This window comes from Oncorhynchus clarkii, chromosome 29 (genome assembly GCF_045791955.1).
Source record: "Oncorhynchus clarkii lewisi isolate Uvic-CL-2024 chromosome 29, UVic_Ocla_1.0, whole genome shotgun sequence".
NCBI lineage: Eukaryota > Metazoa > Chordata > Actinopteri > Salmoniformes > Salmonidae > Oncorhynchus > Oncorhynchus clarkii.
In genome coordinates this window covers 47,788,387-47,927,672 of record NC_092175.1, presented here as the reverse complement: position 1 = coordinate 47,927,672, position 139,286 = coordinate 47,788,387, and the positions used below count along the sequence as shown (strand labels likewise).

The 139,286-nt window shown below is 44.6% G+C and overlaps 6 protein-coding genes across 13 annotated transcripts in view; 3 read left to right on the top strand and 3 right to left on the bottom strand.

Moving 5' to 3' along the window:
* Positions 1–4,003, top strand: part of LOC139388354 (mitochondrial import receptor subunit TOM40B) — a 57,831-nt gene extending 53,828 nt beyond the window's left edge. The window contains exons 9-11 of the mRNA XM_071134969.1: positions 495–597; positions 936–1,048; positions 1,123–4,003. Coding sequence (XP_070991070.1) covers positions 495–597; positions 936–1,048; positions 1,123–1,149 — 243 coding nt within the window. The 3' untranslated portion in view covers positions 1,150–4,003. The remainder of the gene's footprint in view (positions 1–494; positions 598–935; positions 1,049–1,122) is intronic.
* A 13,881-nt stretch (positions 4,004–17,884) lies between these two features.
* On the top strand, positions 17,885–50,060 carry LOC139388652 (cytokine receptor family member B12). Of its 2 annotated transcripts, none has more exons than XM_071135463.1 (8): positions 17,885–18,396; positions 32,479–32,594; positions 32,785–32,908; positions 35,937–36,109; positions 37,165–37,301; positions 37,419–37,528; positions 47,040–47,158; positions 48,300–50,060. In XM_071135463.1, the coding sequence occupies exons 2-8, from the start codon at positions 32,537–32,539 to the stop codon at positions 48,416–48,418; spliced, it is 840 nt and encodes a 279-aa protein (XP_070991564.1). In that variant the 5' UTR covers positions 17,885–18,396; positions 32,479–32,536; the 3' UTR covers positions 48,419–50,060. The 2 variants fall into 2 exon arrangements, with proteins under 2 accessions (XP_070991564.1, XP_070991563.1); XM_071135462.1 differs by having other exon boundaries at positions 37,369–37,528.
* Positions 50,061–52,208: 2,148 nt separating this feature from the next.
* On the bottom strand, positions 52,209–75,050 carry LOC139388325 (BICD family like cargo adaptor 2). Of its 5 annotated transcripts, none has more exons than XM_071134931.1 (10): positions 74,844–75,050; positions 71,493–72,008; positions 70,037–70,252; positions 69,206–69,322; positions 68,895–69,041; positions 67,628–67,780; positions 63,648–63,722; positions 61,270–61,352; positions 53,426–53,540; positions 52,209–53,090 (listed from the first exon to the last, which is right to left on the bottom strand). In XM_071134931.1, the coding sequence occupies exons 2-10, from the start codon at positions 71,772–71,774 to the stop codon at positions 52,911–52,913; spliced, it is 1,368 nt and encodes a 455-aa protein (XP_070991032.1). In that variant the 5' UTR covers positions 71,775–72,008; positions 74,844–75,050; the 3' UTR covers positions 52,209–52,910. The 5 variants fall into 5 exon arrangements, with proteins under 5 accessions (XP_070991032.1, XP_070991031.1, XP_070991033.1 ...); XM_071134930.1 differs by having other exon boundaries at positions 74,866–75,050; XM_071134932.1 differs by having other exon boundaries at positions 71,493–71,667; positions 74,866–75,050.
* Positions 75,051–81,394: 6,344 nt separating this feature from the next.
* LOC139388352 (heat shock protein, alpha-crystallin-related, b2) lies at positions 81,395–87,014 on the bottom strand. Its single transcript, XM_071134967.1, has 3 exons — positions 86,875–87,014; positions 85,219–85,409; positions 81,395–82,497 (listed from the first exon to the last, which is right to left on the bottom strand). The coding sequence occupies exons 1-3, from the start codon at positions 86,969–86,971 to the stop codon at positions 82,282–82,284; spliced, it is 504 nt and encodes a 167-aa protein (XP_070991068.1). The 5' UTR covers positions 86,972–87,014; the 3' UTR covers positions 81,395–82,281.
* Positions 87,015–102,434: 15,420 nt separating this feature from the next.
* Positions 102,435–117,167, top strand: LOC139388667 (ferredoxin-fold anticodon binding domain containing 1). Of its 3 annotated transcripts, XM_071135485.1 has the most exons (7): positions 102,435–102,625; positions 102,872–103,042; positions 106,095–106,918; positions 107,322–107,478; positions 107,549–107,752; positions 111,379–111,540; positions 115,173–117,167. In XM_071135485.1, the coding sequence occupies exons 3-7, from the start codon at positions 106,099–106,101 to the stop codon at positions 116,539–116,541; spliced, it is 2,712 nt and encodes a 903-aa protein (XP_070991586.1). In that variant the 5' UTR covers positions 102,435–102,625; positions 102,872–103,042; positions 106,095–106,098; the 3' UTR covers positions 116,542–117,167. The 3 variants fall into 3 exon arrangements, with proteins under 3 accessions (XP_070991586.1, XP_070991587.1, XP_070991585.1); XM_071135486.1 differs by lacking the exon at positions 102,435–102,625 and having other exon boundaries at positions 102,783–103,042; positions 106,095–106,372; XM_071135484.1 differs by lacking the exon at positions 102,435–102,625 and having other exon boundaries at positions 102,783–103,042.
* An 11,305-nt stretch (positions 117,168–128,472) lies between these two features.
* Positions 128,473–139,286, bottom strand: part of LOC139388248 (layilin a) — a 12,618-nt gene continuing 1,804 nt past the window's right edge. Inside the window, exons 3-7 of the mRNA XM_071134797.1 lie at positions 138,503–138,541; positions 134,899–134,967; positions 134,714–134,810; positions 134,201–134,358; positions 128,473–129,044 (exon numbers count right to left, since the gene is read on the bottom strand). Coding sequence (XP_070990898.1) covers positions 128,473–129,044; positions 134,201–134,358; positions 134,714–134,810; positions 134,899–134,967; positions 138,503–138,541 — 935 coding nt within the window. The remainder of the gene's footprint in view (positions 129,045–134,200; positions 134,359–134,713; positions 134,811–134,898; positions 134,968–138,502; positions 138,542–139,286) is intronic.

The window sequence follows — 139,286 nt, the reverse complement described above, 5'->3', positions numbered from 1 at the left end:
ACTCCATTATACCAGACCAGACCAGACCCCACTACACCAGACTACACTACACCAGACTAGACCCCACTACACCAGACCAGACCCCACTACACCAGACCAGACCCCACTACACCAGACCAGACCAGTTCAGACCAGACTAGACCCCACTACACCAGACCAGACCCCACTACACCAGACCAGACCCCACTACACCAGACCAGACCCCACTATACCAGACCAGACCCCACTACACCAGACTAGACCCCACTACACCAGACCAGACCCCACTACACCAGACCAGACCCCACTACACCAGACCAGACCCCACTACACCAGACCAGACCCCACTATACCAGACTAGACCCCACTACACCAGACCAGACCAGTTCAGACCAGACCATTACTACCAGACTACCACTAGGTGGGGCTGTTGTCAATACCGTCCAACAACTTGTGTGTGTGTGTGTGTGTGTGTGTGTGTGTATGTATGTATGTATAAATGTGTGTGTATATAGATCCAGGTGGGGGTAGAGTTTGAGGCCAGTACCAGGACCCAGGAGACGACGGCCTCCTTCGGGTACCAGATGGAACTACCTGAGGCTAACATGGTGTTCAGAGGTACGGTGCGGTGTGGAGGGGTGGTGGGGTTAATATGTAAATATCACAGGAGGTTGGTGGTACCTTAATTGGGGAGGACGGTCTCGTTGTAATGAGCAGAATGAGTGGAAAGGTATCAAATACTTGATGCCATGCCATTCGCTTTGTTCCAGACAGTATTATAAGCTGTCCTCCCCTCAGCAGCCTCCACTGGCAAACATGTATTCCTGATGACAAATGTTGACTGCAGCGTGTGTGTGTGTGTGTGTGTGTGTGTGTGTGTGTGTGTGTGTGTGTGTGTGTGTGTGTGTGTGTGTGTGTGTGTGTGTGTGTGTGTGTGTGTGTGTGTGTGTGTGTAGGCATGGTTAACAGTAGGTGTATAATTGGAGGAGTACTGGAGAAGAGTCTGTCTCCTCTCCCTGCTACACTGCTGATGGGAGCCTTCGTTAATCACCGTGGTGACAAACTGCAGGTGGGGGATGGTGTTGTTGTTTTGGTTATGGCGGTGGTGGTAGTGTGTACTTACCGTAGCGTATCTGTGTGCAGGTGGGGCTGGGAATCAATGTGGGCTAGACTACAACACCCACAACCCTCTACAGAAGGGACTCCCTCACATGCCCCTCCCCCAGCCTTGTGGCCTCGTGGGAAACGGCGTTCCTGTTTTTGGAGGAAGAAAATGGTGCAGCAAGAATTCCCCCCCTAGCGACCACATGGCTACTGTTACATCACTTCCTGTTGAAAAACCTGAACTGGACAGACTCACGAGATGTCAGCTCCACACATAGAGAGCGATAGAGGACTAAATTTAGTATCTGTGACATTATATCATCTGACACAGCATGGGCATTTTGAAGTAGTACATTCTCTTCTTAAACGATTGGCTGATCAATCTTGATGACCCAGTTAAACATGGCTCCAATAGGTTCATCAGGAAGGATCAGCCAATAAAGTTGGAAGTCCCACCCAGTTGACTACATTAAAATGGTGGAATCCATCAATGGCACTGTCCATGCTAATATAGCCTTTTGGCCACTAGAGGTCTCTATCATTCTCTATGACTCCCCCACACCTCATAATGCATAATGGACAGCTCATAGTAATAGCTGGAATCAAACCATGTGTTTGATACCATTCCAATGATTCCGCTCCAGCCATTACCACGAACCCATCCTCCCCAAGTAAGGTACCACCTGTGCTCACCTCACATCCCCCATAATGCACCTCACCTCCCATCCCCCATAAGGCACCTCACCTCCCATCCCCCATAATGCACCTCACCTCCCATCCCCCATAATGCATCTCACCTCCCCCATAATGCACCTCACCTCCCCCATAATGCACCTCACCTCCCCCATAATGCACCTCACATCCCACATAATGCACTTCACCACCCATCCCCCATAATGCACTTCACCCTCCATCACCCACAATGCACCCCACCTCCCACCCCCCATAAGGCACCTGACCCTTCATCACCCATAATGCACCTCACCTCCCATCCCCCATAATGTATCTCACACTCCATCACCCATAATGCACCTCCCTTCCCACATAACGTACTCTATGTATACTATATATTGTAATATCATAATATATTTGTACTCTATGTGGGACCCTCTAGAGATTAAACTGATGTTGAGACTGGGACCATCTAGAGATTAAACTGATGTTGAGACTGGGCCCCTCTAGAGATTATACAGATGTTGAGACTGGGCCCCTCTAGAGATTAAACTGATGTTGTGACTGGGACCCTCTAGAGATTATACTGATGTTGAGACTGGGACCATCTAGAGATTAAACAGATGTTGAGACTGGGACCCTCTAGAGATTAAATTGATGTTGAGACTGGGACCCTCTAGAGATTAAACTGATGTTGAGACTGTGGGGTCCTCTAGAGTTAACGGCCAGACAGAATTATCTTTAGAGATAGCACCCAGACAGAATGATCTCTAGAAATAACGGCCAGACAGAATGATCTCGAGATAACGGCCAGACAGAATGATCTCTAGAGATAACGGCCAGACAGTATGATCTCTAGAGATAACGGCCAGACAGAATGGTCTCTAGAGATAACGGCCCGCCAGAATGGTCTCTAGAGATAACGGCCCGCCAGAATGGTCTCTAGAGATAACGGCCAGACAGTATGATCTCTAAAGATAACGGCCAGACAGAATGATCTCTAGAGATAACGGCCAGACAGAATGATCTCTAGAGATAACGGCCAGACAGAATGATCTCTAGAGATAACGGCCAGACAGAATGATCTCTAGAGATATCGGCCAGACAGAATGATCTCTAGAGATAACGGCCAGACAGAATTATCTCTAGAGATAACGGCCAGACAGTATGATCTCTAGAGATAACGGCCAGACAGAATGATCTCATCCTCCACAAGCCCAGGAGCAGGAGATATTACTATATTATACACTGAATGTACCAAATATTAAGAACACCTTCCTAATATTGAGTTGCACCTCCTATCTCCCCCTTTTGACCTCATAAGAGCCTCAATTCGTTGGGGCATGGACTTAAGGTGTCAAAAGCATTCCAATGGATGCTGGCCAATGTTGATTCAAATAATTCCCAGTTATGTCAAGTTGGCTGGATATCCTTTGTGTAGTGGAACATTATTGATACACACTGGAAACTGTTGAGCTTTAAAAACCCAGCATCTTTGCAATTCTTGAAACAAGTCGGTGCGCCTGACACCTACTACCAAACTCTGTTCAAAGGCACTTAAATATTTTGTCTTGCCCATTCACCCTCTGAATGTCTCAGTTGACTCGAGGCTTAAAAATCCTCCTTTAACCTGTCTCCTCCCCTTCATTTACACTGATTGAAGTGGATTTAACAAGTGACATCAATAATGGATCATAGCGTTCACCTGGATTCACCTGGTCAGTCTATGTCATGGAAAAGAGCAGGTGTTCTTAATGTTTTGTTAATGTTTTGTCCACGATGTTTTGTCTACAAATACATCACATATATACAGCTAAAATCTGCAATGCCATGTAAAAACCTCAAAAACATTGAAGTTACACTGCAAAAAGTGATTTCTAAGCAAGCCTAAATATCTTGCATCAAGGTTTTTTCCTTATATTGAGGGATAAATCACTTCAAATGTGTTTTGTTTTCTTACCAAGATAAATTGGCTAACCTCATTGGCAGAACGTTTTGTCTTATTTTAACCCCCCAAAATGAATAATACAAGTGATTTATCTTATTTCAAGATATTGTTGGGGGTAAAATATAAAATATCTTGATGCATAATGCACCTCCCATCCCCATAATGCACCTCCCCCATAATGCAGCTCACCTCCCCCACAATGCACCTCCCAGCTCCCAAAATGAACCTCCCCCATAATGCAGCTCACCTCCCCCATAATGCAGCTCACCTCCCCCATAATGCACCTCCCAGCTCCCAAAATTAACCTCCCCCATAATGCAGCTCACCTCCCCCATAATGCACCTCCCATCCCCATAATGCATCTCCCATCCCCATAATGCACCTCACCTCCCATCCCCCATAATGCACCTCCCATCCCCATAATGCACCTCCCATCCCCATAATGCACCTCCCATGCCCTAAAATGCACCTCCCATCCCTTAAAATGCACCTCCCATCCCCATAATGCATCTCCCATCTCCCAAAATCCATCTCCCAGCCCCCAAAATGCACCTCCCATCCCCATAATGCACCTCCCATCCCCTAAAATGCACCTCCCATCCCCATAATGCATCTCCCATCCCCATAATACATCTTCCATCCCCCATAATGCACCTCCCATCCCCATAATGCATCTCCCATCCCCATAATGCACCTCCCATCCCCCATAATGCATCTCCCATCCCCCATAATGCATCTCACCTCCCCCATAATGCATCTCACCTCCCCATAATGCACCTCCCATCCCCATAATGCATCTCCCATCCCCCATAATGCACCTCCCATCCCCATAATGCACCTCCCATCCCCTAAAATGCACCTCCCATCCCCATAATGCACCTCCCATCCCCATAATGCAGCTCACCTCCCCCATAATGCACCTCCCATCCCCATAATGCACCTCCCATCCCCATAATGCAGCTCACCTCCCCCATAATGCACCTCCCATCCCCATAATGCATCTCCCATCCCCTAAAATGCACCTCCCATCCCCTAAAATTCACCTCCCATCCCCATAATGCACCTCCCATCCCCATAATGCACCTCCCATCCCCCACAATTAATCTCCCATCCCCTAAAATGCACCTCCCAACCCCTAAAATGCACCTCCCATCCCCTAAAATGCCTCTCCCATCCCCTAAAATGCACCTCCCATCCCCTAAAATGCACCTCCCATCCCCTAAAATGCACCTCCCATTCCACCCCCTGTAATGCACCACACCTTCCATTCCCCATAATTGACTGTATTTATACTATATACTGTAATACCATAATGTATTTATACTTAATGTTCGAAATAATACATGTTGGGGCTCCGTTTAAGATACAGTGCCTTGCGAAAGTATTCGGCCCCCTTGAACTTTGCTACCTTTTGCCTCATTTCAGGCTTCAAACATAAAGATATAAAACTGTATTTTTTTGTGAAGAATCAACAACAAGTGGGACACAATCATGAAGTGGAACAACATTTATTGGATATGTCAAACTTTTTTAACAAATCAAAAACTGAAAAATTGGGCGTGCAAAATTATTCAGCCCCTTTACTTTCAGTGCAACAAACTCTCTCCAGAAGTTCAGTGAGGATCTCTGAATGATCCAATGTTGACCTAAATGACTAATGATGATAAATACAATCCACCTGTGTGTAATCAAGTATAAATGCACCTGCACTGTGATAGTCTCAGAGGTCCGTTAAAAGTGCAGAGAGCATCATGAAGAACAAGGAACACACCAGGCAGGTCCGAGATACTGTTGTGAAGAAGTTTAAAGCCGGATTTGGATACAAAAAGATTTCCCAAGCTTTAAACATCCCAAGGAGCACTGTGCAAGTGATAATATTGAAATGGAAGGAGTATCAGACCACTGCAAATCTACCAAGACCTGGCCGTCCCTCTAAACTTTCAGCTCATACAAGGGGAAGACTGATCAGAGATGCAGCCAAGAGGCCCATGATCACTTTGGATGAACTGCAGAGATCTACAGCTGAGGTGGGAGACTCTGTCCATAGGACAACAATCAGTCGTATATTGCACAAATCTGGCCTTTATGGAAGAGTGGCAAGAAGAAAGCCATTTCTTAAAGATATCCATAAAAAGTGTTGTTTAAAGTTTGCCACAAGCCACCTGGGAGACACACCAAACATGGAAGAAGGTGCTCTGGTCAGATGAAACCAAAATGGAACTTTTTGGCAACAATGCAAAACGTTATGTTTGGCGTAAAAGCAACACAGCTGAACACACCATCCCCACTGTCAAACATGGTGGTGGCAGCATCATGGTTTGGGCCTGCTTTTCTTCAGCAGGGACAGGGAAGATGGTTAAAATTGATGGGAAGATGGATGGAGCCAAATACAATACCATTCTGGAAGAAAACCTGATGGAGTCTGCAAAAGACCTGAGACTGGGACGGAGATTTGTCTTCCAACAAGACAATGATCCAAAACATAAAGCAAAATCTACAATGGAATGGTTCAAAAATAAACATATCCAGGTGTTAGAATGGCCAAGTCAAAGTCCAGACCTGAATCCAATCGAGAATCTGTGGAAAGAACTGAAAACTGCTGTTCACAAATGCTCTCCATCCAACCTCACTGAGCTCGAACTGTTTTGCAAGGAGGAATGGGAAAAAATTTCAGTCTCTCGATGTGCAAAACTGATAGAGACATACCCCAAGCGACTTACAGCTGTAATCGCAGCAAAAAGTGGCGCTATAAAGTATTAACTTAAGGGGGCTGAATAATTTTGCACGCCCAATTTTTCAGTTTTTGATTTGTTAAAAAAGTTTGAAATATCCAATAAATGTCGTTCCACTTCATGATTGTGTCCCACTTGTTGTTGATTCTTCACAAAAAAATACAGTTTTATATCTTTATGTTTGAAGCCTGAAATGTGGCAAAAGGTCGCAAAGTTCAAGGGGGCCGAATACTTTCGCAAGGCACTGTATATGCATCAAAGCTGAGACTCCCATGACCATGTACAGTTGACGGCTGAAGTTTAGATACACCTTAGCCAAATACATTTAAACTCAGTTTTTCAAAATTCCTGACATTTAATCTTGGTAAAAATTCCCTGTCTTAGGTCAGTTAGGTTCACCACTTTATTTTAATAATGTGAAATGTCAGAATAATAGTAGAGAGAATTATTTATTTCAGCTTTTATTTCTTTCATCACATTCACAGTGGGTCAGAAGTTTACATACAGTCAATTAGTGTTTCGTAACATTGCCTTTAAATTGTTTAACTTGGGTCAAATGTTTCGGGTAGCCTTCCCTCCTTTCCACAATAAGTTGGGTGAATTTTGGCCCATTCCTCCTGACAGAGCTGGTGTAACTGAGTCAGGTTTGTAGGCCTCCTTGCTTGCACACGCTTTTTCAGTTCTGCCCACATTTTCTATGGGATTGAGGTCAGGGCTTTGTGATGGCCACTCCAATACCTTGACTTGGTTGTCCTTAAGCCATTTTGCCACAACTTTGGAAGTATGCTTGGAGTCATTGTCCATTTGGAAGACCAAGCTTTAACTTCCTGACTGATGTCTTGAGATGTTTCTTCAATATATCCACATCATTTTCCATCCTCATGGTACCATCTATTTTGCGAAGTGCACCAGTCCCTCCTGCAGCAAAGCACCCCCACAACATGATGCTGCCACCCCCGTGCTTCACGGTTGGGATGGTGTTCTTCGGCTTGCAAGCGTCCCCCTTTATCCTCCAAACACAACGATGGTCATTATTGCCAAACAGTTCTATTTTTGTTTCATCAGACCAGAGGACATTTCTCCAAAAAGTACGATATTTGTCCCCATGTGCAGTTGCAAACCGTAGTCTGGCTTTTTTATGGCAGTTTTGGAGCAGTGGCTTCTTCCTTGCTGAGTGGCCTTTCAGGTTATGTTGATATAGGACTCGTTTTAGTGTGGATATAGATACTTTTGTACCCGTTTCCTCTAGCATCTTCACAAGGTCCTTTGCTGTTGTTCTGGGATTGATTTTCACTTTTCACACCAAAGTACGTTCATCTCTAGGAGACAGAACGCGCCTCCTTCCTGAGCGGTATGACGGCTGCGTGGTCCCATGGTGTTTATACTTGCATACTATTGTTTGTACAGATGAATGTGGTACCTTCAGGCGTTTGGAAATTGCTCCCGAGGATGAACCAGACTTGTGGAGGTCTACAATTTGTTTTCTGAGGTCTTGGCTGATTTATTTTGATTTTCCCATTATGTCAAGCAAAGAGGCACTGAGTTTGAAAGTAGGCTTTGAAATACATCCACAGGTTCACCTCCAATTGACTCAAATGATGTCAATTAGCCTGTAAGAAGCTTCTAAAGCCATGACATCATTTTCTGGAATTTTCCAAACTGTTTAAAGGCACAGTCAACTTAGTGTATGTGAACTTCTGACCCACTGGAATTGTGATACAGTGAATTATAAGTGAAATAATCTGTCTGTAAACAATTGTTGGTAAAATTACTTGTGTCATGCACAAAGTAGATGTCCTACCCGACTTGCCAAAGCTGTAGTTTGTTATCAAGACATTTGTGGAGTGGTTGAAAAACGTGTTTTAATGACTCCAACCTAAGTGTATGTTAACTTCCGACTTCAACTGTACATGCAATCTGTTTTGCTCTATGACGCTCACAAGCCAGGCAAGAGAAGATGGAAGGCACATAGACCCCAGGAAATCCCAGGACATAGTGTCTATAATACTGTAAGGGGTTCTACATAGACCACAGGAAATCCCAGGACATAGTGTCTATAATACTGTAAGGGGTTCTACATAGACCCCAGGAAATCCCAGGTCATAGTGTCTATAATACTGTAAGGGGTTCTACATAGACCACAGAAAATCCCAGGTCACAGTGTCTATAATACTGTAAGGGGTTCTACATAGACCACAGGAAATCCCAGGACATAGTGTCTATAATACTGTAAGGTGTTCTACATAGACCCCAGGAAATCCCAGGTCATAGTGTCTATAATACTGTAAGGGGTTCTACATAGACCCCAGGAAATCCCAGGACATAGTGTCTATAATACTGTAAGGGGTTCTACATAGACCCCAGGAAATCCCAGGACATAGTGTCTATAATACTGTAAGGGGTTCTACATAGACCACAGGAAATCCCAGGACATAGTGTCTATAATACTGTAAGGGGTTCTACATAGACCACAGGAAATCCCAGGACATAGTGTAATAAGCTCACATAGTTACTGTCAGAAACTCCCCACAGTTGTCACTGGGTAGTTGGATATTTATTTCCCACTGAGCAAACTATTTCTGTACTTACAGGATTCTTATACATTCATTTTTTATCCGATTTTTGCTTGGCGGGCCTTATTTGTCAATAAAACTCATGAATGCAACTGTTTATGTCAATTATTTATGTTTTGTGTTCGACTTGTAGCCCTGATTTTCCTGATAAGAAAATTGTAAAACACTTAATTGTGAAGCTAAATATAAGGGCTGGACATGGAGATAAATAAAAGTAGTGAAAAAGAAAACAATTTTGCAGAGGTCCTCGGGCCTCTGAATCAATATTATACATATGAACCGCACAGTTTCCGGTTATGTTGACAACAGTGTGTTTTCAGTTATGTTGACAACAGTGTGTTTTCAGTTATGTTGACAACAGTGTGTTTTCAGTTATGTTGACAACAGTGTGTTTTCAGTTATGTTGACAACAGTGTGTCTTCAGTTATGTTGACAACAGTGTGTTTTCAGTTATGTTGACAACAGTGTGTTTTCAGTTATGTTGACAACAGTGTGTCTTCAGTTATGTTGACAAAGGGGGGTTTTCAGTTATGTTAACAACAGTGTGTCTTCAGTTATGTTGACAACAGTGTGTTTTCAGTTATGTTGACAACAGTGTGTCTTCAGTTATGTTGACAACAGTGTGTTTTCAGTTATGTTGACAACAGTGTGTTTTCAGTTATGTTGACAACAGTGTGTTTTCAGTTATGTTGACAACAGTGTGTCTTCAGTTATGTTGAAAACAGAGTGTATTTTCAGTTATGTTGACAACAGTGTGTCTTCAGTTATGTTGACAACAGTGTGTTTTCAGTTATGTTGACAACAGTGTGTCTTCAGTTATGTTGACAACAGTGTGTCTTCAGTTATGTTGACAACAGTGTGTTTTCAGTTATGTTGACAACAGTGTGTCTTCAGTTATGTTGACAACAGTGTGTTTTCAGTTATGTTGACAACAGTGTGTCTTCAGTTATGTTGACAACAGTGTGTTTTCAGTTATGTTGACAACAGTGTGTTTTCAGTTATGTTGACAACAGTGTGTCTTCAGTTATGTTGACAAAGGGGGGTTTTCAGTTATGTTGACAACAGTGTGTCTTCAGTTATGTTGACAACAGTGTGTTTTCAGTTATGTTGACAACAGTGTGTTTTCAGTTATGTTGACAACAGTGTGTCTTCAGTTATGTTGACAACAGTGTGTTTTCAGTTATGTTGACAACAGTGTGTCTTCAGTTATGTTGACAACAGTGTGTTTTCAGTTATGTTGACAACAGTGTGTTTTCAGTTATGTTGACAACAGTGTGTCTTCAGTTATGTTGACAACAGTGTGTTTTCAGTTATGTTGACAACAGTGTTTTTTCAGTTTTGACAACAGTGTGTTTTCAGTTATGTTGACAACAGTGTGTTTTCAGTTATGTTGACAACAGTGTGTTTTCAGTTATGTTGACAACAGTGTGTTTTCAGTTATGTTGACAACAGTGTGTCTTCAGTTATGTTGACAACAGTGTGTCTTCAGTTATGTTGACAACAGTGTGTTTTCAGTTATGTTGACAACAGTGTGTCTTCAGTTATGTTGACAACAGTGTGTTTTCAGTTATGTTGACAACAGTGTGTTTTCAGTTATGTTGACAACAGTGTGTCTTCAGTTATGTTGACAACAGTGTGTTTTCAGTTATGTTGACAACAGTGTGTCTTCAGTTAATAGTTGATTCTAAGATTTGTATTTGATCATGTATATGTTTTTGCTGGTTGTTCATTGTTATAGAGCCAATAAGATTGGAGAAGTGGTTTACCCATACATCTCCATTTTGGATAGATAATTATTTGTGTTGTTGTTTGTTTAGTGTTTTCCAATTTTCCCAGAAGTGGTTAGAGTCTATGGATTCTTCAATTACATTGAGCTGATTTCTGACGTGCTGTTCCTTCTTTTTCCGTAGTGTATTTCTGTATTGTTTTAGTGATTCACCATAGTGAAGGCGTAGACTCAGGTTTTCCGGGTCTCTATGTTTTTGGTTGGACAGGTTTATCAATTTCTTTCTTAGGTTTTTGCATTCTTCATCAAACCATTTGTCATTGTTGTTTATTTTCTTCAGTTTTCTATTTGAGATTTTTAGATTTGATAGGGAAGCTGCGAGGTCAAATACACTGTGTAGGTTTTCTACTGCCAAGTTTACACCTTCACTATTACAGTGGAACGTTTTGTCCAGGAAATTGTCTAGAAGGGATTGAATTTGTTGTTGCCCAATAGCTTTTTGGTAGATTTCCAAACTGCATTCCTTCCATCTATAGCATTTCTTATTGTTACTCAGTTCCTTTGGCTTTGATGCCTCATGATTGAGTATTGCTCTGTTCAAGTAGACTGTGATTTTGATGTGGTCTGATAGGGGTGTCAGTGGGCTGACTGTGAACGCTCTGAGAGACTCTGGGTTGAGGTCAGTGATAAAGTAGTCTACAGTACTACTGCCAAGACATGAGCTATAGGTGTACCTACCATAGGAGTTCCCTCGAAGCCTATCTTTGACTATGTACATACCCAGCGTGAGACAGAGCTGCAGGAGTTGTAACCTGTTTTTGTTGGTTGTTTTGTCATAGTTGAGCCTAGGGGGGCATATGGGGGAGGGAATGCTGTCACCTCCAGGCAGGTGTTTGTCCGCCTGTGTGCTGAGGGTGTCAGGTTCTTGTCCAGTTCTGGCATTTAGGTCGCCACAGACTAGTACATGTCCCTGGGCCTGGAAATGATTGATTTCCTCCTCCAGGATGGAGACGCTGTCTTCATTAAAGTTTGGGGATTATAGTGGGGGGATATAGGTAGCACACAGGAGGAAATTTTTTCTCTGTTAAGATGAGTTAGGTCTGCTCTATACCAAATTAGCATTAGTCCCTTCCCTGTTTCACACCTGGTAGTGTGGTGGATGGGACTACCAGCTCTCTGTAACCTAGAGGGTAACCAGTGGGTCCATCTCCTCTATACCACCCACCTGGTAGTGTGGTGGATGGGACTACCAGCTCTCTGTAACCTAGGGGGAAACCAGTGGGTTCGTCTCCTCTATACCACCCACCTGGTAGTGTGGTGGATGGGACTACCAGCTCTCTGTAACCTAGGGGGGAACCAGTGGGTTCGTCTCCTCTATACCATGTTTCTTGTAGGATGACAATGTCTGTATTTCTTTGAAGTCCAGGTTCCTGCTCTTTAGGCCAAAGGCAGATGACCTCAGGCCTGGGATATTCCAGGATGAGATAGTGAAGGCTTTGTGTTCCATAAAGTGTCCAATGTTGTTGGTTGTGTGGTTTGGCCTCAGACCAGCAGAGCCTGCTGAGCATCTGGTACATTCCATGTGTGGGTGTGGGTTGGGCCTGTTTGCTTGCTTACGGCCTGGGCGTATGTGTGACTTCCATGTTGAGGCCCTTTTTGCTGGGGAGGGGTGCATGGGGTGGTCAGGAGGGGCATAGGTCTGATCTGAGGGGGCATAAATGGGGTGTGGGCATGGTTGACTTGGCGGATTGTTGATTGTTTGGAGTGGGGATGTGTATGTGACTGGTGGTGTTGTGGTCTGGATGTGAGTCCTCTCGGCGTGGGTCCTCTATGTGTAGGTCCAGGGGGAGGTCCCGCAGGTCTGGGAGAGTGTCTCGCTGGTCTGGGCGGGGTGTTTATTGATCTGTTTCTCCTGTGTGAAGTGTAGGGGCTACATTTGAGAGCGATGTCCTTTAGAGTCCGGGCGAAGGTGGGCACTGCTGCCTTGTAGAGGTGGACCTGGTCATAGAGGCTGGTCAAGTTCAGGGTGGAGTGGTGGGCCAGGGTGGAGTGGTGGGCCAGGGTGGAGTGGTGGGCCAGGGTGGAGTGGTGGGCCAGGTAAACATTTGGTTTTCACGGGAAATTCTTGCATTTACCTGTTGTATGGTAGCAGGGTGGAAGTCTTTTCGTGGTAGCAGGGTGGAGATAGCCACTTGTGCATTGGGGAAAGTAGAAGAAGCTTTTTCAGTCACTCCCTTCAGTGCTGTGGCCACCCTTTCCTGCTGTGTTCTCGGGTGGTTTGTGCCTGTGTGTATTATTATGTGGCTGGGTGAACCTAGTTGGTCCTCAGACAGAAGGTCTAGGGCACGCTGGGTGAAGCTAGTTGGTCCTCAGACAAAATGTATTGGGCGCGCTGGGTGAACCTTGTTCGTCCTCAGACAGAATGTATAGGGCACGCTGGGTGAACCTAGTTGGTTCTCAGACAGAAGGTCTAGGGCACGCTGGGTGTATTATTATGTGGCTGGGGGAACCTAGCTGGTTCTCAGACAGAAGGTCTAGGGCGCGCGCTGGGTGAAGCTAGTTGGTCCTCAGACAGAAGGTCTAGGGCGCGCTGGGTGAAGCTAGTTGGTCCTCAGACAGAAGGTCTAGGGCGTGCTGGGTGAAGCTAGTTGGTTCTCAGACAAAAGGTCTAGGGTGCGCTGGGTGAAGCTAGTTGGTCCTCAGACAGAAGGAGGGCTATCATGGTGGGCTTGGGGTTCTTCATTTGTCTGTTCTGCTGTGATGTCAACGCTGTGGTCAGGATCTGGTAGTCTGCAGCAGTCTGATCCTCTCCTCTAGTGCTCTGTTCTTCTCCTGATCCTGCTCTTTCTCCTGTTGAAGTTGTCTCACCACTGTCCAGAGTGCAGATATGTCTCTCTCCATCTCCAGCATTCCGGGTCTGGTTAAGGGGGTGTTGTTGTGCTGGACTGTTGTCTGGGTCTGTGCTGACTGAAGTGTAATCACCTGCTGTTCCAGCTCCACCTGCCTTACCTCCAGCTGGGTGAATTTATCCTTCATTTCAATGAGGGAGTAGTAATCTGTGCTGGGAGGTTGACTCTCCGCTGGGGGTTGCTCGTCTGTGGGGTTACATAATGAAGAAGTCTGGTCTGACCCGCTCGGGGTGGGGGTATCTTTATCAAGGGAGAGCTTCTCCTGCTGGGCTGATTCTTTAATTTGGTGAAAGTCCAGCTGAAACTGTTTGGGGTTACCCTGTACAAGTACTGTTTCGGACTTATAGAGGTTTATATTAGCTGACTCAGAGTCCTCGTTGTCAAGTATTCTGAGTTTCCACCCCTCGTTAACCCCCCTTCTCTTAACAAAGGGGTAGTGTGCTAATATAGCACTGTGCCATGCCAGGGGATGGTTTGTGTGGAAGATGAGGTTGCTGATGTTCCCATTTTTGTAATAGTCAGCAAAAAGTGCTTCTTGATTTTCCATAAGAAGCTTCATTATGTCATCTTTTCTTGCCTTATCATTCTTTACATGCACAGGGTACTGTATTTTAATTACCTCTGAACAGCGGGAGGGAGCTTCTAAGGCCTCTCCATTTGGTTGGGGTAGACTGTGTGACTCTCCTGCCATTGTTGGGCTAATGGGCTTTGACACCTCTCACTTGACACGTCAGTGCTAGTTGAAGCTGTATCAAGCTTGGTAGAATTATGTTAGAATTCAGTCCTTATAAAGTAATGTTGTGTATTTTTCTTCTTGGCTTTTGGAAATAAAATATAGTTTCAGACTAAACATTACTCACTCAGTTCCAGGTTGGATGGTGTTTTCAGGTTTCTGTTGTTTTCCAGAGAGTTTGCTGTATAAAGTAATACATCTTGGTAGTTGTGAACCTTCCAGGTGATTCCGTAATTCCGTCCAAAATCAGGTTGTAGGTTTTAAGTTTTGATTTGAAGTAGGGGTTATGTTGTAGAGGGTAGAATTCAGTATGTGTTCCTGACAAAAAATCCAAGTTTATCTAACTCCTAATCTATCTTTTTTTAAGAAAATGCTGAAAAATGCAGGAGCTCATCATGTCTGTTTATCTCCCTCTCTCCCCCCTATATGTCTCTCTCTCTCTCTGTCTCTGTCAGTCAGTCAGTCAATCAGTCAGTCAGTCTCTCTCTCTCTCTCTCTCTTTCTCTGTCTCTCTGTCATTCAGTCTCTCTCTCTCTCTCTTTCAGTCAGTCAGTCAGTCTCTCTCTCTCTGTGTATCTGTCTCTCTCTCTCTCTCTCTCTCTCTCTCTCTCTCTCTCTCTGTCTGTCTGTCTGTCAGTCAGTCAGTCAGTCAGTCAGTCTCTCTCTCTCTCTCTCTTTCTCTGTCTCTCTGTCATTCAGTCTCTCTCTCTCTTTCAGTCAGTCAGTCAGTCTCTCTCTCTCTGTGTCTCTGTCTCTCTCTGTCTCTCTCTCTCTCTCTCTCTCTCTCTCTCTCTCTCTCTCTGTCCGTCTGTCTCTCTCTCTCTCAATTCAATTCAATCCAAGGGGCTTTATTGGCATGGGAAACATGTGTTATTGCCAAAGCAAGTGAGGTAGATAATATACAAAAGTGAAGTAAACAATAAAAATTTACAGTAAACATTACACATACAGAAATTTCAAAACAATAAAAACATTACAAATTTCATATTATACATATATATATATATATATATATACAGTGTTGCAACGATGTACAAATGGTTAAAGAACACAAGGGAAAATAAATAAATAATAATAATAATAAATATTGTTCTTCACTGGTTGCCCTTTTCTTGTGGCAACAGGTCACAAATCTTGCTGCTGTGATGGCATACTGTGGAATTTCCCCCAGTAGATATGGGAGTTTATCAAAATTGGATTTGTTTTCAAATTTTTTGTGGATCTGTGTAATCTGAGGGAAATATGTATCTCTAATATGGTCATACGTTGGACAGGAGGTTAGGAAGTGCAGCTCAGTTTCCACCTCATTTTGTGGGCAGTGTGCACATAGCCTGTCTTCTCTTGAGAGCCAGGTCTGTCTACGGCGGACTTTCTCAATAGCAAGGCTATGCTCACTAAGTCTGTACATAGTCAAATCTTTCCTTAAGTTTGGGTCAGTCACAGTGGACAGGTATTCTGCCACTGTGTACTCTCTGTTTAGGGCCAAATAGCATTCTAGTTTGCTCTGTTTTTTTGTTAATTCTTTCCAATGTGTCAAGTAATTATCTTTTTGTTTTCTCATGATTTGGTTGGGTCTAATTGTGCTGTTGTCCTGGGGCTCTGTGGGGTGTGTTTGTGTTTGTGAACAGAGCCCCAGGACCAGCTTGCTTAGGGGACTCTTCTCCAGGTTCATCTCTCTGTAGGTGATGGCTTTGTTATGGAAGGTTTTGGAATCGCTTCCTTTTAGCTGGTTGTAGAATTTAACAGCTCTTTTCTGGATTTTGATAATTAGTGGGTATCGGCCTAATTCTGCTCTGCATGCATTATTTGGTGTTTTACGTTGTACACAGAGGATATTTTTGCAGAATTCTGTATGCAGAGTCTCAATTTGGTGTTTGTCCCATTTTGTGAAGTCTTGGTTGGTGAGCGGACCCCAGACCTCACAACCGTAAAGGGCAATGGGCTCTATGACTGATTCAAGTATTTTTAGCTAGATCCTAATTGGTATGTTGAAATTTATGTTCCTTTTGATGGCATAGAATGCCCTTCTTGCCTTGTCTCTCAGATCGTTCACAGCTTTGTGGAAGTTACCTGTGGCGCTGATGTTTAGGCCAAGGCATGTATAGTTTTTTGTGTGCTCTAGGGCAACAGTGTCTAGATGGAATTTGTATTTGTGGTCCTGGCGACTGGACCTTTTTTGGAACACCATTATTTTGGTCTTACTGAGATTTACTGTCAGGGCCCAGGTCTGACAGAATCTGTACATAAGATCTAGGTGCTGCTGTAGGCCCTCCTTGGTTGGTGACAGAAGCACCAGATCATCAGCAAACAGCAGACATTTGACTTCGGATTCTAGTAGGGTGAGGCCGGGTGCTGCAGACTTTTCTAGTGCCCGCGCCAATTCGTTAATATATATGTTGAAGAGGGTGGGGCTTAAGCTGCATCCCTGTCTCACCCCACGACCCTGTGTGAAGAAATGTGTGTGTTTTTTGCCAATTTTAACTGCACACTTGTTGTTTGTATACATGGATTTTATAATGTCGTATGTTTTACCCCCAACACCACTTTCCATCAGTTTGTATAGCAGACCCTCATGCCAAATTGAGTCGAAGGCTTTTTTGAAATCAACAAAGCATGAGAAGACTTTGCCTTTGTTTTGGTTTGTTTGGTTGTCAATTAGGGTGTGCAGGGTGAATACATGGTCTGTTGTACGGTAATTTGGTAAAAAGCCAATTTGACATTTGCTCAGTACATTGTTTTCATTGAGGAAATGAACGAGTCTGCTTAATGATAATGCAGAGGATTTTCCCAAGGTTACTGTTCTCTCTCTCTCTTTGTCAGTCTGTCTCTCTCTCTCTCTCTCTCTCTCTCTCTCTCTCTGTCAGTGTCTCTCTCTCTCTCTCTCTCTCTCTCTCTCTCTCTCTGTCACTCTGTCTCTCTCTCTCTCTCTCTCTCTCTCTCTCTCTCTCTCTCTCTGTCACTCTGTCTCTCTCTCTCTCTCTCTCTCTCTCTCTCTCTCTCTCTCTGTATCCTCTCTCTCTCTCTCTCTGTCACTCTGTCTCTCTCTCTCTATAGTATTTCCATTCTTAACTTTTTGACTGCCTTTTATTTTATTTGTAATAACAATAATAGTGATGTATATACAGTTATATAATGTTTATGAATGTAATGTAACTACTGAATCATGCTTTTTATTACACCTTTTAGTTGTGATACAGGAACTCTACCTGATGGAGAGAGAGTGTTATTTATACTTATTTTCCACCATAATTTGCGAATAAATTCATTAAAAGTCCTACAATGTGGTTTTCTGGATTTGTTTTCTTCTCATTTGGTCTGTCATAGTTGAAGTGTACCTATGATTAAAATTACAGGCCCCTCTCATTTTTTTAAGTGGGAGAACTTGCACAATTGGTGGCTGACTAAATACTTTTTTGCCCCACTGTGTGTGTGTGTGTGTGTGTGTGTGTGTGTGTGTGTGTGTGTGTGTGTGTGTGTGTGTGTGTGTGGGTGTGTGTGTGGGTGTGGGTGGGTGGGTGGGTGGGTGGGTCCTATAGAATTGGTTTCTGGTTTGTCTGTGGAATGCAGAGTGGTAGGTCAGACCCAGTGCTTGTGGTGTGTGTGTTAGCGTGTGTTAGTGTGTGATGTTAGTGTGTGCTTGAACAGGTAGAACAGGATGTCTGAAGGAACATGGCCCGACAGGTTTGTTATGAAGATAGGAAGTATATAACGCAGAGAAACAGACCTGGACTGCGAGATACAGACACTAGCAACTAGAGAAACAGACACACCTGGACTGGGAGATCCAGACACTAGCAACTAGAGAAACATACACACCTGGACTGGGAGATCCAGACACTAGCAACTAGAGAAACATACACACCTGGACTGGGACGCTTCTGACCTGGGAAAATTAGAAATCAATCAACTTCATGGACATTGTGTACTTCCGGGGACCTGTATGACATCACCATGACAACCCTGTTATGACCGTAACAGGGTCAGAAATGGCCAATGAGATGCTGCCCTGCTCCGAGACAGGTGAGGTACAACCACACCTCACAAGAGATCAACAAGGCTTCAGTTTGACAGAGTAACAAACCACATGGACTGTGCTAGCTAACGTTTGCAAACTATTTCACTTGAAGAACGCACCTCAGGCATCCCCTCTCTCTCTCTCTCTCTCTCTCTCTCTCTCTCTCTCTCTCTCTCTCTCTCTACCTTTGTCTCTGTCTTTATCTCTCTCTCTCTCTCTCTCTCTCTCTCTCTCTCTCTCTACCTTTGTCTCTGTCTTTATCTCTCTTCCTCTCTCTTCCTCTCTCGCTCAATTTCAATTCAAAGGGCTTTATTGGCATGGGAAACATGTTTATGTTGCCAAAGCAAGTCAAGTAGATTCTAAACAAAAGTAACAAAGTAAAAAAACGTTTTACAGTGAACATTACACTCACATAAGTTCCAAAAGAATAAAGACATTACAAATGTCATATTATGTCTATATACAGTGTTGTAACGATGTGCAAATAGTAAAAAATATATACATAATAATATATACAGTGTTGTAATGACGTACACATAGTTAAAGTACAAAAGGGAAAATAAATAAACATAAATGTGGGTTGTATTTAAAATGATGTTTGTTGACCTTTTCTTGTGGCAACAGGTCACAAATCTTGCTGCTGTGATGTCACACTGTATTTGTATTGGTATTTGTTTTGGATCCCCATTAGTTCCTGTCAAGGCAGCAGCTACTCTTCCTGGGGTTTATTATGGATCCCCATTAGTTCCTGCCAAGGCAGCAGCTACTCTTCCTGGGGTTTATTATGGATCCCCATTAGTTCCTGCCAAGGCAGCAGCTACTCTTCCTGGGGTTTATTATGGATCCCCATTAGTTCCTGCCGAGGCAGCAGCTACTCTTCCTGGGGTTTATTATGGATCCCCATTAGTTCCTGCCAAGGCAGCAGCTACTCTTCCTGGGGTTTATTATGGATCCCCATTAGTTCCTGCCAAGGCAGCAACTACTCTTCCTGGGGTTTATTGTGGATCCCCATTAGTTCCTGCCAAGGCAGCAGCTACTCTTCCTGGGGTTTATTATGGACCCCCATTAGTTCCTGCCAAGGCAGCAGCTACTCTTCCTGGGGTTTATTATGGATCCCCATTAGTTCCTGCCAAGGCAGCAATTACTCTTCCTGGGGTTTATTATGGATCCCCATTAGTTCCTGCCAAGGCAGCAGCTACTCTTCCTGGGGTTTATTATGGATCCCCATTAGTTCCTGCCAAGGCAGCAGCTACTCTTCCTGTGGTTTATTATGGATCCCCATTAGTTCCTGCCAAGGCAGCAGCTACTCTTCCTGGGGTTTATTATGGACCCCCATTAGTTCCTGCCAAGGCAGCAGCTACTCTTCCTGGGGTTTATTATGGATCCCCATTAGTTCCTGCCAAGGCAGCAGCTACTCTTCCTGGGGTTTATTATGGATCCCCATTAGTTCCTGCCAAGGCAGCAGTTACTCTTCCTGGGGTTTATTATGGATCCCCATTAGTTCCTGCCAAGGCAGCAGCTACTCTTCCTGGGGTTTATTATGGATCCCCATTAGTTCCTGCCAAGGCAGCAGCTACTCTTCCTGGGGTTTATTATGGATCCCCACTAGTTCCTGCCAAGGCAGCAACTACTCTTCCTGGGGTTTATTATGGATCCCCATTAGTTCCTGCCAAGGCAGCAGCTACTCTTCCTGGGGTTTAGTATGGATCCCCATTAGTTCCTGCCAAGGCAGTAGCTACTCTTCCTGGGGTTTATTATGACTGTGAAGACACATGACCTGGTAGTAGACCAGTCTCAACCTGACTGAGAAGACACATGACCTGGTAGTAGACCAGTCTCAACCTGACTGAGAAGACACATGACCTGGTAGTAGACCAGTCTCAACCTGACTGAGAAGACACATGACATGGTATGAAAGACAAAACAAAACTAAATGGGAAATATTATTGACATTACATTGTACTTTTCACTGGCTGTCCCTCAGGTTACGGCAGGAGGACACATATTTGGCTTTTCTCCCAATAAATATCAGATTTTTGTTCATCTTTTATAGTTTGAAATTCGTTGTATTGAATGATTCTCTTATGTCTCAGTATTTGTCACAGTGTAATAGGAAATGCAGCTCTGTCTCTACCTCTCCCCTGGAGCAGAGTGAGCACAGCCTGTCCTCTCTGGGCAGCCAGGTTTGTCTGTGACGACCGGTCTCTATAGCCAGACTGTCCTCTCTGGGCAGCCAGGTTTGTCTGTGACGACCGGTCTCTATAGCCAGACTGTCCTCTCTGGGCAGCCATGTTTGACAGCACCACCAGGTAATCTGTCTACAGCAGACCCTCCTTAGTGGGAGACAGTAGCACCAGGTCATCTGTCTACAGCAGACCCTCCTTAGTGGGAGACAGCAGCACCAGGTCATCTGTCTACAGCAGACCCTCCTTAGTGGGAGACAGTAGACCCTCCTTAGTGGGAGACAGCAGCACCAGGTCATCTGTCTACAGCAGACCCTCCTTAATGGGAGACAGCAGACCCTCCTTAGTGGGAGACAGCAGCACCAGGTCATCTGTCTACAGCAGACCCTCCTTAGTGGGAGACAGCAGCACCAGGTCATCTGTCTACAGCATACCCTCCTTATTGGGAGACAGCAGCACCAGGTCATCTGTCTACAGCAGACCCTCCTTAGTGGGAGACAGTAGCACCAGGTCATCTGCATACAGTAGACAGTGTTGTGTAGGGTGAGACCAGGTGCTGCCGATTCCTCTGATGTGTTTGCCCATTCATTAATGTAGATGTTAAATAGTGTTTAAGTTATTGGACAGCCCTGTTTCACTCCCCGTCCCTGAGAGAAGAAGTCTGTTGGCTTGATACCAATGTTAACCACACATTTGTTTTTAGTGTACATTGATTTAAAAACGTAATTTGTTTTCCCTCCAATAACACTTTCTAATAGTTATGGACTGGAGGGGGTAGAGGGGGGGCTGGTGGATGTTGTGTTGCAAGGCTGCTGTCCTGCTCTGTCCTCACCTTGGTTAGGAGCTCCTCTAAGGATGTCTGGTTGCTGTTTACACCTTGGTTAGGAGCTCCTCTCAGGTGTGGATGTCTGGTTCCTGTTTACACCTTGGTTAGGAGCTCCTCTAAGGTGTGAATGTCTGGTTCCTGTTTAAACCTTGGTTAGGAGCTCCTCTAAGGATGTCTGGTTGCTGTTTACACCTTGGTTAGGAACTCCTCTAAGGTGTGGATGTCTGGTTGCTGTTTACACCTTGGTTAGGAGCTCCTCTAAGGTGTGAATGTCTGGTTGCTGTTTACATCTGGTTTAGGAGCTCCTCTAAGGTGTGAATGTCTGGTTGCTGTTTACACATTGGTTAGGAGCTCCTCTAAGGATGTCTGGTTGCTGTTTACACCTTGGTTAGGAGCTCCTCTAAGGATGTCTGGTTGCTGTTTACACCTTGGTTAGGAGCTCCTATAAGGATGTCTGGTTGCTGTTTACACCTTGATTAGGAGCTCCTCTAAGGATTTCTGGTGGCTGTTTACACCTTGGTTAGGAGCTTCTCTAAGGATGTCTGGTTGATGTTTACACCTTGGTTAGGAGCTCCTCTAAGGATGTCTGGTGGCTGTTTACACCTTGGTTAGGAGCTCCTCTAATGTCTGGTGGCTGTTTACACCTTGGTTAGGAGCTCCTCTAAGGATGTCTGGTTGCTGTTTACACCTTGGTTAGGAGCTCCTCTAAGGATGTCTGGTTGCTGTTTACACCTTGGTTAGGAGCTCCTATAAGGATGTCTGGTTGCTGTTTACACCTTGATTAGGAGCTCCTCTAAGGATTTCTGGTGGCTGTTTACACCTTGGTTAGGAGCTTCTCTAAGGATGTCTGGTTGATGTTTACACCTTGGTTAGGAGCTCCTCTAAGGATGTCTGGTGGCTGTTTACACCTTGGTTAGGAGCTCCTCTAATGTCTGGTGGCTGTTTACACCTTGGTTAGGAGCTCCTCTAAGGATGTCTGGTTGCTGTTTACACCTTGGTTAGGAGCTCCTCTAAGGATGTCTGGTTGCAGTTTACACCTTGGTGAGGAACTCCTCTAAGGTGTGGTTGTCTGGTTGCTGTTTGCAACTTGGTTAGGAGCTCCTCTAAGGTGTGGATGTCTGGTTGCTGTTTGCACCTTGGTTAGGAGCTCCTCTAAGGTGTGGATGTCTGGTTGCTGTTTACACCTTGGTTAGGAGCTCCTCTAAGGTGTGGTTGTCTGGTTGCTGTTTACACCTTGGTTAGGAGCTCCTCTAAGGTGTGGATGTCTGGTTGCTGTTTACACCTTGGTTAGGAGCTCCTCTAAGGTGTGGATGTCTGGTTGCTGTTTACACCTTGGTTAGGAGCTCCTCTAAGGTGTGGTTGTCTGGTTGCTGTTTACACCTTGGTTAGGAGCTCCTCTAAGGTGTGGATGTCTGGTTGCTGTTTACACCTTGGTTAGGAGCTCCTCTAAGGTGTGGATGTCTGGTTGCTGTTTACACCTTGGTTAGGAGCTCCTCTAAGGTGTGGATGTCTGGTTGCTGTTTACACCTTGGTTAGGAGCTCCTCTAAGGTGTGGATGTCTGGTTGCTGTTTACACCTTGGTTAGGAGCTCCTCTAAGGTGTGGTTATCTAGTTGCAGTTTGCTCACGCATTACCTCAGCAGATGCACCTCCCCCTCCAGTCTGGTGAACTCATCCCTCATGGCAGCCATGGTGGTGAGGAGGGCCTGAGCCTGCTTTGCACTGAGGGGGTTGCTCTCCTCCTGGGGTGTGTCCTCCACTATGGTGGGAAGAGAGGTGCTGGATGTGCCTTTTTGGGTGGGAGGAGTAGGGGTGAGGGTGGTGCAGGATGTGCCTTTTTGGGTGGGGAGAGTAGGGGTGAGGGTGGTGCTGGTGGAGTTTGTCTTGTGGGAGGGAATGTCACTGGTGGTGTCCTTCTATCTCTGCTCTCTCCTTAATGGTCTGAAAGTCTGTTTCAAACAGCCTAATGTTACCTTGCACCATGACAGTCCCAGTCTGTTACCTTACACCATGACAGTCCCAGTCTGTTATAAACAGTCTGTTACCTGACACCATGACAGTCCCAGTCTGTTACCTTACACCATGACAGTCCCAGTCTGTTACCTTACACCATGACAGTCCCAGTCTGTTATAAACAGTCTGTTACCTGACACCATGACAGTCCCAGTCTGTTATAAACAGTCTGTTACCTGACACCATGACAGTCCCAGTCTGTTATAAACAGTCTGTTACCTGACACCCTGACAGTCCCAGTCTGTTACCTTACACCATGACAGTCCCAGTCTGTTATAAACAGTCTGTTACCTGACACCATGACAGTCCCAGTCTGTTATAAACAGTCTGTTACCTGACACCATGACAGTCCCAGTCTGTTATAAACAGTCTGTTACCTGACACCCTGACAGTCCCAGTCTGTTACCTTACACCATGACAGTCCCAGTCTGTTATAAACAGTCTGTTACCTGACACCATGACAGTCCCAGTCTGTTACCTTACACCCTGACAGTCCCAGTCTGTTATAAACAGTCTGTTACCTTACACCATGACAGTCCCAGTCTGTTACCTTACACCATGACAGTCCCAGTCTGTTATAAACAGTCTGTTACCTGACACCCTGACAGTCCCAGTCTGTTACCTTACACCATGACAGTCCCAGTCTGTTATAAACAGTCTGTTACCTGACACCATGACAGTCCCAGTCTGTTACCTTACACCCTGACAGTCCCAGTCTGTTATAAACAGTCTGTTACCTTACACCATGACAGTCCCAGTCTGTTACCTTACACCATGACAGTCCCAGTCTGTTATAAACAGTCTGTTACCTTACACCATGACAGTCCCAGTCTGTTACCTGACACCATGACAGTCCCAGTCTGTTATAAACAGTCTGTTACCTGACACAATGACAGTCCCAGTCTGTTACCTTACACCCTGACAGTCCCAGTCTGTTATAAACAGTCTGTTACCTGACACCATGACAGTCCCAGTCTGTTACCTTACACCCTGACAGTCCCAGTCTGTTATAAACAGTCTGTTACCTTACACCATGACAGTCCCAGTCTGTTACCTGACACCATGACAGTCCCAGTCTGTTATAAACAGTCTGTTACCTGACACAATGACAGTCCCAGTCTGTTACCTTACACCCTGACAGTCCCAGTCTGTTATAAACAGTCTGTTACCTGACACCATGACAGTCCCAGTCTGTTACCTAACACCATGACAGTCCCAGTCTGTTACCTGACACCATGACAGTCCCAGTCTGTTATAAACAGTCTGTTACCTGACACCATGACAGTCCCAGTCTGTTACCTTACACCCTGACAGTCCCAGTCTGTTATAAACAGTCTGTTACCTTACACCATGACAATCCCAGTCTGTTACCTTACACCATGACAGTCCCAGTCTGTTATAAACAGTCTGTTACCTTACACCATGACAGTCCCAGTCTGTTACCTGACACCATGACAGTCCCAGTCTGTTATAAACAGTCTGTTACCTGACACAATGACAGTCCCAGTCTGTTACCTTACACCCTGACAGTCCCAGTCTGTTATAAACAGTCTGTTACCTGACACCATGACAGTCCCAGTCTGTTACCTTACACCCTGACAGTCCCAGTCTGTTATAAACAGTCTGTTACCTTACACCATGACAGTCCCAGTCTGTTACCTGACACCATGACAGTCCCAGTCTGTTATAAACAGTCTGTTACCTGACACAATGACAGTCCCAGTCTGTTACCTTACACCCTGACAGTCCCAGTCTGTTATAAACAGTCTGTTACCTGACACCATGACAGTCCCAGTCTGTTACCTAACACCATGACAGTCCCAGTCTGTTACCTGACACCATGACAGTCCCAGTCTGTTATCAACAGTCTGTTACCTGACACCATGACAGTCCCAGTCTGTTATAAACAGTCTGTTACCTTACACCATGACAGTCCCAGTCTGTTACCTTACACCCTGACAGTCCCAGTCTGTTATAAACAGTCTGTTACCTTACACCATGACAGTCCCAGTCTGTTATAAACAGTCTGTTACCTTACACCATGACAGTCCCAGTCTGTTATAAACAGTCTGTTACCTTACACCATGACAGTCCCAGTCTGTTACCTGACACCATGACAGTCCCAGTCTGTTACCTAACACCATGACAGTCCCCGTCTGTTACCTGACACCATGACAGTCCCAGTCTGTTATAAACAGTCTGTTACCTAACACCATGACAGTCCCCGTCTGTTACCTGACACCATGACAGTCCCAGTCTGTTACCTTACACCCTGACAGTCCCAGTCTTGTAGAGGTTGATTGTTATCATGGTGCTGTAATCTGTCTCTTTGACTTTCAGCTTCCACCCATTACAGATTCCCTATTTCTTTATGGATGGGTAGTGAGAGCAGACTGCTGAGCGCCAGGCATTTGGCTGGTCAGTGAGGAAGATGAGATTACTCACGTCACCGTATTTGTAGAGGTCTGCAAAAAGGGGTTCTGGCCTCCCCTTTAGTAGTTTCTGTTTAAAAGCTTTCCTCTTTGTGTTATTTTGGGCCTCTGGAGGGTAGAGATTGGAGTCAGCGCCAAGGGGGAGTGGGGACATGGTGCTGCTGCACCGTTATCATAGCAACTGTTTATGTTTGTCTGCTGCTAATGCTAGCTAGCTCTAATTTAGCACAAAAAAAACAGCAAAAAGAGTGAAAAATCTTCACACAAAAAACTGAAGATATGTTCAACATTAGAGTCTCTGCTCCTTTCTGGTTTACTCACTCAGTTTGGTCGTTTGATGTCGTTTTATTAACTCCCCTTGCTAGTAGGTTTGTTCTAGCTCAATTTTTCTGGCTAGCTTGTTAGCCCGCTGGCTAGGTTTTCCTTGTGTAGCTAGCTAGCGAGAGTCAAAACTTAATCTAAACTTTGTCCCCTCTTAATTTGAGGTGAAAAGTTACTTTTTCATCTATTCTTTTTAGATTCTTGTGTTTATCTCATTCGGGGCGGCAGGGTAGCCTAGTGGTTAGAGCGTTGGACTAGTAACCAAAAGGTTCCAAGTTCATATCCCCGAGCTGACAAGGTACAAATCTGTCGTTCTGCCCCTGAACAGGCAGTTAACCCACTGTTCTTAGGCCGTCATTGAAAATAAGAATTTGTTCTTAACTGACTTGCCTAGTTAAATAAAGGTTTTAAAAAAATGAAATTCTAAAAACAAAGAAACTGAGAAATACATCTCTCTTCCTCTCTCTCTCCATCTATCTCTCTCTCTCTTCCTCTCTCTCTCTCTGAGTTGGTGATAACTGACAAAAATGTGTGGTTTTCCACTTTAATTTTGAGTGTGACTCCATGGGTTGATACATTTGATTTCCATTGATAATTTTTGTGTGATTTTGTTGTCAGCACATTCAATTATGTAAAGAAAAAAGTATTTAATAAGAATATTTCATTCATTCAGATCTAGGATGTGTTATTTTAGTGTTCCCCTCAGAGGGGACATACCATAGTTCCAGACACATTCCCATAAGAAGACAAGCCTCCATTCTGTCCTCCTCCCCTTCTGATATTCTTCATAGCATCACATGGTTTAACAGATACATTGACATATGAAGACAAGCCTAACCTCTCAGCTCTCTGGGCCCCTAGTGACTAAGCCCGAGCTGAGAAGGAATAACTGCAACTGCCAACAGTATAGTCCAAAAGAAGACATTCTAATGACAAGAAAAATATGAAACATCTTATTTATCTATGTTACCTCACTAATTCTGAATCAGCCACGACAGTACTCCTGGCCAACAAAATCGCAAAAGCTCTTCAGTCTTTCTACTCTGACGGTGAAAATATGAAAATATCTTGGTGAGCAGGTACTCAACATCAAGGGGAATCATATCCAAAGCTGTTCTGGCCGTGTTATGAATGGTGTGGGCAGGACAACCTCAGCCAATCACCTCCCACTACAGAGCATTTTTAACTTTGGTATGGACATTGACCCTCCCCAGCCTATTCAGTCCTCCAAGGTTGGTATGGACATTGACTCTCCCCAGCCTATTCAGTCCTCCAAGGTTGGTATGGACATTGACCCTCCCCAGCCTATTCAGTCCTCCAAGGTTGGTATGGACATTGACTCTCCCCAGCCTATTCAGTCCTCCAAGGTTGGTATGGACATTGACTCTCCCCAGCCTATTCAGTCCTCCAAGGTTGGTATGGACATTGACTCTCCCCAGCCTATTCAGTCCTCCAAGGTTGGTATGGACATTGACCCTCCCCAGCCTATTCAGTCCTCCAAGGTTGGTATGGACATTGACCCTCCCCAGCCTATTCAGTCCTCCAAGGTTGGTATGGACATTGACCCTCCCCAGCCTATTCAGTCCAAAGTTGGTATTTGTGTTGTCGGCAGAGAATGACACGACTTTGTTTTCCAGGTTACATTTTGGGATGACCACCAGGACCTCAGCTGCAATCTCCTCTGCTGTTTCTCCTTTCAATTCAACACAATCAAGCAGTTTTTGTTTCCACAGATGTGTTGCCATCATATATCTGACAATATCTGACTACTACTGGCAGCAGCTTTACATGTCCATGATTGGACACATCAATGGGCAGGGACACATATTCAACCTGGTCTAGGTCCTGTGTTACCAAAGTAGTTGCCCGTGGTGCTAACACGCTACTGACTATGGCTTCACATTGTGTCCTAGCACATGGTGCTAACACGTTACTCACTATGGCTTCACATTGTGTCCTAGCACATGGTGCTAACACGCTACTGACTATGGCTTCACATTGTGTCCTAGCACATGGTGCGAACACGTTACTGACTATGGCTTCACATTGTGTCCTAGCACATGGTGCGAACACGTTACTGACTATGGCTTCACATTGTGTCCTAGCACATGGTGCTAACACGCTACTGACTATGGCTTCACATTGTGTCCTAGCACATGGTGCTAACACGTTACTCACTAGGGCTTCACATTGTGTCCTAGCACATGGTGCTAACACGTTACTCACTATGGCTTCACATTGTGTCCTAGCACATGGTGCTAACACGTTACTCACTATGGCTTCACATTGTGTCCTAGCACATGGTGCTAACATGTTACTCACTAGGGCTTCACATTGTGTCCTAGCACATGGTGCTAACACGTTACTGACTATGGCTTCACATTGTGTCCTAGCACATGGTGCTAACACGTTACTCACTATGGCTTCACATTGTGTCCTAGCACATGGTGCTAACAAGTTACTCACTATGGCGTCATATTGTGTCCTAGCACATGGTGCTAACACGTTACTGACTATGGCTTCACATTGTGTCCTAGCACATGATGCTAACACGTTACTCACTATGGCTTCACATTGTGTCCTAGCACATGGTGCTAACACGTTACTGACTATGGCTTCACATTGTGTCCTAGCACATGATGCTAACACGTTACTCACTAGGGCTTCACATTGTGTCCTAGCACATAATGCTAACACGTTACTGACTATGGCTTCACATTGTGTCCTAGCACATGGTGCTAACACGTTACTCACTATGGCTTCACATTTTGTCCTAGCACATGTAAACTTTGGCTCATAAAGCTTCCGTGTGAGTTGTGCTGTGCAGTTCATAGATCTGTAACTATGATTGTGTCACATAGTGTGGTATGCAAAGACACCCTCCTGCACAGCTAAATCATATTGTTCTTGGGAAGGCTCTACCTTCTTGAAGAATGTGGTGACAGAGGGCAAACCAACACAGCCAATCAAAGAGGCTTTATGCGTTTTTGTCTGCTGATGTTCTACCACTGCCGTTCTTCCCCCTCTGCCATTTGAAAGAGAGGAATGACAAAGGGTGCAGTGAACCATTCTATCGTCTTGACCTGAGCGTATACATGGAAATTTTCTCATCATGTTGTCATTAAAATGGCATTTCCGTTTCTGGGAAAGAGCCATTGTGCCTCCTCTGTTTGCTCTTCTTCACTCTCTTTGGGTCACTCTTCTTACTCTCTTAACTTTTTCTTCTTCTCCAGTCTTTCTCCTCTTTTCTTCACTCGTCTTCCTTTCCTTCTCTTCACCTTTCCACCTCACTCTTCCACACTCTCCTTGCTTCACTCTTTTTACTCCCTTAATTTTTCCTTCTCCTTCCTCTCCAATCTTTAATAATAAATAGTACACTATTAGATAAAATACTTTGGTTAACAGATTCCCATTGCTTGCCTCATTTTTGTATTTTATCTCAAAAACATTGTTTGGAAAAATAAATTGGCAGGCTCTGCAATCATTTACTCTGCAATCATTTATCTTTACCTTTCCTCCTCTATCTCACTCTTCTTCCTATCCAGTCTTCCTCCTCTCCACTCTAACAGAAAACATTATGCTAATGTTATCCAGGAAAATTTCTAAATATATTTTCACACCACTTATAATGCCAAACCATTAAAATTGTAATCTACAAATAAATATTCCCAGAATTGTGCATTAATTTAATATATTCATATTTTCAAAATAGCCCGTCCACTGCATGTTTGTTTACACGTGAACATTTTTTAACCTAGCTACCATTAAAGTAGCTAGTGAACCTAGCTAGATAACGTTAACTTAGTCGACATAGCTAATGTTTAAAACCTATTTAAACTTGAAAATAAAAGAGAGCCGCACACTCTAGGAGCTCAGATGCAAAAATGTAATTACCAACGTTTCGACAGCCAAGCTGTCTTCATCAGGGTATAATCACAAACACTGCGGGATGACTCGTTTATGTAGTGTCAAAAGACACAGGTGTCTGTAATCATGGCCAAGAGTGGCCTAATATCATTGGTTAATAATCAAATATTAAAATGTCATACAAAGAACAGCATACAAACAACAAATGGACAGCATACGATCATAGATTCATTTGACTATACAAGTTTACAAACAATTACAATGGCAAAGTCACAATAATCACAAGAATGGCTTCACGACTGCATGGCCAGGCACGACTCCAACACCATCATTAAGTTTGCAGACGACACAACAGTGGTAGACCTGATCACCGACAACGACGAGACAGCCTATGGGGAGGAGGTCAGAGACCTGGCCGGTTGGTACCAGAATAACAACCTCTCCCTCAACGTAACCAAGACTAAGGAGATGATTGTGGACTACAGGAAAAGGAGCACCGAGCACGACCCCATTCTCATCGACGGGGCTGTAGTGGAGCAGGTTGCGAGCTTAAAATTCCTTGGTGTCCACATCAACAACAAACTAGAATGGTCCAAACACACCAAGACAGTCGTGAAGAGGGCACAACAAAACCTATTCCCCCCAGGAAACTAAAAAGGATTTGGCATGGGTCCTGAGATCCTTAAGGTTCTACAGCTGGCGGTGTCAGAAGAAGGCCCTAAAAATGGTCAAAGACCCCAGCCACCCCAGTCATAGACTGTTTTCTCTACTACTGCATGGCAAGCGGTACCGGAGTGCCAAGTCTAGGACCAAAAGCCAACAGTTTTTACCCCCAAGACACAAGACTCCTGAACAGGAAATCAAATGGCTACCCAGACTACTTGCATTGTCCCGCCCCCCAACCCCTCGTTCTACGCTGCTGCTACTCTCTGTTTATCATATATGCATTGTCATTTTAACTATACATTCATGTACTTACTACCTCAATCAGCATGACTAACCGGTGTCTGTATGTAGCCTCGTTACTTTTATAGCCTCTCTACCTGTATATAGCCTCGCTACTTTTATAGCCTCGCTACTGTATATAGTCTGTCTTTTTACTGTTGTTTTATTTCTTTACTTACCTATTGTTCACCTAATACATTTTTTGCACTATTGGTTAGAGCCTGTAAGTAAGCATTTCACTGTAAGGTCTACTACACCTATTGTATTCGGAGCACATGACAACACAACATGACAACAACAACATGACAACACAGCATGTAACAACACAACATAACAACAACAACATGACCACAGCGTGGTAACAACACAACATGACAACACAACATGACGACAACAACAACATGACAACAACAACATGACAACATCACATGACAACACAGCATGGTAACAACACGTGACATCACAACATGGTAACAACACATGACAACACAGCATGGTAACAACACATGACAACACAACATGGTAACAACACATGACAACACAACATGGTAACAACACATGACAACACAACATGGTAACAACACATGACAACACAGCATGGTAACAGCACATGACAACACAGCATGGTAACAACACATGACAACACAACATGGTAACAACACATGACAAAAACAACATGGTAACAACACATGACAACACAGCATGGTAGCAACACAACATGACAACACAGCATGGTAACAACACAACATGACAACAACAACATGACAACACAGCATGTAACAACACAACATAACAACAACAACATGACCACAGCGTGGTAACAACACAACATGACAACACAACATGACGACAACAACAACATGACAACAACAACATGACAACACAGCATGGTAAGAACACAACATGACAACATGACAACAACAACATGACAACAACAACATGACAACACAGCATGGTAGCAACACAATATGACAACATGACAACATGACAACACAGCATGGTAGCAACACAATATGACAACAACAACAACATGACAACACAGCATGGTAGCAACACAATATGGCATCAGCACGTCATGGTAGCATCAGAAACATGGTACAAACATTGTAAGGCACGGACAACAGCACGAGGGGCAAAAAGGTAGAGACAACAATACATCATGCAAATCCTAACCCTGGGTTAATCTGTTGGCCAACCCTAACCTAACCCTGAATTAATTGGTTGGCCAACCCTAACCTAACCCTGGGTTAATCTGTTGGCCAACCCTAACCTAACCCTGAATTAATTGGTTGGCCAACCCTAACCTAACCCTGGGTTAAATCTGTTGGCCAACCCTAACCTAACCCTGGGTGAAAATGTTGGCCAACCCTAACCTAACCCTGGGTTAATCTGTTGACCAACCCTAACCTAACCCTGAATTCATTTGTTGGCCAACCCTAACCTAACCCTGGGTTAATCTGTTGGCCAACCTTAACTTAATCCTGGGTTTATGCCACCACAGGGCTGCAGTGTCCATGCTGTACAAATTGACCAGGTGAGATTGAGAGGGAGGTGTCTCCATGGTGATGTGGCTTCAGTGTTCCATCTGTCTCTGGATCTTCCTCTGGCCTTCAGCAGGTAAAACCTGACTACACACACACTAATCTAACCCTGATTAACACCCTGATTAACAAAGATTCACTCACTTATTCACACTCTCACTAATTGTGTGTGTGTGTGTGTGTGTGTGTGTGTGTGTGTGTGTGTGTGTGTGTGTGTGTGTGTGTGTGTGTGTGTGTGTGTGTGTGTGTGTGTGTGTGTGTGTCAGGGTGTCTCTCCCCCCCTCAGAATGTGACTGTAGAGTTTCTGGACTTCCAAGGGAGAGTCCACTGGCTGGCCGGAGCTGGCAACACCAACCATACCCACTACTCTGTAGAGATGCGAGCACTCGGGTTAGTGGGGGGGGTTCAGTATGTGCCTTTCTGCGTGTGGTTGGATGACTGGATGACTGGATGGACAGATGACTAGATGACTAGATGGCTGGATGACTGGATGACTAGATCACTAGATGACTGGATGGTTGGATGACTGGATGACTAGACGACTGGATGACTGGATGGTTGGATGAGTGGATGACAGGATGGTTGGATGACTGGATGACTAGATGGCTGGATGACTGGATGGTCAGATGACTGGATGACTAGATGACTGGATGACTGGATGGCTGGATGACTGGATGGATGGATGGCTGGATGGATGGATGACTGGATGACTAGATGACAAGATGGCCGGATGACTGGATGGTTGGATGACTGGATGAATGGATGACTGGATGACTAGATGACTGGATGACTGGATGGTTGGATGACTGGATGGTTGGATGACTGGCTGGTTGGATGACTGCATGACTGGATGACTAGATGACTAGATGAATGGATGACTAGATGACTAGATGACTGGATGACTAGATTACTCGATGACTGGATGGTTGGATGACTGGATGGTTGAATGACTGGATGACTGGATGACTAGATGGCTGGATGGTTGGATGACTGGATCGTTGAATGACTGGATGGTTGGATGACTGGATGACTAGATGACTAGATGACTGGATGGCTGGATGACTAGATGACTAGATGACTGGATGGCTGGATGGCTGGATGACTGGATGACTGGATGGCTAGATGACTAGATGACTAGATGACTGGATGGCTGGATGACTAGATGACTGGATGGCTGGATGACTAGATGACTGGATGACTGGATGGCTGGATGACTGGATGACTGGATGACTAGATGGCTGGATGGCTGGATGACTAGATGACTAGATGGTTGGATGACTGGATGACTGTATGGCTAGATGGCTGGATGACTGGATTACTGGATGACTAGATGACTGGATGGCTGGATGACTGGATGACTGGATGACTAGATGGCTGGATGACTAGATGACTGGATGACTGGATGGTTGGATGACTGGATGACTAGATGACTAGATGGCTGGATGACTAGATGGCTGGATGACTGGATGGTTGGATGGATGGCTGGATGGCTAGATGGCTAGATGGCTGGATGACTAGATGGCTGGATGACTGGATGGCTGGATGACTGGATGGCTGGATGGATGGATGACTGGATGGATGGCTAGATGGCTGGATGACTGGATGGATGGCTGGATGACTGGATGGCTGGATGACTGGAAGGATGGCTGGATGGCTGGATGGATGGATGACTAGATGACTAGATGACTAGATGGCTGGATGACTGGATGACTAGATGGCTAGATGGCTAGATGACTGGATGGTTGGATGACTGGATGACTAGATGACTAGATGGCTGGATGACTGGATGGCTGGATGACTGGATGACTGGATGACTAGATGACTGGATGGCTGGATGACTAGATGACTGGATGGCTGGATGACTGGATGACTAGATGATGGATGGTTGGATGGCTGGATGACTGGATGACTGGATGGTTGGATGACTGGATGACTAGATGACTGGATGGTTGGATGACTGGATGACTAGATGGCTGGATGACTGGATGACTAGATGGCTAGATGACTGGATGGCTGGATGACTGGATGACTAGACGACTAGATGGCTGGATGACTGGATGGTTGGATGACTGGATGACTAGATGGCTGGATGACTGGATGACTGGATGACTAGATGGCTGGATGACTGGATGGTTGGATGACTGGATGACTAGATGACTAGATGACTAGATGGCTGGATGGTTGGATGGCTGGATGGTTGGATGACTAGATGGCTAGATCTGGATGGCTGGATGACTGGATTACTAGATGACTAGATGACTAGATGACTGGATGGCTGGATGACTGGATGACTAGATGACTAGATGGCTGGTTGACTGGATGGTTGGATGACTGGATGACTAGATGGCTGGATGACTGGATGACTGGATGACTGGATGACTAGATGGCTGGATGACTGGATGGTTGGATGACTGGATGACTAGATGGCTGGATGGCTGGATGGTTGGATGACTGGATGGTTGGATGGTTGGATGTCTGGATGACTAGATGACTAGATGGCTGGATGACTAGATGACTAGATGGCTGGATGACTGGATGGTTTGATGGATGGCTGGATGGCTGGATGGCTGGATGGCTGGATGACTGGATGACTAGATGTCTGGATGACTGGATGACTAGATGGCTGGATGACTGGATGACTAGATGGCTGGATGACTGGATGACTGGATGGATGGCTGGATGACTGGATGACTGGATGACTGGAAGGATGACTGGATGACTGGATGGCTGGATGACTGGATGACTGGATGACTGGATGACTGGATGACTAGATGACTGGATGGCTGGATGACTGGATGACTGGATGGATGGTTGGATGACTGGATGACTGGATGGATGGTTGGATGGCTGGATGACTGGATGGATGGATGGTTGGATCGATGGATGGATGGATGGTTGGATGGCTGGATGACTGGATGGATGGTTGGCTGGATGGGGTACAGGGATAAGAAGAGAATGTGAGAGCAAAAGCAGGATGAGGTGGAGGGATTGAAAGAAAGTGTGAAAGAGAGTGAAGTAGAAAGAGTGAAGGGGAGAGAGCGTGAAAGAAAGAAGGAGAGAGAGAGTGAAGGAGAGAAGGAGAGAGAGAGTGAAGGAGAGAAGGAGAGAGAGAGTGAAGGAGAGAAGGAGAGAGAGAGTGAAGGAGAGAAGGAGAGAGAGAGTGAAGGAGAGAGAAAAAGAGAGAGAGAGTGAAGGAGAGTGAAGGAGAGAAGGAGAGAGAGAGTGAAGGAGAGAAGGAGAGAGAGAGTGAAGGAGAGAAGGAGAGAGAGAGTGAATGAGAGTGAAGGAGAGAAGGAGAGAGAGAGTGAAGGAGAGAAGGAAAGAGAGAGTGAAGGAGAGAGAAAAAGAGAGAGAGTGAAAGAGAGAAGGAGAGAGAGAGAAGGGAGGAGAAGTGATGATGTGTCCTCTTGTGATGTAGTGAGTCATGGTTGCAACCCTGTAACTGCAGCAACCCCGTTGCCATGGCGTGCCCCCTGGACATTCCGCTGGAGGACCTTTTAAAGAATTACAACGTCAGAGTGAGGGCGGAGCTGGAAGAGCAGACGTCAGACTGGAAATACCTGGAGAACACAGTACAGCCCTACTCAGACAGTAAGACACAGTACAGCCCTACTCAGACAGTAAGACACAGTACAGCTCTACTCAGACAGTAAGACACAGTACAGCCCTACTCAGACAGTAAGACACAGTACAGTCCTACTCAGACAGTAAGACACAGTACAGCCCTACTCAGACAGTAAGACACAGTACAGCCCTACTCAGACAGTAAGACACAGTACAGCCCTACTCAGACAGTAAGACACAATACAGCCCTACTCAGACAGTAAGACACAGTACAGCCCTACTCAGACAGTGAGACACAGTACAATCCTACTCAGACTGTAAGACACACAGTACAGCCCTACTCAGACAGTAAGACACAGTACAGCCCTACTCAGACAGTAAGACACAGTACAGCCCTACTCAGACAGTAAGACACAGTACAGCCCTACTCAGACAGTAACACACAGTACAGCCCTACTCAGACAGTAAGACACAGTACAGCCCTACTCAGACAGTAAGACACAGTACAGCCCTACTCAGACAGTGAGACACAGTACAGCCCTACTCAGACAGTGAGACACAGTACAGCCCTACTCAGACAGTGAGACACAGTACAGCCCTACTCAGACAGTAAGACACAGTACAGCCCTACTCAGACAGTAAGACACAGTACAGCCCTACTCAGACAGTGAGACACACAGTACAGCCCTACTCAGACAGTGACACACACAGTACAGTCCTACTCAGACAGTGACACACACAGTACAGTCCTACTCAGACAGTGAGACACAGTACAGCCCTACTCAGACAGTGAGACACAGTACAGCCCTACTCAGACAGTAACACACAGTACAGCCCTACTCAGACAGTAAGACACAGTACAGCCCTACTCAGACAGTAAGACACAGTACAGCCCTACTCAGACAGTAAGACACAGTACACTAACGTGTGTGTGTGTGTGTGTGTGTGTGTGTGTGTGTGTGTGTTTGTTTGTTTGTTTGTTTGTTTGTTTGTTTGTTTGTTTGTTTGTTTGTTTGTTTGTTTGTTTGTTTGTTTGTTTGTTTGTTTGTTTGTTTGTTTGTTTGTTTGTTTGTTTTCTGCAGCAGTGTTGAGTGCCCCAGGTCTGGAGTTGTGGGTGGAGAACCAGAGTCTATGTGTCCAGCTTCACCATCCTGCTCAGAACATCTTCAAATTATACAACATCACACTGCTGAAGAATGTTCAGGAACACAACGCCACGGTGAGAACACACACACACACACCAAAATCACGTTTTCAACAGAGTTCTCATTGATTTGTGTGTGTAGGTTATGTCAGACATTGAGTCGGGCTCAAAGAGAGTGTTCTACCATCTCAGTCCAGACCACACCTACTGCCTCTTGGCCTCAGCCAATCACTACAGCCTACGCCGTCACATGACTGCTCAGGGGTGTGTCAACCTGACGAGACACAGACCAGATACACAAGGTACTGTACAGCACACAGTCCAACTCTATACACACAGCCCACCTCTACACACACAGTCCACCTCTATACATACAGCCCACCTCTACACACACAGTCCACCTCTATACACACAGCCCACCTCTACACACACAGTCCACCTCTATACACACAGCCCACCTCTACACACACAGTCCACCTCTACACACAGCCCACCTCTATACACAGCCCACCTCTACACACACAGTCCACCTCTATACACACAGCCCACCTCTACACACACAGTCCACCTCTATACACACAGCCCACCTCTACACACACAGTCCACCTCTATACACACAGCCCACCTCTACACACAGCCCACCTCTACACACAGCCCACCTCTATACACACATCCCACCTCTATACACACAGCCCACCTCTATACACACATCCCACCTCTATACACACAGCCCACCTCTATACACACATCCCACCTCTACACACAGCCCACCTCTACACACAGCCCACCTCTACACACAGCCCACCTCTATACACACATCCCACCTCTACACACAGCCCACCTCTACACACAGCCCACCTCTATACACACAGCCCAACTCTACACACAGCCCACCTCTACACACAGCCCACCTCTATACACACAGCCCACCTCTACACACAGCCCACCTCTACACACACAGCCCACTTCTACACACACAGCTCACCTCTATACACACAGCCCACCTCTATACACACAGCCCACCTCTACACACAGCCCACCTCTACACACAGCCCACCTCTACACACAGCCCACCTCTACACAGCCCACCTCTATACACACAGCCCACCTCTACACACAGCCCACCTCTATACACACAGCCCACCTCTATACACACAGCCCACCTCTACACACAGCCCACCTCTACACACAGCCCACCTCTACACACAGCCCACCTCTATACACAAATCCCACCTCTATACACACAGCCCACCTCTATACACACAGCCCACCTCTACACACAGCCCACCTCTACACACAGCCCACCTCTACACACAGCCCACCTCTACACACAGCCCACCTCTACACACAGCCCACCTCTACACACAGCCCACCTCTACACACACAGCTCACCTCTATACACAGACACAAACTACTCTCAGACAAAGGATCTCAATAGCAAACCACATAACTACCCTTAGACAAAGGAACTCAATGCCATATTTGAAGAAGCTGATCTACAACACAAATTTAGGAACAAGTTATGATGCAACGCCAACGTGATCAAAAGTTACTTGTAGAAGGCCAGCATCCCGGAGTCACCTCTTCACTGTTGACGTTGAGACTGGTGTTTTGTGGGTACTATTTAATGAAGCTGCCAGTTGAGGACTTGTGAGGCGCCTGTTTCTAAAACTAGACACTCTAATGTACTTGTCCTTGTGCTCAGTTGTGCACCGGGACCTCTCAGTCTTTCTATTCTGGTTAGGGCCAGTTTGCGTGGTCAGTGAAGGGAGTAGTAAACAGCATTGTACGAGTTCTTCAGTTTCTTGGCAATTTCTCGCATGGAATAGCCTTCATTTCTCAGAACAAGAATAGACTGACGAGTTTCCAAAGAAAGGGCTTTGTTTCTGGCTTAATGCGTTTGAGCCAATCAGTTGTGACAAGGTAGGGTTGGTATACAGAAGATACCCCTATTTGGTAAAAGACAAGTCCTCCATACTATGGCAAGAACAGCTCAGATAAGCAAAGATAAATGACAGTCCATCATTACTTTGTGACATGAAGGTCAGTCAAGAACTTTGAAAGTTTTTTCAAAAGCAGTCGCAAATTTACCACCACAGAACGAAGCACTAAGACCAACTCTATAAAGCCATAAGCAAAGAAGAAAATGCTCACCTAGAAGCAGCGCTCCTAGTGGCCGGGGACTTTAATGCAGAAAAACTTAAATCAGTTTTACAACATTTTTACCAGCATGTCACGTGCAACCAGAGAAAAAAACAACTAAAGCAGGAAGTACCGGTGACTCAATACGGAAGTGGTCAGATGATGCGGGTGCTACGCTACAGGACTGTTTTGCTAGCACAGACTAGAATATGTTCCGGGATTCATCCAATGGCATTGAGGAGTCATCGACTTCATCAATAAGTGCATTGACAACATTGTCCCCACAGTGACTGTACATACATATCCCAACCAGAAGCCAGGTTACAGGCAACATCTGCATCGAGCTAAAGAGCAGGAGACTAATCCGGATGCTTTTAAGAAATCCCGCTCTGCCCTCAGACGAACCATCAAACAAGCAAAGCGTCAATACAGGATTAAGGTTGAATCCTACTACACCGGTTCTGATGCTCGTTGGATGAGGCTTGAAAACTACAGACTACAAAGGGAAACCCAGGCGTGAGCTGCCCAGTGACACGATGCTACTGCCGAAAAAGAGGGAAACGAGGCGGTCTTCTGGTCAGACTCCGGAGACGGGCACATCGTACACCATTCCCTAGCATTCTTCTTGCCAATGTCCAGTCTCTTGACAACAAGGTTGATGAAATCCGAGCAAGGGTAGCATTCCAGAGGGACATCAGAGACTGTAACGTTCTTTGCTTCACGGAAACGTGGCTTACTGGAGAGACGCTATCCGAAGCGGTGCAGCCAACAGGTTTCTCCACGCATCGCGCAGACAGGAAAAAACATCTTTCTGGTAAAAAGAGGGGCGGGGGCGTATGCCTTATGACTAACGTGACATGGTGTGATGAAAGAAACATACAGGAACTCAAATCCTTCTGTTCACCTGATTTAGAATTCCTCACAATCAAATGTAGACCGCATTATCTACCAAGAGAATTCTCTTCGATTATAATCACAGCCGTATATATCCCCCCCCAAGCAGACACATCGTTGGCTCTGAATGAACTTTATTTGACTCTTTGCAAACTGGAAACCATTTATCCGGAGGCTGCATTCATTGTAGCTGGGGATTTTAACAAGGCTAATCTGAAAACAAGACTCCCCAAATTTTATCAGCATATCGATTGCGCAACCAGGGGTGGAAAGACCTTGGATCATTGTTACTCTAACTTCCGCGACGCATATAAGGCCCTGCCCCGCCCCCCTTTCGGAAAAGCTGACCACGACTCCATTTTGTTGATCCCTGCCTACAGACAGAAACTAAAACAAGAGGCTCCCACGCTGAGGTCTGTCCAACGCTGGTCCGACCAAGCTGACTCCACACTCCAAGACTGCTTCCATCACGTGGACTGGGACATGTTTCGTATTGCGTCAGACAACAACATTGACGAATACGCTGATTCGGTGTGCGAGTTCATTAGAACGTGCGTTGAAGATGTCGTTCCCATAGCAACGATTAAAACATTCCCTAACCAGAAACCGTGGATTGATGGCAGCATTCGTGTGAAACTGAAAGCGCGAACCACTGCTTTTAATCAGGGCAAGGTGTCTGGTAACATGACCGAATACAAACAGTGCAGCTATTCCCTCCGCAAGGCTATCAAACAAGCTAAGCGTCAGTACAGAGTCAAAGTAGAATCTCAATTCAACGGCTCAGACACAAGAGGCATGTGGCAGGGTCTACAGTCAATCACGGACTACAGGAAGAAATCCAGCCCAGTCACGGACCAGGATGCCCTGCTCCCAGGCAGACTAAATAACTTTTTTGCCCGCTTTGAGGACAATACAGTGCCACTGACACGGCCTGCAATGAAAACTTGCGGTCTCTCCTTCACTGCAGCCGAGGTGAGTAAGACATTTAAACGTGTTAACCCTCGCAAGGCTGCAGGCCCAGACGGCATCCCCAGCCGCGCCCTCAGAGCATGCGCAGACCAGCTGGCCGGTGTGTTTACGGACATATTCAATCAATCCCTATACCAGTCTGCTGTTCCCACATGCTTCAAGAGGGCCACCATTGTTCCTGTTCCCAAGAAAGCTAAGGTAACTGAGCTAAACGACTACCGCCCCGTAGCACTCACTTCCGTCATCATGAAGTGCTTTGAGAGACTAGTCAAGGACCATATCACCTCCACCCTACCTGACACCCTAGACCCACTCCAATTTGCTTACCGCCCAAATAGGTCCACAGACGATGCAATCTCAACCACACTGCACACTGCCCTAACCCATCTGGACAAGAGGAATACCTATGTGAGAATGCTGTTCATTGACTACAGCTCGGCATTCAACACCATAGTACCCTCCAAGCTCGTCATCAAGCTCGAGACCCTGGGTCTCGACCCCGCCCTGTGCAACTGGGTACTGGACTTCCTGACGGGCCGCCCCCAGGTGGTGAGGGTAGGCAACAACATCTCCTCCCCGCTGATCCTCAACACTGGGGCCCCACAAGGGTGCGTTCTGAGCCCTCTCCTGTACTCCCTGTTCACCCACGACTGCGTGGCCACGCACGCCTCCAACTCAATCATCAAGTTTGCGGACGACACAACAGTGGTAGGCTTGATTACCAACAACGACGAGACGGCCTACAGGGAGGAGGTGAGGGCCCTCGGAGTGTGGTGTCAGGAAAATAACCTCACACTCAACGTCAACAAAACTAAGGAGATGATTGTGGACTTCAGGAAACAGCAGAAGGAACACCCCCCTATCCACATCGATGGAACAGTAGTGGAGAGGGTAGCAAGTTTTAAGTTCCTCGGCATACACATCACAGACAAACTGAATTGGTCCACTCACACAGACAGCATTGTGAAGAAGGCGCAGCAGCGCCTCTTCAACCTCAGGAGGCTGAAGAAATTCGGCTTGTCACCAAAAGCACTCACAAACTTCTACAGATGCACAATCGAGAGCATCCTGGCGGGCTGTATCACCGCCTGGTACGGCAACTGCTCCGCCCTCAACCGTAAGGCTCTCCAGAGGGTAGTGAGGTCTGCACAACGCATCACCGGGGGCAAACTACCTGCCCTCCAGGACACCTACACCACCCGATGTCACAGGAAGGCCATAAAGATCATCAAGGACATCAACCACCCGAGCCACTGCCTGTTCACCCCGCTATCATCCAGAAGGCGAGGTCAGTACAGGTGCATCAAAGCTGGGACCGAGAGACTGAAAAACAGCTTCTATCTCAAGGCTATCAGACTGTTAAACAGCCACCACTAACATTGAGTGGCTGCTGCCAACACACTGACACTGACTCAACTCCAGCCACTTTAATAATGGGAATTGATGGGAAATGATGTAAATATATCACTAGCCACTTTAAACAATGCTACCTTATATAATGTTACTTACCCTACATTATTCATCTCATAGGCATACGTATATACTGTACTCTATATCATCGACTGTATCCTTATGTAATACATGTATCACTAGCCACTTTAACTATGCCACTTTGTTTACATACTCATCTCATATGTATATACTGTACTCGATACAATCTACTGTATCTGCCTATGCTGCTCTGTACCATCACTCATTCATATATCCTTATGTACATATTCTTTATCCCCTCACACTGTGTACAAGACAGTAGTTTTGGAATTGTTAGTTAGATTACTTGTTGGTTATTACTGCATTGTCGGAACTAGAAGCACAAGCATTTCGCTACACTCGCATTAACATCTGCTAACCATGTGTATGTGACAAATAAAATTTGATTTGATTTGATTTGATTTGTTTATGCTCGCTTCGAGTCAAGCAACACTGAAGCATGCACGAGAGAACCAACTTTTTAGATTCCTTTGTAGGCATGTTGGGAAAGTTGGAACAGGTGGATTCTGAATCAAACGCGCCAAATCAACTGACATTTTTGGGATATAAAGAAGGACTTTATCGAACAAAACAACCATTCATTGTGTAACTGGGACCCTTTGGATTGCAAAAAGATGAAGATCTTCAAAGGTAAGAGATTCATTTTATCACTGTTTTTGAGTTTTGTGACACCTGTGCAGGTTATGAATTCATGTTAATGCAGAAGTGGGTGAGGCGCTGTCCTCAGTCAATCAAATGCTATGCTTTCACCGTAAAGCCTATTGTAAATCGGACAAAGCGGTTCGATTACCAAGATTCTAAGCTAAAGAATGGTGTATAACACTTGTATTTTTATGAATGTTTAATATTACTACTTTTGTTTTTTGAATTTTGTGCAATTTCACAGGATGTTGTCGAGGTAGCTAGCGTCCCAATGATCCAAAAGAAATTAACAAAGAAAAAAGAAGAAGTTAACAAAAATTATGTCATGGCTTTAGAAGCTTCTGATAGGCTATTTGAGTGAATTTGAGTCAATTGGAGATGTATTTCAAGGTCAACCTTCAAACTCAGTGCCTCTTTGCTTGACATCATGGGAAAATCAAAAGAAATCAGCCAAGACCTCAGAAAATAAATTGTAGACCTCCACAAGTCTGGTTCATCCTTGGGAGCAATTTCCAATGCCTGAAGGTACCACGTTAATCTCTACAATAGTATGCAAGTATAAACACCATGGGACCATGCAGCCGTCATACCGCTCAGGAAGGAGACGCGTTCTGTCTCCTAGAGATGAACATACTTTGGTGCGAAATGTGCAAATCAATCCCAGAACAACAGCAAAGGACCTTGTGAAGATGCTGGAAGAAACAGGTACAAAACTATCTATATCCACAGTAAAACAAATCCTATATCGAAATTACCTGAAAGGCCGCTCAGCAAGGAAGAAGCCACTGCTCCAAAACCGCCATAAAAAAAGCAAGACTACGGTTTGCAACTGCACATGGGGACAAAGATTGTACTTTTTGGAGAAATGTCCTCTGGTCTGATGAAACAAAAATAGAACTGTTTGGCCATAATGACCATCGTTATGATTGGAGGAAAAAGAGGGACGCTTGCAAGCCGAAGAACACCATCCAGACCGTGAAGCACGGGGGTGGCAGCATCATGTTGTGGGTGTGCGTTGCTGCAGGAGGGACTGGTGCACTTCACAAAATATATGGCATCATGAGGTAGAAAAATTATGTGGATATATTGAAGCAACATCTCAAGACATCAGTCAGGAAGTTAAAACTTGGTCGCAAATGGGCCTTCCAAATGGACAATACTTCCAAAGTTGTGGCAAAATGGCTTAAGGACAACAAAGTCCATCACAAAGCCCTGAAATAAAGTGATGATCCGACTTCAACTATATGTGAAAATGCTGTTCATAGACTTTAGCTCAGCATCCCTCTAGGCTGGTCACCAAACTCCATGACCATCAGCACTCTCTATACACACACACAGCCCACCTCTACACACACAGCCCACCTCTACACACACTCTCAGCATCCCTCTAGGCTGGTCACCAAACTCCATGACCATCATCTCTGTGTAACTGGACTTTGGACCCCAGTCTGTCAGACAACTTCACCTCCTCAACCCTGAACCTGAACTCCAGCTGCGTGCTGAGCCCCCTCCACTCCCTCTTCACCTATGACAAAGAAAACCAAGGAGCTCATTGTGGATTACAGGAAGTCTAAAAGCTGCAGCCACGCCCCAGTTTTCATTGATGGCACTGAGATTGCGCGTGTGCCCAGCTTCAAATTCCTAGTGTCTACATCTCCGACTACCTCTCCTGGACCCTCAACATGTCAACCCTGGTCAAAGAGGCACAACAGCGCCTTTTTGAGGAGGCTGAAGAAGGCCTGTCTCCCAAGATCCTGGTGAACTTTTAACTTCTTGGTGACAGGGGCAGTATTTTCACGTCCGGATGAAATGCATGCCCAGATTCAACTGCCTGCTACTTATCCCCAGAATATAAGATATGCATATTATTAGTAGATGTGGATAGAAAACACTCTGACGTTTCTGAAACTGTTTGAATCATGTCTGTGACTATAACAGAACTTATTTAGCAGGCGAAACCCCGACGAGGTCACTCTCTTTTCAATGGGTTTTCATTGGGAATCCAGAGTTCTACGGGACCTTCTTGCAGTTCCTACCGCTTCCACTAGATGTCACCAGTCTTTATAAATTGGTTGAGGTTTTTCCTTTGTGTAATAAAGAAGTAGCCCTGCTCAAAACGAGGGTCACTTCAAGTGTACTGTTAGATAAAGGCGTGTGACCAGAAAGCTAGCTACAGTTTGTTTTCCTCCTGTATTGAAAACAGATCATCCCGTCTTCAATTTCATCGATTATTTACATTAAAAAATACCTAAAGTTGTATTACAAAAGTAGTTTGAAATGTTTTGGTAAAGTTTACAGGTAACTTTTGAGATATTTTGTCACGTTGCGCAAGTTGGAACCGGTGTTTTTCTGGATCAAACTCACCAAATAAATGGACATTTTGGATATATATGGACGGAATTAATCGAACAAAAGGACCAATTCTGATGTTTATGGGACATATTGGAGTGCCAACAAAAGAAGCTCGTCAAAGGTAAGGCATGAATTATATTTTTATTTCTACGTTTTGTGTCGCATCTGCAGGGTTGAAATATGCTATTCTCTCTTTGTTTACGGAGGTGCTATCCTCAGATAATACCATTGTTTGCTTTCGCCGAAAAGTCATTTTGAAATCTGACACGTTGGCTGGATTCCCAACAAGTGTAGCTTTAATTTGCTATCTTGCATGTGTGATTTAATGAAAGTTAGATTTTTATAGTAATTTATTTGAATTTGGCGCACTGCATTTTCCCTGGCTTTTGGCCAGGTGGGACGCTAGCACATATCCCAAAGAGGTTAACGCTGCACGGTCGAGAGCATTCTGACTAACTGCCCACTGTGTGGTTTGGCGGATGCTCCGTGGCCGACCGGAAGGCCCTGCAACAGGTGGTGAAAACCACCCAGCACATCACTGGTGCCCCTGCCGTCGTAAACCTCCAGCGCAAGCGGTGTCTGCGTAGGGCGCGGCATCATCAGGAACCCTTCACATCCATGCCACAAACTGTTTGCCCTCCTACCATCAGGCAGGCGGTGCAGGTCTTTACGTTCCCTCACTAGCAGGCTCAAGAACAGTTTCTTTCCAGCTACTGTAACCCTGCTGAACTCTGTGGCACGGGACTAGCCATATCCACCCGACCACATCTTAGTACTGCCTCTCAGGGACCTTGTTGCATTACTCTCTTTGCACTCTTCACAGTACTACTGGTCTCTGACATTGCTTTGCAAAGTCTGATTAACTTCATTAGGGTAGGGGGCACTATTTTCACCTCCGGATGAAATGCATGTCCAAAGTAAACTGCCTGTTACTCAGGCCCATTAGATCAAACTTTCAGACTGAACAGAGCTTCATTAGATCAAACTGTTTCAGACTGAACAGAGCTTCATTAGATCAAACTGTTTCAGACTGAACAGAGCTTCATTAGATCCAACTGTTTCAGACTAAACAGAGCTTCATTAGATCAAACTGTTTCAGACTGAACAAAGCTTCATTAGATCCAACTGTTTCAGACTGAACAGAGCTTCATTAGATCAAACTGTTTAGAGACTGAACAAAGCTTCATTAGATCAAACTGTTTCAGACTGAACAGAGCTTCATTAGATCAAACTGTTTCCTTCCATGTTTCTGTTACAGGTTAGATAGATCCTTTTTACTTTGTGTGTATGTGTGTTTGTGTGTGTGTATGTGTGTCTTTCCAGGTCATCAGAGATTGGTGGGCATGGCTGTGGGCGTGTTCCTGCTTCTGGCTGTTCTAATTGGTCTGATCGCTGTGACACGCTATGTCCTGAAGAGCACAGACCCCACCCCCACAGCTCTGGTACCCACCCACTAAACCATAATAATAATAATAATAATAATAATATATGTGTGTTTGCAACAAGATCACAGTGAAGGTGACGCATTATTGACAAAAGTAATTTTTTTGAACCTGTTTAGGACTGCTTTCATTCCATGTGTTTAGAGGTTTTACAACAGGGTTGAATCAGAAACACCTTGACAGGTAACAGTTAAGACATTCATTCAGACTGGTTAAGAATAGGACTAAGGTTTGTGATGATGTTAAATATATATATATATTATGGTGATAGCTTCGTGGAGTAAGCTGTTGCCTATGGCTCTGAGGTTTGTGGGTTTGACCCCAGTGCTAAGCAGTAAGCTGTTGCCTATGGCTCTGCAGTTCGTGGGTTTGACCCCAGTGCTAAGCAGTAAGCTGTTGCCTATGGCTCTGAGGTTCGTGGGTTTGACCCTAGTGCTAAGCAGTAAGCTGTTGCCTATGGCTCTGAGGTTCGTGGGTTTGACCCCAGTGCTAAGCAGTAAGCTGTTGCCTATGGCTCTGAGGTTCGTGGGTTTGACCCCAGTGCTAAGCAGTAAGCTGTTGCCTATGGCTCTGAGGTTCGTGGGTTTGACCCCAGTGCTAAGCAGTAAGCTGTTGCCTATGGCTCTGAGGTCCGTGGGTTTGACCCCAGTGCTAAGCAGTAAGCTGTTTCCTATGGCTCTGCAGTTCGTGGGTTTGACCCCAGTGCTAAGCAGTAAGCTGTTGCCTATGGCTCTGAGGTTCGTGGGTTTGACCCCAGTGCTAAGCAGTAAGCTGTTGCCTATGGCTCTGAGGTTTGTGGGTTTGACCCCAGTGCTAAGCAGTAAGCTGTTGCCTATGGCTCTGAGGTTCGTGGGTTTGACCCCAGTGCTAAGCAGTAAGCTGTTGCCTATGGCTCTGAGGTTCGTGGGTTTGACCCCAGTGCTAAGCAGTAAGCTGTTGCCTATGGCTCTGAGGTTTGTGGGTTTGACCCCAGTGTTCAGAAGTCTTTCTTCATTTTTGGGGTGAGTGCAAAATAGATCAGTTTTTAATGTTTGGGGAACATGGACAAACATCTAATATTGAAGTCCAAATTTAGTGATCTCCCTGGTGTGTGCTTGTGTGTGTTTGGGTGTTAACTCTGTCTCGGTGTGTGTGTGTGCAGGGTGTGTGTGTGCGTTCAGCAGGGTGCATGGTGACTCCGGAACAGGTGGTGTGTCACCCAGTGATGTGTGGGACTGCCCCCTCTGGTTACCTGAGAGCTGTCATGACTTTTCACCTTGACATCCGCCTGGAGACAGAGACTCTCCTTCCCTGTTCCCTTGACAACCACCTGGAGACAGAGACCCTCCTACCCTGTTCACTTGACGACCACCTGGAGACAGAGACCCTCCTGCCCTGTTCCCTACATACAGATATAGGATCAGCTTCCCCTCTCACAGTCTTTACCTTAACCATTAGTGGAGGAAATACAAAATGGACCCAAGATCAGCGTCTAGGGGCAACTTCACCTCACACCCTACTATCCCTGTCTACCTCCCCCTCTCCCTTGTCTTCCTCGTCTCTCTCCCCCCCTCTCTCCTCTCCCTCCTCCACTCTCTCCTCTGGCTATGCTCTGGCCTGGGACAGTGTATCCAACCAGAGCGACACAGAGACACACACAGACAGAACTACTGACATAACTACTGACAGAACCGCCGACAGAACTGCAGACGGAACTACTGACAGAACTACTGACATAACAACTGACATAACTACTGACATAACTACTGACAGAACTACTGACAGAACTACTGACATAACAACTGACATAACTACTGACATAACTACTGACAGAACTACTGACATAACTACTGACAGAACTACTGACATAACTACTGACAGAACTACTGACAGAACTACTGACATAACTACTGACAGAACTACTGACAGAACTACTGACAGAACTACTGACAGAACAACTGACAGAACTACTGACAGAACTACTGACATAACTACTGACAGAACTACTGACAGAACTACTGACATAACTACTGACAGAACTACTGACAGAACTACTGACATAACTACTGACAGAACGACAGACGGAACAACTGACAGATGGGACAGGAGGTCCCAGCAGTCTCAGGATAGACTATCTGACTGTAAACTGTATTCTCCCGAGTTAGAGGTCAGGGGTCAGGGGTCGTGCTTAGATGTGCATTCTCCCGGAGCTAGTCTATGCTCCTTCAGTACATATGAACCTCGTCCTGACCCAACCCTAAACCTACCCTGACCTCTAACCCCTGACTCCTAACTATGTATGGTTAAGGATGGCAGGGCTACTTGTATTTCTGATGCACATATTTACCTGTTTATTTTGAGTTGATTGTTTTAGTCCTGCCTGTCTTTCCCACCAAGGACCAAATGGTGTTGGGGCCCAAATCTTACATTTATGATTGACTAATAAAGGCACACACCCTGCACACACCCAGAACTTGTCCTTTGGAATGAGCATGGGAACCCCTTTCCTCGATCTGACGTGTCAGTCACTTCAGTTGGAAATAAGTGTTGTTGCTGTCATGTGTTTTTGTACTCTGTTGTCGGTTCTCTGTACAATGTTTTTATTCAAAATAAACCAATCAGATGTTCTCTACCATGTTTCTATTAAAAAATAAACAAATCAGATTCATGTTCAGAGTGTTCAATAGTCACATGTTCAGGGTTGAGGTGTGACTGCAGGGTACAGTGTTTAATATCCAGGCTGTATCACATCCGGCCGTGATGGGGAGTCCCATACGGCGGCGTACAATTGGCCCAGCGTCGTCCGGGTTTGGCCAGGGTAGGTCGATATTGTAAAGAAGAATGGGGTCCCTGATGATCTTCTTGGCCTTCCTGCGACACCTGGTGGTGTAGCTGTACTGGAGGGCAGGCAGTGCGTACTCAATGGTGCGTTCGGCTGCACGTATCACCCTCTGAAGCACCTTGCAGTCCACGGCGGGGGATTTGCCGTACCAATCTGTGATGCAGCCCTACCATATGCTCTCGAAGAACACTGTGAGGGCCCTCGGGACATGCCGAATTTCTTCGGCAACCTGAGAGGATGAAGAGTCGCTGTCATGCCTTCTTCACCACGGTGTCCATATGGTTAGATAATTTAAGCTTCCCTGGGGTCTCAACGTCAACAGTGAAGGGAGGCTGGCCTTCTAGGCAGAGTTGCAAAGAAAAAGCCACATCTCAGACTGGCCAATAAAAAGAAAAGATTAAGATGGGCAAAAGAACACAGACACTGGACAGAGGAACTCTGCCTAGAAGGCCAGCATCCTGGAGTCGCCTCTTCACTGTTGACGTTGAGACTGGACAGAGGAACTCTGCCTAGAAGGCCAGCATCCTGGAGTCGCCTCTTCACTGTTGACGTTGAGACTGGACAGAGGAACTGTTGGTGTTGAGACTGGTGTTTTGCGGGTACTATTTAATGTACTTGTCCTCCTGCTCAGTTGTGCACCGGGGCCTCCCACTCCTCTTTCTATTCTGGTTAGGGCCAGTTTGCGCTGTTCTGTGAAGGGAGTAGTACACAGCGTTGTATGAGATCTTCAGTTTCTTAGCAATTTCTCACATGGAATTGCCTTCATTTCTCAGAACAAGAATAGACTTTTCAGAAGAAAGGTCTTTGTTTCTGGCCATATTGAGCCTGTAATCGATGACACAAATGCTGATGCTCCAGATACTCAACTAGTCTAAAGGCCAGTTTTATCTCTTCTTTACAGTTTAACAGTTTTCAGCTGTACACAGGAGTGATGGTTGCTGATAATGGGCCTCTGTACGCCAATATAGTTATTCCATTAAAAATCTGCCGTTTCCAGCTACAATAGTCACTGACAACATTAACAATGCCTACACTGTATTTCTGATCAATTTGATGTTATTTTAATGGACAAAAAATGTTATTTTCTTTCAAAAACAAGGTCATTTCTAAGTGACTCCAAACTTTTGAATGGTAGTGTATATATGTATATAAACACAATAGTATCATGAATGTATATACTGTATATAAACACAATAGTATCATGAATATACTGTATATAAACACAATAGTATCATGAATGTATATACTGTATATAAACACAGCAGTATCATGAATATACTGTATGTAAACACAGTATCATGAATATACTGTATATAAACACAATAGTATCATGAATATACTGTATATAAACACAATAGAATCATGAATATACTGTATATAAACACAATAGTATCATGAATATACTGTATATAAACACAATAGTATCATGAATGTATATACTGTATAGATACATAATAGTATCATCAATATACTGTTTATAAACACAATAGTATCATGAATATACTGTATATAAACACAATAGTATCATGAATATACTGTATATAAACACAATAGTATCATGAATATACTGTATATAAACACAATAGTATCATGAATATACTGTATATAAACACAATAGTATCATGAATATACTGTATATACACACAATAGTACCATGAATATACTGTATATAAACACAATAGTATCATGAATATACTGTATATAAACACAATATTATCATGAATATACTGTATATAAACACAATAGTATCATGTATATACTGTATATAAACATAATAGTATCATGAATATACTGTATATAAACACAATAGTATCATGAATATACTGTATATACACACAATAGTACCATGAATATACTGTATATAAACACAATAGTATCATGAATATACTGTATATAAACACAATATTATCATGAATATACTGTATATAAACACAATAGTATCATGTATATACTGTATATAAACATAATAGTATCATGAATATACTGTATATAAACACAATAGTATCATGTATATACTGTATATAAACATAATAGTATCATGAATATACTGTATATAAACACAATAGTATCATGTATATACTGTATATAAACATAATAGTATCATGAATATACTGTATATAAACACAATAGTATCATGAATATACTGTATATAAACACAATATTATCATGTATATACTGTATATACACACAATAGTATCATGAATATACTGTATATACAGCTCATTGCATAATGTTTTCAGACCCCTTGGATTTCTTCATATTTTATTGTGTTATGAAAATGTGGGATGAAAAAATGTATTTCATTGTCATAAATCCATAAAGGGCTGAATCATTTTGCAAGGCACTGTATATACACAGTAGAACATTCTAAATATACACAGTAGAACATTCTAATTATACACAGTAGAACATTCTAAATATACACAGTAGAACATTCTAAATATACACAGTAGAACATTCTAAATAGACACAGTAGAACATTCTAAATATACACAGTAGAACATTCTAAATATGCACAGGAGAACATTCTAAATATACACAGTAGAACATTCTCAACATTACATGGGCGTGGTATAGTATTGTAATGAGCCTGTAAGGCCACCAACAGGCGCATGTAGTTTGTTGACTAGCGTAAACAGTCTAGGACACTGATTTCCCATAAAATAATCAAGTTATAATTTATTTGGATGAACACAGACAGTGCACACCAGCATTGACCCGCTGCACAAATGCCTCACCAAAAACTACCCCCAGTATCCTCACATACAGGAACTAATTTGCATAACATTGTGTGATAGGCTGAATGTGTAAAACATTACAGTATAAACTAAATATCTTAATGTTTAACCATGTGATCTATATTTAAATATTTACATCAAATACCTGTCCTCTCTTTCCCCCTCTCCCCCGTTTCTCTGTCCCTCCATCTCTCTATTCATCCCCTTTAAAGAGAGAAGAGAAGAATCCTCCTTTCCCTCTCTCTCCTCTGACTCTCATGGACCGGGTTCTCTGCAGCCCCTTCCTCTTGCTCTCTTTCTCTCGTTCCTTTTCTCTCTCTTTCTCCTCTGCCTGCTGTTGCACCTGCTGACTTATCAGCAGCCGCATGTCCTCCTGAGAGAGAGGGGGGAGCGGGAGAGAGAGAGAGAAGGGGGAGAGCAAGGGGAGAGGAGAGAGAGAGAAGGGAGAGAGAGCAGAGTGGAGTGGAGAGAGCGAGAGGGGGAGAGGCCAAGAGGGGGGGAAGAGAGCGAGAGGGAGGGGGGAGAGAGAGGTAGGGAGAGAGAGAGGGAGGAGTGAGGGAGGGAGTGGGAGAAGGAGGGGAGAGAGCGAGAGAGAGCGGTAGAAGGGGTTGAAAGTGGGGAAGAGAGGTCGATAAAATAAAATAGTAAATTGAAATGTTTTCTTCTTTGTACTGTAAAAACAAGTCCACCGTCACCCCCCAGACCCACCTGCCATGCGTCGACCTCCTGCGACAGAACCACCTTGTGTTGAATGGTGTTCAGCAGCTGCTGGGTCAGACTGTCTCTCTCCGCTCGCACCGTACACACCTCGCTCTCCAGGGAGCTACACACACACAGAGAGAGAGAGAGAGAGAGATCTTCAAAACCAAACGTTTTCCTGGCCCACCACTCCACACTGAACTTGAACAGCCTCTATGACCAGGTCCACCTCTACAAGGCAGCAGTGCCCACCTTTGCCCGGACTCTAAAGGACATCGCTCTCAAACGTAGCCCCAACACTTCACATAGGAGAAACAGATCAATAAACACCCCGCCCAGACCAGCGAGACACTCTCCCAGACCTGCGGGACCCCCCCCCTGGACCTACACATAGAGGACCCACGCCGAGAGGACTCACATCCAGACCACAACACCATCAGCCACATGCACACCCCCACCCCAAACAATCAACAATCCCTCAAGTCAACCATGCCCACACCCCATTTATGCACCCTCAGATCAGACCTATGCCCCTCCTGCCCACCCCATGCACCCCTCCCCAGCAAAGAGGGCCCCAACATGGAAGTCACACATATGCCCAGGTAGTGAGAGGGCAAACAGGTTACCAGGTGGGTGGTATAGAGGAGATGGACCCACTGGTTTCCCCCTAGTTACAGAGAGCTGGTAGTCCCATCCACCACACTACCAGGTGTGAAACATGGTATAGAGGAGACGAACCCACTGGTTTCCCCCTAGTTACAGAGAGCTGGTAGTCCCATCCACCACACTACCAGGTGTGAAACATGGTATAGAGGAGACGAACCCACTGGTTTCCCCCTAGTTACAGAGAACTGGTAGTCCCATCCACCAAACTACCAGGTGTGAAACATGGTATAGAGGAGATGGACCCACTGGTTGTCCTCTAGGTTACAGAGAGCTGGTAGTCCCATCCACCACACTACCAGGTGGGTGGTATAGAGGAGATGGACCCACTGGTTGTCCTCTAGGTTACAGAGAGCTGGTAGTCCCATCAACCACACTACCAGGTGGGTGGTATAGAGGAGATGGACCCACTGTTTACCCCCTAGGTTACAGAGAGCTGGTAGTCCCATCCACCACACTACCAGGTGGGTGGTATAGAGGAGATGGACCCACTGGTTGCCCTCTAGGTTACAGAGAGCTGGTAGTCCCATCCACCACACTACCAGGTGGGTGGTATAGAGGAGACAGACCCACTGGTTGCCCTCTAGGTTACAGAGAGCTGGTAGTCCCATCCACCAAACTACCAGGTGTGAAAAATGGTATAGAGGAAATGGACCCACTGGTTGTCCTCTAGGTTACAGAGAGCTGGTAGTCCCATCCACCACACTACCAGGTGGGTGGTATAGAGGAGACAGACCCACTGGTTGCCCTCTAGGTTACAGAGAGCTGGTAGTCCCATCCACCACACTACCAGGTGGGTGGTATAGAGGAGATGGACCCACTGGTTACCCTCTAGGTGACAGAGAGCTGGTAGTCCCATCCACCACACTACCAGGTGGGTGGTATAGAGAAGATGGACCCACTGGTTGCCCTCTAGGTTACAGAGAGCTGGTAGTCCCATCCACCACACTACCAGGTGGGTGGTATAGAAGAGATGGACCCACTGGTTGCCCTCTAGGTTACAGAGAGCTGGTAGTCCCATCCACCAAACTACCAGGTGTGAAAAATGGTATAGAGGAGATGGACCCACTGGTTGTCCTCTAGGTTACAGAGAGCTGATAGTCCCATCCACCACACTACCAGGTGGGTGGTATAGAGGAGATGGACCCACTGGTTGCCCTCTAGGTTACAGAGAGCTGGTAGTCCCATCCACCAAACTACCAGGTGGGTGGTATAGAAGAGATGGACCCACTGGTTGCCCTCTAGGTTACAGAGAGCTGGTAGTCCCATCCACCAAACTACCAGGTGTGAAAAATGGTATAGAGGAGATGGACCCACTGGTTGCCCTCTAGGTTACAGAGAGCTGGTAGTCAAATCCACCACACTACCAGGTGGGTGGTATAGAGGAGATGGACCCACTGGTTGCCCTCTAGGTTACAGAGAGCTGGTAGTCCCATCCACCACACTACCAGGTGGGTGGTATAGAGGAGATGGACCCACTGGTTGCCCTCTAGGTTACAGAGAGCTGGTAGTCCCATCCACCAAACTACCAGGTGTGAAACATGGTATAGAGGAGATGGACACACTGGTTACCCTCTAGGTTACAGAGAGCTGGTAGTCCCATCCACTAAACTACCAGGTGTGAAACAGGGAAGGGACTCAGGGGGTATGGTAATTTGGTATAGAGCATACATAACTCACTCTATTAAATTAATCAAAACAGGAACAGTTTATATTTGGCTAGAAATTCCAAATGAAATGATCACAACAGAGACAAATGTCCTCCTGTGTGCTACCTCTATCCCCCCACTAGAATCCCTGTACAACAGAGAAAAATGTCCTCCTGTGTGCTACCAATATCCCCCCACTAGAATCCCTGGACAACAGAGACAAATGTCCTCCTGTGTGCTACCAATATCCCCCCACTAGAATCCTTGGACAACAGAGACAAATGTCCTCCTGTGTGCTACCAATATCCCCCCACTAGAATCCCTGGACAACAGAGACAAATGTCCTCCTGTGTGCTACCAATATCCCCCCACTAGAATCCCTGGACAACAGAGACAAATGTCCTCCTGTGTGCTACCAATATCCCCCCACTAGAATCCCTGGACAACAGAGACAAATGTCCTCCTGTGTGCTACCAATATCCCCCCACTAGAATCCCTGGACAACAGAGACAAATGTCCTCCTGTGTGCTACCAATATCCCCCCACTAGAATCCCTGGACAACAGAGACAAATGTCCTCCTGTGTGCTACCAATATCCCCCCACTAGAATCCCTGGACAACAGAGACAAATGTCCTCCTGTGTGCTACCAATATCCCCCCACTAGAATCCCTGTACTTTAACCAAGACAGCTTCTCCATCCTGGAGGGGGAGATCAACCAGCCTTTCAAAGCACTGTCTGGAGCCACTACCGGTTCCTCATCGTCTCTAGTCTCATATCTCTGGACTTACAGTAGGCCTACAGTATGTGTTCTATATGATTACTGTATGTGTTCTAGAAGATTACAGTAGGACTACGGTATGTGTTCTAGAAGATTACAGTAGGACTATAGTATGTGTTTTATATGATTATAGTATGTGTTCTAGAAGATTACAGTAGGACTACAGTATGTGTTCTATATGATTACAGTATGTGTTCTAAATGTTTACAGTAGGACTACAGTATGTGTTTATATGATTACAGTAGGACTACAGTATGTGTTCTATATGATTACAGTAGGACTACAGTATGTGTTCTATATGATTACAGTACGACTACAGTATGTGTTTATATGATTACAGTAGGACTACAGTATGTGTTCTATATGATTACAGTAGGCCTACAGTATGTGTTATACATGATTACAATATGTGTTCTATATGATTACAGTAGGACTACAGTATGTGTTTATATGATTACAGTAGTACTACAGTATGTGTTCTATATGATTACAGTATGTGTTCTATATGATTACAGTAGGCCTACAGTATGTGTTTTACGTGATTACAGTGGGACTACAGTATGTGTTTTATATGATTACACTAGGACTATAGTATGTGTTTTATATGATTACAGTAGGCCAACAGTGTGTGTTTTACATGATTACAGTAGGACTACAGTATGTGTTTTACATGATTACAGTAGGACTACAGTATGTGTTTTACATGATTACAGTAGGAAATACAGTAGGACTACAGTATGTGTTTTATATGATTACACTAGGCCTACAGTATGTGTTCTATATGATTACAGTAGGCTGACAGTATGTGTTCTAAATGATTGCAGTAGGGCTACGGTATGTGTTCTAAATGATTACAGTAGGACTACAGTACGTGCTCTAAATTATTACAGTAGGAAATACAATAGGACTACAGTATGTGTTCTATAAGATTACAGTAGGCCTACAGTATTTGTTTTATATGATTACAGTAGGAAATACAGTATGCATTCTATATAATTACAGTAGGACAACAGCATGGGTTTTATGACTACAATAGGACTACAGTATGTGTTTTATATGATTACAGTAGGCCTACAGTATGTGTTCTATATGATTACAGTAGGAAATACAATAGGACTACAGTATGTGTTTTATATGATTACAGTAGGAAATACAATAGGACTACAGTATGTGTTTTCTATGATTACAGTAGGAAATACAATAGGACTACAGTATGTGTTTTATATGATTACAGTAGGCCTACAGTATGTGTTTTATATGATTACAATAGGACTACAGTATGTGTTTTATATGATTACAGTAGGCCTACAGTATGTGTTTTATATGATTACAATAGGACTACAGTATGTGTTTTATATGATTACAGTAGGCCTACAGTATGTGTTTTATATGATTACAGTAGGCCTACAGTATGTGTTTTATATGATTACAGTAGGCCTACAGTATGTGTTTTATATGATTACAGCAGGCCTACGGTATGTGTTTTCTATGATTACAGTAGGCCTACAGTATGTGTTTTATATGATTACAGTAGGCCTACAGTATGTGTTTTATATGATTACAGTAGGCCTACAGTATGTGTTTTCTATGATTACAGTAGGACTACAGTATGTGTTCTATATGATTACAGTAGGCCTACAGTATGTGTTTTATATGATTACAATAGGACTACAGTATGTGTTTTATATGATTACAGTAGGCCTACAGTATGTGTTTTATATGATTACAATAGGACTACAGTATGTGTTTTCTATGATTACAGTAGGCCTACAGTATGTGTTTTATATGATTACAGTAGGCCTACAGTATGTGTTTTATATGATTACAGTAGGCCTACAGTATGTGTTTTATATGATTACAGTAGGCCTACGGTATGTGTTTTATATGATTACAGTAGGACTACAGTATGTGTTTTCTATGATTACAGTAGGCCTACAGTATGTGTTTTATATGATTACAGTAGGCCTACAGTATGTGTTTTATATGATTACAGTAGGCCTACAGTATGTGTTTTATATGATTACAGTAGGCCTACAGTATGTGTTTTATATGATTACAGTAGGCCTACAGTATGTGTTTTATATGATTACAGTAGGACTACAGTATGTGTTTTATATGATTACAGTAGGCCTACAGTATGTGTTTTATATGATTACAGTAGGCCTACGGTATGTGTTTTATATGATTACAGTAGGACTACAGTATGTGTTTTCTATGATTACAGTAGGCCTACAGTATGTGTTTTATATGATTACAGTAGGCCTACAGTATGTGTTTTATATGATTACAGTAGGCCTACAATATGTGTTTTATATGATTACAGTAGGACTACAGTATGTGTTTTATATGATTACAGTAGGACTACAGTATGTGTTTTATATGATTACAGTAGGACTACAGTATGTGTTTTATATGATTACAGTAGGACTACAGTATGTGTTTTATATGATTACAGTAGGACTACAGTATGTGTTTTATATGATTACAGTAGGCCTACGGTATGTGTTTTATATGATTACAGTAGGCCTACAGTATGTGTTTTATATGATTACAGTAGGCCTACGGTATGTGTTTTATATGATTACAGTAGGCCTACAGTATGTGTTTTATATGATTACAGTAGGCCTACAGTATGTGTTTTATATGATTACAGTAGGCCTACAGTATGTGTTTTATATGATTACAGTAGGCCTACAGTATGTGTTTTATATGATTACAGTAGGCCTACGGTATGTGTTTTATATGATTACAGTAGGACTACAGTATGTGTTTTCTATGATTACAGTAGGCCTACAGTATGTGTTTTATATGATTACAGTAGGCCTACAGTATGTGTTTTACATGATTACAGTAGGACTACAGTATGTGTTTTATATGATTACAGTAGGACTACAGTATGTGTTTTATATGATTACAGTAGGCCTACAGTATGTGTTTTATATGATTACAGTAGGACTACAGTATGTGTTTTATATGATTACAGTAGGACTACAGTATGTGTTTTCTATGATTACAGTAGGCCTACAGTATGTGTTTTATATGATTACAGTAGGACTACGGTATTTTATTTTATTTTTTTACCCTTTATTGAACCAGGTAGGCCAGTTGAGAACAAGTTCTCATTTTACAACTGTGACCTGGTCAAGATAAAGCAAAGCAGCGCGACACAAACAACAACACAGAGTTACACATGGAATAAACAAGCGTACAGTCTATAATACAGTAGAATAAAATAAAGTCTATATACAGTGTGTGCAAATGGAGTGAGGAGGTAAGGTAAATAACAGGTTGTGTGTATTCTAGACGACTGTGTGGTCACGCTCTCCGTAGCCGATGTGAGGAACGTCAACGTTCACAAGACCACAGAACAAGACGGATGACCAGGACACGAACTGAGAGCACGTTGACCATCTGGCAGGTGTCTTCACTGACATTTTCAACCTGTCCCTGTCTGTAATACCAACCTGTCCCTGTCTGTAGTACCAACCTGTCCCTGTTTGAGTCTGTAGTACCAACCTGTCCCTGTCTGAGTCTGTAGTACCAACCTGTCCCTGTTTGAGTCTGTAATACAAACCTATCCCTGTCTGAGTCTGTAGTACCAACCTGTCCCTGTCTGTAATACCAACCTGTCCCTGTCTGAGTCTGTAATACCAACCTGTCCCTGTCTGAGTCTGTAATATCAACCTGTCCCTGTTTGAGTCTGTAATACCAACCTGTCCCTGTCTGAGTCTGTAATACCAACCTGTCCCTGTCTGAGTCTGTAATATCAACCTGTCCCTGTTTGAGTCTGTAATACCAACCTGTCCCTGTCTGAGTCTGTAGTACCAACCTGTCCCTGTCTGAGTCTGTAGTACCAACCTGTCCCTGTCTGAGTCTGTAGTACCAACCTGTCCCTGTTTGAGTCTGTAGTACCAACCTGTCCCTGTCTGAGTCTGTAGTACCAACCTGTCCCTGTCTGTAGTACCAACCTGTCCCTGTCTGAGTCTGTAGTACCAACCTGTCCCTGTCTGTAGTACCAACCTGTCCCTGTCTGAGTCTGTAATACCAACCTGTCCCTGTCTGAGTCTGTAATACCAACCTGTCCCTGTCTGAGTCTGTAGTACCAACCTGTCCCTGTCTGAGTCTGTAATACCAACCTGTCCCTGTCTGAGTATGTAGTACCAACCTATCCCTGTCTGAGTCTGTAGTACCAACCTGTCCCTGTCTGCAGTACCAACCTGTCCCTGTCTGAGTCTGTAATACCAACCTGTCCCTGTCTGAGTCTGTAGTACCAATCTGTCCCTTTCTGAGTCTGTAATACCAACCTGTCCCTGTCTGAGTCTGTAATACCAACCTGTCCCTGTCTGAGTCTGTAGTACCAATCTGTCCCTTTCTGAGTCTGTAATACCAACCTGTCCCTGTCTGTAGTACCAACCTGTCCCTGTCTGAGTCTGTAGTACCAACCTGTCCCTGTCTGAGTCTGTAATATCAATCTGTCCCTGTCTGAGTCTGTAGTACCAACCTGTCCCTGTCTGAGTCTGTAATACCAACCTGTCCCTGTTTGAGTCTGTAATACCAACCCTGTGCCCAAGAACACCAAGGTAACCTGCCTAAATGACTCCGACCCGTAGCACTCACGTCTGTAGACATGAAGTCCTTTGAAAGGCTGGTAATGGCTCACATTACCTGCCTGAGTGTGAGTGTGTGTGTGTGAGTGTGAGTGTGAGTGTGAGTGTGTGTGTGTGAGTGCGTGTAAGTGTGTGTGAGTGCATACGGGTGTACCTGTAGCTGGGTTTTCCTTGACAGCTCCTGAATGGCTGTAGCTCCTCCCTCAGAGAATCAAGCTCCGCCTCTCTGGAGCATAGCTGAGGAGAACAAGAGAGAGAGGTTAGAGAGAGGTTAGAGAGAGGTTAGTGTGTTAGAGAGAGGTTAGAGAGAGGTTAGTGTGTTAGAGAGAGGTTAGAGAGAGGTTAGTTTGTTAGAGAGAGGTTAACGAGAGGTTAGTGTGTTAGAGAGAGGTTTGTGTGTTAGAGAGAGGTTAGAGAGAGTTTAGTGTGTTAGAGAGAGGTTAGCGAGAGGTTAGTGTGTTAGAGAGAGGTTAGAGAGAGGTTAGAGAGAGGTTATAAGTTAGAGAGAGGTTAGAGAGAGGTTAGTGTGTTACAGAGAGGTTTGTGTGTTAGAGAAAGGTTAGCGAGAGGTTAGTGTGTTAGAGAGAGGTTTGTGTGTTAGAGAGAGGTTAGAGAGAGGTTTGTGTGTTAGAGAGAGGTTAGGGAGAGGTTAGTGTGTTAGAGAGAGGTTAGAGAGAGGTTTGTGTGTTAGAGAGAGGTTAGAGAGAGATTAGTGTGTTAGAGAGAGGTTAGAGAGAAGTTAGTGTGTTAGAGAGAGGTTAGTGTATTAGAGAGAGATTAGAGAGAGGTTAGTGTGTTATAGAGAGAGGTTCAAGAGAGGTTCGAGAGAGGTTAGTGTGTTAGAGAGAGGTTAGTGTGTTTGAGAGAGTTGTGTTGGAGGTTAGTGTGTTTTTTATTTGATTTATTAGGATCCTCAATAGTCGTCGCCAATGGCGACAGCGAGTCTTACCTGGCTCCAACATTAAACTAAAAATACATTACAGACAAAAGAATACAATTTACATACAGTGCCAGTCAAAGGTTTGGACACACCTACTCATTCAAGTGTTTTTCTGTTTTAAATGTTTTACTATTTTCTACATTGTAGAATAATAGCGAAGACATCAAAACTATGAAAAAACACATGGAATCATGTAAAAAGTGTTAAACAAATAAAAACATAATTTATATTTGAGATTCTTCAAAGTAGCCACCCTTTGCCATGATGACAGCATTACACACTTAAATAAGCTTAAATAAGCAAAGATAAACGACAGTCCATCAAGGCACACTTAACCAGCATGGATACCACAGCATTCTGCAGTGATATGCCAATCCCATCTGGTTTGTGCTTAGTGGCATCATCAGCATACATGAACCCACATGCTTTTTTTAATGCCAGTGGCAGATCATTGGTAAAAATAGAAAATAGTAGAGGGCCTAGAGAGCTGCCCTGTGGTACACCACACTTTCCATGTTTGACATTAGAGAAGCTTCCTTTAATCCCCTAAGGTTGATGTCCTCGGAAATCTAATTAGTATAATAAAAAAATACTCATTAAAATCTTTCAATTTAAGATAGAGACACAGTATCTGTTATTTTTCATTGGATGTGACTCAATCCACCATATCCGCCTGTGTCACACTTCCGCATCTGTGGTGAAAGAGCTAGAGCGATGTCTGTCAGACCATGAGACATCTGTGGTGAAAGAGCTAGAGCGATGTCTGTCAGACCATGAGACATCTGTGGTGAAAAAGCTAGAGCGGTGTCTGTCAGACCATGAGACATCTGTGGTGAAAGGTGACAGCTAGAGCGATGTTTGTCAGACCATGAGACATCTGTGGTGAAAGGTGACAGCTAGAGCGATGTTTGTCAGACCATGAGACATCTGTGGTGAAAGGTGACAGAGCTAGAGTGATGTCTGTCAGACCATGAGACATCTGTGGTGAAAGGTGACAGAGCTAGAGCGATGTTTGTCAGACCATGAGACATCCCAAAAATCGGTCTTCTCACAAAATTATTTTTAGCTTCTGAACGGTTTGTCCTACAAACTATTAAAATATGAACTACTGTGGAAAGGTGAGACTCTCACAAACACGTACATATTGGTTGTTTTGCTCTAGGATGCCCACAGGCTTGAATGTCCCCAGGTACCACTTGAAAGAACTAATGGAAGTACAGTATATATTGAGACTTTAGTAACAAAAAATTAGGGGTTAAATACATCTAAAAATATATATATGTTTTCTGATCTTTCTTATATCGCTCTGATAAAGGACAGACAGAATAAACTTCCTTTAGGAGTACTATCTGTTGCTCCATGTAGTGGTCTTCAAAATCAAATAGCAAAATTATCCCTGATAGGACCTTTTTAAAACAATTTCCAATACCTTAGTATATATCCACATAGCAAGAGGTAGCTTTTGGGAGTCTCAACCCGTTGGAATGTTGTCAAGGTGGGCGGTGTGTAAGGCATGAGCCGAAAGAGGGGGAAGTGGTACTCGCCATACAAGCAGAGTGATGTCCTTTACATGTGTGTGTGTATTAACTCACCTTTTCTCTCAGTGTGTCTATCTCCTGGTCTTTCTCTTGTAGGATGGTAGAGTGGGCCAACAGTGTCTCTGTAGCCTGGACAACAAGACACAATGTCATAGCAACAACGCACTGTCATAGCAACAACACACACTGTCATAGCAACAACACACACTGTCATAGCAACAACACACACTGTCATAACAACAACACACACTGTCATAGCAACAACACACACTGTCATAACAACAACACACACTGCCATAACAACAACACACACTGTCATAACAACAACAAACACTGTCATAGTAACAACACACACAGTCATAGCAACAACACACACTGTCATAACAACAACAAACACTATCATAGCAACAACACACACTGTCATAACAACAACAAACACTGTCATAACAACAACACACACTGTCATAACAACAACACACACCGTCATAGCAACAACGCACTGTCATAGCAACAACACACACTGTCATAGCAACAACACACACTGTCATAGCAACAGCACGCGCTGTCGTAATAACAACACACACTGTCATAACAACAACAAACACTGACATAACAACAACACACACTGTCATAACAACAACAAACACTGTCATAGCAACAACACACACTGTCATAGCAACAACACACACTATCATAACAACAAGACACACTGTCATAGCAACAACAAGACACACTGTCATAGCAACAGCACACACTGTCATAACAACAACAACACACACTGTCATAACAACAACAAGACACACTGTCATAGCAACAACACGACACATTGTCATAGCAACAACAACACACACTGTCATAGCAACAACACACGCTGTCATAACAACAACACACACTGTCATAGCAACAACAACACACACTGTCATAGCAACAACACACACTGTCATAACAACAACACACACCGTCATAGCAACAACAACACACACTGTCATAGCAACAACAACTCACACTGTCATAGCAACAACACACACTGTCATAACAACAACAACAATACACACTGCCATAACAACAACACACACTGTCATAGCAACAACAACAACACACACTGTCATAACAACAACACACACTGTCATAGCAACAACAACACACACTGTCATAGCAATAACAAGACACACTGTCATAACAACAACAACACACTGTCATAGCCACAACACAGACTGTCATAACAACAACACACACTGTCATAACAACAACGACAATACACACTATCATAGCAACAAAACCCACACTGTCATAACAACAACAGTACAAACTGTCATAACAACAACAACATACACTGGCATAACAACAACAACACAGATTGTCATAGCAACAACACACACTGTCATAACACCAACGACAATACACACTGTCATAACAACAAAACACACACTGTCATAACAACAACAGTACAAACTGTCATGACAACAACAACATACACTGGCATAACAACAACAACACACACTGTCATAACAACAACAACACGCACTGTCATAAGAACAACACACACTGTCATAACAACAACAACACGCACTGTCATAAGAACAACACACACTGTCATAAAAACAACAGTACAAAATAAGCTCGAGATTCCATCCTAGCTGTGCTATAGAGGTGTCGGAGATTCCATCCTAGCTGTGCTATAGAGGGGTCTGGGATTCCATCCTAGCTGTGCTATAGAGGGGTCTGGGATTCCATCCTAGCTGTGCTATAGAGGGGTCTGGGATTCCATCCTAGCTGTGCTATAGAGGGGTCTGGGATTCCATCCTAGCTGTGCTATAGAGGGGTCTGGGATTCCATCCTAGCTGTGCTATAGAGGGGTCTGGGATTCCATCCTAGCTGTGCTATAGAAGTGTCGGAGATTCCATCCTAGCTGTGCTATAGAAGTGTCGGAGATTCCATCCTAGCTGTGCTATAGAGGGGTCTGGGATTCAATCCTAGCTGTGCTATAGAGGGGTCTGGGATTCCATCCTAGCTGTGCTATAGAGGGGTCTGGGATTGGCTTAAACTGTTGACAACATGTAAACCATATTTAGTCTCAAATGTTTGTTGAAAACATAAATATATTTGTACAATGAGCACTTGTTGTGTTATTGGTTAGCTATCGATAAGCCATATTAGCATATTGTTATGAAATCAGTCAAAACAAGAACAAGATGATACTAGCTGAAGCAGGCCACATGGCAGGGTCTTGTCATTGTTGTTAGCTATGTGGCCATCCAGAATCACAACACTTTACAGACTTTGAAGAGAGTGCATTGTTTTCGTGCCGTTGTCAGCTAACCCCTCTATAGTGCAAGTCACTATACAGCCAACAACCTTTTTTAAGGCCTTAACTTAGACATTCAAGATGAACGCTGTGTGGTGGGCTCAACCATGAATAACCTTTAAAAGTCTGTTACAGTGAACTGTGATATAGCACTGCATTATTCCACTGCTTTCCAGTCTTTAAAAACGGTACAGAAAACAGGCTGTTAGTATTTTAGTGTGTGTGCCAAAGGAGGTTGGTGGCACCTTAATTGGGGAGGGCAGGCTTGTGGAATTGGCTGGAGCCGAATCAGTTGAATGGTGTCAAGTACATGGTTTCCATGTTTTCCATGTTTTTGATGACATTCCATTTTCTCCATTCCAGACATTATTATGAGCCGTCCTTCCCTCAGGAGCCTCCACTGGTGTGTGAGTACCTGAGTCTGCTGTATCTCACTGAGCGGGGACAGAGGGTGTGTGAGTACCTGAGTCTGCTGTATCTCACTGAGCAGGGACAGAGGGTGTGTGAGTACCTGAGTCTGCTGTATCTCACTGAGCAGGGACAGAGGGTGTGTGTGAGTACCTGAGTCTGCTGTATCTCACTGAGCAGGGACAGAGGGTGTGTGAGTACCTGAGTCTGCTGTATCTCACTGAGCAGGGACAGAGGGTGTGTGAGTACCTGAGTCTGCTGTATCTCACTGAGCAGGGACAGAGGGTGTGCGAGTACCTGAGTCTGCTGTATCTCACTGAGCAGGGACAGAGGGTGTGTGAGTACCTGAGTCTGCTGTATCTCACTGGGCAGGGACAGAAGGGGGGTGTGTGAGTACTTGAGTCTGCTGTATCTCACTGAGCGTGGACAGAGGGTGTGTGAGTACCTGAGTCTGCTGTATCTCACTGAGCAGGGACAGAGGGTGTGTGAGTACCTGAGTCTGCTGTATCTCACTGAGCAGGGACAGAGGGTGTGTGTGAGTACCTGAGTCTGCTGTATCTCACTGAGCAGGGACAGAGGGTGTGTGAGTACCTGAGTCTGCTGTATCTCACTGAGCAGGGACAGAGGGTGTGTGAGTACCTGAGTCTGCTGTATCTCACTGAGCAGGGACAGAGGGTGTGCGAGTACCTGAGTCTGCTGTATCTCACTGAGCAGGGACAGAGGGTGTGTGAGTACCTCAGTCTGCTGTATCTCACTGGGCAGGGACAGAAGGGGGGGGTGTGAGTACCTGAGTCTGCTGTATCTCACTGAGCGGGGACAGAGGGTGTGTGAGTACCTGAGTCTGCTGTATCTCACTGAGCAGGGACAGAGGGTGTGTGAGTACCTGAGTCTGCTGTATCTCACTGAGCAGGGACAGAGGGTGTGTGAGTACCTGAGTCTGCTGTATCTCACTGAGCAGGGACAGAAAGTGTGTGAGTACCTGAGTCTGCTGTATCTCACTGAGCAGGGACAGAGGGTGTGTGAGTACCTGAGTCTGCTGTATCTCACTGAGCAGAGACAGAGGGTGTGTGAGTACCTGAGTCTGCTGTATCTCACTGGGCAGGGACAGAAGGGGGGTGTGTGAGTACCTGAGTCTGCTGTATCTCACTGAGCAGGGACAGAGGGTGTGTGAGTACCTGAGTCTGCTGTATCTCACTGAGCAGGGGCAGAGGGTGTGCGAGTACCTGAGTCTGCTGTATCTCACTGAGCGGGGACAGAGGGTGTGTGAGTACCTGAGTCTGCTGTATCTCACTGAGCAGGGACAGAGGGTGTGTGTGAGTACCTGAGTCTGCTGTATCTCACTGAGCAGGGACAGAGGGTGTGTGTAAGTGTGTGTGTCGTCCAGACTGGTGTCCTCTTCCAGCCTCTGGACTCTCCGCTCTAGAGAACGGCTCAGTGTCCGCAACTCAAACACCACACTCTGTTCCAGCTCCAACTACACACACACACACACACACACACACACACACACACACACACACACACACACACACACACACACACACACACACACACACACACACACACACACACACACACACACACACAGGCTTGGGTTAGCAGGGTTAGTTCCTCCCACCCCTCCACCCTACTCCCTGACTCTATCCCCAATGTCCCTCCCCCCACCCCCCCATCCTACTTCCTGTCTCTATCCCAATGTCCCTCCCACCTCCCCACCCTACTCCTTGTCTCTATCCCAATGTCCCTCCCAATCCCCCACCCTACTCCCTGTCTCTATCCCCAATGTCCCTCCCACCCCCCCATCCTACTCACTGTCTCTATCCCAATGTCCCTCCCAATCCCCCACCCTACTCCCTGTCTCTATCCCCAATGTCCCTCCCACCCCCCCCACCCTACTCCCTGTCTCTATCCCCAATGTCCCTCCCACCCCCCCACCCTACTCACTGTCTCTATCCCCAATGTCCCTCCCACTCCCCCCCACCCTACTCCCTGTCTCTACCCCAATGTTCCTCCCACCCCCCACCCTACTCCATGTCTCTATCCCCAATGTCACCCCCCCCCCTACTCCATGTCTCTATCCCCAATGTCCCCCCCCCACCCCCCCACCCTACTTCCTGTCTCTATCCCCAATGTCCCTCACACCCCCCACCCTACTCCCTGTCTCTATCCACAATGTCCCTCCCACCCCCCCCCCCACCCTACTCCCTGTCTCTATCCCCAATGTCCATCCCACCCCCCCACCCTACACCACACTCTGTTCCTGCTCCAACTACACACACACACACACACACACACACACACAGGCTTGGGTTAGCAGGGTTAGTTCCCCCCCCCCCCACCACCCCCCCACCCTACTCCCTGTCTCTATCCCCAATGCCCCCCCCCCCCACCCCCCCCACCCTACTCCCTGTCTCTATCCCCAATGTCCCTCACACCCCCCACCCTACTCCCTGTCTCTATCCCCAATGTCCCCCCCCCCCCCCCCCCCCCCCACCCTACTCTCTGTCTCTATCCCCAATGTCCCTCCACCTACATTCAAATTAAGCAATCAACCCAGTCCCTCCAAGACCCACCCCCTGTGTTCTCACCTGGGCTTCTCTCTCTCTCAGATTGGTCTGTAGATCTGTCAGTCTGTCTCTCTGCCTCTCCCTCTCTCCTCTCAGCCTATCACAGTCCTCCTGCCACAGCCTCAACTGTTCCTCCATATTACCCAGCCTCTCCTTCAACACCCTGTTCTGAAGAGGAGAGGAGAGAGGGATGAGAGGAGAGAGGGAGGAGTGTGTGTGTGTGTGTGTGTGTGTGTGTGTGTGTGTGTGTGTGTGTGTGTGTGTGTGTGTGTGTGTGTGTGTGTGTGTGTGTGTGTGTGTGTGCGTGCGCGTGTGTGTGTGTGTGTGTGTACCTCTGCTTGTGTGTTGTCTAGTTGTGTAGAACTAATGGTTTTGCTGAGGGAGGAGTCTTCCATCTCTTCTCGGAGTGAACGGAGTTCCACACGCAATGAGTGTTCTACTGACACTGCCTGGGGGAGTAGGGGGGAGGACAGGGAGGAAGGAGAGGAGGGAGGGGGGAGGACAGGGAGGGAGGAGAGGAGGGAGTGGGGAGGACAGGGTGGGAGGAGAGGAGGGAGGGGGGAGGACAGGGAGGGAGGAGAGGAGGGAGGGGGGAGGACAGGGAGGGAGGGGGAGGGAGGGAAGAGAGGTTGGAGGGGGGAGGACAGGGAGGGAGGAGAGGAGGGAGGGGGGAGGACAGGGAGGAAGGAGAGGAGGGAGGGGGGAGGACAGGGAGGGAGGAGAGGAGGGAGGGGGAGGACAGGGTGGGAGGAGAGGAGGGAGGGGGGAGGACAGGGAGGGAGGAGAGGAGGGAGGGGGGAGGACAGGGAGGGAGAGAGGGAGGAGAGGCGAGAACGAGTTATATTGTGTTGTCTGTCTGACGTGTGATTAATGTAGGTGTGGTTGATTCAGCTGGCTGGTCTACATTCCATTCCACAGACCGTGGTCGAGTTCCTGTCTGACTACATTGAAGAAGTTGCATTGCATCAACCAATTGTGTGCCACGCCACAGTTTGAAGCTTTTGAAGACATCTCCCAATGTCCTTGTGACCTGGACGAACGTCGACTATTCCATTGGATCTGGTGTGGCCACCCTGGTTAAACACCTTTCCAGGAGTTGAGATCTAGCAGGCGTCTACAATGTAGTCAGCCTGGAACTCATCTATGTGTGTGTTTGTCTGTACCTCTGCCAACTCTTCCACCAGGCGGTGGTTGTGATTGGCCAGCTCAGTCAGCTGTGTGTTCTCCTCCCGCTTCTGGCCCTGCCCCCGGCTGTGATGTCGGTCCAGCTCGGCCAGTAAGGAGGAGAGTTCAGAGGTTAGCTCCGCCTCTCTCTGTTGTGACGACAGCTCACATACCTCCAATCTCCTCCGGAGAACATGCTTCTCCTGCTGCAGGACCTGACACACACACACACACAACCACACACGCACACACATGCACACACATACACACACAACCACACACGCACACACACACATGCACACACATACACACACAACCACAAAAAACACTACATCTATACATCGTTGCTCCTAAAACACTGGTTCTCTCTTAGCTGTCTGTCTCTCTGTGTCAGTTATCTGCTCTTTGTCAGTTATCTCTCCTCTACCTGTCTGTGTCAGTTATCTCTCCTCTACCTGTCTGTGTCAGTTATCTGCTCTTTGTCAGTTGTCTCTCCTCTACCTGTCTGTGTCAGTTGTCTATCCTCTACATGTCTGTATCAGTTGTCTATCCTCTACCTGTCTGTGTCAGTTGTCTCTCCTCTACCTGTCTGTGTCAGTTATCTCTCCTCTACCTGTCTGTGTCAGTTATCTCTCCTCTACCTGTCTGTGTCAGTTATCTGCTCTCTGTCAGTTGTCTCTCCTCTACCTGTCTGTGTCAGTTGTCTATCCTCTACATGTCTGTATCAGTTGTCTATCCTCTACCTGTCTGTGTCAGTTGTCTCTCCTCTACCTGTCTGTGTCAGTTATCTCTCCTCTACCTGTCTGTGTCAGTTATCTCTCCTCTATCTGTCTGTGTCAGTTATCTCTCCTCTACCTGTCTGTGTCAGTTATCTCTCCTCTATCTGTCTGTGTCAGTTATCTCTCCTCTACCTGTCTGTGTCAGTTATCTCTCCTCTACCTGTCTGTGTCAGTTATCTGCTCTCTGTCAGTTGTCTCTCCTCTACCTGTCTGTGTCAGTTGTCTATCCTCTACATGTCTGTATCAGTTGTCTATCCTCTACCTGTCTGTGTCAGTTGTCTCTCCTCTACCTGTCTGTGTCAGTTATCTCTCCTCTACCTGTCTGTGTCAGTTATCTCTCCTCTATCTGTCTGTGTCAGTTATCTCTCCTCTACCTGTCTGTGTCAGTTATCTCTCCTCTACCTGTCTGTGTCAGTTATCTCTCCTCTATCTGTCTGTGTCAGTTATCTCTCCTCTACCTGTCTGTGTCAGTTATCTCTCCTCTACCTGTCTGTGTCAGTTATCTCTCCTCTACCTGTCTGTGTCAGTTGTCTCTCCTCTACCTGTCTGTATCAGTTGTCTATCCTCTACCTGTCTGTGTCAGTTATCTCTCCTCTACCTGTCTGTGTCAGTTATCTCTCCTCTACCTGTCTGTGTCAGTTGTCTCTCCTCTACCTGTCTGTGTCAGTTGTCTCACCTCTACATGTCTGTCTCTCTGTGTCAGTGCCTCGGCCAGCTCCACATTCCTCTCCAACAGAGCCTGGCCCAACTCAGCAGCCAGGATCAGATCTGTCTCTAGACCCGCCTCCAGCTCTGCCTTTAACCCCGCCTTCCCCATGGAGCCACTCCCACCCTGGCAGCAGGAGGAGGAACTGGAGGAGGGATAAGCGAGAGAGACAGAATGGGAGGAGGTGGAGGAGAGGGGGAAGAAGGAGTCTTCCAAGCTGGGGGAGGGAAGGCTGTCCTTTCTGGAGAACATCGGAGGAGCCACAGGGGTTGGAGGTTACACCACCTTGTTAGTGTCAGGGGTCAGAGAGCCCTACCCCTCATCTCTCAGTCCGCTACGCCTTAAACAACTTGATCGGGACTGGTCTGGTCTGGTTTGAACTGGTTTCGTTCTGGTCTGGGTCTGGTTCTGATCTGGACTGGTCTGATCTGGTCTGGGATAGGGTGGAGAGGTGAAGGCCCCCCTGGATTGGTTGGCTCTCTGAAACTAAAACAAACAGAAACAGTCCCTGATTGGCTGAATGGTGATGATGTGAAAGCTGATTGGCTGAATGGTGATGATGTGAAAGCTGATTGGCTGAATGGTGATGACGTGAAAGCTGATTGGTTAAATGGGGATGATGTGAAAGCTGATTGGCTGAATGGTGATGATGTGAAAGCTGATTGGATGAATGGTGATGATGTGAAAGCTGATTGGATGAATGGTGATGATATGAATTGTAAGACGTTATTACGTTTACTTAATACAATACTACCCCTATACTACCACTATACTACAATATTACCACAATACTGCTGCTATACTACCACGAAACTACCACTATACTACAATATCTACACTATACTGCTACAATACTAACAGTATACTACAATATGATCACAATACTACTCCCTGCTACCACTATTCTACTACATTGCCACCACTATACTACAACACTACCGCTAATAAACCACAATACTAACACTATTCTACTACAATACTACCACTGTCCTAAAATACTACCGCCATACTACTGTGATACTACCACTATACCACAATACTACCACTATACTACAACACTGCCACGATGTCACAATACCACCACTATACTACAACACTGCCAATAAACTACAACACTACCACTATACTACTATGCGGAGACTATACTACAACACTACCACTATACTACTACACTACCACTATGCTACAGCACTACCACTATACTACAACACTACCACTATACTACAACACTACCACTCTACTACAACACTACCACTATACTACAACACTACCACTATACTACAACACTGCCACTATACTACAACACTACCACTATGCTACAGCACTACCACTATACTACAACACTACCACTATACTACAACACTACCAATATATTACATCACTACCACTATACTAAAACACTACCACTATACTAAAACACTACCACTATACTACAGCACTGCCACTATAATACAGCACTACCACTATACTACAGCACTACCACTATACTACAACACTGCCACTATACTACAACACTACCACTATACTACAACACTACCACTATACTACTATGCTAACACTATACTACAACAGTACCACTATACTACAACACTACCACTATACTACAACACCACCACTATACTACTATGCTGACACTATACTACAGCACTACCACTATACTACTATGCTGACACTATACTACAGCACTACCACTACACTACAACACTACCACTATACTACAACACTACCACTATACTACTATGCTGACACTATACTACAGCACTACCACTATACTACTATGCTGACACTATGCTACAACACTACCACTACACTACAACACTACCACTATACTACTATGCTGACACTATACTACAGCACTACCACTATACTGCTACACTGACACTATACTACAACACTACCACTATACTACGACACTGACACTCTACTACAGCACTACCACTATACTACAACAATACCACTATACTACAGCACTACCACTATACTACAACACTACCACTATACTACTACTCTGACACTATACTACAACACTACCACTATACTACTACTCTGACACTATACTACAACACTACCACTATACTACTACGCTACCACTATACTACAGCACTACCACTATACTACAACACTGCCACTATACTGCAACACTACCACTATACTACAACACTACCACTATACTACTATGCTAACACTATACTACAACAGTACCACTATACTACAACACTACCACTATACTACAACACCACCACTATACTACTATGCTGACACTATACTACAGCACTACCACTATACTACTATGCTGACACTATACTACAGCACTACCACTACACTACAACACTACCACTATACTACAACACTACCACTATACTACTATGCTGACACTATACTACAGCACTACCACTATACTACTATGCTGACACTATACTACAACACTACCACTACACTACAACACTACCACTATACTACTATGCTGACACTATACTACAGCACTACCACTATACTGCTACACTGACACTATACTACAACACTACCACTATACTACGACACTGACACTCTACTACAGCACTACCACTATACTACAACACATCGCTATACTACAACACTACTACTATACTACAGCACTACCACTATACTACAACACTACCACTATACTACTACACTGACACTATACTACAACACTACCGCTATACTGCTACACTGACACTATACTACAACACTGCCACTATACTACTACGCTGACACTATACTACAACACATCGCTATACTACTGTGCTGACACTATACTATTATACTACTACAACGCTGCTGCAGTAATGCTGCATTACTACCACTATACTGCTGCAATACTACCACTATACTACTATGCTGACACTATACTATTATACTACTACATTACTACCACTATACTGCTGCAGTACTACCACTATACTACTATGCTGACACTATACTATTATACGGCTACAATACTGCAACTATACTGCTGCAATACTACCACTATACTACTGCATTACTATAAATTGCAGTTTCAGTGGCATACCCTATCCACCTCCCCATTCCCTATTCCACAGTCACACCGATACACACCCTTCTCTAAAAGCTGGTTTGGGTTGCATAAACAGACAGTATGGAACAGAGAGAACTGTACTGTCCTCTACACACACACTAACCGTTAACACCAAACACTAACCGTTAACACCAAACACTAACCGTTAACACCAAACACTAACCGTTAACACCAAACACTAACCGTTAACACCAAACACTAACCGTTAACACCAAACACTAACCGTTAACAACAAACACTAACTATTAACACCAAACACTAACCTGTGTGTGTTGTGTCTCCTACCTGCTCCTGCTGCTGTTGCTGCCAAACAACTTCTACTGCTCTTCCTGTTTGCCTCCTCAGGTGTGTGTGATTCATCGGGTTTCTGTGGGGCTGCCCCTCACCCTCTGCATATTAGTAGGTGGGAGTGGGATGTATGATGGGGGGTTACTCCACGTATTCATGTATTTATGTGGAAGTAGCAGCACTCTCTGATGTCCTAGTCAATTTTCACCATTGCGGACCAGAAAATATATCATATCATATCTGCGTCTAAGGGAGCGGGGCATGCAAATGAGGCTGGAAGCTCCACCTACAAGTGACACAGAACAGTCAGTGATTGTCTCTCTCTCTCTCTCTCTCTCTCTCTCTCTCTCTCTCTCTCTCTCTCTCTCTCTCTCTGACTCTCTCTCTCTCTCTCTCTGTCTTTCTCTCTCTCTCTCTATCTCTCTCTCTGACTCTCTCACTCTCTGTCCTTTCAATCTCTCTCTCTCTCTCTCTCTCTCTCTCTCTCTCTCTGTCTTTCTCTCTCTCTCTCTATCTCTCTCTCTGACTCTCTCACTCTCTGTCCTTTCTCTCTCCTTTCTCTCTCTCTCTCTCTCTCTCTTTTCTCTCTCTCTCTTTTCTCTCTCTCGCTCTCTCTCTCTCTCTCTCTCTCTCTGTCTTTCTCTCTCTCTCTCTATCTCTCTCTCTGACTCTCTCACTCTCTGTCCTTTCTCTCTCCTTTCTCTCTCTCTCTCTCTCTCTCTTTTCTCTCTCCTTTCTCTCTCTCTCTCTTTCTATGTCTCTATGTTTCTATGTCTTTCTATGTCTTTCTCTCTACCTCCCTATCTCTCTCTCTGATTCTCTCGCTCTCTATCTCTCTCTCTCCTTTCTCTCTCTCTCTCTCTCTCTCTCTCTCTCTCTCTCTCTACCTTCATCTCCCTCTCTATACCTTCCTCCCTCTCTCTCTCTCTCTCTCTCTCTCTCTCTCTCTCTCTTTCTCTCTCTCTTTCTTTCTCCAACTCTCCTCTCTCTCTCTTTTCACATATCTCTCTCTCTCTGATGTTACCTCTCTCTCTCTCCCTCTCACCCCTTGATCACAATCTTGAGTTCAGATTGCTTTATTGGCATGAAATACAAAGTGTAGATAATGGCAAAGCAGTATAGTGGTACAGCTCTCTCTGTCTCTCCTCACCTGTAGTGGTACAGCTCTTTCTGTCTCTCCTCACATGTAGTGGTACAGCTCTCTCTGTCTCTCCTCACCTGTAATGGTATAGCTCTCTCTGTCTCTCCTCAATGGAACCATCATCATGTTGTATATAACTGACAGTAATACACAGTGGAACCATCATCATGTTGTTGTACATAACTGACAGTAATACACAGTGGAACCATCATCATGTTGTATATAACTGACAGTAATACACAGTGGAACCATCATCATGTTGTTGTATATAACTGACAGTAATACACAGTGGAACCATCACCAGGGCGTGACACTGTCTTTATTAATGTAGATATTATTATATAGACACTGTCTTTATTAATGTAGATATTATAATATAGACACTGTCTTTATTAATGTAGATATTATAATATAGACACTGTCTTTATTAATGTAGATATTATTATATAGACACTGTCTTTATTAATGTAGATATTATTATATACATTCAGTCTTTATTCATGTAGATATTATTAAATACATACTGCCTATATTAATGTTGTCATGACTTCCGCCAAAGTCGGGTCCTCTCCTTGTTTTGGCGGCGCTCGGCGCTCGGCGCTCGGCGGCGCTCGGCTTCGCCGGTCTTCCAGCCATCATCGATCCACTTTTTATTTTCCATGTGTTTTCTTTTTGTCTTGTTTTTCCTCACACCTGGTTTCAATTCCCTCAGTCATTTGTTGTGTATTTAACCCTCTGTTTCCCCCATGTCTTTGTGTGGGATTGTTTACTGTAAGTGCTTGTGCACGTGTTGTTTGGTGCGCAACGGGTTTTTGTACCCAATTGTTATTTTTATCTTTATGCCGTGGGTTTTGCTATTAAACTGCTCCGGCTAATTACCAAGTTCTGCTCTCCTGCGTCTGACTTCCCTGCCACCGATTACGCACCCCTTACAAATGTAGATATTATTATATAGATACTGTCTTTATTAATGTAGATATTATTACATAGACACTGTCTTTATTAATGTAGATATTATTATATAGACACTGTCTTTATTAATGTAGATGTTATTATATAGACACTGTCTTTATTAATGTAGATATTATTATATAGACACTGTCTTTATTCATGTAGATATTATAATATAGACACTGTCTTTATTAATGTAGATATTATTATATAGACACTGTCTTTATTAATGTAGATATTATTATATAGATACTGCCTTTATTAATGTAGATATTATTATATAGACACTGTCTTTATTCATGTAGATATTATAATATAGACACTGTCTTTATTAATGTCGATATTATTACATACATATTGTCAATATTAATAAAGACTGTATGTAATAATATGTACATACATGAAGACTTTATACTGGCGGATTATAATATTATCTACAACGGTCTTGAAGGAGTTTCCACATATGCAGAGAACTTGTTGGCTGCTTTTCCTTCACTCTGCGGTCCAACTCATCCCAAATCACCTCAATGGGGTTGAGGCCAGGTGATTGTGGAGGCCAGGTCATCTGATGCAGCACTCCATCACTCTCCTTGGTCAAATAGACCTTACATAGCCTGGAGGTGTGGTTTGGTCATTGTCCTGTTGAAAAACAAATGATAGTCCCACTAAGCACAAACCAGATGGGATGGCGTATTGCTGCAGAATGCTGTGGTATCCATGCTGGTTAAGTGAGCCTTGAATTCCAAATCAATCAAGACAGTTTCACCAGCAAAGCACACCCCACACCATAACACCTCCTCCATGCTTCACGGTGGGAACCACACATGCGGAGATCAAAAATCTCAAATTTGGACTAATCAGACATAAGGACAGATTTCCACCGGTCCAATGTCCATTGCTCATGTTTCTTGGCCCAAGGAAGTCTCTTCTTATTATTGGTGTCCTTTATTAGTGGTTTCTTTCCAGCAATTTGACCAGGAAGGCCTGATTCACACAGTACTCTGAAAAGTTGATTTTGAGATTTGTCTGTTACTTGAACTCTGTGAAGCATTTATTTGGGCTGCAATTTCTGAGGCTGGTAACTCTAATGAACTTATCCTCTGCAGCAGAGGTAACTCTGGGTCTTCCTTTCCTGTGGCGGTCCTCATGAGAGCCAGTTAACCCTAATGAACTTATCCTCTGCTGCAGAGGTAACTCTGGGTCTTCCTTTCCTGTGGTGTTCCTCATGAGAGCCGGGTAACTCTAATGAACTTATCCTCTGCTGCAGAGGTAACTCTGGGTCTTCCTTTCCTGTGGCGGTCCTCATGAGAGCCAGTTTCATCATAGAGCTTGAAGGTTGTTGTGACTGCACTTGAAGAAACTTACAAAGTTCTTGAATTTTTACATATTGACTGAACTTCATGTCTTAAAGTAATGATGGACTGTCCTTTCTGTTTGCTTATTTGAGCTGTTCTTGTCATAATATGGACTTGGTCTTTTACCAAATAGGGCTATCTTCTGTATACCCCCTACCTTGTCACAACACAAGTGATTGGCTGAAACCTATTAAGAAGGAAATAAATTCCACAAATTCACTTTTAATAAGGCACACCTGTTAATTGAAATGCATTCCCGGTGACTACCTCATGAAGCTGGTTGAGAGAATGCCAAGAGTGTAAAAAGCTGTCAAGGCAAAGGGTGGCTATTAGAAGAATCTCAAATAGGAAATATATTTTTGATTTGTTTACAATTCTTTGGTTACTACATGATTCCATATGTGTTATTTCATAGTTTTGATGTCTTCACTATTATTCTACAATGTAGAAAATTGTAAAAATAAGGAAACCCCTTGAATGAGTAGGTGTGTCCAAACTATTGACTGGTACTGGATTTAGGTATTTTAACTGAAATTTGTATTTTCAAAATACAAAATACTTTTTTATACCATTTTTAAAAAAGTGGTTTACAATTTTGGGTCCCCCTTTTACCCTGCATCGGTATCAGAAATCTGATGGCATTATGGTGTGATAAGTTAACTACATGTAAATGTACAGAAAACGTAAAAATTATCAATTGCAAAGCATGCTGTGTAATATTCTAATGAGCTCCACCCCAAAACAAGGCCAATAATAATACCCAGTGTGCTTTGCACTTGATTTCGGCATGCTCATTTTCACATATACAGCCGAAACAGTTAGAAAGAGTTTGTGCATGTCTTATGATGACATTTTGTGACGTTTTTGTTCGTTTGTTTTCGTCTGTTCATTTTTTCTAGAGGCAAGTCGAAGTTAGGACCCAAAGTCCACGCCCCTTCGTCTGTGATTGGTCAACAGTTGGGATTCTTCAACAGATTCTTCCACATTCAACAACAGATTACTTGTTTTCATGCACATTTTTTTCTTTGAGAAACACCAAACATCTTAGTTAGTAAAATGACCCTTGGCAAAGACGTCAAAATTAATGACAGATTTCTTGAGTTATTTGAAATCCACACAGACACACACACACACATCCTCGCTGCAGAGAGCCAGACTACAGAAATCACAGATATCCCCTTAGTCTTTAAACTTGACTTTTATTATTCACAGAACCAATCTAAAAAGATCACAAAACAATTGTATCGACTAGCGACCCGCTTGGACAGTTATGTGCCTGTGTTCTGATATTCTGTCGGCCAATCAAAGGAAGGAAATGTTTCGGCGCCTGGCATCCTTGGGTTGGTGCAACGGCTGGATGGCTGGGGAGGGCGCTGGGCACTACAGGTTTGATGTGTTGCCATGTTTGCATTGTTCTGCCTCTTTCACATCTTAACAGAGTGTTGAATTGGGAGTAATTTGGTGGAGGCTAAGACCAAACATTAGCATGTGTGAGTTCCGGTTAATAAACCATTCAATTCGAGAACTCAATCCTTGTTTATTCATTTATTTATGATCTATGGAGATCATTAGACTATATTCTAGTTTAAGAAACAACACTATTGTTTATTGCAAAAAACAATAGGTATATGTTATTGTAAACTAGAGCATCACTAAGCAACAATATAAATCTTCAGAAATGTCTAAATATTATGCAGCGAAAACAGACAAATATATCCAAATAGGATTGTAGAAACCACATTGTGGGCCTGATAGAACACATCAATGGGATTGTAGAAACCACATTGTGGGCCTGATAGAACACATCAATGGGATTGTAGAAACCACATTGTGGGCCTGATAGAACGCATCAATGGGATTGTAGAAACCACATTGTGGGCCTGATAGAACACATCAATGGGTATTGTAGAAACCACATTGTGAACCTGATAGAACACATCAATGGGATTGTAGAAACCACATTGTGGGCCTGATAGAACACATCAATGGGATTGTAGTAACCACATTGTGGGCCTTGATTAATATCCATCATGTTAGATCAGCATCGCTGAATGGGCACCAATGATGGCGACTTATGCCCCACAGTCTGCTATCCCCTACAGTCTGCTATCCCCTACAGTCTGCTATCCCCTACAGTCTGCTATCCCCCACAGTCTGCTATCCCCTACAGTCTGCTATCCCCTATAGTCTGCTATCACCTACAGTCTGCTATCCCCCACAGTCTGCTATCCCCTACAGTCTGCTATCCCCCACAGTCTGCTATCCCCTACAGTCTGCTATCCCCTATAGTCTGCTATCACCAACAGTCTGCTATCCCCTATAGTCTGCTATCCCCCACAGTCTGCTATCCCCTACAGTCTGCTATCCCCCACAGTCTGCTATCCCCTACAGGCTGCTATCCCCTATAGTCTGCTATCTCCCACAGTCTGCTATCCCCTACAGTCTGCTATCTCCCACAGTCTGCTATCCCCTACAGTCTGCTATCCCCCACAGTCTGCTATCCCCTACAGTCTGCTATCCCCCACAGTCTGCTATCCCCTACAGTCTGCTATCCCCTATAGTCTGCTATCTCCCACAGTCTGCTATCCCCTATAGTCTGCTATCACCTACAGTCTGCTATCCCTTACAGTCTGCTATCCCCTACAGTCTGCTATCCTCCACAGTCTGCTATCACCTACAGTCTGCTATCCCCCACAGTCTGCTATCCCCCACAGTCTGCTATCACCTACAGTCTGCTATCCCCCACAGTCTGCTATCCCCCACAGTCTGCTATCACCTACAGTCTGCTATCACCTACAGTCTGCTATCCCCACAGTCTGCTATCCCCTACAGTCTGCTATCCCCCACAGTCTGCTATCACCTACAGTCTGCTATCCCCCACAGTCTGCTATCCCCCACAGTCTGCTATCACCTATAGTCTGCTATTCCCCACAGTCTGCTATCCCCCACAGTCTGCTATCACCAACAGTCTGCTATCCCCCACAGTCTGCTATCCCCCACAGTCTGCTATCACCTACAGTCTGCTATCCCCCACAGTCTGCTATCCCCCACAGTCTGCTATCACCTACAATCTACGGTCTGCGTTCCTTGTTCTATCTCCCAAGGTCTGCGTTCCATATATCTCATTCCAAGTGGTATTGGGGTTGATCCATGACAGAGGACACTGGGGGGTATTGGGGTTGATCCTAGAGGGTGTTGGGGTTGATCCATGACAGAGGACACTAGGGGGTATTGGGGTTGATCCTATAGGGTGTTGGGGTTGATCCATGACAGAGGACACTGGGGGGTATTGGGGTTGATCCTAGAGGGTGTTGGGGTTGATCCATGACAGAGGACACTAGGGGGTATTGGGGTTGATCCTAGAGGGTGTTGGGGTTGATCCATGACAGAGGACACTAGGGGATATTGTGGTTGATCCATGACATAGGACACTAGGGCGTATTGGGTTTGATCCTAGAGGGTATTGGGGTTGATCCATGACAGAGGACACTAGGGGGTATTGGGGTTGATCCATGACAGAGGACACTAGGGGGTATTGGGGTTGATCCATGACAGAGGACACTAGGGTGTATTGGAGTTGATCCATGACAGAGGACACTAGAGGGTATTGGGGTTGATCCATGACAGAGGACACTAGGGGGTATTGGGGTTGATCCTAGAGGGTGTTGGGTTGATCCTAGAGGGTATTGGGGTTGATCCTAGAGGGTGTTGGGTTGATCCTAGAGGGTGTTGGGGTTGATCCTAGAGGGTGTTGGGGTTGATCCTAGAGGGTGTTGGGGTTGATCCTAGAGGGTGTTGGGGTTGATCCTAAGGAGAATTGAGGTTGATCCTAAGGGGAATTGGGGTTGATCCTAGAGGGTGTTGGGTTGATCCTAGAGGGTGTTGGGGGTTGATCCTAGGGGGAATTGGGGTTGATCCATGACAGAGGACACTAGGTCGTATTTTGGTTGTGTCTGTGTGTCGTCACTAGGTTGTCTTGTCGGTGTGTGTGTGTATGATATGCGTGTGTGAAGAGGGCGGGTCGGGGGTTGTCCGGGGAGCGGAGACAGAGAGGATGCCGTCGTGTGATAGGTCGACGAAGAGCAGTAGAGGGTCGACACCCACAGGAAGTATGTAGGTCCTCGTAAACGACCGACTGATGAACCCGTGGACATCTTGTCTCTGGGAGTGGTTACCACTGACCTGACACACACACACGCACAAACACACACCACAACGAACCAAGGAAGAGGGAGAGAGAGAGACAGGTCTTTAACTCCAGAAGGTTTGATTAGGGGTTTGAGGTCAGGGGTAACAGGTCATGTTAATCAGGGGAATAGAGCATGATAGAGGACCATTTTGAAGTCTCGCTCGGATGCAACCCCTTCACGGGGTGGGGGCAATAAGTTGACCAGAGTGGCCAACACTGGGACAACCACTCAATAAGTTGACTAGAGTGGCCAACACTGGGACAACTACTCAATAAGTTGACTAGAGTGGCCAACAATGGGACAACCACTCAATAAGTTGACTAGAGTGGCCAACAATGGGACAACCACTCAATAAGTTGACCAGAGTGGCCAACAATGGGACAACTCCTCAATATGTTGACCAGAGTGGCCAACACTGGGACAACCACTCAATAAGTTGACTAGAGTGGCCAACACTGGGACAACCACTCAATAAGTTGACCAGAGTGGCCAACACTGGGACAACCACTAATAAGTTGAGTAGAGTGGCCAACACTGGGACAACCACTCAATAAGTTGTCTAGAGTGGCCAACACTGGGACAACTCCTCAATAAGTTGACCAGAGTGGCCAACACTGGGACAACCACTCAATAAGTTGACTAGAGTGGCCAACACTTGGACAACCACTAATAAGTTGACTAGAGTGGCCAACACTGGGACAACCACTAATAAGTTGACTAGAGTGGCCAACACTGGGACAACCACTCAATAAGTTGACTAGAGTGGCCAACACTGGGACAACCACTCAAGTGGTGAGGGTAGGCAACAACATCTCCTCCCCGCTGATCCTCAACACTGGGGCCCCACAAGGTTGCGTTCTGAGCCCTCTCCTGTACTCCCTGTTCACCCACGACTGCGTGGCCACGCACGCCTCCAACTCAATCATCAAGTTTGCGGACGACACAACAGTGGTAGGCTTGATTACCAACAACGATGAGACGGCCTACAGGGAGGAGGTGAGGGCCCTCGGAGTGTGGTGTCAGGAAAACAACCTCACACTCAACGTCAACAAAACTAAGGAGATGATTGTGGACTTCAGGAAACAGCAGAGGGAACACCCCCCTATCCACATCGATGGAACAGTAGTGGAGAGGGTAGCAAGTTTTAAGTTCCTCGGCATACACATCACAGACAAACTGAATTGGTCCACTCACACAGACAGCATCGTGAAGAAGGCGCAGCAGCGCCTCTTCAACCTCAGGAGGCTGAAGAAATTCGGCTTGTCACCAAAAGCACTCACAAACTTCTACAGATGCACAATCGAGAGCATCCTGGCGGGCTGTATCACCGCCTGGTATGGCAACTGCACCGCCCTCAACCGTAAGGCTCTCCAGAGGGTAGTGAGGTCTGCACAACGCATCACCGGGGGCAAACTACCTGCCCTCCAGGACACCTACACCACCCGATGTCACAGGAAGGCCATAAAGATCATCAAGGACATCAACCACCCGAGCCACTGCCTGTTCACCCCGCTATCATCCAGAAGGCGAGGTCAGTACAGGTGCATCAAAGCTGGGACCGAGAGACTGAAAAACAGCTTCTATCTCAAGGCCATCAGACTGTTAAACAGCCACCACTAACACTGAGTGGCTGCTGCCAACACACTGACACTGACTCAACTCCAGCCACTTTAATAATGGGAATTGATGGGAAATGATGTAAATATATCACTAGCCACTTTAAACAATGCTACCTTATATAAATGTTACTTACCCTACATTATTCATCTCATACGCATACGTATATACTGTACTCTATATCATCGACGGTATCCTTATGTAATACATGTATCACTAGCCACTTTATACTATACTATGCCACTTTGTTTACATACTCATCTCATTTGTACATACTGTACCCGATACCATCTACTGTATCTTGCCTATGCTGCTCTGTACCATCACTCATTCATATATCCTTATGTACATATTCTTTATCCCCTTACACTGTGTACAAGACAGTAGTTTGGAATTGTTAGTTAGATTACTTGTTATTACTGCATTGTCGGAACTAGAAGCACAAGCATTTCGCTACACTCGCATTAACATCTGCTAACCATGTGTATGTGACAAATAAAATTTGATTTGATTTGATTTGATTTAAGTTGACCAGAGTGGCCAACACTGGGACAACCACTAATAAGTTGAGTAGAGTGGCCAACACTGGGACAACCACTCAATAAGTTGTCTAGAGTGGCCAACACTGGGACAACTCCTCAATAAGTTGACCAGAGTGGCCAACACTGGGACAACCACTCAATAAGTTGACTAGAGTGGCCAACACTTGGACAACCACTAATAAGTTGACTAGAGTGGCCAACACTGGGACAACCACTAATAAGTTGACTAGAGTGGCCAACACTGGGACAACCACTCAATAAGTTGACTAGAGTGGCCAACACTGGGACAACCACTAATAAGTTGACTATAGTCGCCAACACTGGGACAACCACTCAATAAGTTGACCAGAGTGGCCAACACTGGGACAACCACTAATAAGTTGACCAAAGTGGCATTCAAAGCCACCTAGTCTTAGAGAGGTCATATTATTCTGTAAGTAAATCAGAGACACTACATTACGTGTGATACTTTATGTTGTGTTTCATATGGTATGTATTAATTTGTTGATGTCCATCAACCATTTCGTTAGAGGTCAGGGGTTAGAAGTCTTTACCTCCAGTAGGTTGTCGACAGTGCGAACGGTGACTTCATCAGGAGTGAACTGACACACGTCCAATCGAACGGTCCACTTCCCTGGCTCCGCCTCTATATCAGAGAAGCCCCGCCCTAGCTGCTTGGTGATTCTTGGACGGACATAGTAACCATGGTACAGGGTGGGGGTGAGGAGGTCCTGGGGGGTAAGAGCTGGGGGAGGAGTCAGATATCAGAATCATACAGCTGGGGGAGGAGTCAGATAATAGAATCATATAGCTGGGGGAGGAGTCAGAGAAAAAAATCATATAGATGTGGGAGGAGTCAAATAATATAATCATATAGATGGGGGAGGAGTCAGATAATATAGTCATATAGATGTGGGAGGAGTCAGATAATAGAATCATATAGATGGGGAGGAGTCAAGGTTTACAGTAGTTTTATAGTTCTCTCAGGGCTGGGGGGGAAGAGATTTACAGTAGTTCGATTGTTCTCTCAGGGCTGGAGGGAAAGAGGTTTACATTAGTTTGATAGTTCTCTCAGGGCTGGGGGGGGAAGAGATTTACAGTAGTTTGATAGTTCTCTCAGGGCTGGAGGGAAAGAGGTTTACATTAGTTTGATAGTTCTCTCAGGGCTGGGGGGGGAAGAGATTTACAGTAGTTTGATAGTTCTCTCAGGGCTGGAGGGAAAGAGGTTTACATTAGTTTGATAGTTCTCTCAGGGCTGGGGGGAAAGAGGTTTACATTAGTTTGATAGTTCTCTCAGGGCTGGGGGGGGAAGAGATTTACAGTAGTTTGATAGTTCTCTCAGGGCTGGGGGGAAAGAGGTTTACATTAGTTTGATAGTTCTCTCAGGGCTGGGGGGGTAAGAGATTTACAGTAGTTTGATAGTTCTCTCAGGGCTGGAGGGAAAGAGGTTTACATTAGTTTGATAGTTCTCTCAGGGCTGGGGGGGTAAGAGATTTACAGTAGTTTGATAGTTCTCTCAGGGCTGGAGGGTAAGAGATTTACAGTAGTTTGATAGTTCTCTCAGGGCTGGGGGGAAGAGATTTACAGTAGTTTGATAGTTCTCTCAGGGCTGGGGGGAAGAGATTTACAGTAGTTTGATAGTTCTCTCAGGGCTGGGGGGGGGGGAAGAGATTTACAGTAGTTACTATAAAACCCAGTGCAGCTGTTCTAGGATGGTGTGTGGGTCAGAAAACATACCTCAGGCTACAAGGCTTAGGAGAAACTCACCCCTGTTATTTTTCTGCCTCTCCTCTAATCAGACATGTTTTTCCATACCCAGTCTCTATGCAGGCTTTACAGCCCTGTGTGTGTGTTCCAGGCTGCCATAGGTTATTATGGAACCCTGTTCAGCTGGACGTTCTATTTATACACACAGTCCTTCTGAGGAGCGGGGTTCCCTAGTTCAGGGGAAAACAATATTGGACATTCATCTCTGTTTGTTTTGGATTTATAGTGACTAGTGACACACACACACACACACCACTCATTACTACTACTGAGATATAGCATGTTAGCTACAGACAGTGATCCAGTGATAGTTTTATAGCGTAGCTTTCGCTAGATCACAAACTAAATACACCTCTGATTTAAAAACACACAGAGAGACAAAGACAGACAGAGAGCGACAGAGAGACAGACAGAAAGCGACAGAGAGAGGGAGAGGTTCCTACCCTCTCCAAAGTTCTGGTCGTAGATCCTTCTGGGAGAGTTCAGTTCACACTGAGTACTCATGGGATATGCATGAGGCACTGTCCGCTCCGCCATCATGACTCAATGACTGACAGAAGGAGAAAGAGAGAGTGAGGCAGATGGAGGGAGGGAGGGAGTGAGGGAGTGAGTAAGGGGATAGAGAGTGAGGGTATGAACGAGGACAGGGAGAGGAGAGGGAACAGGGGGAGTTTATCCAAAAGAATGTTTGGCTCCACGGAGATTGATAAAAAGGCTGCAAATAGAGTACACACACACATTCTACTCCATTTAGCTCATACACAGACTAATGGCAGACTAATAACAGACTAATAACAGACTAACAACAGACTAATAATAGACTAATAACAGACTAATAACAGACTAACAACAGACTAATAACAGACTAATAACAGACTAATAATAGACTAACAACAGACTAATAACTAATAACAGACTAATAACAGACTAACAACAGACTAACAACAGACTAATAATAGACTAACAACAGACTAATAACAGACTAATAACAGACTAATAATAGACTAATAATAGACTAACAACAGACTAATAACTAATAACAGACTAATAACAGACTAATAATAGACTAACAACAGACTAATAACTAATAACAGACTAATAACAGACTAACAACAGACTAATAACAGACTAATAGCAGACTAACAACAGACTAATAGCAGACTAATAACAGACTAACAACAGACTAATAGCAGACTAATAACAGACTAATAACAGACTAATAGCAGACTAACAACAGACTAACAGCAGACTAATAACAGACTAATAACAGACTGACAACAGACTAACAACAGACTAATAACAGACTAACAACAGACTGACAACAGACTAACAACAGACTAATAACAGACTAATAACAGACTAACAACAGACTGACAACAGACTAACAACAGACTAATAACATACTAATAGCAGACTAATAACATACTAATAACAGACTAACAACAGACTAATAACATACTAATAACAGAATAACAACAGACTGACAACAGACTAATAACAGACTAATAACAGACTAATAACAGACTGACAACAGACTAATAACAGACTAATAACAGACTAATAACAGACTAATAACAGACTAACAACAGACTGACAACAGACTGACAACAGACTAACAACAGACTAATAACATACTAATAGCAGACTAATAACATACTAATAACAGACTAACAACACACTAATAACATACTAATAACAGATTAACAACAGACTAATAACAGACTAACAACAGGCTAACAAGTATATTGACACTGTATGCTGAACACTGTATGCTGGAAACACTCGGTTTGTTTTTTTACAACAAAAAAATAACCACTCTTCGTTAGATATAAATACTGAGCTTGTTTTTGCATGAATTCCGCGACGCGGTTAGCTTTGAACAACTAGGCCCACTATTTCTTGTCCCGGAATCCAGCTTAACAGACAGCTCGAAGCCTGCTTGACAGAGCCGTTAACCTTAGCTAGCTAGCTAAACTGCTAGCTAAACTGCAAGACATCAAGCTAACAAAGTTAATCCCCAATGAATTTTCCAATGGAGCCCTCTTTGTCTGGAGAAGTAAATTAATGTTTCCAGAGCTGTAGGAGCTGTGTCTACTATGCTTGTTTCAGGACCAACTGGATCAATCAGAGTTCCATTGAGGCAATTGTTTGCTTGCCGAGGATTATACAGTAGGATTGAAGTGGCTTCCTTAGACACTATATAAAAGATCCATCATATCTGGCCCTGATCCCTCTCTGAATCGTGGCATTGTACGCTTCAGCAGGATTCTCTCTCTTCACAACTGGCTATGTGATTATTGCAGCTCAATGGGTGTAACTTTTGTTGAGAATTTCAACACCTTTTGGAAACAAAACACGTTGTATAAGGACGATGGGAACCACCCAAATCATTTGGGTTCCTGGATCCTTTCACAGAATTATAAGGCTGCATTGAGGCAATGACTTATCAATGACTCAAGCACAGCTCAGTTAATCCCTACCATTGTGATGCAGAGATGTCATAATGCTTCAGCAAATGCACATTAAACCAGGGGAGTTAGTAGACACAATGTAGTCTGAGGACCAAGGTGCTGAATACCTCTGCTGATCCTACAGCTATTGTAAGCAGTAATCATGAGCCTATGAACCAGATTTACACTGTTAGAACTGAGGCGGTGTGCCCTAGTAGGAAGTCCACTGTGTGCAGCTCACCCTGCACTAACAGAAATAACATGAGCATGTGTAACAGCTGTCGTTGGTGGAAGAAGGTGAGGACCAAGGTGCAGCGTTGTACGTGTTTGGCATTTTATTAAATATAACTGAACACTAGATAACCAAGTAACAAAAGGCACAACCGAAACAGCTCCGTCAGGTGCAACACACACTAAATAGAAAATAACTACCCACAACCCATAGTGGGAAAACAGGCTGCCTAAGTATGGTTCTCAATCAGAGACAACGACAGACAGCTGTCCCTGATTGAGAACCATACCCGGCCAAAAACAAAGAAATACAAAAACATAGAAAAAAGAACATAGAACGCCCACCCTAGTCACACCCTGGCCTAACCAAAATAGAGAATAAAAGCCTCTCTTTGGCCAGGGCGGGACAGCATGTCTACTTCTGCTAAGCTTCCCAATAAAGTAATTAAAACAATCAAACGTCCCAGAAAAGTGCTAAAAATAGTCAATGAACAAGGTTCCTGAAATCAGTAACATGCTAGTAACAGATTACATTCATATTCTGACTATCTCTGAAACTCACTTAGATAACACCTTTGATGGTACAATCGTAGCAATACATGGTTATAACATCTACAGAAAAGACAGAAATGCCAAAGGTGGAGGTGTTGCTGTTTATATTCAGAACCACATTCCTGTAAAGATTAGAGACGATCTCATGTTAAATACTGTTGAAGTCATATGGCTACAGATTCATCTGCCTCACCTAAAGCACATTCTCATGGGAAGCTGCTATAGACCAAGTGCTAACAGTCACTATCTGGATAACATGTGTGAAATGCTTGATAATGTATGTGATATCAACAGAGAGGTACAGTGCCTTGCAAAAGTATTCGGCCCCCTTGAACTTTGCGACCTTTTGCCACATTTCAGGCTTCAAACATAAAGATATAAAACTGTATTTTTTTGTGAAGAATCAACAACAAGTGGGACACAATCATGAAGTGGAACGACATTTATTGGATATTTCAAACTTTTTTAACAAATCAAAAACTGAAAAATTGGGCGTGCAAAATTATTCATTCCCTTTACTTTCAGTGCAGCAAACTCTCTCCAGAAGTTCAGTGAGGATCTCTGAATGATCCAATGTTGACCTAAATGACTAATGATGATAAATACAATCCACCTGTGTGTAATCAAGTCTCCATATAAATGCACCTGCACTGTGATAGTCTCAGAGGTCCGTTAAAAGCGCAGAGAGCATCATGAAGAACAAGGAACACATCAGGCAGGTCCGAGATACTGTTGTGAAGAAGTTTAAAGCCGGATTTGGATACAAAAATATTTCCCAAGCTTTGAACATCCCAAGGAGCACTGTGCAAGCGATAATATTGAAATGGAAGGAGTATCAGACCACTGCAAATCTACCAAGACCTGGCCGTCCCTCTAAACTTTCAGCTCATACAAGGAGAAGACTGATCAGAGATGCAGCCAAGAGGCCCATGATCACTCTGGATGAACTGCATTGATCTACAGCTGAGGTGGGAGACTCTGTCCATAGGACAACAATCAGTCGTATATTGCACAAATCTGGCCTTTATGGAAGAGTGGCAAGAAGAAAGCCATTTCTTAAAGATATCCATAAAAAGTGTTGTTTAAAGTTTGCCACAAGGCACCTGGGAGACACACCAAACATGTGGAAGAAGGTGCTCTGGTCAGATGAAACCAAAATTGAACTTTTTGGCAACAATGCAAAACGTTATGTTTGGCGTAAAAGCAACACAGCTGAACACACCATCCCCACTGTCAAACATGGTGGTGGCAGCATCATGGTTTGGGCCTGCTTTTCTTCAGCAGGGACAGGGAAGATGGTTAAAATTGATGGGAAGATGGATGGAGCCAAATACAGGACCATTCTGGAAGAAAACCTGATGGAGTCTGCAAAAGACCTGAGACTGGGATGGAGATTTGTCTTCCAACAAGACAATGATCCAAAACATAAAGCAAAATCTACAATGGAATGGTTCAAAAATAAACATATCCAGGTGTTAGAATGGCCAAGTCAAAGTCCAGACCTGAATCCAATCGAGAATCTGTGGAAAGAACTGAAAACTGCTGTTCACAAATGCTCTCCATCCAACCTCACTGAGCTCGAGCTGTTTTGCAAGGAGGAATGGGAAAAATGTTCAGTCTCTCGATGTGCAAAACTGATAGAGACATACCCCAAGCGACTTACAGCTGTAATCGCAGCAAAAGGTGGCGCTACAAAGTATTAACTTAAGGGGGCTGAATAATTTTGCACGCCCAATTTTTCAGTTTTTTATTTGTTAAAAAAGTTTGAAATATCCAATAAATGTCGTTCCACTTCATGATTGTGTCCCACTTGTTGTTGATTCTTCACAAAAAAATACAGTTTTATATCTTTATGTTTATGAAGCCTGAAATGTGGCAAAAGGTCGCAAAGTTCAAGGGGGCCGAATACTTTCGCAAGGCACTGTATATTTTCTGGGTGATTTAAATATTGACTGGCTTTTATCAAGCTGCCCACTCAAGAAAAAGCTTCAAACTGTAACCAGTGTCTGTGATGGACAGAGGGACCTAGACAGACTGGGCTAATAGCAACCCACATTGAGCACCGTTTACACCCGAGGTGATCTCTTGTTTAACCATCAATACGCACAAAGATCATCCGCACAGTGAATCTGAATTACAACCACTGACATTTAGTTGTGGCTGCTGCCAACATTTTCATTTTTTACTATTTTGTCCTCTGGTGGGTAATATCTTTATATTAAACTGCTATTTCAGCAAATTAATCACTTAACTATTTGACAATCATTTTGTTCAAATGAAATGAGGCATTTCCTTGTTTACCACAGAAAATCTACTGTGGCAATTGACCCTCCACATGTTAAGAATGGAAAGGTCATGTTGGTGTACTTACTTGTATTTCCAATGTATGTAATCCATTAATGAGTAATCCATCCATTAATGAGTAATCCATCCATTAATGAGTAATCCATCATTAATGTAATCCATTAATGAGTAATCCATCCATTAATGAGTAATCCATCCATTAATATAATCCATCCATTAATGAGTAATCCATCATTAATGTATTCCATTAATGAGTAATCCATCCATTAATGAGTAATCCATTAATGAATAATCCATCCATTAATATAATCCATCCATTAATGAGTAATCCATTAACTTGCCTTTATAATCAAAAGGGGAACATACAATATCCCTGAACTGTCCACATCTAACATTGGTAACTAAATCAAGCCAATCATGATTTGAGTTAATATAATCTGTTTTCATTAAGGACTGTGTGTCTGCTTTAAGGGTTGAGTTAATATAATCTATATAAAATGTCCGACTGTGTGTCTGCTTTAAGGGTTGAGGGTTGAGTTAATATAATCTGTTTTCATTAAGGACTGTGTGTCTGCTTTAAGGGTTGAGTTAATATAATCTATGTAAAATGGCCGACTGTGTGCCTGCAACCTGTTCTGTAGTGATTCATATGTTGTTGATGTAAAGAATATTTGCTGGTCTGTGGTGTGTAATGAGGAGCAACCAGATGCTGCTGGTCTGTGGTGTGTAATGAGGAGCAACCAGATGTTGCACTTGACACATTTATGAAATTGCTAATCCCAGTTACTAATAAGCACACACCCATTTTGCAAATGACTGTAAAAAAAACTGTTTTCCCCCTTGAATTGATGAGGAGTTGAAAAATTGTATGGTTGAGAGGGAGATGTATGGCAAATAAGTCTGGCAGCCCAACTGATTGGCAAACGTACTACAAATTAAGAAATCATGTGACTAAACTGAATACAAAGAAGAAGAAACTACACTATGAAACAAAGATAAATTATATAAAGAATGATAGTAAAAAGCTCTGCAGCACCTTAAATGAAATTTTGGGCAGAAAGGTAAACTCAGCTCCATGATGTTTTTATTTGTATTTATTTAACCTTCATTTAACTAGGCAAGTCAGTTAAAACCTCTTTGGGCTAGGGGGTGGTATTTTCATGTCCGGATGAAAACGTGCCCAAAGTAAACAGCCTGCTACTCAGGCCCAGAAGCTAGGATATGCATATTATTAGTAGATTTGGATAGAAAACACTCTGAAGTTTCTACAACTGTTTGAATAATGTCTGTGAGTATAACAGAACTGATTTGACAGGTGAAACCCCGAGCACAATCGATCCAGGGAAAAAAAGTTTTGAGGTCAATCTGTTTTCTATTCGATTTCTATGGTGGTGAGTAATAGTGGTATATAGATGTTAGTTGGTGGTGTGTAATAGTGGTATATAGATGGTGATGTGTAATAGTGGTATATAGATGGTGGTGTGTAATAGTGGTATATAGATGGTGGTGTGTAATAGTGGTATATAGATGGTGGTGTGTAATAGTGGTATATAGATGGTGGTGTGTAATAGTGGTATATAGATGGTGGTGTGTAATAGTGGTATATAGATGGTGGTGTGTAATAGTGGTATATAGATGGTGGTGTGTAATAGTGGTATATAGATGGTGGTGTGTAATAGTGGTATATAGATGGTGGTGTGTAATAGTGGTATATAGATGTTAGATGGTGGTGTGTAATAGGGGTATATAGATGGTGGTGTGTAATAGTGGTATATAGATGTTAGATGGTGGTGTGTAATAGGGGTATATAGGTGGTGGTGTGTAATAGTGGTATATAGATGTTAGATGGTGGTGTGTAATAGGGGTATATAGATGGTGGTGTGTAATAGTGGTATATAGATGTTAGATGGTGGTGTGTAATAGGGGTATATAGATGGTGGTGTGTAATAGTGGTATATAGATGTTAGTTGGTGGTGTGTAATAGTGGTATATAGATGTTAGATGGTGGTGTGTAATAGGGGTATATAGATGGTGGTGTGTAATAGTGGTATATAGATGTTAGATGGTGGTGTGTAATAGGGGTATATAGATGGTGGTGTGTAATAGTGGTATATAGATGTTAGATGGTGGTGTGTAATAGGGGTATATAGATGGTCGTATGTAATAGTGGTATATAGATGTTAGTTGGTGGTGTGTAATAGTGGTATATAGATGTTAGATGGTGGTGTGTAATAGGGGTATAGAGATGGTGGTGTGTAATAGTGGTATATAGATGTTAGATGGTGGTGTGTAATAGGGGTATATAGATGGTGGTGTGTAATAGTGGTATATAGATGTTAGATGTAATAGGGGTATATAGATGGTGGTGTGTAATAGTGGTATAGAGATGGTGGTATGTAATAGTGGTATATAGATGGTGGTGTGTAATAGTGGTATATAGATGGTGGTGTGTAATAGTGGTATATAGATGGTGATGTGTAATAGTGGTATATAGATGGTGGTGTGTAATAGTGGTATATAGATGGTGGTATATAGATGGTGGTGTGTAATAGTGGTATATAGATAGTAGTATGTAATAGTGGTATATAGATGGGGGTATATAGATGGTGGTGTGTAATAGTGGTATATAGATGGGGGTATATAGATGGTGGTGTGTAATAGTGGTATATAGATGGGGGTATATAGATGGTGGTGTGTAATAGTGGTATATAGATAGTAGTATGTAATAGTGGTATATAGATGGGGGTATATAGATGGTGGTGTGTAATAGTGGTATATAGATAGTAGTATGTAATAGTGGTATATAGATAGTAGTATGTAATAGTGGTATATAGATGGGGGTATATAGATGGTGGTGTGTAATAGTGGTATATAGATGGGGGTATATAGATGGTGGTGTGTAATAGTGGTATATAGTTGGTGGTGTGTAATAGGGGTATATAGATGTTAGTTGGTGATGTGTAATAGTGGTATATAGATGGGGTGTGTAATAGTGGTATATAGTTGGTGGTGTGTAATAGGGGTATATAGATGTTAGTTGGTGATGTGTAATAGTGGTATATAGATGGGGTGTGTAATAGTGGTATATAGATAGTAGTATGTAATAGTGGTATATAGATGGGGGTATATAGATGGTGGTGTGTAATAGTGGTATATAGTTGGTGGTGTGTAATAGGGGTATATAGATGTTAGTTGGTGATGTGTAATAGTGGTATATAGATGGTGGTGTGTAATAGTGGTATATAGATGGTGGTGTGTAATAGTGGTATATAGATGGTGGTGTGTAATAGTGGTATATAGATGGTGGTATGTAATAGTGGTATATAGATGGTGGTGTTTAATAGTGGTATATAGATAGGGGTATGTAATAGTGGTATATAGATGGTGGTATGTAATAGTGGTATATAGATGGTGGTATGTAATAGTGGTATATAGATGGTGGTGTTTAATAGTGGTATATAGATAGGGGTATGTAATAGTGGTATATAGATGGTGGTATGTAATAGTGGTATATAGATGGTGGTGTGTAATAGTGGTATATAGATGGTGGTATGTAATAGTGGTATATAGATGGTGGTGTGTAATAGTGGTATATATATGGTGGTGTGTAATAGTGGTATATAGATGGTGGTATGTAATAGTGGTATATAGATGGTAGTGTTTAATAGTGGTATATAGATAGGGGTATGTAATAGTGGTATATAGATGGTGGTATGTAATAGTGGTATATAGATGGTGGTATGTAATAGTGGTATATAGATGGTGGTATGTAATAGTGGTATATAGATGGTGGTATGTAATAGTGGTATATAGATGGTGGTATGTAATAGTGGTATATAGATGGTGGTATGTAATAGTGGTATATAGATGGTGGTATATAGATAGTGGAGTGTAATAGTGGTATATAGATGGTGGTGTGTAATAGTGGTATATAGATGGTGGTGTGTAATAGTGGTATATAGATGGTGGTGTGTAATAGTGGTATATAGATGGTGGTATGTAATAGTGGTATATAGATGGTGGTATGTAATAGTGGTATATAGATGGTGGTATGTAATAGTGGTATATAGATGGTGGTATATAGATAGTGGAGTGTAATAGTGGTATATAGATGGTGGTATGTAATAGTGGTATATAGATGGTGGTGTTTAATAGTGGTATATAGATGGTGGTATGTAATAGTGGTATATAGATGGTGGTATGTAATAGTGGTATATAGATAGATAGATGGTGGTATGTAATAGTGGTATATAGATGGTGGTATGTAATAGTGGTATATAGATGGTGGTATGTAATAGTGGTATATAGATGGTGGTATGTAATAGTGGTATATAGATGGTGGTATGTAATAGTGGTATATAGATGGTGGTATGTAATAGTGATATATAGATGGTGGTATGTAATAGTGGTACATAGATGGTGGTATGTAATAGTGGTATATAGATGGTGGTATGTAATAGTGGTATATAGATGTTAGTTGGTGGTGTGTAATAGTGGTATATAGATGTTAGATGGTGGTGTGTAATAGGGGTATATAGTTGGTGGTGTGTAATAGTGGTATATAGATGGTGGTGTGTAATAGTGGTATATATATGGTCGTATGTAATAGTGGTATATAGATGTTAGTTGGTGGTATGTAATAGTGGTATATAGATGTTAGATGGTGGTGTGTAATAGTGGTATATAGATGGTCGTATGTAATAGTGGTATATAGATGTTAGATGGTGGTGTGTAATAGTGGTATATAGATGTTAGTTGGTGGTATGTAATAGTGGTATATAGATGTTAGATGGTGGTGTGTAATAGTGGTATATAGATGGTCGTATGTAATAGTGGTATATAGATGTTAGTTGGTGGTATGTAATAGTGGTATATAGATGTTAGATGTAATAGTGGTATATAGATGGTGGTGTGTAATAGTGGTATATAGATGGTGGTGTGTAATAGTGGTATATAGATGTTAGTTGGTGGTGTGTAATAGGGGTATATAGATGTTAGATGTAATAGGGGTATATAGATGTTAGATGGTGGTGTTTAATAGTGGTATATAGATGGTGGTGTGTAATAGGGGTATATAGATGTTAGATGGTGGTGTTTAATAGTGGTATATAGATGGTGGTGTTTAATAGTGGTATATAGATGGTGGTGTGTAATAGTGGTATATAGATGGTCGTATGTAATAGTGGTATATAGATGTTAGATGGTGGTGTGTAATAGTGGTATATAGATGTTAGTTGGTGGTATGTAATAGTGGTATATAGATGTTAGATGTAATAGTGGTATATAGATGGTGGTGTGTAATAGTGGGATATGGATGGTGGTGTGTAATAGTGGTATATAGATGTTAGATGTAATAGTGGTATATAGATGGTGGTGTGTAATAGGGGTATATAGATGGTGGTGTGTAATAGTGGTATATAGATGTTAGATGTAATAGTGGTATATAGATGGTGGTATGTAATAGTGGTATATAGATGTTAGATGTAATAGTGGTATATAGATGGTGGTGTGTAATAGGGGTATATAGATGGTGGTGTGTAATAGTGGTATATAGATGTTAGATGGTTGTGTGTAATAGGGGTATATAGATGGTGGTGTGTAATAGTGGTATATAGATGTTAGTTGGTGGTGTGTAATAGTGGTATATAGATGTTAGATGGTGGTGTGTAATAGGGGTATATAGATGGTGGTGTGTAATAGTGGTATATAGATGTTAGATGGTGGTGTGTAATAGGGGTATATAGATGGTGGTGTGTAATAGTGGTATATAGATGTTAGATGGTGGTGTGTAATAGGGGTATATAGATGGTCGTATGTAATAGTGGTATATAGATGTTAGTTGGTGGTGTGTAATAGTGGTATATAGATGTTAGATGGTGGTGTGTAATAGGGGTATATAGATGGTGGTGTGTAATAGTGGTATATAGATGTTAGATGGTGGTGTGTAATAGGGGTATATAGATGGTGGTGTGTAATAGTGGTATATAGATGTTAGATGTAATAGGGGTATATAGATGGTGGTGTGTAATAGTGGTATAGAGATGGTGGTATGTAATAGTGGTATATAGATGGTGGTGTGTAATAGTGGTATATAGATGGTGGTGTGTAATAGTGGTATATAGATGGTGATGTGTAATAGTGGTATATAGATGGTGGTGTGTAATAGTGGTATATAGATGGTGGTATATAGATGGTGGTGTGTAATAGTGGTATATAGATAGTAGTATGTAATAGTGGTATATAGATGGGGGTATATAGATGGTGGTGTGTAATAGTGGTATATAGATGGGGGTATATAGATGGTGGTGTGTAATAGTGGTATATAGATGGGGGTATATAGATGGTGGTGTGTAATAGTGGTATATAGATAGTAGTATGTAATAGTGGTATATAGATGGGGGTATATAGATGGTGGTGTGTAATAGTGGTATATAGATAGTAGTATGTAATAGTGGTATATAGATGGGGGTATATAGATGGTGGTGTGTAATAGTGGTATATAGATGGGGGTGTGTAATAGTGGTATATAGATAGTAGTATGTAATAGTGGTATATAGATAGTAGTATGTAATAGTGGTATATAGATGGGGGTATATAGATGGTGGTGTGTAATAGTGGTATATAGATGGGGGTATATAGATGGTGGTGTGTAATAGTGGTATATAGTTGGTGGTGTGTAATAGGGGTATATAGATGTTAGTTGGTGATGTGTAATAGTGGTATATAGATGGGGTGTGTAATAGTGGTATATAGTTGGTGGTGTGTAATAGGGGTATATAGATGTTAGTTGGTGATGTGTAATAGTGGTATATAGATGGGGTGTGTAATAGTGGTATATAGATAGTAGTATGTAATAGTGGTATATAGATGGGGGTATATAGATGGTGGTGTGTAATAGTGGTATATAGTTGGTGGTGTGTAATAGGGGTATATAGATGTTAGTTGGTGATGTGTAATAGTGGTATATAGATGGTGGTGTGTAATAGTGGTATATAGATGGTGGTGTGTAATAGTGGTATATAGATGGTGGTGTGTAATAGTGGTATATAGATGGTGGTATGTAATAGTGGTATATAGATGGTGGTGTTTAATAGTGGTATATAGATAGGGGTATGTAATAGTGGTATATAGATGGTGGTATGTAATAGTGGTATATAGATGGTGGTATGTAATAGTGGTATATAGATGGTGGTGTTTAATAGTGGTATATAGATAGGGGTATGTAATAGTGGTATATAGATGGTGGTATGTAATAGTGGTATATAGATGGTGGTGTGTAATAGTGGTATATAGATGGTGGTATGTAATAGTGGTATATAGATGGTGGTGTGTAATAGTGGTATATATATGGTGGTGTGTAATAGTGGTATATAGATGGTGGTATGTAATAGTGGTATATAGATGGTAGTGTTTAATAGTGGTATATAGATAGGGGTATGTAATAGTGGTATATAGATGGTGGTATGTAATAGTGGTATATAGATGGTGGTATGTAATAGTGGTATATAGATGGTGGTATGTAATAGTGGTATATAGATGGTGGTATGTAATAGTGGTATATAGATGGTGGTATGTAATAGTGGTATATAGATGGTGGTATGTAATAGTGGTATATAGATGGTGGTATATAGATAGTGGAGTGTAATAGTGGTATATAGATGGTGGTGTGTAATAGTGGTATATAGATGGTGGTGTGTAATAGTGGTATATAGATGGTGGTGTGTAATAGTGGTATATAGATGGTGGTATGTAATAGTGGTATATAGATGGTGGTATGTAATAGTGGTATATAGATGGTGGTATGTAATAGTGGTATATAGATGGTGGTATATAGATAGTGGAGTGTAATAGTGGTATATAGATGGTGGTATGTAATAGTGGTATATAGATGGTGGTGTTTAATAGTGGTATATAGATGGTGGTATGTAATAGTGGTATATAGATGGTGGTATGTAATAGTGGTATATAGATAGATAGATGGTGGTATGTAATAGTGGTATATAGATGGTGGTATGTAATAGTGGTATATAGATGGTGGTATGTAATAGTGGTATATAGATGGTGGTATGTAATAGTGGTATATATATGGTGGTATGTAATAGTGGTATATAGATGGTGGTATGTAATAGTGGTATATAGATGGTGGTATGTAATAGTGGTACATAGATGGTGGTATGTAATAGTGGTATATAGATGGTGGTATGTAATAGTGGTATATAGATGTTAGTTGGTGGTGTGTAATAGTGGTATATAGATGTTAGATGGTGGTGTGTAATAGGGGTATATAGTTGGTGGTGTGTAATAGTGGTATATAGATGGTGGTGTGTAATAGTGGTATATATATGGTCGTATGTAATAGTGGTATATAGATGTTAGTTGGTGGTATGTAATAGTGGTATATAGATGTTAGATGGTGGTGTGTAATAGTGGTATATAGATGGTCGTATGTAATAGTGGTATATAGATGTTAGATGGTGGTGTGTAATAGTGGTATATAGATGTTAGTTGGTGGTATGTAATAGTGGTATATAGATGTTAGATGGTGGTGTGTAATAGTGGTATATAGATGGTCGTATGTAATAGTGGTATATAGATGTTAGTTGGTGGTATGTAATAGTGGTATATAGATGTTAGATGTAATAGTGGTATATAGATGGTGGTGTGTAATAGTGGTATATAGATGGTGGTGTGTAATAGTGGTATATAGATGTTAGTTGGTGGTGTGTAATAGGGGTATATAGATGTTAGATGTAATAGGGGTATATAGATGTTAGATGGTGGTGTTTAATAGTGGTATATAGATGGTGGTGTGTAATAGGGGTATATAGATGTTAGATGGTGGTGTTTAATAGTGGTATATAGATGGTGGTGTTTAATAGTGGTATATAGATGGTGGTGTGTAATAGTGGTATATAGATGGTCGTATGTAATAGTGGTATATAGATGTTAGATGGTGGTGTGTAATAGTGGTATATAGATGTTAGTTGGTGGTATGTAATAGTGGTATATAGATGTTAGATGTAATAGTGGTATATAGATGGTGGTGTGTAATAGTGGTATATAGATGGTGGTGTGTAATAGAGGTATATAGATGGTGGTGTGTAATAGTGGGATATGGATGGTGGTGTGTAATAGTGGTATATAGATGTTAGATGTAATAGTGGTATATAGATGGTGGTGTGTAATAGGGGTATATAGATGGTGGTGTGTAATAGTGGTATATAGATGTTAGATGTAATAGTGGTATATAGATGGTGGTATGTAATAGTGGTATATAGATGTTAGATGTAATAGTGGTATATAGATGGTGGTGTGTAATAGGGGTATATAGATGGTGGTGTGTAATAGTGGTATATAGATGTTAGATGTAATAGTGGTATATAGATGGTGGTATGTAATAGTGGTATATAGATGTTAGATGTAATAGTGGTATGTAGATGGTGGTATGTAATAGTGGTATATAGATGTTAGATGTAATAGTGGTATATAGATGGTGGTGTGTAATAGTGGTATATAGATGGTGGTGTGTAATAGTGGTATATAGATGTTAGATGTAATAGTGGTATATAGATGGTGGTATGTAATAGTGGTATATAGATGTTAGATGTAATAGTGGTATGTAGATGGTGGTATGTAATAGTGGTATATAGATGTTAGATGTAATAGTGGTATATAGATGGTGGTATGTAATAGTGGTATATAGATGTTAGATGTAATAGTGGTATATAGATGGTGTGTAATAGTGGTATATAGATGGTGGTATGTAATAGTGGTATATAGATGGTGGTATGTAATAGTGGTATATAGATGTTAGATGTAATAGTGGTATATAGATGTTAGTTGGTGGTATTTAATAGTGGTATATAGATGGTGGTGTGTAATAGTGGTATATAGATGTTAGTTGGTAGTGTGTAATAGTGGTATATAGATGGTGGTGTGTAATAGTGGTATATAGATGTTAGTTGGTAGTGTGTAATAGGGGTATATAGTTGGTGGTGTGTAATAGTGGTATATAGATGGTGGTATGTATTAGTGGTATATAGATGTTAGTTGGTGGTGTGTAATAGTGGTATATAGATGTTAGTTGGTGGTGTGTAATAGTGGTATATAGACGGTGGTGTGTAATAGTGGTATATAGATGTAGATGTAATCTTGGCTATTTTTTGTCCTTTCCCCTTTCTTTTTATTTTTGTATCACAAAATGCAACCTGGCCGATCACACACTCCTGCACAGCAGCTGTAAGCATGCACAAATAAATGTCCTAACGCCTTGATACCAAAGAAGGAGAAGAAGGATTTGACGCCATGATACCAAAGAAAGAGAGGAAGGATTAGGTAAGGGGTATGGTTACGGTAAGGAGTTAATTTTAGGGTTAGGTTATGGACGTCCCAAGGAACCTTCTATACCATTAGTTTTGTTTCCGTCCATACTACTGTAAGTGTGACACCGACCTTATTGTTTTGCACATTCTACTCGTGCCGACCGGCTCCACTGCTGATGACAAAATAACATGAATCTTATGATCGATAATTACCCCAACTCGGTGTTTCCCCTGCTGATTATTATTGACGATAAACCGTTTTTCATTGATGAGCGACAGTGAGACAGAGGCTAATGGGGACAGAACGTCACTGTTCAAATCTACCGGGAGGAAACGTGAGTTGCTTTGCCAATGTTAGCAACATTATTATATTACATACATTGGCAAGCTAGATCAATGCGAGTAGACAGACAAATGGCTAAGTTAGCAACTCTTCTTTCTGAAAGCCTCGTCTCGTGCATTGAGCTATGGAATAACTAGTGGGGGGCGTCCCTATAGTCTGAAGAGGCTTCCTCACATTGGGAGCATCTCAATTGTATTTCCTTGATACCCCGAGTGTCCCTCTTCTTCTCTTCTCAAAGCACATTGGAGCAGAAGATCTGAGGATCCTGACTACTTCATTCCAGTGTTCTGTCAAAACGGCCTCTCGGGAAATGCTTTTGAGAGGGTTTGAGAACAATGGCTGTCTTCTGCGCTGACCTGACAAACATCAGGACGGACACCAAAATATAGCTTTGGTGCAATTTTCAGAGGTAGGTGGTACATTTTCACAACTAAGTACAAAACTCAAAGCAGATCATCAAAAATGCAGTTGATTCAATACTTATTTTAAATTGACTTAGTACAATACACCAAATCAGTCACTTTTCCACAAAATGTAGTGTTTCATCTAGAAATACATGTTTCACATTGCAATACATGTTCATATAAAGTAATTGCCTTTCACAATGGTCACATTACTTTTGGCTATGATTGTCTTCTCTTTTGTTGAAATACATTTTACTATTACTTAATCCGACTGTTCTTAATTGATGATCACTTAAGCATTTAAAAAAAATCTAACTTTATTTGTCACATGCGCCGACAAGTGTAGGCTTTACCGGGAAATGTTTACTGACCAGCCCTCAACCAACAGTGCAGCTCAAGAAGAAGAAAACATTTACCAAGTAGACTAAAATAAAAAGTAACACAATAAGAATAACAATAATGAGTCTTTAAACAGGGGGCACCGGTACCGAGTCAGTGTGCAGGGGTACAGGCTAGTTGAGGTAATCTGTACATGTAGGTGGGGGCGGAGTGACTAAGCATATGTAACAACCAACCAGCGAGTAGCAGCAGTGTACAAAAGGGAGGGGATGGGTGGTGGTGTCATTGTAAATTGTCCAGTGGCGAATTTATTAATTTTTCAGCGGTCTTATGGCTTGAGGGTAGAAGCTGTTGAGGAGCCTTTTGGTCCTAGACTTGGTGCTCCAGTACCGCTTGCCATGTGGTAGCAGAGAAAAGTCTATGACTTGGGTGACTGGAGTCTCTGACAGTTTTATGGGCTTTCCTTTGACACTGCCTGTTATAGAGGTCCTGGATGACAGGAAGCCTGGCCCCAGTGATGTACTGGGCCATTCGCACTACCCTCTGTAGCGCCTTATGGTCAGATGCCGAGCAGTTCCCATTCCAGGCGGTGATGCAACCGGTCAGGATGCTCTCGATGCTGCAGCTGTAGAACCTTTTGAGGATCTGAGGACCCATGCTAAATCAGTCTCCTGAGGGGGAAAAGGTTTTGTCGTGCCCTCTTCACGACTGTCTTAGTGTGCTTGGACCATGTTAGTTTGTTGGTGATGTGGACACCAAGGAACTTGAAGCTCTCAATCTGCTCCACTGCAGCCCCGTTGATGAGAATGGGGGCGTGCTCGGTCCTCCTTTTTCTTGTAGTCCACAATCATCTCCTTAGTCTTGATCATGTTGAGGGAGAGGTTGTTGTCCTGACACCACACGGCCAGGTCTCTGACCTCCTCCCTATAGGCCGTCTCATCGTTGTCGGTGATCAGGCCTACCACTGTTGTGTCGTCAGCAAACTTAAGGATGGTGTTGGAGTCTTGTTTGGCCACGCAGTTGTGGGTGAACAGGGAATACAGGAGGGGACTAAGTACACACCCCTGAGGGGCCCCAGTGTTGAGGATCAGTGTGGCAGACGTGTTGTTGCCTACCCTTACCACCTGGGGGTGGCCCGGCCTGTCAAGAAGTCCAGGATCCAGTTGCAGAGGGAGGTGTTTAGTCCCAGAGTCCTTAGCTTAGTGATGAGCTTCGTGGGCATTATGGTGTTGAACACTGAACTGTAGTCAATGAACAGCGTGATTGATGTGTGGATCTGTTGTGCCGGTATGAGAATTTAAGTGGGTCTAGGGTGTCCGGGAGGATGCTGTTGATGTGAGCCATGACCAGCCTTTCAAAGCATTTCATGGCTACCGACGTGAGTGCCACGGGGCGGAAATAATTTAGGCAGGTTACCTTCGCTTCCTTGGGCACAGGGACTATGGTGGTTTGCTTGAAACATTACAGACTTGGTCAGGGAGAAAATGTCAGTGCATGTCAGTGCATGCTTTGAGTACACGTCCTGGAAATCCGTCTGGCCTAGCGGCTTTGTGAATATTGGTCTGTTTAAATGTTTTGTTCACATTGGCTGCCAAGAGCATTATCACACAGTCATCCAGAACAGCTGGTGCTCTCATGCATACTTTAGTGTTGCTTGCCTCGAAGCGAGCATAAAAGTCATTTAGCTTGTCTGGAAGGCTCGCGTTACTGGGCAGCTCGCGTCTGGGTTTCCCTTTGTAGTCCGTAATAGTTTTCAAAACCTGCCACATCTGACGAGCATCAGAGCCGGTGTAGTAGGATTCAATCTTAATCCTGTATTGACCAATTAATCGGCCGATGTTTTTACAATTTATTTGTAATAATGACAATTACAACAATACTGAATGAACACTTATTTTAACTTAATATAATACATCAATAAAATCAATTTAGCCTCAAGTAAATAATGAAACATGTTCAATTTGGTTTAAACAATGCAAAAACAAAGTGTGGGGAAGAAAGTAAAAGTGCAATATGTGCTATGTAAGAAAGCTAACATTTCACTTCCTTGCTCAGAACATGAGAACATATGAAAGCTGGTAGTTCCTTTTAACATGAGTCTTCAATATTCCCAGGTAAGAAGTTTTAGGTTGTAGCTATTATAGGAAATTATAGGACTATTTCTCTCTATACCATTTGTATTTCATTAACCTTTGACTATTAGATGTTTAGATGTCTTTATAGGCACTTTAGTATTGCCAGTGTAACAGTATAGCTTCCGTCCCCCTCCTCGCTCCTCCCTGGGCTCGAACCAGCAACACAACAACAACAGCCACCATCGAAGCAGCGTTACCCATGCAGAGCAAGGGGAACAACTATTAGAAGGCTCAGAGTGAGTGACGTTTGAAACGCTATTAGCGCGCGCTAACTAGCTAGCCATTTCACTTCGGTTACACCAGTCTCATCTCGGGAGTTGATATGCTTGAAGTCATAAACGGCGCAATGCTTGACGCACAACGAAGAGCTGCTGGCAAAACGCACGAAAGTGCTGTTTGAATGAATGTTTACGCGCCTGCTTCTGCCTACCACCGCTCAGTCAGATACTTAGATACTTGTATGCTCAGTCAGATTATATGCAACGCAGGACACGCTAGATAATATCTAGTAATATTATCAATCATGTGTAGTTAACTAGTGATTATGATTGATTGTTTTTTGACTGTCCGTCCGTCGGTGCAGAGTGATGACGTCATCAGAAGGTGGGGAGGCGGTGCTTCTGGTTGGAGAGGGGAACTTCTCGTTCTCTGCCGCTCTGAGCCGGATCGTCGCCACGGAGACAAATGACATCACCTCAGGGACCGATGACATCACAAGGGAGACCGATAACATCACCACGGGGACCGATGACATAGCCGGTGGGAGGGGTTTGAGGATCACAGCCACCTGTCTCCAGACCAAAGAGGAGGCGCTACGACACCACGGCTCCGCCCACAACATACACACAATCACACACTCAGGTAGCTCTGCCCACAACATACACACAATCACACACTCAGGTAGCTCCGCCCACAACATACACACAATCACACACTCAGGTAGCTCCGCCCACAACATACACACAATCACTCACTCAGGTAGCTCCGCCCACAACATACACACAATCACTCACTCAGGTAGCTCCGCCCACAACATACACACAATCACACACTCAGGTAGCTTTGCCCACAACATACACACAATCACACACTCAGGTATCTCCGCCCACAACATACACACAATCACTCACTCAGGTAGCTCCGCCCACAACATACACACAATCACTCACTCAGGTAGCTCCGCCCACAACATACACACAATCACACACTCAGGTAGCTCTGCCCACAACATACACACAATCACACACTCAGGTAGCTCCGCCCACAACATACACACAATCACTCACTCAGGTAGCTCCGCCCACAACATACACACAATCACACACTCAGGTAGCTCCGCCCACAACATACACACAATCACACACTCAGGTAGCTCCGCCCACAACATACACACAATCACACACTCAGGTAGCCCCGCCCACAACCGCACTATTAAAGATTGTGGATAAATGAAGACGACTCAAGCCATTTACAGATTTGTGTTAATGGTTTCTGTCTGTGTAAGTGGGTGTTGCTTTTCTTCATAACATCTGGCTTGGAGAGAGGGTATTGCTGCTTCTGGTCTACTTATTGCCCCACCTATCCTTTCTCTGCCGTCTCTGGGGCACCCCCTCCACGGTTCCGGGGCAATAAGAAGACCAGTGTGGCCCGCCTCAATCAAAAAATATAATGTCTCACTTTCTCTTCCGTCTCTGACACCATCACACACTCCAATTAGAGAGTTTTGTTTCTGAATGGACAATGTGATGTCCTTATATACAGTTGGTCTAATGTCTGTGTGTGTGTGTGTGTGTGTGTGTGTGTGTGTCAGGTGGGGAGGTGCTGTTTGAGGTGGATTGTACGCGTCTGTCAGAGTGTGTGTGTCTGCGTGGTCGACAGTTTGACCGCGTCATCTTTAACTTCCCTCACTGCGGTCGGAAGAGTGGCGTGAAGAAGAACAGGCTGCTGCTCAAACACTTTTTCCTCAGGTGAGACACACACACACACACACACACAACACTGTTGAATCTCATCTCACCTCTAAGTGTGTGTGTGTAGCTGTGTGGGGGTGCTGAAGGAGGAAGGGGAGGTGCTTGTGTCTCTGTGCAACGGGCAGGGCGGGACTCCAGCCGACCGGCCAATGAGAGAGTGGCACAACAGCTGGCAGGTGGTCGCCATGGCAGCAGAGGCAGGGCTTATCCTGAACGAGGTCCGCCCCTTCGATGGCGAGAAACCTGACAGTTACCAATCCACCGGGTACAGGTGAGCTGATGGCGTCTCGGAGTAGGAGTGCTGATCTAGGATCAGATCAAAATGAATGAGAGGATATGGACATCGTGGCAAACCAACCAATCAATCAAATGTATTTATAAAGCCCTTTACCCAGCCTAAAAGTCCACAGAGCAGATACCGGGCCTAAAAGCCCACAGAGCAGATACCCACAGAGCAGATACCCAGCCTAAATGCCCACAGGGCAGATACCCAGCCTAAATGCCCACAGGGCAGATACCCAGCCTAAAAGCCCACAGAGCAGATACCCGGCATAAAAGTCCACAGAGCAGATACCAGGCCTAAAAGCCCACAGAGCGGATACCGGGCCTAAAAGCCCACAGAGCAGATACCGGGCCTAAAAGCCCACAGAGCAGATACCGGGCCTAAAAGCCCACAGAGCAGATACCGGGCCTAAAAGTCCACAGAGCAGATACCAGGCCTAAAAGTCCACAGAGCAGATACCCAGCCCTAAAGCCCACAGAGCAGATACCGGGCCTAAAAGCCGACAGAGCAGATACCCACAGAGCAGATACCCAGCCTAAATGCCCACAGGGCAGATACCTGGCCTAAAAGCCCACAGAGCAGATACCCAGCCTAAAAGCCCACAGAGCAGATACCCAGCCTAAAAGCCCACAGAGCAGATGCCGGGCCTAAAAGCCCTCAGAGCAGATACCCAGCCTAAAAGCCCACAGAGCAGATACCGGGCCTAAAAGCCCACAGAGCAGATACCCAGCCTAAAAGCCCACAGAGCAGATACCGGGCCTAAAAGCCCACAGAGCAGATACCGGGCCTAAAAGCCCACAGAGCAGATACCCACAGAGCAGATACCCAGCCTAAAAATCCACAGAGCAGATACCCGTCCTAAAAGACCACAGAGCAGATGCCGGGCCTAAAAGCCCACAGAGCAGATAACCAGCCTAAATGCCCACAGGGCAGATAACCACAGAGCAAATACCCAGCCTAAATGCCCACAGGGCAGATAACCAGCCTAAATGCCCACAGAGCAGATACCCAGCCTAAATGCCCACAGGGCAGATAACCAGCCTAAATGCCCACAGAGCAGATACCCAGCCTAAAAGTCCACAGAGCAGATACCCAGCCTAAAAGCCCACAAAGCAGATACCCGGCCTAAAAGCCCACAGAGCAGATACCCGGCCTAAAAGCCCACAGAGCAGATACCCGGCCTAAAAGCCCACAGAGCAGATACCCGGCCTAAAAGCCCACAGAGCAGATACCCACAGAGCAGATACCCAACCTAAAAGTCCACAGAGCAGATACCCAGCCTAAATGCCCACAGAGCAGATACCCGGCCTAAATGTCCACAGAGCAGATACCGGGCCTAAAAGCCCACAGAGCAGATACCCAGCCTAAAAGCCCACAGAGCAGATGCCGGGCCTAAAAGCCCACAGAGCAGATACCCAGCCTAAAAGCCCACAGAGCAGATACCGGGCCTAAAAGCCCACAGAGCAGATACCCACAGAGCAGATACCCAGCCTTAATGCCCACAGAGCAGATACCCAGCCTAAATGCCCACAGGGCAGATACCCAGCCTAAATGCCCACAGGGCAGATACCCAGCCTAAATGCCCACAGGGCAGATACCCAGCCCAAAAGTCCACAGAGCAGATACCCAGCCTAAAAGCCCACAGAGCAGATACCCAGCCTAAAAGCCTACAGAGCAGATACCCGGCCTAAAAGCCCACAGAGCAGATACCCGGCCTAAAAGCCCACAGAGCAGATACCCGGCCTAAAAGCCCACAGAGCAGATACCCGGCCTAAAAGCCCTCAGAGCAGATACCCACAGAGCAGATACCCAGCCTAAAAGCTCACAGAGCAGATACCCAGCCTAAATGCCCACAGAGCAGATACCCAGCCTAAAAGCCCACAGAGCAGATACCCACAGAGCAGATACCCAGCCTAAAAGCCCACAGAGCAGATATCCAGCCTAAATGCCCACAGAGCAGATACCCGGCCTAAATGCCCACAGAGCAGATACCCAGCCTAAATGCCCACAGAGCAGATACCCAGCCTAAATGCCCACAGGGCAGATACCCAGCCTAAATGCCCACAGGGCAGATACCCAGCCTAAATGCCCACAGGGCAGATACCCAGCCCAAAAGTCCACAGAGCAGATACCCAGCCTAAAAGCCCACAGAGCAGATACCCACAGAGCAGATACCCAGCCTTAATGCCCACAGAGCAGATACCCAGCCTAAATGCCCACAGGGCAGATACCCAGCCTAAATGCCCACAGGGCAGATACCCAGCCTAAATGCCCACAGGGCAGATACCCAGCCCAAAAGTCCACAGAGCAGATACCCAGCCTAAAAGCCCACAGAGCAGATACCCAGCCTAAAAGCCTACAGAGCAGATACCCGGCCTAAAAGCCCACAGAGCAGATACCCGGCCTAAAAGCCCACAGAGCAGATACCCGGCCTAAAAGCCCACAGAGCAGATACCCGGCCTAAAAGCCCTCAGAGCAGATACCCACAGAGCAGATACCCAGCCTAAAAGCTCACAGAGCAGATACCCAGCCTAAATGCCCACAGAGCAGATACCCAGCCTAAAAGCCCACAGAGCAGATACCCACAGAGCAGATACCCAGCCTAAAAGCCCACAGAGCAGATATCCAGCCTAAATGCCCACAGAGCAGATACCCGGCCTAAATGCCCACAGAGCAGATACCCAGCCTAAATGCCCACAGAGCAGATACCCGGCCTAAATGCCCACAGAGCAGATACCCGGCCTAAATGCCCACAGAGCAGATACCCAGCCTAAATGCCCACAGAGCAGATACCCAGCCTAAAAGCCCACAGAGCAGATACCCGGCCTAAAAGCCCTCAGAGCAGATACCCACAGAGCAGATACCCAGCCTAAAAGCTCACAGAGCAGATACCCAGCCTAAAAGCTCACAGAGCAGATAACCAGCCTAAATGCCCACAGAGCAGATATCCAGCCTAAATGCCCACAGAGCAGATACCCGGCCTAAATGCCCACAGAGCAGATACCCGGCCTAAATGTCCACAGAGCAGATACCCGGCCTAAATGCCCACAGAGCAGATACCCCGCCTAAATGCCCACAGCGCAGATACCCGGCCTAAATGCCCACAGAGCAGATACCCGGCCTAAATGCCGACAGAGCAGATACCCGTTCTGAAAGCCCACAGAGCAGATACCCATCCTGAAAGCCCACAGAGCAGATACCCAGCCTAAATGCCCACAGAGCTGATACCCGGCCTAAATCCCACAGAGCAGATACCCGTCCTGAAAGCCCACAGAGCAGATACCCAGCCTAAATGCCCACAGAGCAGATACCCGGCCTAAATGCCCACAGAGCAGATACCCAGCCTAAATGCCCACAGAGCAGATACCCAACCTAAATGCCCACAGAGCAGATACCCAACCTAAATGTCCACAGAGCAGATACCCAGCCTAAAAGCCCACAGAGCAGATACCCAGCCTAAAAGCCCACAGGGCAGATACCCAGCCTGAAAGCAGAAGGCAATGCAGCAGCAAACATACCTCACTGGTTGTTAAAGAACGTAGCAAACATTGAATTGAGGTGAAGGCACCCAAGAGGAAGGGTTTTGTTGACTGTGTGTTTGTGTGTGTTGTCAGGAGCCAGGATAAGTGTTTCCATGCAGAGCAGGGCGTGACTCATGTGTTCAGTCGTAGTGTGGCCTGCAGCGCCCCCCAGAGGAAGGACATGAAGCAGCACATTCTGGGAGGACGACCATTGACCTACCACATACCTGCTGAACTTTCACATTACATACACAGGTACACACACACACACACACACACACTGACCTACCACATACCTGTAGGGTGACCACATTTAAAATCCCCAAATGTGGGACAACAGGATGATTTTGTGGGACAACAGGATGATTTTGTGGGACAACAGGATGATTTTGTGGGACAACAAGATGATTTTGTGGGACAACAAGATGATTTTGTGGGACAACAGGATGGTTTTGCGGGACAACAGGATGGTTTTGCGGGACAGTGTAGCCTACATGAATAAAAACAGATGAATATCATTATGGTTCCTCCAACGTCTGGCACTGCCCACACACACCGCCCACACACACTGCCCACACACACTGCCCACACACACTGCCCACACATACTGCCCACACACACTGCCCACATACACTGCCCACACACACTGCCCACACACACTGCCCACACACACTGTCCACACACACTGCCCACACACACTGCCCACACATACTGCCCAAGCACACTGCCCACACACACTGCCCACACATACTGCCCACATACACTGCCCACACACACTGCCCACACACACTGTCCACACACACTGCCCACACACACTGCCCACACACACTGTCCACACACACTGCCCACACACACTGCCCACACACACTGCCCACACACACTGTCCACACACACTGCCCACACACACTGCCCACACACACTGCCCGCACACACTGCCCGCACACACTGCCCGCACACACTGCCCACACACACTGCCCACACACATACTGCCCACACACACTGCCCACACACACTGCCGACACACACTGCCCACACACACACTGCCCACACACACTGCCCACACATACTGCCCACACACACTGCCCACACACACTGCCCACACACACTGCCCACACATACTGTCCACACATACTGTCTCAAGTTAGGCATACCTCATTTCAAATTTCATCATCACTGTCCATCCTGAATGATAATTTTTCACCTATTTTCCAGGGAAATGTCCTAACTGTGTCTGCATGCCAGTCATTTGATATCAATTTGTTTCATTCAAACTAGAGATACCAAACCAACGTTCACATGTTCAGGCTATCCTATCCACTGGCAACATTTCTTTTTAAAGAGCTGAAGAAAGGCACATCATTTTCCTTCATATGAAATTGCCACCTAGTTGCCATTGAAATGCATTGGGAGCTCATTTAAATATTGCTGTAGCACAAACAGTATTAATGCCTTCACTACTATTTTCTCCAGCATTCTAACTTGGGCCCTCCTGTATGCTTTTTAAAAGGCGTTTTCATGTTAAGAGCTTCAAATATTTCAGCTTTAAATAGTTTCCGCTGCCAATAGTCTGGGTAGTCATTTGATTAGATGTTCAGGAGTCTTATGGCTTGGGGGTAGAAGCTGTTCAGAAGCCTCTTGGACCTAGACTTGGTGCAATAATTTTTAGGGCCATTCCTCTGACACCGCCTGGTGTAGAGGTCCTGGATGGCAGGACGCTTAGCCCCAGTGATGTACTGGGCCGTTCGCTCTACCCTCTGTTATGCCTTGCGGTCGGAGGCCGAGCAGTTGCCGTACCAGGAAGTGATGCAACCCGTCAGGATGAAGTCAAATAATAATAGTGGTAATTACATGGTAATTTTCCATTAAGATAAACTGTGACTTGCTTCAGCTCTTTAAAAGTACTTTTGCAGTGTATTTGTACTATTCTTCCTGGGGTTTATTATGGATCCCAATTAGTTCCTGTCAAGGCAACAGCTACTCTTCCTGGGGTTTATTATGGATCCCCATTAGTTCCTGCCAAGGCTATCCATAATAAACCCTAGGAAGAGTAGCTGCTGCCTTGGCAGGAACTAATGGGGATCCATAATAAACCCCAGGAAGAGTAGCTGTTGCATTGGCAGGAACTAATGGGGATCCATAATAAACACCAGGAAGAGTAGCTGTTGCCTTGGCAGGAACTAATTGGGATCCATAATAAACCCCAGGAAAAGTAGCTGCTGCCTTGGCAGGAACTAATGGGGATCCATAATAAACCCCAGGAAGAGTAGCTGCTGCCTTGGCAGGAACTAATGGGGATCCATAATAAACCCCAGGAAGAGTAGCTGCTGCCTTGACAGGAACTAATGGGGATCCATAATAAACCCCAGGAAGAGTAGCTGCTGCCTTGGCAGGAACTAATGGGGATCCATAATAAACCCCAGGAAGAGTAGCTGCTGGCTTGGCAGGAACTAATGGGGATCCATAATAAACCCCAGGAAGAGTAGCTGCTGCCTTGGCAGGAACTAATGGGGATCCATAATAAACCCCAGGAAGAGTAGCTGCTGCCTTGGCAGGAACTAATGGGGATCCATAATAAACCCCAGGAAGAGTAGCTGCTGCCTTGGCAGGAACTAATGGGGATCCATATTAAACCCCAGGAAGAGTAGCTGCTGCCTTGGCAGGAACTAATGGGGATCCATAATAAACCCCAGGAAGAGTAGCTGCTGCCTTGGCAGGAACTAATGGGGATCCATAATAAACCCCAGGAAGAGTAGCTGCTGCCTTGACAGGAACTAATGGGGATCCATAATAAACCCCAGGAAGAGTAGCTGCTGCCTTGGCAGGAACTAATGGGGATCCATAATAAACCACAGGAAAAGTAGCTGCTGGCTTGGCAGGAACTAATGGGGATCCATAATAAACCCCAGGAAGAGTAGCTGCTGCCTTGGCAGGAACTAATGGGGATCCATAATAAACCCCAGGAAGAGTAGCTGCTGCCTTGGCAGGAACTAATGGGGATCCATAATAAACCCCAGGAAGAGTAGCTGCTGCCTTGGCAGGAACTAATGGGGATCCATAATAAACCCCAGGAAGAGTAGCTGCTGCCTTGGCAGGAACTAATGGGGATCCATAATAAAAACAAATACAAACAACAATTATTTTTTATTTAACTAGGCAGGTCAGTTAAGAAGAAATTCTTATTTACAATGAGTCGATGATCGGAGATTCGATCTAGCAATCTTTTGGGTACTGGCCCAACGCTTTAACCACTAGGCTACCTGCCGCCCCAAATAATCAAGAGTCAAAACAACCACACATTGAACATTAACAATAAGCATAGAGGACAGGTTGGTCTGTCAGACACTGTCCCTCATCTTATGGCAGGCAGCAATGTAGTGGTCTGTCAGACACTGTCCCTCATCTTATGGCAGGCAGCAATGTAGTGGTCTGTCAGACACTGTCCCTCATCTTATGGCAGACAGCAATGTAGTGGTCTGTCAGACACTGTCCCTCATCTTATGGCAGACAGCAATGTAGTGGTCTGTCAGACACTGTCCCTCATCTTATGGCAGGCAGCAATGTAGTGCGCTTCCAATCCACATAGAGGACAGGTTGGTCTGTCAGACACTGTCCCTCATCTTATGGCAGGCAGCAATGTAGTGGTCTGTCAGACACTGTCCCTCATCTTATGACAGGCAGCAATGTAGTGGTCTGTCAGACACTGTCCCTCATCTTATGGCAGGCAGCAATGTAGTGCGCTGCCAATCCACAGCTCTCTGCATCCTCCCCCCAACAGGGGGATAAGTTTTATATTTTTAACAGTCACACAAGTTCTAAAAGAATAAAGACATTTCAAATGTCATTATGTCTTTATACAGTGTTGTAACTCTCTCTCTCTCTCTCTACAGGGGTTTTCTCTCGAATTCTAATCATCCCGTCAGGCTGGTTCAGGACTTTCTGGTTCAGGCCCTGGAGAGGGAATGGCCTGTCTCCATGGTTACAGAGCCCCTCCCCCTGCTCATACACTCCTCCCCCCAGAGACTAAATGCATGTTGCCCTGAGATACAAGACACACACACACATTGCTACTGGCTACACCCCTCCCACACACACACCACTTCACACACACCCTCAGATGATCACAAACACATAGACACTCTACTGGCAGACACACACATAACCTACGACTCAGAGGATGAGGGAAGGGAGAGAGAGTGTAGCAGCCGTTTTAAGGAGTGTGTAGGTGAGGGAGAGGAGTGTGTAGGTGAGGGAGAGGAGTGTGTAGGTGAGGGAGAGGAGTGTGTAGGTGAGGGAGAGGAGTGTGTAGGTGAGGGAGAGGAGTGTGTAGGTGTTGGGGGATACGTGCTGCGTCCTTCTCTACTGCCTCAGATGGAGATACTGAGAGAGGAGAGAGAACACAGAGAGAGAGAGGAGGTTCTGCATGGTGTGAGCGGCCTAGTCTTTCAGAGAGTTCACATCAGTCCCTGGTCCCCCCCTGCCTTCCACCAGCTCCTCCTCTGGGGAGCATGGCCCAAAGCCTCTCAGTCAATCCCTGACCTGGGGCGGAGTTTGGAGCGTCTGCTGACCCCCTATGGGCTTTCCCTGGCTGAGGAGCAGGGGTCTCTGTGGCTGGCAGCCGAGCCGATGGGACGGCTAGGCCGGCTGTGGGCTGATGACCTCACTGATGGCGTCAGTGTGTGTCTGAACCTTGACCTCCTGGCGTCACTGGTCTACTCCCTACCTGACTGGCGCCTGCTCTGGTCACCTGACCCCCGCTTCCTCAACCACTTCCTGCTCCGCCCATTGCCAGAGCAACCGTTCCATCCCTTCTCCCTGTTTCCACAGAGCTTTGTTTATGACATCAGCTTCTGGGCGGGGCCAGACTGGCAGGAGGCAGCGTTTCATGCTCTAGTCAGGGAGGCCAGTAGAGAGATGGTAGAGAACGTTACGCTCATCGACACCTACACACCCAACACACAGACCGACACACACCCTGACATAACACACACCTACACACCCAACACACAGACCGACACACACCCTGACATAACACACACCTACACACCCAACACACAGACCGACACACACCCTGACGTACCACACACCTACACACCCAACACACAGAACGACACACACCCTGACGTACCACACACCAGCTACTGTTACAGACTCACCTATCGCTCACACACACATGCCCTCTCACACACGTGCGCGCTCAAACTCCACACACACCTGCAAAGCCTGCTATCCACACGCATGCATCTCACCGTCAGGTAGTGTATGTCTGTCTGGGAGAGATGAGTGCAGTGTTGTAATATGCTGTTGGTGTCAGGATGGTGTTGATGTCAGGATGGTGTTGGTGTCAGTACGGTGTTGGTGTCAGGATGGTGTTGATGTCAGCATGGTGTTGGTGTCAGTACGGTGTTGGTGTCAGGATGGTGTTGATGTCAGGATGGTGTTGGTGTCAGTACGGTGTTGGTGTTGTGTTGATGTCAGGATGGTGTTGATGTCAGGATGGTGTTGATGTCAGGATGGTGTTGATGTCAGGATGGTGTTGGTGTCGGGATGGTGTTGGTGTCAGTACGGTGTTGGTGTTAGGATGGTGTTGATGTCAGGATGGTGTTGGTGTCAGTACGGTGTTGGTGTTGTGTTGATGTCAGGATGGTGTTGATGTCAGGATGGTGTTGATGTTGTGTTGGTGTCAGGATGGTGTTGGTGTTGTGTTGTGGAATTATGTTTGTGTCATTGGCCTCCACACTTACCCTGTAAGGTCAAAGTGGAATGATGTTTTTCAAAATTTTGACAAATTAATAAAAAATGAAAAGCTGAAATGTCATGAGTCAATCAGTATTCAACCCCTTTGTTATGGCAAGCCTAAATACGTTCAGGAGTACACATTTGCTTAATAAGTCACATAATAAGTTCCACGTAAGTGGGCTCCCTAGTGATGCAGCGGTCTCAGGAACTGCATCTCAACTCTAGAGGGCTCCCTAGTGGTGCAGCGGTCTCAGGAACTGCATCTCAACGCTAGAGGGCTCCCTAGTGGTGCAGCGGTCTCAGGAACTGCATCTCAACGCTAGAGGGCTCCCTAGTGGCGCAGCGGTCTCAGGGACTGCATCTGAACGCTAGAGGGCTCCCTAGTGGTGCAGCGGTCTCAGGAACTGCATCTCAACGCTAGAGGGCTCTCTAGTGGTGCAGCGGTCTCAGGAACTGCATCTCAACGCTAGAGGGCTCTCTAGTGGTGCAGCGGTCTCAGGAACTGCATCTCAACGCTAGAGGGCTCTCTAGTGGTGCAGCGGTCTCAGGGACTGCATCTCAACGCTAGAGTGCTCCCTAGTGGTGCAGCGGTCTCAGGGACTGCATCTCAACGCTAGAGGGCTCCCTAGTGGTGCAGCGGTCTCAGGGACTGCATCTGAACGCTAGAGGGCTCCCTAGTGGTGCAGCGGTCTCAGGAACTGCATCTCAACGCTAGAGGGCTCTCTAGTGGTGCAGCGGTCTCAGGGACTGCATCTCAACGCTAGAGGGCTCCCTAGTGATGCAGCGGTCTCAGGGACTGCATCTCAACGCTAGAGGGCTCCCTAATGGTGCAGCGGTCTCAGGGACTGCATCTCAACTCTAGAGGGCTCCCTAGTGGTGCAGCGGTCTCAGGGACTGCATCTCAACGCTAGTGATGCAGCGGTCTCAGGGACTGCATCTTAACGCTAGAGGGCTCCCTAGTGGTGCAGCGGTCTCAGGGACTGCATCTCAACGCTAGAGGGCTCCCTAGTGGTGCAGCGGTCTCAGGGACTGCATCTCAACTCTAGAGGGCTCCCTAGTGGTGCAGCGGTCTCAGGAACTGCATCTCAACGCTAGAGGGCTCCCTAGTGGTGCAGCGGTCTCAGGAACTGCATCTCAACGCTAGAGGGCTCCCTAGTGGTGCAGCGGTCTCAGGAACTGCATCTCAATGCTAGAGGGCTCCCTAGTGGTGCAGCGGTCTCAGGAACTGCATCTCAACGCTAGAGGGCTCTCTAGTGGTGCAGCGGTCTCAGGAACTGCATCTCAACGCTAGAGGGCTCTCTAGTGGTGCAGCGGTCTCAGGAACTGCATCTCAACGCTAGAGGGCTCCCTAGTGGTGCAGTGGTCTCAGGGACTGCATCTCAACGCTAGAGGGCTCCCTAGTGGTGCAGCGGTCTCAGGGACTGCATCTCAACGCTAGAGGGCTCCCTAGTGGTGCAGCAGTCTCAGGGACTGCATCTCAACGCTAGAGGGCTCCCTAGTGATGCAGCGGTCTCAGGGACTGCATCTCAACGCTAGTGGTGCAGCGGTCTCAGGGACTGCATCTCAACGCTAGAGGGCTCCCTAGTGGTGCAGCGGTCTCAGGGACTGCATCTCAACGCTAGAGGGCTCCCTAGTGGTGCAGCGGTCTCAGGGACTGCATCTCAACCCTAGAGGTGTCACTACAGTCCCTGGTTTCAATCTAGGCTGTATTACATCCGACCGTGATAGGGAATCCCATAGGAATGGGTGGCCAATAATAAACTGGTCCTGAACATCTCTACATTTTAGAGCGTTGTATTTGGTGCTAGCCATTCTCTAAGCCTTAGACCACAATTGAATTTGGTAATGAATAGTGTGGCTGTTGAGCAAGTTGAAGCAGAGTAAATGCTGGGTTTATCTTAGATTGTAAACTGTCATGTTCAAAACATGTACAAGCGATTTGGAAACTATTCAAACCCTTTGACATTCTCTACATTTTGTTACATTACAGCCTTTTTCGAAAATGTATTAAATAGTTTTCCCCCCCTCATCAATCTACATACATAATACAATACCCCATAACGACAAATATTTTTTTTAAAACAGGTTTTTAGAAATTTTGCACATATAAAATATCACATTTACATAAGTATTCAGACCCTTTACTCAGTACTTTGTTGAAGCACCTTTGGCAGTGATTACAACCGTGAGTATTATTGGGTATAACTCTACAAGCTTGGCACAATTTGGGGAGTTTCTCCCATTCTTCTCTGCAGATCCTCTCAAGCTCTGTCAGGTTGGAAGGGGAGTGTTGCTGCACAGCTATTTTCAGGTCTCTCCATGTTTCGATTGGGATCAAGTCCGGACTCTGGCTGGGCCACTCAAGGACATTCAGAGACTTGTCCCGAAGCCACTCCTGCGTTGTCTTGTCTGTGTGCTTAGGGTCATTGGCAGCTGAACCTTTGCCCAAGTCGGAAGGCCCTGAGCGCTCTGGAGCAGGTTTTCATCAAGGATCTCTGTACTTTGATGCTGCCACCACCATGCTTCACCGTATGAATGGTGCCAGGTTTCCTCCAGACGTGACGCTTGTCATTCAGGCCAAAGAGTTCGATCTTGGTTTCATCAGACCAGAGAATCTTGTTTCTCATGGTCTGAGAGTCTTTAGGTGCCTTTTGGCGAACTCCAAGCGGGCGGTCATGTATGTTTTACTGTAGAGTGGCTTCCGTCTGGCCAGTCTACCATAAAGGCCTGATTGGTGGAGTGCTGCTGAGATGGTTGTCTTTCTGGAAGGTTCTCCCATCTCCACAGAGAAACTCTGGAGCTCTGTCAGAGTGACCATCAGGTTCTTGGCAGTGGTGTAAAGTACTTAAGTAGTACTTAAAAGTATTTTTACTTAAAACCGGATCAGTGGGACGCTAGCCAACATCCAGTGAAATTGCTGAGAGCGAAATTCAAAATCCAAAATTAGTAATATTAAACATTCATGAAAATACAAGTGTTACACATCAGTTAAAAGATTAACTTCTTGTTAATCCATCCGATGTGTCAGATTTCAAAAAGGCTTTATGGCGAAAGCATACCATCTGAGGACAGCGCCCAGCATACAAAAGCATTAAAAACATGTTCCAACCAAGCAGAGGCGTCACGAAAGTCAGAAATGGCGATAAAATAAATCACTTACCTTTGAAGATCTTCCTTTGTTTGCAATACAAAGGGTCCCAGCGACTTCACAAATGGTTGTTTTGTTCGATAAAGTCCTTCTTTATATCCCAAAACGGTCAGTTTAGTTGGCGCGCTTCATTCAGTAATCCACCGGTTTCCCTCGTTCAAAATGCATACAAAATGAATCCCAAACGTTACCAATAAACTTATACAATTTAAGACGGAGAATAGTATGTTCATTACCGGAGATAAATAACGAAGTGCTCGCCCTCACCGGAGAAATATAAAAAATGATGTCTGGTTTCCTTAATATAAGACATTTTAAAGTATTTATACTTTTTAAACCAAACACTTTTAGACTTTTACTCAAGTAGTATTTTGGGTGACTTTTACTTTTACTTGAGTCATTTTCTAATAATAAGGTACATTTACTCAAGTATGAAATTTGGGTACTTTTCCCAGCTCTAGGAAGAGTCTTGGTGGTTCCAAACTTCTTCCATTTTAGAATGATGGAGGCCACTGTGTTCTTGGGGACCTTCAATGCTGTCGAAATGTTTTGGTACCCTTCTCCAGATCTGTGCCTCGACTCAATCCTGTCTCTGAGCTCTACGGACAATTCCTTCGACCTCATGGCTTGGTTTTTGCTCTGACATGCAGTGTAAACTGTGGGACAGGTGTGTGCCTTTCCAAATCATGTCCAGTCAATAGAATCTACCACAGGGGTCTGAATACTTTCGCGAAGGCACTGTAGATTCAATGGTTGTAAAGATGGAGAATGGTCTGTCTGTAATAAAGAGATGCTCTGCTTTTTTGACACCACACCAAAAAGCAAGTCCTGATCCGTGGTTGATGATGTGGTAGGCACAGCTTGTCCCATTAATAAATTGAGGAGTAGCTGATAACTGCGAAAAAACAAACATTCTGGAATATATAGAGAACCTTGAACTATTTATTGATCAGTATTTTGATATGCACAAAAATAATCAGATACATCGAAGCGAACAAGAGACGACCTCTCCTCGAGCTCTGAGGGAAGCAGTCGTCTAAAATTAAAAATGTAATAGGAGGGGGTCTGCTATAGTCAGTCATTAGAGGGGGTCTGCTATAGCCAGTCATTAGAGGGGGTCTGCTATAGCCGGTCATTGAAGGGGGTCTGCTATAGCCGGTCATTGAAGGGGGTCTGCTATAGCCTGTCATTAGAGGGGATCTGCTATAGTCAGTCATTAGAGGGGGTCTGCTATACCAGTCATTGAAGGGGGTCTGCTATAGCCAGTCATTAGAGGGGGTCTGCTATAGCCAGTCATTAGAGGGGGTCTGCTATAGCCAGTCATTAGAGGGGGTCTGCTATAGCCGGTCATTGAAGGGGGTCTGCTATAGCCGGTCATTGAAGGGGGTCTGCTATAGCCTGTCATTAGAGGGGATCTGCTATAGTCAGTCATTAGAGGGGGTCTGCTATACCAGTCATTGAAGGGGGTCTGCTATAGCCAGTCATTAGAGGGGGTCTGCTATAGCCAGTCATTAGAGGGGGTCTGCTATAGCCAGTCATTAGAGGGGGTCTGCTATAGCCAGTCATTAGAGGGGATCTGCTATAGCCAGTCATTAGAGGGGGTCTGCTATAGCCAGTCATTAGAGGGGGTCTGCTATAGCCTGTCATTGAAGGGGGTCTGCTATAGTCAGTCATTGAAGGGGGTCTGCTATAGTCAGTCATTAGAGGGGGTCTGCTATAGCCTGTCATTAGAGGGGATCTGCTATAGTCAGTCATTAGAGGGGGTCTGCTATAGCCTGTCATTAGAGGGGATCTGCTATAGTCAGTCATTAGAGGGGGTCTGCTATACCAGTCATTTAAGGGGGTCTGCTATAGCCTGTCATTAGAGGGGGTCTGCTATAGCCAGTCATTAGAGGGGGTCTGCTATAGCCAGTCATAGGAGGGGGTCCCTGTCATTGAAGGGGTCTGCTATAGTCAGTCAATAGAGGGGTCTGCTGTACCCTGTCATTGATGGGGGTCTGCTATAGTCAGTCATTAGAGGGGGTCTGCTATAGCCAGTCATTAGAGGGGGTCTACTATAGTCAGTCATTAGAGGGGGTCTGCTATAGTCAGTCATTAGAGGGGGTCTACTATAGTCAGTCATTAGAGGAGGTCTGCTATAGACAGTCATTGGAGGGGGTCTGCTATAGTCAGTCATTAGAGGGGGTCTGCTATAGACAGTCATTAGAGGAGGTCTGCTATAGACAGGAGGTATCCTATAGCCAGTCATTGGAGGGGGTCTGCTATAGACAGTCATTGGAGGGGGTCTGCTTAGACAGTAATTAGAGGAGGTATCCTATAGACAGTCATTAGAGGAGGTCTGCTATAGACAGTCATTAGAGGAGGTCTACTATAGACAGTCATTGGAGGGGGTCTGCTATAGCCAGTCATTAGAGGGGGTCTGCTATAGCCAGTCATAGGAGGGGGTCTACTATAGTCAGTCATTAGAGGAGGTCTGCTATAGACAGTCATTGGAGGGGGTCTGCTATAGTCAGTCAATAGAGGGGTCTGCAGTACCCTGTCATTGATGGGGGTCTGCTATAGTCAGTCATTAGAGGGGGTCTGCTATAGCCAGTCATTAGAGGGGGTCTACTATAGTCAGTCATTAGAGGGGGTCTGCTATAGTCAGTCATTAGAGGGGGTCTACTATAGTCAGTCATTAGAGGAGGTCTGCTATAGACAGTCATTGGAGGGGGTCTGCTATAGTGCTATAGTCAGTCATTAGAGGGGGTCTGCTATAGACAGTCATTAGAGGAGGTCTGCTATAGACAGGAGGTATCCTATAGCCAGTCATTGGAGGGGGTCTGCTATAGACAGTCATTGGAGGGGGTCTGCTTAGACAGTAATTAGAGGAGGTATCCTATAGACAGTCATTAGAGGAGGTCTGCTATAGACAGTCATTAGAGGAGGTCTACTATAGACAGTCATTGGAGGGGGTCTGCTATAGCCAGTCATTAGAGGGGGTCTGCTATAGACAGTCATTAGAGGAGGTCTGCTATAGACAGTCATTGGAGGGGGTCTGCTATAGACAGTCATTGGAGGGGGTCTGCTATAGACAGTCATTAGAGAAGGTATCCTATAGACAGTCATTAGAGGGGGTCTGCTATAGACAGTCATTGGGTAATGTCTGTAATTAATTTTTCATTGTGTCGTACCCCAGTAAGACTACCTGTCGCCACTGGGGCCGTAGCCCTGTCTACCACAGGTATATAACACTCCCCTGTCTACCACAGGTATATAACACTGCCCTACCACAGGTATATAACGCTCCCCTGTCTACCACAGGTATATAACACTGCCCTACCACAGGTATATAACACTGCCCTGTCTACCACAGGTATATAACGCTGCTCTACCACAGGTATATAACACTGCCCTACCACAGGTATATAACGCTGCCCTACCACAGGTATATAACACTGCCCTGTCTACCACAGGTATATAACACTGCCCTGTCTACCACAGGTATATAACGCTGCCCTACCACAGGTATATAACACTGCCCTCTCTACCACAGGTATGTAACGCTGCCCTACCACAGGTATATTACGCTGCCCTACCACAGGTATATAACACTGCCCTGTCTACCACAGGTATATAACACTGCCCTACCACATGTATATAACGCTGCCCTGTCTACCACAGGTATATAACACTGCCCTGTCTACCACAGGTATATAACACTGCCCTGTCTACCACAGGTATATAAGACTTCCCTACCACAGGTATGTAACGCTGCCCTACCACAGGTATATAACACTGCCCTACCTCAGGTATATAACACTGCCCTGTCTACCACAGGTATATAACGCTCCCCTGTCTACCACAGGTATATAACACTGCCCTACCACAGGTATATAACACTGCCCTGTCTACCACAGGTATATAACACTGCCCTGTCTACCACAGGTATATAACACTGCCCTGTCTACCACAGGTATATAAGACTTCCCTACCACAGGTATGTAACGCTGCCCTACCACAGGTATATAACACTGCCCTACCACAGGTATATAACACTCCCCTGTCTACCACAGGTATATAACACTGCTCTACCACAGGTATATAACACTGCCCTCTCTACCACAGGTATATAATGCTGCCCTACCACAGGTATATAACACTGCCCTGTCTACCACAGGTATATAACACTGCCCTACCACAGGTATATAACACTGCCCTACCACAGGTATATAACACTGCCCTACCACAGGTATATAACGCTGCTCTACCACAGGTATATAACACTGCCCTGTCTACCACAGGTATATAACACTGCCCTCTCTACCACAGGTATATAACACTGCCCTGTCTACCACAGGTATATAAGACTTCCCTACCACAGGTATGTAACGCTGCCCTACCACAGGTATATAACACTGCCCTACCACAGGTATGTAACGCTGCTCTACCACAGGTATATAACACTGCCCTGTCTACCACAGGTATATAACACTGCCCTCTCTACCACAGGTATATAACACTGCCCTGTCTACCACAGGTATATAACACTGCCCTACCACAGGTATATAACACTGCCCTACCACAGGTATATAACGCTGCCCTACCACAGGTATATAACACTGCCCTCTCTACCACAGGTATATAACGCTGCCCTACCACAGGTATATAACACTGCCCTGTCTACCACAGGTATATAACACTGCCCTGTCTACCACAGGTATATAACACTGCCCTACCACAGGTATATAACACTGCCCTGTCTACCACAGGTTTATAACACTGCCCTGTCTACCACAGGTATATAACACTGCCCTGTCTACCACAGGTATATAACACTGCCCTACCACAGGTATATAACGCTGCCCTACCACAGGTATATAACACTGCCCTACCACAGGTATATAACACTGCCCTACCACAGGTATATAACACTGCCCTACCACAGGTATATAACACTGCCCTGTCTACCACATACCACATCATCACCATAGAGACAGGGCCAGGTCAGAGGTTAACTGGTCATTACACTCTACATTAAACTGATATCATCCTCATCACCGTAGAGACAGGGCCAGGTCAGAGGTTAACTGGTCATTACACTCTACATTAAACTGATATCATCCTCATCACCGTAGAGACAGGGCCAGGTCAGAGGTTAATAAAAACCTTCTGAAGAAAGACACTGAGTGCAGATGCTTTTATTTAGGGCGTACACACACACTTTAAACACACTGTAACATGTTTGCATTGTCATTTCAGAAAATGTCCATAATATACAGGTATCTGCAGTAATAGTGGAATGACAGTGTATCACCATTTTTTATATTTTTTTTAAATGCAGACTTTGTATTTGACAATAAAAGACTGGCTTCTGTCAAGATGGGAAAACTGCACCTTCCCTCTCCTCCATCGACATCACTGAGAGGTGTGGTCATCTCGCCCTCGACACAACGAGCAGTGACAGACTGGGTGAAAGTGGCCAATGTAGAAATCACTTCCTGGTTGCTATAATTCCAGTCTAATCTCAATTAAATTGTATGTGACCTTCCAATATTTTATGGATTCAACAATTGAATCTTTAAAAATGTTATTATAGGCAAGTCAGTTAAGAACAAATTCTTATTTTCAATGACGGGGGAACAGTGGGTTAACTGGTCTAGGAACAGTGGGTTAACTGCCTTGTTCAGGGGAACAGTGGGTTAACTGGCCTAGGAACAGTGGGTTAACTGGTCTAGGAACAGTGGGTTAACTGCCTGTTCAGGGGAACAGTGGGTTAACTGGTCTAGGAACAGTGGGTTAACTGGCCTAGGAACAGTGGGTTAACTGCCTGTTCAGGGGAACAGTGGGTTAACTGCCTTGTTCAGGGGCAGAATGACAGATGTTTTACCTTGTCAGCTCAGGGATTAGATTCATCAACCTTTCGGTTACTAGTCCAACACTCTAACCACTAGGCTACTCCTATGGCAACTTTCACGATAAAATCAAACCATTGCATTTTTTATTCACATATATTTCGTGCATAAAGGCTCTCCAACGCTGTTAATATATTTATTATTATATAAAAACTTTCCTATCTCTAAATAATAAACAAGATCAGAGTATATTTTTTATCTACCAATTGTTGCTGAAAAGTAGATGAATATGCATGTATTTCAGTGATCCCTAATATTCTGAACCGTTCTCTCCATGTATTAGAGTCTGTAGAGAATTAAAAGGTACACCAAATTTAAAGGGATGGCTTTAGATAAAAGTACTGAAAACCCTATTTAATGAAATGACTCCACACGTAAATGAATGACTCCACAAGTAAATCTGTTGGCCAGCAAGTGGGAGGGATTTCAGCAGTTGTATTAAATGTATTCAGCGTGCGAAAGGGAGCCATGCGTGCAAAGCTCATTATGCACCTGCACAAGGTTAGTCTGTATACCAACTACAGAGAAGTGCGAATTCAAGGGGCGTGTTCTGAATCGGGCCTATCATGCCTAAATTATTGTTGTCATGTCGTGGTCAGGCAGCAAGGGAAGAATGGGACAAGATCTGAACAGGAGGAGGACGAGACAGGAGGAGGACAGGACCAGGCTTTGGTGTCTCAGGCACAGCTGGGGTCAAGGTTCATGACCTGACAGTGACCCCTCAGGGGAGGGCAGCATAACAGGGCCATGCACACACACAGACTGTCAGTAGCTGTCAGTAGCTGTCAATAGCTGTCACTGTCAGTAGCTGTCAATAGCTGTCACTGTCAGTAGCTGTCACAGTAGCTATCACTCTCAGTAGCTGTCAGTAACTGTCACAGTAGCTATCACTCTCAGTAGCTGTCAGTAACTGTCACAGTAGCTATCACTCTCAGTAGCTGTCAGTAGCTGTCACTGTCAGTAGCTGTCAATAGCTGTCAGTAGCTGTCAGTGTCAGTAGCTGTCAGTAGCTGTCAATAGCTGTCACAGTAGCTATCACTCTCAGTAGCTGTCAGTAGCTGTCAGTGTCAGTAGGTTTCACTCTCAGTAGCTGTCAGTAGCTGTCACTGTCAGTAGCTGTCAGTAGCTGTCAGTAGCTGTCACTGTCAGTAGCTGTCACAGTAGCTATCACTCTCAGTAGCTGTCAGTGTCAGTAGGTTTCACTGTCAGTAGCTGTCAGTAGCTGTCAATAGCTGTCACTCTCAGTAGCTGTCAGTGTCTGTAGCTGTCACAGTAGCTATCACTCTCAGTAGCTGTCAGTAACTGTCACAGTAGCTATCACACTCAGTAGCTGTCAGTAACTGTCACAGTAGCTATCACTCTCAGTAGCTGTCAGTAGCTGTCACTGTCAGTAGCTGTCAGTAGATATAACTGCCAGTAGTTGTCACTGTCAGTAGCTGTCAGTAGATATAACTGTCAGTAGTTGTCACTGTCAGTAGCTGTCAGTAGCTGTCCGTAGCTGTCAGTAGTTGTCACAGTAGCTGTCACTGTCAGTAGCTGTCAGTAGATGTAACTGTCAGTAGTTGTCACTGTCAGTAGCTGTCCGTAGCTGTCACTGTCAGTAGCTGTCACTGTCAGTAGCTGTCAGTAGTTGTCACTGTCAGTATATGTCAGTAGCTGTCACTGTCAGTAGCTGTCAATAGCTGTCACTGTCAGTAGCTGTCACAGTAGCTATCACTCTCAGTAGCTGTCAGTAACTGTCACAGTAGCTATCACTCTCAGTAGCTGTCAGTAGCTGTCACTGTCAGTAGCTGTCAATAGCTGTCAGTAGCTGTCAGTGTCAGTAGCTGTCAGTAGCTGTCAGTAGCTGTCAATAGCTGTCACAGTAGCTATCACTCTCAGTAGCTGTCAGTAGCTGTCAGTGTCAGTAGGTTTCACTGTCAGTAGCTGTCAGTAGCTGTCACTGTCAGTAGCTGTCAGTAGTTGTCACTGTCAGTATATGTCAGTAGCGGTCACTGTCAGTAGCTGTCAGTTGCTGTCACTGTCAGTAGCTGTCAGTAGATATAACTGTCAGTAGCTGTCAGTAGCTGTCCGTAGCTGTCAGTAGCTGTCACAGTAGCTGTCACTGTCAGTAGCTGTTACTGTCAGTAGCTGTCAGTAGATGTAACTGTCAGTAGCTGTCAGTATATGTCAGTAGTTGTCACTGTCAGTATATATCAGTAGCTGTCACTGTCAGTAGCTGTCAGTTGCTGTCACTGTCAGTAACTGTCAGTAGCTGTAACTGTCAGTAGTTGGCACTGTCAGTAGCTGTCAGTAGCTGTCACTGTCAGTAGCTGTCAGTTGCTGTCACTGTCAGTAACTGTCAGTAGCTGTAACTGTCAGTAGTTGGCACTGTCAGTAGCTGTCAGTAGCTGTAACTGTCAGTAGTTGTTAGTTGCTGTCACTGTCCAACCAGTCTTTGTAGCACTTCCCACCCAGACTGCCCTCGTTGCCATAGTAACCCACAGTGGCCTCCTTCCCATAGCAATCTACACTGGCATCGTTCCCATGACGTCCCAGGCTTCTCTCGTGCTGTTCAGGGTTACCATAGCGGTCCAGGCTGGTTTGGTAAAGACTGTCTCTATAGTGACTAGTGTTGTACAGCTCACTGCTCTTCACCACACGGCCATGAAGACCCAGTCTGTTGTTGTACGTTCCTCCGTTGCCGTGACAACCCAGACTGTTATCGTGTGTCTCTCCGTTGCCATGACGATCCAGACTGTTGTTATAAACCTCTCGGTTACCATGCCGACCCAGACTGTTGTTATAAACCTCTCTGTTGCGACCCAGACTGTTGTGGTAAATGTCTGAGTCGTCTTTGCGTCGCCCCAGACTAAGGTCGTAGAGTTCAGAGGTCAACTGGAAGTTGCTCTCTGTGCTGGCCAGCGTGACGAAACCACTCTCCGTGTCTCGCAGACCCCCCAGGTTGTCATAGTCACCAGGGGACATGTCGGGGGAGGAGCCTAGGAGAAAGAATACAGGCCGTTACTATGGAGAAACAACAGGATCAGTGTTTCCCTTCCCCTTTGAATGAGTCATGGGTAACTGCATACAAAGAGTTTGTCTGAAAGTGGGAGGAGCAACACCAGTGGGTGTGTCGAAAGCTAGTCTCGCGAAGCCATGTTGTTGTCATGCCTCCCTTTGAGGTCTGGGGAATTTTGTTTTAGCAAAACTGGTGTGAATGGACCGCTGGCTCCCAGTGGCTACATGTTGATTGGATGTTACATTTCAAGACCCCTCCCTTATATGCCTGTTGTTGCTATGTGTTTTGTTATCGTCACTGTTTTCAGATGAGGTAGGACACATTTTACAGAGTTGTTCTGTTTGCTAGTTTGCAAAATAATAACAATTTATTACATTTCAAAAGCGCTTTTCATTATACAATAATTATCTCAAAGTGCATCAAATTAAATAGAAAAATAGTTTAACAATTGAAACAAATATATGTAACCATGTCATGAGAGCAACAATCAAAGTTTAGGAGGAAGGTTAGGCCATCCGGTAATTTATAAAAAAATTAACAAAATATCACATTTACAAACACTACCGTTCGAAAGTTTGGAGTCACTTAGAAATGTCCTTGGTTTTGAAAGAAAATAAATGTTTTGGTCCATTAAAATAACATCAAATTGATCAGAAATAGAGTGTAGACACTGTTAATGTTGTAAATTACTATTGTAACTGGAAATGGCCAATATATTTACCCGCAAAACACCAGTCTCAACGTCAACAGTTAAGAGACGACTCTGGGATGCTGGACTTCTAGGCAGAGTTGCAAAGAAAAAGCCATATCTCAGACTGGCCAATAAAAAGAAAAGATTAAGATGGGCAAAAGAACACAGACACTGGACAGAGGAACACAGACACTGGACAGAGGAACAGAGACACTGGACAGAGGAACTCCCGGAGTCGCCTCTTCACTGTTGATGTTGAGACTGGTGTTTTGCGTTTCCTATTTAATTCAGCTGCCAGTTGAGGACTTGTGAGGCGTCTGTTTCTCAAACTAGACACTCTAATGTACTTGTCCTCTTGCTCAGTTGTGCACCGGGGCTTCCCAATCCTCTTTGTATTCTGGTTAGGGACAGTTTACACTCTTCTGTGAAGGGAGTAGTACACAGCGTTGTACGGGATCTTCAGTTTCTTGGCAATTTCTCGCATGGAATAGCCTTCATGTCTCAGAACTAGAATAGAAGAAAGGTCTTTGTTTCTGGACATTTTGAGCCTGTAATCGAACCCACAAACGCTGATGCTCCAGATTTGTTTTTATTTGTTTTATTTATTTAACTAGGTCAGTTAAGAACAAATTCTTATTTTCAATGAAGGCCTAGGATCAGTGGGTTAAATGTTTACCTTGTCAGCTCGTTGATTCGATCTTACAACCTTTCGTTTACTAGTCCAACGCTCTAACCACTAGGCTACCTGCCGCCCCAGATACTAGTCTAAAGAAGGCCAGGTTTATTGCTTCTTTAATCAGGACAACAGTTTCCAGCTGTGCTAACATAATTGCAAAATGGCTTTCTAATGATTAATTAGCCTTTTAAAGTGATAAACTTTATATATTAGATAACACAGGAGTGATGGTTGCTGATAATGGGCCTGTGTACGCCTATGTAGATATTCCATTAAAAAAAAACTACAGTTTCCAGCTACAATAGTAATTTACAACATTAACAATGTCTACACTGTATTTCTTATCAATTTAATGTTATTTTAATGGACAGAAAATGTGCTTTTCTTTCAGAAACAAGGATATTTCTAAGTGACCCCAAACTTAGAAGTTTACATGTGACTGAATTCAAACCAATTGCCTCCATCAGGTAAAACGTGTTTCTTACCTCATGTTATTGGACACAACGTAAAGAAAAGTATGAATGTTGCTGCAGAACCTAACAACAGGTGAAAAGGTAGTTTCTGCCAGCCTTTACAGACAGACATTTTAACTACCAGGGGCACAAGCAGTTCTTAAGGGGCCAGTGCACCATTTGGCCTCTGCTGAGGTTACTCTGCCGAGGTTACTCTGCCGAGGTTACTCTGCCGAGGTTACTCTGCCGAGGTTACTCTGCCGATGTTACTCTGCTGAGGTTACTCTGCCGAGGTTACTCTGTCGAGGTTACTCTGCCGAGGTGTTACTCTGCCGAGGTTACTCTGCCGATGTTACTCTGCTGATGTTACTCTGCTGAGTCTTTAGTACAAGGATGATCCACAGTGTACATTAGAAATAGTCTCTCGTTACCATCCTGCAGTACTGCAGAAGTCTACAGTCAGGAAGACGTACTGCAGCAGTCTACAGTCAGGAAGACATACTGCAGAAGTCTACAGTCAGGAAGACGTACTGCAGCAGTCTACAGTCAGGAAGACATACTGCAGCAGTCTACAGTCAGGAAGACATACTGCAGCAGTCTACAGTCAGGAAGACGTACTGCAGCAGTCTACAGTCAGGAAGACGTACTGCAGCAGTCTACAGTCAGGAAGACATACTGCAGCAGTCTACAGTCAGGAAGACGTACTGCAGCAGTCTACAGTCAGGAAGACGTACTGCAGCAGTCTACAGTCAGGAAGACGTACTCTAGCAGTCTACAGTCAGGAAGACATTTTGCAGCAGTCTACAGTCAGGAAGACATACTGCAGCAGTCTACAGTCAGGAAGACATACTGCAGCAGTCTACAGTCAGGAAGACGTACTCTAGCAGTCTACAGTCAGGAAGACGTATTGACTGTCATTAGTATATTCTACAATGTTTTATCATTCATTATTATAAAATCCCATTTTGGAGAATGGGTTAAAGTTATGTATAGTAACACCAGGCGTAAAATGTTCAATATAGGCTACTTCTCAGAAAGAATTAAACTGTCAAGAGCAGTAAAACAAGGTTGTCCACTATCGGCATATCTATTTATTTCTGGTCATCGAAATGTTAGCTATTATTATTTTTTATTTAACCTGCATTTAACTAGGCAAGTCAGTTAAGAAGAAATTATTATTTACAATGACAGCCTACCCCGGCCAAACCCTAACCCAGATGATGCTGGGCCAATTGTGTGCCGCCCTATAGGACCCCCAATCACTGCCGGTTGGTTTGGAATCAAACCAGGGTCTGTAGTGATGCCTCTAGCACTGAGATGCAGTGCCTTAGACCGCTGCGCCACTCGGGAGCCCAAATCAGATCCAACAATAATATCAAGGGCCTAGAATTCCAGTGCTTAAAAACAAAGGTGTCATTGTACGCTGATGATTCATGTTTTCTCTTAACTCTACATGTGAATCCCTCCACAGCCTCATAGAGGATCTAGTTAGCAAGATCTTATCCATTTTTGCTACCATGGAAAGGAAAGGTACCTGTCTATCTGTGGAAAAATCACTCTTTAGTCATATCCCAGTTTACCCTGATTAACTCTTTAGTCATATCCCAGTTTACCTATTTGCTTATGGGCTTGCCTACACCTAGCGACTTGTTTTTAAAATTAGATGATCAAAAAAGATTCCATTTTATTTGGAACGGCAAGCCAGACAAAATTAAACGGGTCTATCTATCTATAGATAGATAGATATCATCCTAACCAACTTGCCCTCCAAATACACCTCTGCTGTTTTCAACCAAGATCTCAGCGATCACTGCCTCATTGCCTGCATCCGTAATGGGTCTGCGGTCAAACAACCACCCCTCATCACTGTCAAACGCTCCCTAAAACACTTCAGCGAGCAGGTCTTTCTAATCGACCTGGCCGGGGTATCCTGGAAGGAAATTGACCTCATCTCGTCAGTAGAGGATGCCTGGTTATTCTTTAAAAGTGCTTTCCTCACAATCTTAAATAAGCATAATTTGCAAATAAATAAATTAAAAATCCTACAATGTGATTTTCTGGATTTCTTTTCTCATTTTGTCTGTCGTAGTTGAAGTGTACCTATGATTAAAATTACAGGCCTCTCTCATATTTTTAAGTGGGAGAACTTGCACAATTGGTGGCTGACTAAATACTTTTTGCCCCACTGTATTTATGGGGGATTAAACCATCCCAACTCCCCAGATTTTGCTGCAAAGAGACAGAATCATTAGATCATATGTTTTGGTACTGTTGCGACGACCCTCCCACTCTGTCTGCCGAATTCTTTCTCTCTGCTCTTGTTTTCCTTAATAGGATGTCGATGGGCGGAGCTGAAAGGGTTGTCATGGAAATGGAACACACCTGGGCTCGGGTGTGTGTCCTGGGGATGAATACACCTTCCCCGAATACATCGGGAAGACTCTCCACGTAGTCACACTTTCGGTTTTTGGTATTGCATCTTGGGGCTTCTTTGTGTTAATTTGTTATGATTTGTTTTGGCACATCTCAACACCCCTCATTAATCAAATCAAATCAAATCAAATTTTATTGTCACATACACATGGTTAGCAGATGTTAATGCGAGTGTAGCGAAATGCTTGTGCTTCTAGTTCCGACAATGCAGTAATAACCTACATGCGTCCACTCATTTACACTACTGACTACTGACTACACACACCATTGTTACTTGGACATAGGTAACTTTGTTTAATAAATATATTTTTGTTATTTCTTTATCTCTGCATTGTCTCCCTCTTTGTTATGGGCTACGAGCCAGTTCGCAACACTTTCCATATGTAGCTTGCTTTTGGTAAAAGATTCAGGAATGGCTGACTCTGCAAATAGCACTGCAAGGTGATTAAAAAAAATCACAGTCAATGAATAATATAATAAAACTCTTAGCAAAAATGATTATCTTAAATTTACAATCTGTAGAAACAGAATAGAAAGCACAGTTGGAATATACAGTGCATTTGTAAAGTATTCAGACCCCTTGACTTTTTCCACATTTTGTTGAGTTACAGCCTTATTTTAAAATAGATTAAATTGTTTTTTCCCCCTGATCAATACCACAATACCTCATAATGACAAAACAAAAACAGATTTTGGAAAATGTATTGTCGAATCAGCAACCGTTTCCAATAATAATAAAACATCTGTCTGTGGCCTTGAGTAAGGCACTTAACCCCTTCATTTTCTCCAGTACATCTACGGTTGACCCTGTACAACACCACATTACACTGACCCTGTACAACACCACATTACACTGCACCAGTGACAATAAAACATATTTTTACCTAAGAAGGAAGTGTTCTTGGTGTGGGGGCGTGTTCCAGCCAGGTCGGCCTCCTGCTGGGAGCGAATCACGTTGTAGACGTCAGGCGGCTGGGCGGGGTTTGGACAGGACCCTGGGTCGCTAGGACACACCTCTGTCTGCTGCTCACGCCGCTTCCTCCTACACACAGAGACAATGAGCTTCCTCCTACACACAGAGACAGTGAGCTTCCTCCTACACACAGAGACAGTGAGCTTCCTCCTACACACAGAGACAGTGAGCTTCCTCCTACACACAGAGCCAATGAGCTTCCTCCTACACACAGAGACAATGAGCTTCCTCCTACACACAGAGACAATGAGCTTCCTCCTACACACAGAGACAGTGAGCTTCCTCCTACACACAGAGACAGTGAGCTTCTGGAATAGATATATTGACAGTCACTAAATCAGTCAATGCATTATTCTCAATCTGGTAGTATGAATGCTATCCATACTACCAGTCTATCTCATGCTAGTTAGTACTTGCTCCTCACCGTCGAGCCAGCAGCGTGAAGCAGAAGACCGCAGTTGCTATTAGTAACACCATCAACAACGGGATGATGGGCAGGACTATGTAAACAATGTTCAGAGCTGAAACAGACACACACAGTTCAGAGACATGCACAAAAAACACACACACGGTAAGAGGTCGAAGGTAATAGGTTAGAGATCAGGGTACCTGGGGTCTGTCTCTTCTCTTCAGTGTCAAAGGTCGTGGTCAGGGGTGACAGAGACAAGGGAGGAGCCTCTGTAGACAGGAACATTAATGTTCATTCATTTATATATCGATAATCATCTATACATAGTAATTTAGTTATATCTATTTATACTCATAGTCATTTAGTTATATCTATCTACACTCATAGTCATTTAGTTATATCTGTCACGCGGGACTAGGTGGGTGAGGAAGGAATCAGGCGCAGAGAGTTCCACTGGGAAAAAGTGCTCTTTTAATATGGCACAAAAAATGACAAGCCCAACAACACAGGGCGCGGACAGTAAATGTGACTACCCAACAACACAGGGCGTGGACAGTAAATGACAAGCCCAACAACACAGGGCGCGGACAGTAAATGACAAGCCCAATAACACAGGGCGCGGACAGTAAAAGTGACTACCCAAAACACAGGGCGCGGACAGTAAAAGTGACTACCCAAAACACAGGGTGCCAAGTCCAGAAAATATTATCCACCTCTACCTAAACGCACACACGTAACACAAAGACATTCCCGCACAAAACAAGGGCGGGTACACGTACTTTAAATAAGGAAGCTCATTAAGCACATACAACAAGACACAGGTGAAACTAATAAGACAAAACAAACAGACAAAATAAAAAAGGGATCGGTGGCGGCTAGTAGGCCGGTGACGACGACCGCTGAGCACCACCCGAACAGGCAGGGGAGCCAACTTCTAGTAGGCCGGTGACGACGACCGCTGTGCACCGCCCGAACAGGCAGGGGAGCCAACTTCTAGTAGGCCGGTGACGACGACCGCTGAGCACCGCCCGAACAGGCAGGGGAGCCAACTTCTAGTAGGCCGGTGACGACGACCGCTGAGCACCGCCCGAACAGGCAGGGGAGCCAACTTCTAGTAGGCCGGTGACGACGACCGCTGAGCACCGCCCGAACAGGCAGGGGAGCCAACTTCTAGTAGGCCGGTGACGACGACCGCTGAGCACCGCCTGAACAGGCAGGGGAGCCAACTTCTAGTAGGCCGGTGACGACGACCGCTGAGCACCGCCCGAACAGGCAGGGGAGCCAACTTCTAGTAGGCCGGTGACGACGACCGCTGAGCACCGCCCGAACAGGCAGGGGAGCCAACTTCTAGTAGGCCGGTGACGACGACCGCTGAGCACCGCCCGAACAGGCAGGGGAGCCAACTTCTAGTAGGCCGGTGACGACGACCGCTGAGCACCGCCCGAACAGGCAGGGGAGCCAACTTCTAGTAGGCCGGTGACGACGACCGCTGAGCACCGCCCGAACAGGCAGGGGAGCCAACTTCTAGTAGGCCGGTGACGACGACCGCTGAGCACCGCCCGAACAGGCAGGGGAGCCAACTTCGGCGGAAGTCGTGACAATATCTCTCTAAACTCATACAGTTGAAGTTGGAAGTTTACATATACGTTAGCAAAATACATTTAAACTCCTGACAATGAATCCTGGTAAAAATTCCCTGTCTTAGGTCAGTTAGGATAAACACTTTATTTTAAGAAAGTGAAATGTAGTAGAGAGAATTATTTATTTCAGCTTGTATTTCTTTCATCACATTCCCAGTGCGTCAGAAGTTTACATACAGTCAATTAGTATTTGGTAACATTGCCTTTAAATTGTTTAACTTGGGTCAAATGTTTCTGGTAGCCTTCCACAAGCTTCCCACAATAAGTTGGGTGAATTTTGGCCCATTCCTCCTGACAGAGCTGGTATAGGTCAGGTCTTTGTGATGGCCTCTCCAATACCTTGACTTTGTTGTCCTTAAGCCATTTTGCGACAACTTTGGAAGAATTCTTGGGGTCATTGTCCATTTGGAAGACCCATTAGTGACCAAGCTTTAACTTCCTGACTGACGTCTTGAGATGTTGCTTCAATATATCCACATAATTTTCCTAACTCACGATGCCATCTATTTTGTGAAGTGCACCAGTCCCTCCTGCAGCAAAGCACCCCCACAACATGATGCTGCCACCCCCGTGCTTCACAGTTGGGATGGTGTTCTTCGGCTTGCAAGCCTCACCCTTTTTCCTCCAAACATAACGATGGTCATTATGACCAAACAGTTGCATTTTTGTTTCATCAGACCAGAGGACATTTGCACGTTTCACGTCAAAGTACGTTCATCTCTACAAGACAGAACGCATCTCCTTCCTGAGTGGTATGACGGCTGCATGATCCCATGACATTTATACGTGCGTACTATTGTTTGTACAGATGAACTTGGTACCTTCAGGCATTTGGAAATTGCTCCCAAGGATGAACCAGACTTGTGGAGGTCTTTAAAAAAATTCTGAGGTCTTGGCTGAATTCTTTTGATTTTCCCATGATGTCAAGCAAAGAGACACTGAGTTTGAAGATATGGATGTATTTCAAGGCCTAGGTACACACCTAATTGACTCAAATGATGGCAAGTAGCCTATCAGAAGCTTCTAAAGCCATGACATAATTTTCTGGAATTTTCCAAGCTGTTTAAAGGCACAGTCAACTTAGTGTATGTAAACTTGTAAACTTCTGACCTTTGTGATACAGTGAATTATAAGTGAAATAATCTGTCTGTAAACAATTGCTGTAAAAATGACTTGTGTCATGCACAAAGTAGATGTCCTAACCGACTTGCCAAAACTATAGTTTGTTAACAAGAAATTTGTGGAGTGATTGAAAAAATGAGTTATGACTCTAACCTAAGTGTATGTAAAGTTTCCGACTTCAACAGGATATACATAGTAATTTAGTTAAATATACATCTAGTGGAAAGCCTTCCCAGAAAAGTGGAGGCTGTATTGCAGCAATGTTCCAACATCTAGTGGAAAGCCTTCCCAGAAAAGTGGAGGCTGTATTGCAGCAATGTTCCAACATCTAGTGGAAAGCCTTCACAGAAGAGTGGTGGCTGTTATAGCAGCAATGTTCCTACATCTAGTGGGAAGCCTTCCCAGAAGAGTGGAGGCTGTTATAGCAGCAATGTTCCTACATCTAGTGGAAAGCCTTCCCAGAAGAGTGGTGGCTGTTATAGCAGCAATGTTCCAACATCTAGTGGAAAGCCTTCCCAGAAGAGTGGAGGCTGTTATAGCAGCAATGTTCCTACATCTAGTGGAAAGCATTCCCTGAAGAGTGGAGGCTGTTATAGCAGAAATGTTCCTACATCTAGTGGAAAACCTTCCCTGAAGAGTGGAGGCTGTTATAGCAGCAATGTTCCTACATCTAGTGGAAAGCCTTCCCTGAAGAGTGGAGGCTGTTATAGCAGCAATGTTCCAACATCTAGTGGAAAGCCTTCCCAGAAGAGTGGTGGCTGTTATAGCAGCAATGTTCCTACATCTAGTGGAAAGCCTTCCCAGAAGAGTGGAGGTTGTTACTGCAGCTAAAGGGGGACCAACTCCATATTAATGACTTCCCAGAAGAGTGGAGGCTGTTATAGCAGTAAAGGGGGGACCAACTCCATATTAATGCCCATGATGTTGGAATGAGATGTTCAACGAGAAGATGTCCACATACTTTTGGTCATGTAGTGTACCTATTAATATTCAGACCTCATTAATACCATGAATATTCAGACACTTTAAGTAGCGTTGTTACCTGGGTGTGCAGTGTTGGGGGAGGGTTCAGGAGCCTTCTCTGGAACACAACACAATCAATCAGTTATAAAGCCCTTTTAACATGAGCAGATGTAACAAAGATGTCACAACAACCCAACCTAAAACTCCAAACAGCAAGCAGTGCAGATGTAGAAGCACAGTGGCTAGGAAAAACTCCATAGAAAGGAAGGAACCTAGGAAGCAACCAAGAGAGGAACCAGGCTCTGAGGGGTGGCCAGTCATCTAATGGGTGTACTGGGTAGACCAGAGGAACCAGGCTCTGAGGGGTGACCAGTCCTCTAATGGGTGTACTGGGTAGAGAGGAACCAGGCTCTGAGGGGTGACTAGTCATCTACTGGCTGTACTGGGTAGACCAGATGAACCAGGCTCTGAGGGGTGGCCAGTCCTCTTCTGGCTGTACTGGGTAGAGAGGAACCAGGCTCTGAGGGGTGACTAGTCCTCTACTGGCTGTAGTGGGTAGACCAGAGGAACCAGGCTCTGAGGGGTGACTAGTCCTCTACTGGCTGTAGTGGGTAGACCAGAGGAACCAGGCTCTGAGGGGTGACCAGTCTTCTACTGACTGTACTGGGTAGACCAGAGGAACCAGGCTCTGAAGGGTGGCCAGTCCTCTACTGGGTGTACTGGGTAGAGAGGAACCAGGCTCTGAGGGGTGACCAGTCCTCTACTGGCTGTACTGGGTAGAGAGGAACCAGGCAATGAGAGGTGACCAGTCCTCCACAGGCTGTACTGGGTAGACCAGAGGAACCAGGCTCTGAGGGGTATCT

Bases quoted from the DNA above. Each gene is read 5' to 3' on its own strand.
- LOC139388652 (XM_071135462.1), top strand. From the start codon at position 32,537: ATGGTGATGTGGCTTCAGTGTTCCATCTGTCTCTGGATCTTCCTCTGG. The intron at 32,595-32,784 runs GTAAAACCTGAC...TGTGTGTGTCAG, and splicing joins CTTCCTCTGGCCTTCAGCAG to GGTGTCTCTCCCCCCCTCAG. The intron at 36,110-37,164 runs GTAAGACACAGT...TGTTTTCTGCAG, and splicing joins AGTACAGCCCTACTCAGACA to CAGTGTTGAGTGCCCCAGGT.
- LOC139388325 (XM_071134931.1), bottom strand. From the start codon at position 71,774: ATGTTCTCCAGAAAGGACAGCCTTCCCTCCCCCAGCTTGGAAGACTCC. The intron at 69,042-69,205 runs GTACACACACAC...TCTCCTCTTCAG, and splicing joins TAGACAACACACAAGCAGAG to AACAGGGTGTTGAAGGAGAG. The intron at 63,723-67,627 runs GTACTCACACAC...CTTGTTGTCCAG, and splicing joins GTGAGATACAGCAGACTCAG to GCTACAGAGACACTGTTGGC.
- LOC139388352 (XM_071134967.1), bottom strand. From the start codon at position 86,971: ATGATGGCGGAGCGGACAGTGCCTCATGCATATCCCATGAGTACTCAG. The intron at 85,410-86,874 runs GTAGGAACCTCT...CTCCTCCCCCAG, and splicing joins CGACCAGAACTTTGGAGAGG to CTCTTACCCCCCAGGACCTC. The intron at 82,498-85,218 runs GTAAAGACTTCT...TGTGTGTGTCAG, and splicing joins CTGTCGACAACCTACTGGAG to GTCAGTGGTAACCACTCCCA.
- LOC139388667 (XM_071135485.1), top strand. From the start codon at position 106,099: ATGACGTCATCAGAAGGTGGGGAGGCGGTGCTTCTGGTTGGAGAGGGG. The intron at 107,479-107,548 runs GTGAGACACACA...GTGTGTGTGTAG, and splicing joins CTCAAACACTTTTTCCTCAG to CTGTGTGGGGGTGCTGAAGG. The intron at 107,753-111,378 runs GTGAGCTGATGG...GTGTGTTGTCAG, and splicing joins TACCAATCCACCGGGTACAG to GAGCCAGGATAAGTGTTTCC.